A 137102-nucleotide genomic window follows, 5' to 3' on the forward strand; every position below is an offset into this window, starting at 1 on the left:
AGTTGTAAATGTCCTAACAGCTAAAATAAATGTTTTATTTTTATTCTCGCAGTAATGTGGATACTTTCAAAAAGTTTGACGATCTTGCTGAAAATGTTACTGCATCTGAATTATTGATAAGTGAGGTGCACTATTAACTCAGGGAATAGTATTAGCATTAAAGTGCCTGACGTGTTTGTGACATTAAGAATGACAGTAAAAATATCCTAATCCTGCAAGAGGATAAGAATCAGAACAGCCACACGAGTGAGGATGGAGGGAGGGGCATAGAGGGGGAATGAATTAACAGATTTAGTGTCATCTCTCAGTCTGGGAGAGGAGCCAAAGTATCGACCACCTTAATCCCTTCATCCCTCTCTTCCTCATGCTCATCCTCCAAAACCACCGCCTCTGTCTCTCTGTCTGTTGCCACCCCCAATTTCTATCTCTCTTCATCTTTGTTGTTTTTATTTTAAAGATTAAAGCCGTCTAATACTTTTTGTTTGCGTGTTTAGTGTTGACGTAATGTTGTGCTCATAGACATGTTAAACTGTCAGATTTAGAGTCTGTCATTAATTAATTTTTTTTTTTTTAAAAAAAGAAGAAAATTATGGCATTTATGGATCAAATGAAGAGTTCATTTATTAATGGATTTTATATTCTGTAAGTGCATAATTACGATGCCAGTTAAAGTGATCAGTATTCAAGCATTATGTGTATGAATAATAGTAAGAACATCATAATATGTGTTATTTTCCTTTTAAGATTGTAGCTTGTTTTGTGGCAAATCTCTCCAAAGGATTAAACTCTTAAATATCAAAATATCAGTAGAAGTGTACGAATAGAGACGATAAGTATATCCATTGATCTGAGGTGGGAATAGATGGTTGAGTCTAGGGTAGGTGAGGTAATAGCAGTGCTTCTGACAGCTTATGTGTACATTACAGATGGTTTATGTAGGCACAGGTATCTGTTAATCTGACACTAGTTTCAGAGGGAGAATCAGATCTAATCCCGTGACTAGCCTCATAATTCCATTCAGATGAGTAAGACGGTCTGGAGTGGAAATCAATAAAAGACTGTAAATAGCTTACAGGATATGAAATGTGTAAGCTTATAGGTGCACAAGTTCAAAGTCAAATTTAAATGGGCAATTTAAAGCTTAGCAGCTGAAGTGATGGATTAGAAGCCTGTTAGAAAAACACTCGGCTTAGAGGACCCAGGAGAAGGAAGTTAAATGATAAGCAAAGTCCCCAGAGGAAGAATGTATATAGAATATTTATGGCTGTTTCCAAAGATAATGAGCCAATGTGATGTACTCGGTCATTATGAATGCATCACAACATGCTGCATGGGTTTTCTGCTTGCTCATCATAAGGTAAACTGTAAGCAGTTTAGTAGTTATACACCAATTCAGCCAAAACAATGAAACAAATCTGCAGAATATTGTGATGATCGTGCTCTGATCAGTTGGGGGATGCAAACTGGACGTCTGGAGCTGTCCCGTGCTTTGCACCAGGAATTTGGCAGCAGGGTTAGGCTTTCTAGAGGCTTACACATCTGGGTGCACCGGAAGCCACATCAGCAGAACGTTGCATCATAACAAAATGACCAATGGCATTCACTTCACTTGTCAGTGGTTTTAATATTGTGGCTGATCTGTGGATGCAGTATGTTCAAAAGGGATAAATGCTGCATATATGCCATTTTCACAAAAGGCATATAATAATCACAGACCTTTTATAAAAGACTATATTTCAAAAACTGTGTTATTTGGAATAGGCAACAGTGGGCGGCTACACAGGTTGCAAAAGAATATCCAATTCTACTCAAGTCTAAGGTAAAATTATCCTACTTCTCCTGGGATCTATGACCTCACTAAATGCATTCGTGATTAATTTATTGGCTTAATTGCTAGTTATGCATCCTACTGAGTCCCATGTGATGTTAATTTTGTAAACCATGGTCAAACCTTGTGATTTACCAGAGAATGCAGAGCCCTTGATTCCTAAAAAAATCTCCCTCTTGATGTCACATATGATTTCAAAGCAAAAACATGGTCGAAATCATTACATATAGACTATTAATCTGAGTGTTACGTTCCCCTGAGTGGTCTAGGCGGTGAGGAGGGAGTAACAAAAAGTGTCCGGGTCAGAAAAAGTAGTCAAGGAGGCAAAAGGGTTCAATTGAAGAGTTTTATTAAAGTTTCTGTTAATATTCAACTAAAAGAGACGGACAAACCGCTATCACCATTTAAGGAAACAAACAAAACTCAAGTGTTGGTCAATAAAGTAAAACGTAAGTCAAAAAGAGAGAGCAGCTCACTAGCTGCAAACAGCAAGAGAGCAGCTCACTAGCTGTAACCATTCACATGGCACTCTGGGCCAGAGCTCACCTGTCCCTGGGCTTAAATCCCTTTAATTACTGACTAGAGTCAGTTGCACAAAAGAATAAAGGTGGCAGCTAAGGCAGGAGAGATTGAAGGACATGCCCACACAGGCACCTTCAGGAGGAGGGCCGTAACACTGAGCCATCCTTTATATACAGTCTATGATGATTACTATTATAAATAACTCAATACCTGTGCTATAAATCAGGACAAGTGGAATACATCCTAGTAGTATATTAATTATAACATCGCTTTCAAGTTAAAGCCAAAATACTTGCCATCAATCATTTTAATATAGGAACTACTTTTTGAAGCCACTACAAATAAAATTTCAGTCAAAAAAGTCAAAATTAGTGCATGTAGATGTTGCAAAACCAGGACGAAATATAAAGCATAATATAACATTTTTGCCTTTGGCACAGGTATCATTTAGCCGGTCACGTATCTTTTTTGAGTACTGTGTTGTTTCTGTGTGTTTGCGTGTGTGCATGAAGAGTGAAGGAGACAAAGGACGAGGGAGGGAGCCCCTGTGAGGTGAGACGGGTAAGCCTGTTGCTTGTAGCAGAGTTAGTCAGGATTAGGACATGTATCTGTGGGATAAGACCGAGTTACTGGGACCCTACAGTGCTCCAGCTAACACCATCTGTCCTAACAGTCCAGGTCTATCCTCAAATCAGTCACTCTCTCATTCCCTCTGTCTTATCTGTCTGTATTCTCTTACTCATGTCTCCTCCTTTTTGTCAACAAGTTGTTTCCTCCTGCTGTTTGTAGTTGGCCTCATCCTGAGTTTCTCAGTAGCTCCTGTGGTGAAGGAAGTAAGGGGGGGGGGGAGTACAGTAACAAATAGTCCAAATAGTCCAAGTCCTCTGTTGGCCTTCAGAGCCTCTAAGTAGTAATTCTGAAGGCTATGAAACCGGGTTAAGAGCTGATAGGGGGTCAGTGTCACATTCAGGGGGTCAGGGCCAATAGCCTGCTCAAGTCTTTTCTGCCAGATCGTCAATTTACATCTAAAAGCATCCTGCAAGGGAGTGTTTTCAGTTTTATCTGTTGTGAAGAAATGTTAGTGTAATAGTGCATGATGTATTTTCTTTCTAAATATATTGTAAGACTAATATATTTTTTATCTGCATGGATGATATTAAGTCATAGCGTGCAGTCAGTAAGCTTAACATGAAGACAGGAAACAGGATACGATGTCATCGCAGTTAGCCTGGCAAAGCTAAGCTAAACATTTCCTCCGCAAATCAAATCCAGACTACGTATTAGCTTAGCAAAGAGTGCGTCTTTATAGTTATTTCCCTACATCGTGTCATCATGTTGTACTTTGTTTTCTTTTGTGAATTGTTGTGTTATTTGCTTTCTGTCTTTATTCTTTTCCTCTCTTTCTCTTTGCTGTGTCTCGTAAACTAATCAGCCTGCCATCTATATTTAGTTTTTATTTACCTCTCTCATCATCTGTTTCCCCTCATGTGCAATCCCATGTTTCTTGCCTTTGTCCCCAGTGCCTAACTTTTTCTGTTAGTTTGGATTTTTTCTTCTTACCTTTTGTTATTACTGGGCTTATCAGCTTTTTGAGGTTTCAGAAAGCAGAGGTTTCCGTTTTGCATTAAAAAGCTTCTGTGTTTGGCTCAATACATCATCGTACTCTAATTAAAGTATGCCAGACATGATATGGAAAAGAAAAGAAAAGTCATTGTTTTTGTTCCAACTACTTGTTACCAAGTTACAGCTGGACTTTGCATACAATATGCTCAAATATGATGCTACTCTGCTTCAAGGAGTCAGAGCTTCTTTGATATATGATGACATAATTTTCTAATTATTACAAGAATCTTTTTGCTACTACTACTACAACTTTATGTAAGAAAAAAGCTTTTGTGTCACTGTGTGTTTAATGTGATAAAACAACACCAGCCAGTCAACATACTGGTCAACCTCTACTACGTTATCTTAATCACACAGCCTCAAAACTTACCTTTGTCTCTAAAATAAAAGAGCAAACGAACAGTGAATCATTTGAATCAACTTTAGGTCGCACCTGTGCGTAAGGCACACTGAGATGCTAAAAGATAAATGTGTGTAGATGCAGGAGGAGTGATTGTGTGTTTGTCATGAAGTATGAGGTAAGTTCCTCTGTGTCTCTCCCTCTCTTTGTCCCTCGCCCTCACAGGAGGCCCTGTTGGTTTAGCTGCTAAGCTTTCCCCGGAAACACAAATGATGGCCAGATAGAGAGGTTAAAGTAGAGAGCAGAGGAAACAGAAACTGAAAGAAGAGAACAGAAGCTTTTTACCTTTAAACTTTTTTCTATTTTATTATGTCTATAAAATCTTATTTAGCTGTCAGTAACATCTCTGCTTATTAAGGATTTCTTTTTTTTAATTACATAGTAAAGTACTAAACTGTTTATCAGTCTTGTGCTTTTTTTTTTTCCACGAGTCAGCATGTCTGCTTTCAATAAAGGTTTTGTTTACAGTCCAAATCAGATTTGTGAAGGCACTATTAACTTACTGATTCCTGAACGAGACGCTATTAAGACACTGAGAGACTCGGGATTAACAAGTTTAGCTTTTAAGGAGCATCGAGAAACGCTTGTTGTGCATTTCCCTGCAGACTTAAATGGCTTGGAAGAAAAAAAAAAACAGATTTTGATCCTAACTGTGACAGGCAGGGTAGTAAGGCGACGCGGGGGGTGCTAATTTCAAATCACGAACCTCTTTGTTGAAACGTTTTGGGTCTGTACCCACAATGGTGAATATCTAGCAGCTGAAAACATATCCAGTTAGTGAGATCATTGTTCACTGATACATTTTTAGTCATTCATCTAAATTATTAGTCTTTTATGTTTAAAATGATATTAACTTATACTGCTACAAATTAATCCAGACATAATGAAGCACAGAAGTGCTGTTTGCCTTTGGGGCCAGTAGGCAATACATAATTAAGACTCATTACAGTGTTTGAATGAATCCATAAATGGGATGAGCTTAATGGGTGAATCACTGCTGGAATGTATTTATGTAATATTAAACAGTGGTAATAGAAATTACACCAGAAAACATTCAATTCAGTTTTATTTATATAAAGCTAAACCACAACAGCAGTCACCTCAAGGCAATTTATATTGTAAGATAGAGACCTACAATAATGCAGAGAAAATAATGAGAAATATTAGGCATCAAATGCGCAAAAGCAATACTATAAAAATAATAGATATTGTATTGAATCAGTTGATATAATTACTTTATGTTGTAGACTGTCAACATAAAACATGTTAGAATAAACCAACAGCCAGCTGGTTTAGATATTCAAAACCTGTGCTATATTTTTTTTATTTCCTCTGGGGAATTTAGCACGATGAATTTTAAAAAGTGAATATATTGAAGTAAGATAAAAGTACCTTGAAACTGAACCGAAGCACAGTACATGAGCAGATTGCACCTCTGCTGACAAGTACGTTGGACACTGGTTTAAATTGACAGTGTCCAATTGCTACAACACAGTTTTTATCTAAATCGTGTAATTTAAAACATTTTTTTCAATAAATTCACCCATTTTTGTTTGTTCTTCTGTGGGTTGTTGTTGTTTTTTTGTTACCTGTATAATCTGTGAGTCTCGAGTAAACATCCAGTGACCTTAATAGTAATGCTCTACAGCTGCTTCTTTTTAAAACATCTTCCAATGCAGTGAAACATTTGAACAAAAAGGCACCAATCAGATGGAAAAACAACACAATCATTGTATAGTTTTAGACTCATTTGACCTTAAGTGGTTACAGTGACAGGGTCTGTGGGTTAGAGAGTTTTTAAAACTTTGTCTTTAACCTGGTTGGCTGTAACAACTCACAGGTTCAATATTTAACAGCATTTTAGCGTTAAAGCAGAGCTGCTCTTGACTCATTTTCAGTTCAGTATATGTGACTATCCACTGTGAGGCAGCACAGAGCCTACAGTCCAACTTGCAGCAACACAACTGTTAAAGTTGTTATACTCAGAGATAAATATTCAGAGATAATTGAGTAAACATTCAAGATTTTCAGAAGTGTCAGGGATACTTGTTTTGCAGAACAACAGTTTTGAAATGTAGTTGATGAAGGAAGCGGTGCATGTATGAAGTGTTTTTGCTTCTTTTGCAAGAAATTTTATGTCGCATCAAAGCAGAGAGTTGGGAATTTGGAGGTATGTGTGTGGGGTGTATGCAAGGAAACAGAAACGTGTAAAACAAGAAGAGAAAAAGAAACAGGAGTACAAAATATGAGATGGGGTGACAGAGTGAAGCGGGGGAGACATTGCCAGAGAGCGTGAACATGCCTGTGAACCATGAGAGAGGGATGTGGAGGGGAGAGACAGAGAGAGAGAGAGAGAGAGAGAGGAGGGGATTGCTGCAAACAGGGATTTGCAGCAGAGTGGACAGAAAGAAAGGGGGCAGTGGCACTCAGTAGCAGAGTGCTATACACACTCACATGCGCACGCACATGCACACACACGCTGTTTCCTCTGTGTCTCTTTCCAAACGTGTCAGTCAACCAGTCAGTCGATTATTTGTGTTTGTGTGTGTGTTCAGTGGGGACGTTGACAAGAGCTCGTAACCATCCTTCTTCTCTATGACCGACGGTAAGATCTTTTCAGTCACTTTGCCTGTTTGACCGTCTCTCACATCGGGCCTTTATCTCGGCCTGCTTTCACTCTACTTTTTTCTCTCATGTGTGTGTTTTTGCTGTAACTCTGGTCCGGAGCCAGACTGAGGCCTCCATGGAGCCCTGTCACTGTTTGCTTTCTTTTACAATCCATTTTGAGCCACAGGGGGTGAAAGTAATGAGCGGTGAAGCAGAGGCACTAGTCAAAGGTGGACTTTTTTAATTAGGTGTTCATTTTATTAATAACAACTATTAAATCTGAAGGTCTGTAATTAGTATTGGCGGAAACCACTTACAGCTTTCTTTGATGCACTTACCCCTGTAGCATAATGGAAGTATTGAACTTTTCAGTTATATTGTGAGGACACTACTAATTATGTTAATATTTAACTCATTTATTGTCTCAAATTTTTCTGTAAGTTACTCTAAAATATTGTCATGTAGCTCTTTTTTTGTGTAAAACAAGTTTTTGAACATGAATTTGACTGCAAATGCATACAAAAGGTCACATTTTACTATCTTGATATGTTACTTTTAACTTGTTATCAATTTCTGCTAAAAGTAAATTTACAGCTGTATAATAATTTTAGAAAGTCTTGGCCTCTGGATTAAAGTCTGAAGTGCTCGATAATTGGATTTGCTCTCTGAGACTTGTGGATCTTTCTGTCAAAAATGATTAAGCCTGTGAATTCCTGTGGTTCAACTGCTTATGAGTTCAGCGAGCAGATGTTTCTAGATATATTGCATTTCCTGAGCAACCTGGAAAGTATTTTTACATGGAAGTATTGCAAATGCAAAACCTGATGCAGAAGAAGATGTTTCAAAAGGCATCTGACAGCACAATTTATTCAGTTTCTTCATTTAGCCAGGAGATCTTAAAAAGAAGAAATGTGACACTCAGTACTGATATAATTACAAGGGAGGAAATGCACTTTTAAAGTGCACGAAACTTTGTGTTTTTTATGTATACAGACTGCTTATATGTGTGGGATGCAAGAGTTGTGTGCTGCAGATTAGTGTGTTAATATACAAACTCAGCCTACCTTGATGTTTACCCATTTCTAACTGAACCTTTTTAAGGCATTTCATGATAGAATTATATATATATAATATATATATATATATATATATATATATATATATATATATATATATATATATGTATGTATATATATATATATATATATATATATATATATTTATTTTTATTTATTTTTTTTCAGTCAAACTGAAATGGTTAAATTATAGGGTTCTTTAGATGTATTCATGAATGAGCTGACAGACCTTGGGAAGTACTTAAAGGAGTAGTGCAATATCTAATTTAAAGTCAAGGCTGGAAATTAAGTTCAAATGAAAAAAATCTGGATGTAGATGTATGTGAGCTTACCACTCCTCTGCAGCCTAAGGCCTGCAACACAACACACCTCAAAGATCATTGTCAGCTTTTAATGTAGGCATCCAGTTTTAATAAGGAAAAAGAATGAGTGAAATTAAATAAAAAACACATATTTCTGGTTCGATGCATCATTTCTTTAATTTAATTCATTATGAGCGCTAAATCTATGCTGCACAAAATTAGTAACATTAATTACAGATTATCAGCTCTTTATAGACAACATCAACCACCCATTACTCTTATCGCTGCCATCCAAACCCTTTTTTTCCCTCTTTGTTTCTTCAGGACAAAAGAAACAGAGACAAGGAAAAGGGGACATACAGTTTCTCACAAAAGAAACTCACCAACCAGTGGACTTTCTGACATCACCACTGCCGCTGTCTATGAGCTGCACTGAGTCAGAGGACTGGACTTTTCAACAATCCTGACACACGGAAAAACCCTGTTGAAGCTCCCGCCAGCAGCAGCAGCAGCGACAAACATCATGTCCTCTCCTTCCCTCCCCATGCCTTCTCTCCCCCCAAGCCCTCTGGCCATGGAATACCTAAACGACTTTGACCTTCTCAAGTTTGAGGTCAAATCTGACACTCCTCCGCTCCCTCCTCCATGTGCGTACCCTAAATCTGGTACCCACGACCCCTCCAGCTCTCCGTACACCAGCCACCCACCGCAGGACTCCAGCTTGAGCTCCAGCCCTTACAACTCACTGCCACCTTCGCCCACATTCAGCGATGCCCACCCACCCCCTTCGGGCTCTTCTTCACTCTCTTCATCGTCCTCCTCCATCTCCTTTCCCCTCTCCATACCCAACAGTCTCACTTCCAACATCAGCTCTGGCTCTCAGGGGAACGTGGAAGGCAGTCCAGCCCACGGCGGCCCTCAAGGTCCGACCCCAGCCTCTCTGGAGGACCTGATCTGGCTGGCCGCACTGCAGCAACAGTTTGGAGGTGAGGTGACGGGGCCCGCCACTTTGCTGGGAGCCTTGGGAGGGGTGCCAGAGCGAGGGGACCGAGAGAGAGGGCAGGTGAATGGCTTCCTGGGGTGTGAGGATGCTGTGGAGGCTCTACTGAACTCAGCTGCAGCAGCTGTTAGCTCACAGGTAAGAATTTCTTATGCTATGTCAGTGTTATTATTCATTATACATATACCCACTAAACAACTGACTTTATACTTCTCTCTCCCTTCATCATTTGCACCTCCTCTCTTCAGTTCCCAGGTCTTTCTCAGAGTTCAAGCAGCAACCTGGGAGACTCGAGCAGCGACAGCGGAGGTGACATCTCCTGCGCCAAAGCAGCAGACATCTGCCATCGCCCACTCGTCTTCCTCTCATCAGGCCCTCCCTCCCTCCCCAACACTAACCCCGCTTCTGCTCCATACCCCCAACCCCTCAGCCCCCAGGGCCGCCTTCATCACCACCAGCATCACCACCAGCATCACCATCATCAGCATCACCCGCACCACCCCATGCATGGCAACCATCACCATCATCACCACTCACAAACCAATCAGGTACAAATCTATCCAGAATTGAAGAGAGGGCCTCATTATGATTATAATATTCAGCAGGATGCGTTAATCAGTAAACCACGAGAAATTCCCGGAGGGAAAAGAAGTGAAGCGAGAAAACAGTCGCATTAAAAGGCTGGGCGGAAGGAGGGAGCGATGGTCCAGCAAAGGATTAGGATTAGGCCATTACAACGTGGTTATTAATGTCTTTGTCTATCTGAAGTATCACTTTAAGGATTGTTTTCCACATGGCAACAATAAGGGAAGATAAATCTTTACCTAAGGGAAAATTTGGGAAACTTTTTTCCCAAAACAGTTTAGCAGCTGCAGGTATTCTGTAATTTAATTTAGTTATAATCTGACATCTGTAAACCTCTAAATATTAGTATTTTAAAAGTTATACTGTAAATTTGCATTATTACAATAAAGGATGCACCAAGATTTTGGCTCAATGTTGCAGATTGTTATGTGTTATGTCATGCCAATCTTGAAAGACCTCAATAAAATAAAATAAAAAGTTAAGCCACTTTTTCTAATTACTTTATAATAATTTCTCAGTTTTCATTACAAATAATGGGGAATAAATAGAAGCAAAGGCATAGAAGCTCATGGGTGGTGCATCCCTTCATTCATTGACTGTATATACAGCCGGCCTGTTATTGGTGCAGGAAGAAAAATGTTTGTCGATAAGTATTTCTGCTTAAAACTACATTAGTATCTTATTAATAACTCAGTTGTGAATATTCTGCTCTGCATGTAAAAGGTAAATGAACTTTGTAATCTGTGTTCTGGTTGATCAAGATGTCTGGGTGGATCTCTATATGGAACACGGTGTGAGCTTATGATAATATCTGCTATTATTGCTGTGGGTAATCCTGATAACTGTCTCCCACACTTAGTCAGATTACATGACAGATTATAGACATGTGGTGCCAGAATGTGCCCCCTGACAGCCAGGCACGCTCACACACCACACACACACTCTCAGTTTGACACATCATGTGTACACCATTCATGCCATATATGAATCTAAAGCTTTGCCAGAACCAGCTTCACACTCTGCACACCCTCCCATAATTTCCTGCATGTGTCTTGTTGCCAATTAATGGTGAGAAACAGCATATTCTTTATGCGTGTCGTCTCCATCTGTTCCTCAGTGCGGGGCGAACGAGCGTTTCTCTGATGAGCAGCTGGTGAGCTTGTCGGTGCGCGAGTTGAACCGACACCTGCGTGGAGTGAGCAAGGACGAGGTGGTGCGCTTGAAGCAGAAACGCCGCACGCTAAAGAACCGAGGCTATGCCCAGTCCTGCCGCTACAAGCGCTTACAGCACAGGCACGCTCTGGAGTCTGAGAAACATTTGCTTACCCAGCAGGTACACAGTCTTCAATTTCTTTTCATAAGTGTCAAACCTGAGATTTTGCCTCTTTTTCTACACTGGCATTAATCATTAATGCCAGCCAGCTTTTTAATGGGAAATTCTGGTTTTAAAGTGGGTGAGGACAGCAAAAACATGCAGCATCTGACATTACTGCTGACACACTCTGCAGATAGAATAAATAATGCACTCCAAGTGAGAATCTTTGCACTTTAGCTCAGCGAAGCGCAGATAAATTACAATCTTTCTCCTCCTTTCTCATCAGTTGGAACAGCTACAGTGTGAGCTGACTCGAGTGCTGAGGGAGAGAGACGCCTACAAGGCTCGCTATGAGAAGTTGCTCAGCACAAACCATGGTACCGGTGGTGACGCCCAGCCGACCCACACCAGCAACCCACCTTCCCCGCCCCCTGACTACTTCCTCTGAGTTTAATCCACAGGGGTGCACAAAGAAAATAGACAAGCCAGCGTGGAGCAATCAATAATGAGTAATCAGACTTGGAGCGCAGAAACAAGAACGTGTATGTGTGTGTGTGTGTGTGTGTGTGTGTGTGTGTGTGTGGGTGGGTGGGTGCATGTGTGCATGTGTATGTGTGAAAGAGAAAGTGGAAGAGAGACTTTGGAAGGCTGTTTTGGGGATCATATAACTGTGAAAACCACCCTTGAATGACTAAAGGGGAACTGACTGTTAATTAATAGGGCTAGACTCAACCCTGGGCTGCTTCACAGGCTCAGATTTACTTAAATGTGAATCATGGTTGCACAAAAAACTGACTGAGAGTTTCCTGAGAGCTTCTGCTGGTGATATCAGTGCAACAGGTGACAAACACTAGTCTGCAAATGGATTTTAAAAAACAGCTTTATCTTGCAATAAAACTATTATAGTGTCTGACATTGTTATCTATGCAATATTACATATTTGCAATGTACTCTGCAAGTGAGTGATTGAGGCTCAGTGTAGTTGTTTTTTTTTTTTTCTTTTCTTTTTATATTAAGCTGCTAAAGCTGCAGAGGTCTGAGTAGTGCAGTGGTGTTGGATGTGGAGTGGTATGGGCTTGGATAAAGTATCCATGGCATGCAGTTAAGCTAATATTTCACAGTTGCCTACCAAAGTGTTTAAGCTCACCAAGACCTGGTATTCTTTGTAAGATTAATAATCATAGATTAAAGAATGTACAAGAATATCTTCCAGTGATTGTGTTAAATGAATAGCGGGGAAACTGACCTTTTGTTTTAGAAAAGAAATGTACTTTTGCCAGTTGGAATTGGCAAATTTCAGCCATTAACAGACTTGCTGTGTGCTCTCGAGAATGGGTTTTTACATACAGAGACACGGGGATGGTAGTGTGCTTAACTCGAGCAACCGCATATGAAAAAAGAGGCAACCCATTTCAGCAAGCAAAAAGAAAAAAAAGTGTGGCATGATTTGTGTGGTTGTGTCCAGTTCTTCAGACTAGGAAGCTATTTTTGGGCAGAAGGAATACCTCTGTTAAAAAAAAAAAAAAAAAAGGAAAAAACATTGCTCTGTGAAAACACAGATCATTTTCATATTACTACAACATGCAGCACCACAGAGCTGGTCACTGTGGACTCGGGTACTGTGGGCTACTGATGCAACAGAAAATTTATGGTGCAGGGATGAAAAAAAAATGCAAAAAAAAAGAAGATTTCTTGTGTCTCCATGAAGAAAATCTTCATGGAGACACATTCTTAATTGTCCCATGAATTTATTGCCAGGGTTAATGCATTAGAGTTATTTATTTTGTTTGGGTATAGGTTACATAAATTGTTGTTTTATTTATTCACTTATTTATTTGGTATTTATTGTTTATTTATGTACTGATTCTAATTATTTTTTTTGGTTTTATTCCATTAGCGTGTATTTTTACTTTCCTACAGTTTATTCTTTTATTCATTTGTGATTAGAATTAACATTATTTTACAACAAAGGCCCTTATCATGGTTTCCTGCTCCTGTTGTAGTGTGGTTTCATATGCATATACAATAAACCAATTACTTTACCATCCCTGTGATGTGTCAGGGTCTTTTTTTTTTAACACCTTACACACAGGTTTAAACCTCATCTCTCGATTCACCTATCCTAGCATCTGCCACTGTCAATCTCCTGGAAGCCTTTTCTCTGCAGCACCATGTCCGGCTCCATCTCTCTCTTTATCTCTGCCCCTCTATAGTGAGGCAGTGACCCTGGGTGTGTGCTGTTTGGGATGACCTCATCTTCAGCTCTACCTCCCTCTCTGTGTCTCTCGCTCTCTCTCTGGCCTGTATAATAGGAGCAGGATTAGGGCTATAATAGCGCCCTGGCTGCTCACTGCCGGAGTCTATTGTGGCTTTGTGTGGGAGGGACACACCACTGCTCATGGCCATGTTCGCACTCTGACAGAAAACATGTTCATATACACTCCTTCGATAACAGACTAGAAAATACTTTGGTGAACTGGAAATGAATCTGTCAAATAAAATATTGTGTGTCTTCAAAGAAGATAAAAAAATAGGGCTATTAAACTTTGTAAGCAAATGGGTAGGCAATCAAGTCTCTGTTTTACAGCAGGGATAACCTAATAACACATTTTAAACATTCTCACACACACACAAAAAAAAAGTCAATTAGGAATGTGATTACTTATGTTATAATGCCCCCTAGCGGCCGCTTCCTGCATCGCCTCCATCTACCAGAGGTCAGTGAATGCTTCGTGACTCTGAGCATCTTCCTACAGCACTGCTCCCTACATGCATGCATGCATCACGCTTCACTGCTATCACCGGGCTGCATGCACCTGCAGTAAACATTTCCAGCACGTGGTAGTGGTGTCACCTCTCCTCTCTCGGCAGCAAATCAAGATCTGGAGAGCTTTTTAGGCGTCAAGTCAGTGAGTCACAGTAGTCAGTCTGTGGAGTGCTGATGATGAATGGCAGTACTGACTTACCGATCTGGACCTGGGCCCTAACCTGAGAACACAGAATGACAGCGAAGAGCGAAATGAAGAGAGTGAGAGAGAGTGAGAGAGAGATAGAGAGAGGGGGAGAGAGAGGGAGAGAGAGAGAGAGCGCTAGGGAGGGAAGATTGAGAAAGAGAGAGAGAGAGAGACGCGCGCTTAGTGCTTACTTTTTAGTAGCTGATAACCACCTGACAGGTGAGAGATCATACTGGGCTGCTTGATAAGGGGTTCATAAAGTGAGAGTGGTGGGTGGGGGTGGCATGGGTGAGGAGGAAGAATGGTGATGATGCTCTTCCCTGTATATCTTCTGGAGTCCTCATTTCCGATCGCTTGATTTCAGTTTGCAGATGCCGACAGATGTGCCCGAAGACAGCGAGGAGAATGCGGCCACGGTAAGGTGCAGGAACCCGAACGGAAAAGAAAAAAAAAATAAGGGAACTGAGGTTATGTGGTGACGGTGTATGGTATTCTTGCTGAATCTGTGTGTGTGAGTGTTGTAGGTAGGTGGTGGTGGTGCAGGGAGGGGGTGTCCTGCATTACAAAATACAAGGAGTCAGTTTATAATGGAGTTGCGGCTACAATGACTAATTTTAACCACAATGAAATAAACAACCGATTATAATGTTGCTCAATAATTAACTCACTCGGTGCCTTAGTGCAGCTCAAACTTTAAATGTCATTTCAGCCCTCCAAGAACTTTATGTCGCCTTTCGACTGATTTTGGTTTTCATTAAACTTAATTACATATATATAATTACACAATATATAAATTAGCTGTATAATTAAACTTAATTGTTAATTGTCACCTCTTCTCACTTTATTGTTACATCTATTTGCAGGGAGGGGGGGATCTGCTATGTTATGGTTGTTGCTCAGTTCCAAGAAGTGAAGGTTATCCTTTAAGCAACAGGTTTACCCCATTAATTAACATTAATCCTCAGAAATCCTACCAATAAATCAATTTATTAATTTCTGAAAATATATGCATTCTCAAAAATTACTTATTAAGTTGCCATTGTTGTCAATCCAGCCGCTAAAAATGAAAAAAAACAACAACACAAAAACATTATAGCACTCAGTAGACAAAATGATTTGGTGTGTTTTAAAACACCCTCGGGCTAAATAATCGACACAGTAGAATTTAGCAGCTAAAATGCCAAATTTTTCTCTTCAAGAGTTACAAAAACAGCTAAAACAAGAATAAATATTGTCAGATGGACATAAATGTAGACTATATATTAGAGGTGGGAGAACTGATCCAAATACCAATAGTTTATCGATATACATACGGTGCTATCGGTATCTGATTGATACTAACGCAATAGAAATGATACTTTGTTTCTAACCGCTAGGATTCAGTATGCAGCACACATTTACATTTCAGGTCTCCAAAAAAAGAAATCCAGTTTCAAAATACATGAAAAGCTGAAAGGCCTGTTTTGTTGTGTTAACTGATTATTATGGAAAATAAAAACCACAGGGATTTAGAGGTGATCTCATAAAACATGGCATACTGATCTCACCTACATAAGCTGCCTTTATAGGTTAAACTTATCAGTATGACTATTGGTATCAGCAATATTGGCCCTCTATTTACTTGGTATTGGATCCATGCAATATCACAAATATATCTAAAAGACTGAGGTAGGTTCTAAATCAGGGGTGTCAAACTCAAATACACAGTGGGCCAAAATTCAAAACTGGAACAAAGTCGTAGGCTAACATTAATATTTATTGAAAAAAAATCTTCCTCCAGATATAAGAATGAATCTTTTCTTATGGACTCAAATAAGTTTTGCTGGAAAACTGAATATGGAACAAGCAAAGCTTAATACTAAACAATATATATATTAGCTGTATAATACCAGCAGGCCAGCTCAAATAGTAATTTGGTATGGCTTCGCGGGCCAAATGTAATTAGGCTGCGGGCCAAATGTAATTAGGATGCGGGCCAAATTTGGCCCACGGGCCAGAGTTTGACACCTATGTTCTAAATGGACTGAGATTTAAGCCAGTTGCAGTGCCTTAGACCTGCATTATTTCCAAACACCAGCAGGGGTTGAGTCTTCTGGTTGCCACTGAAAAGAAGTCTGTAGGAAATAAACCCTAATGCTCTCTTGCTCTATGGTCCCACTTAAGATGTTTCTGGTGAGTCGTGGTCCCAGTTGCTTGTCTCAAATCATGTTAAATACACCAGGGTCTTCATTTTTTAAATAATGGCTCTGATTAGATACAGAAAGAGCTATAGGGCCAGTCTACCTTATGACTGAGAGGTCGCTTACAGTGTTTTTTGGTTTCTCCATTGAATCCCACCCTCACTCATCACATCTAGTTCAAAGTACGACACTTTGGGATGAATTCACAGGACTTCACAAACTAAAAGGCAATGGCAGGATAGCTTTTATAGACAATCTATAGCACAAACACAATGCCAAATTTGATCCCAGCTGATTCAATGTATAACAAGTTTATTGATGCCATTGCATTTAAACCCATCCGACACTCATTTAATATCTTTAAGATTTACAGCCAAATCTGCCCTGTGGTGTCATGACGGTGACAATGGTGGAAAGAATTGTAAGGCATAGTTGTAAACATTTTGAAAAGGGTGTCTTATAACACAACTCTCAATTTTTTGCTCAATGGTAAATCAATAAATAGTAGCAGGAGAAGAAAAGCTAAGATTACAACACCTGCTACCTAACCCAGATACCCATGTGTTATCATCTGATGACTCAGCCTTTGGGACAACAAAGCCTATTTGGGCCAAGAATTCCTGTTCTGTGCACCTGTAATTGTTTGATAATGAAGATAAATTTGTTTTTAAAAAACCTAATAAAGACATAACTCTTCATCACATGACAGCTGATGGTCTTGAAATTTAATCTAAGCAAATATAATCTCTCTTTTGCTCTTTGCAGGGTTTGTTTATTTCCGTGCAACCCAAATCTACTCAAACATGATTGCTCAGCACCGCAAACAAAAACCAAAAAGCTTTCAGTGCCAAAGCTCTTGCCCACAGAATCTGCATATTTATATCCAGAGTCTATTTATTGTGAGGCCACATTGCTTGCCTCCTTTCGCCGACCTTAGTCAGCTGTCAGGTTGACACTAAACGGTTTCTCTAGGTGTTAAAACGTGAACCCAAGCTTCACAGTATGAGTGTGTTGCTAATGTGAGAAACATTTTCGCAGAATATCATGAAGAATATGATGGATTGGATCAATTTGAAATAGTATCATCACATAGTTTGACTACTTTGGGGATTTTGCTGCACGAATAGCAGACTATGTATTACAGTTAAGCAAACTTGTCTTTGTGTAGGCTATTTCACTACTTAATCAAATGCATTGCTAAAAAGTCTATAGACAATAGCCATGTCATAATTCATTATATATGTAGTGTGTTCCCCTTGGGCTGCTTGCAAAGAGTAATATCAGGTCCAGCGGTTAGTCAGGTTCTACTCCATCCTAGTATTGCTGTGTTGATAGGCCACTGAGGAGCTTTTTGTTCATTATGAGATTTATTGAAGCAAGGATTTCCAATGCTTCACTTATGTTAGTGACTAAAAAGTATATCTCCCTGTGCACTCTTTGAATTTTCAGGGTTTTAAAAAGAAGTTCTTTCTGTCTTTGAAGTCCATTTAAGGGGAACTGCTCATTTTTAAAACTACATTCTTTCCAGTTCAGAATAATCCTTATTTATTTTTATCCCAAACCTTAGGGCAAAGCCACAGCCAGTGCTGTGTGCCTGAGATGATCCTATCAGGAATATCTACAACCTAGAGCCTGAGCTTTATGATCACAAACATTTTTGCACATAGAATCCGTTTCCATAAGGAGAGGTTCATGTAGATCAGGTTTTGGGATTTGCTCTGGTTGTCATGTGGGAATCACTATTTCATGAGTGTTACACTGTCTGTCTATGTTCTTCTTTCCCACCAGTGCGACAGTATGACTCTGCCCAGCACTCCAACCGTTCGCAGAGGAAGCACTCCTCTGCCAATTAAGCACCAGCTCAGGCGAGAAGAAGCCGTCCACGATGAATGCGACTGGACGTCAGGTGCGGCCGGGCCTTCGGTGTCCCCAAACAGTTTCAGCCCTGCCTTGGAAGATACTCCAACCGTGACTGTGGAGGGCAGACCTGACGGGCCACTAAGGATTGCTCTCCTGGGGCAGAATGGCGTCGGGAAGTCCTCTCTGGCCCTGGCCCTCGCGGGAGACATGGACAGGACTGCGTCTGTGGATTCTGATGGTACTGTGCTGTTTGTATGCAGAGCAATATATTGCGGTGGAGTAAGTGAGCAGCAAGTAAATAAATCACAGTGCCCATTCCCCTCCTGAGACCTAACTGCTGCTCCCTTTGTCCTTAGGGGAGGGTTATGTGCACACAGTTACCGTGGATGATGAGGAGAGCACCATCATTATCTATGACAACTGGAGACAGGTGAGCTAAACAACACTTCATAGCTCCCACTCTGCTTCCTGCTCCCTCATTAGGCCAGTGAGCCCTCTGTGCAGCTGTATACAGTGTGTTCAGCTGCTCTTCTGTGTTGAAATACTTGGACTGCTTTAAGAAGAAGAAGCTTAAATTGCTCCTTTACAGTTTAGATTTTTCAGCACTTGGTTTCATTTGCTTTTCAGTATTTGAAGAACTCTGTGTGCTGGGAGGGATAAAGCTTCGCTGTATTAAGAGATTAACTGGGGTAATAGAAAAAGAGTTTGAAAGAGCGTGTAGAGAAATTTGCGAGCAGAACTGACAGCATATTAATGCATGAACACGAGTATATCACAGCACTCGTGAGCACAATTTTATTGTTGGGGGCAGGGTAGACTGCCTCTGATAGATTACTAATACAGCTTACATTTGACATAAAAAATGGTTCAGTTACAACATATAAACAAATGCTTACTGCATATTTAGCATTTGATCTGCTCACAGTGTGCACAGTATTTGGAGCACCCTGCATTGTTTATTGTCATCACTGTAACAAAAACTGTCAAGCTCAGAGAAATGTTGGACAAAAAGGGGACAGTCAATCTGCAGCATCTGCATCTGGTCGACTGAAAGAAAGCTCATTATCAGGTTGTTTTCCACACTTTCTTCTTTTCCCGTGAGTGCAGCGCTGAGGCATCAGCGTGAGGATGTGAATAGGAGAGAGAGAAACATACAGAAGGACAGGAGTCGCCCACAGAGCTGGTGTGCCAAAGGACTGCATTAATGTTTCTGATTTAGGTGCATGTGCGAAAACGCTGAAGCTACACTCTTGCGGCACAATCTGTCTTTTCTGATGTGGGGGATTATAATGTGTTACTCCTCGTGCTACCAGATGTGAGAAATGCTAAAACACACTAAAACTGTGGCTTTATAAGGAATCTCCATCCGTTCAACTACTTGTCCAATTTAGGGTTGTGGCAGGAGCTTACCCCAGCTGTTGTGGGGCAAGAGAGGTTGGGTACAGCTTGGACAGGTCACCAGTCTGTTGTAGATGTAACATAGCGAGACAAATTTACTATTTATGCTCACATTAACACCTACAGCCGATTTAGAAACGCCAATTATGTCTTTGAACCCTGGGAGGAAGCTGGAGTACCTTGTGAGAACTCACGCAGGCACGGGGACAACATGCAAACGCCACACAGAAAGGCCTCAGTTGGCACGTGGATTCAAATCTGCCGTGAGGTTGCAGCGCTAACTACCACACCAAGGAATCTATTTATCTAATTTCCCAGTTACACCATTAGGGTTCATACGTTCCTTTTGGTCTGTGCTCAGTTGTAGACTTAATTAAAATTTAATGAAAACTCAGCGGACCATGGCAGCACTGACTAAAGACAAAGTGATGGTGAGTTAATTTTGTGTGAAGAAATCACTCAGGAATTTGATATTTTTGGAGTCCCTTTGCTGCTCGAAGAGGAGTGTGCAGCTGTTGACTAACAAGGGTTTCGGGTAATGTTAAAAAGACAGATCAGCCACCTGCAGGTTCTTCAAACACAATCTTTCTCTTTTCTGTATTTTTAGGGTTGGTGGAAATATTCATCAGGAATGGAAAGTAAAACATTATGAAGGAAAAAGACTTTGATTCATATGCAAAATACTACATCAGTTTGAATTAGAACCTTTGAGTTTGTTTTGGGTTTTTTTTTATTTCATTTCTATTTTAGTGTCTTATATTTCACAAAGAACAAAAATGCATCATCCTCTGTCCTTCTGCTTGTCATTAAGGACCTGTCGGCTCTGCAGAGTGAGGTGTGCGTCTTGGTGTTTTCGGTGACCGACAGGCGCAGCTTCCACCGTACCGCGCAACTTCGGCTTCTCCTGAGAGAGACACAGCCCCAGACTCCAATAATCCTCGTTGGTAATAAGAGTGACCTCGTTCGCACGCGTGAGGTCACCTCTCAAGGTGAGAGGATTATCTTTTTTGATACATTACTCTTTCATATAAAGTATAAACATTTCCTTTGGGAGCAGATTCTTTTCACAGTTTAGTTCTGTTTTGGCTTTCTTCATTACACTTGACGTTGACATTTTACGCTCTTTCTTTCTCTCCATAAACAACGTAAATGTGAATGTCATGCTTTATTGCAGTGTGGGAGTTTAATTACAGTTAAAGCAAAAGCCTGTTCACCGTGACTACGCTGCTTGTCCACACACCGCAGTTTTATATCACACAGGCTATGAAACTACATACTTTTCAACCCAGTGTATGCCATTCTTCCTTATTTAAATGACCCTGCAGACCAATACTGCAGAGGGAGATCATGGCCTGCAGTGAAGATAAAACTAAAGACAAATGTGCTACAGAACTATATAAAGAAATTAAAGTAAACCAAAGCAAAAAAATTCCAGCTTGATTTAGCTTATACAAGCTCTGTCCTTGTTTACTTAATCAGTAAATATTAACTATCACTATCACAGGCGATCCAGTCGTTGTATAAACCTCTTGATGACATGCTTCGTATTGCGTGTTTTGCACAGTTGGAAAACTATGAAAGATATCTCACTTAGCATGCACACGTCTTCCCTCCAGCGCAGTTTTCATTACCAAGAGATAAAAGCTTGCTCTTGCTGTTTTAGTTATCTTTTTGAGACTTTAACCCTGAAAATTTCACTTTTAAAGGGTAATTGCTCCTTTGAGTAGAAGATCCTTCCATAACCCCAGCTACAAGCCTTAGATGATACACAACATAGCATGGTTGCTAATGACTTACTGTGTAGTCACAATATTTACAGCTACCTGTCCTTATTGATTCAGCTGTGTACACACAGATCTATTTCATTTATTCAGCCATACTTTACAGTGTGTTTTACGATGTGCTGACTGAAAATAGCGGTGGGCCTGGGATAAATGGCCGGGTTCGTGTGATGGTTTATGTTGTTATAATGGCCTTTTTCTGTATTCTGAACACAGATTAAGGCACGGATCATAAACCCGCAACGTAGTGCTCAACATTTCAAGAAAGTTTTGTGACCATAATATTTGTGACGGTATATATATTTTTTTAAACTGAACATTTTCTTAATGCTTGCAGACCTGCAAGCATTAAGTGAGCGCTAAAGTATCCTTAACAAGTGCTTAACACTGTCACGTGGAGTGCATGTACTGAGTGTAGCTAGTAAATCTCAGTGGAGTCCCTCATTTGTTTTTGTGTTGGACATCACCAGCTGCTGGTATCTCCTCTTTCATAGCCTGGTTGTATTCCCTGGTGTGTTTTTGCCTCAAGTGGTGAAACATGTTTGTTGTTTCCACCTTAAGCGGGAACATTTTTATCATATATTTCCCAAGTATTGTGCTTTGTTAGCGCTTTCTTAGTCGTCACTGAAGGCTGACATGCAGCTCTTCCTCTTAGACGTGTCCTGGCTTGGAACCTTACTACCAACAATCTATTACAGGTGAAGGAGTATCGAAAGGTTTATATGGATGAAAAGACATGTGGCTCTGAATATAAGCTGTGACAGCTGCCTTTTTACTGATCTCCTCCGTCTCCTGTTTTCCTCTCACAGAGGCCATGTCTAGCGCTGCCCTTTTCAACTGTCTGTATGTGGAGATCTCCGCCTCTCTGGATCACCGTACCGCGGAGCTCCTGGAGTGTGCGGTGCGACTAGCCAGGGGCCAGTCTCCCTGGCCTCCGGGGACAAGCGCCGAGGACATGAGCGGAGGAGGGCAACGTGAAAGCATCACATCTCGTGCCAAACGTTTCCTGTCCAATCTGGTGCCTCGGTACCCTCGAGAGCGAGAGGTGGGGAAGTTCCTGAGGCAGAAGTCCCGCTCCTGCCACGATCTGGGAGCGCTGTGATGGTGCCCCACGGGGAGCAAGTGGTTAGATTGTTGACAGGGATAGCTGGAAGGGATGTATTATACCAACAAAGAGAAGAAGATGTAGTGATGCAAATGAGTAGACAAGACAGGAGGAGTTGAGTGACTAAGAAAATGTGAAGGAAACAGTGATAACAGGACAATGTTGTGAGGCTCACTCATCAGAGGATGATTGTTGATAGGATGATATAGAAACTCTGTAGACAGAAAAGGAGGTGATAAAAATACCGTTGTAGAAACATGTAAATAAACTGTAGTAGTGACATTTAACTGCAACCTTCACAGCTTTGAGAACTAAATAAATTGCTTTTTTGAGTCTTGAGAAAGTGAGTGCACAGTGGCCTTGAGGTCTGTTATTTTACTATCTGCCACGTGTTTTATACACTGAATAGGAAATCACATTAAAAACAGTCCAAGGCCCAGATGAAGTCGTGACCACACATTTTCATAACTCATTTACAGGTTATGCTTTTCTGATGATTCATTTATTGTTCGTGAGCTATTATAGTACGCAGTAAAACAGTGAAAGGCCAGTGATGACAGGCAGGAATTAAAGAGCTTTCTTTTTAAAAAATGGACTCAAAGAGCCCAGCATGAGAATAAGAGAAGGAACAGAAAAAGGAAAGGGAGATTATTGTATATGGAGTGATTGTTGCCATGTTACTGTTGTCAAGGAAACATGGAGTCGTTGAGGCTTACACATTATGTCCATTTCAGCTCTGTGACTGCACCTCTACCCTTTCTGGTGCATGTCGACTGCGAGAGAAGAAGGATGATTCGTGCAGCAAATCATATTTTTAAGTATGGAATTCGATCCAAATTAAAATGCAGAGACTTTTTTTTATTATTATTATCAGATATCAGCCTCCATGCACTCATGTGAACCACGCTCGGAACCCTCAGCACTTCCATCCTCCCACTGCCACCCACACGTGAACAAAGATTTAGCACATCACAGGTCATTATACCCATCATTTGTTATCAAAGGGAGAACTGGGATATAATACAAGTAAAAAATAAAATGGTGGCATGATATTCTGACTCATTCCCTTGGCTGCAAACTACTGGAACGAAATGAAAGGTTAAGATTTTGGATCGTGAACATGGGGTGCAGGCTCCCTCGTGTGGCTGATTTCAGGTCCTGCAGCATGCAGAACATGAAGTTAGGCATAAGAATGAGACGCAAACATAAGGTGAAGGTTTAGTAATAGAAAAGTAGCTCTGCATCCCAGTTCATGACTTGCTTGCAAGCCACTTAGCTTAGATGAAAAGCAGCTATCTTGCATGCCTCCATGCAACAAATCGCCATATTTACTACATGCAGATTCACACGGGAACCTTTTTGATTTTTAAAAATAAACACAAGTACAGATGCATTAAGTGCTTAGACTGATATTGTAGGTATACAGAAGGATGCAGCGACTCTGTAAGGAGCAGATGAAGATGTTGCACCTGTGCCAACAGTAGTCTTTTATACCATGCCCAACATTTTGCTTATTTTTAACTTGTCCTCTGTTGAAATTATCCATATTTAGCAAAGGTACTCCACAGTATCTCTTAAGATGAAATCCTGCTCATGATGATAAAACCATTGGGAAAGTATCTGCAGAAAAACTGTCTTTCTTCTGGTTTTAAACTGAGGTAGAAATTGCTCCTCCTCATCTCCCTACATTAATGATTTAAATAGCCCTAAAGTTATCTGACTGTTCCCAAATGTATACCATGACATTAAATGTCTTGGTAATTTATTCATTTTACAAGGTTGAATGATTGAACAGCATAGATCTAAAACAAGAACTAGGTACACAACTTTCAATTTGTTAGATTTTCATGGCTACTACTGTTTGATTTAATGTCTCTTAGCAAGGTTCACTTTCACCAGGCTTTTGGTAGCCATCAAGCTTCTTACATAGTTCTGGTTGGGATATATGATCACTCTTATTGGCTGGATTGGTAGAGTTTATTTCTTGGCACTAACCCAAGCTTTAAGCGTAGTCCGCACATTTTTAGTAGAGGAGAGGTCAGGGATTTGGGAAGGCCATTACGCCAGTTTAATATTGGCTTGCTTCATCTATTATTTGAACAGCTTTAATATGTATTTAGGGTCATTGCCCTGTCGGAACATCCACTGGGGTCCAAGTTTTAACCCTTTAGATGTTAAATATAGCTGATGTTGAATTTTGAGGTAGTCCATTATTCCATCTCTTTTGTGCAATGTGCCAGTATTGCTGACAGCAAAACAGCCCCAGAGCATGACAGTACCACCACGACACACAACAGTTGGTACAGTGTTACGCTTGAAAGCCAAACGGTGACAACAATGTGAAGTGGTCTAATAAGGAGTTAACAGGCCTTGGCATTTTCAACTTAAGACATCGTAGAACCTTCAACTCCATTTTTAAAAAAAATAAATGCATACACTCGCTCATATCTGTATGCATGTATGTAGGTGAGCCAGTATGTATAATTTAGAACCTGGGTAATTATCTCAAAGCTCTGCACCTTTTTTTTTTTTAAAATCATGAAGGGCATATGAAGTGCACTCATTGAACTTTTGTTTTTCCAAGGTTGTAAAGAAATCATGAAAACCTCCAAACTATCATGGGATTCATAAAAATGAGTCTTAAAGAAAGAAAATGCACAGAAATACATATAGGCTTTAATCATTTGTCTCTTAATGGAATGATATGTGTGACAAACAACTACATTTAATGGGTTTTAATAGTAAACAAAGACAGTGTGTTAAAGTGTGAAGCACGCTGGGCTCTTCAGAGGCTGCAGGCCTGTAACTTCTGGTCAGCCAGCTTGAGAGACACCCAGGTGTTGAGCATGGATGCCCTCAGTTTGCACCACACCAGGTGGTCACTCAACCCGAAGATCTGCGCTGCAAACTGGGCAGAAGCTTCTGGAGACAATATTGTGGAGCAGCCAAGACCTGCAGGACAAATAAAGTAGAGAAAGACTTTGTTACCATAAGGGGGGGAAATTTTAAAACAGTAGGAGATCATCTGTATCTCATTGTACATCTGTATAGTGACAATAAAGGCATTCTATTCTAAAGAGCTCTTCTCACCACTTGGCATGCGGAGGGATGACCATACATCTTGTGATCCCCAGTCTGGAGTGAGAGGAGGGCAGTTGATAACAGGGTAAGCTGTGTTACCAGACATCACTGGGCCGAGGCCGTTACTTCTCCCAGCCACAGCCACGAATACAGTGGGTATCCCATCACCTGCAAAAAAAGCATAGAGAAATTATCACATTATCAAGAATCCCTAGATCAGTTTAAAGATGGAATTATGTCAATATTAAAGCACACCTTCATATTCAGCCTTGATTCGAAGTGTCTCATCTGGACCCTTGTGTGCCGAGGTGACTCGGAGGATGCAGGGGATCCCGTAGGAGGTGCACGCCTTTCTTATCTTCTCACAATGGGCCATGTCTGAGGTGGAACCCATTAAAACCACCACCCTGCAGCTTGCCTGGGGCTTCAGCAGCAACTGTAGATGCACAGAAACCATTGAATCATCAGTTTATTTCAATTTTTGACTGCTCAAAAGAAAAATTGTACTTGTTTTTTCCTGAATTACATAAAAAGCAGCTGTAGGCTTTTGTGATGTCAAACAATGTCTGTTGGTTAAGATATTCAAAGCAAAATACTCCTACAAGATAAAGAATAGATTAGAGTCATTTGTTTGCTGTACCTTGACCCTTTCAGAGACCCACTCAAAATTCCTCTTCACCATCTGCATTGCCTCTGGGGTAACCTCCTTCAGGTCTCTGTACACCTACAAAGGGGAAGAAAAAAAACAGTTTAAGGCTTGTATCTTTTTTTTCCTCATATCAGCATGAAAATAAAGTCAATGCATGACCTGTTTATCTTTCTGCTGGCTCCGATCTCCAGCTGGCCAAAGCCTCCATGAATCATTATCGATCACGTCAGCGAGCACAATCTCTTGAGTTTTCACATTGACACCAAATTCAATCTATAAGCAAAGAAAAAAGTCCTTAGTTGTAGTTCTGCTGTGATTGCACCAAGATACAACATTAACCAGCAGGGGGAGGTGCTGCACAGCCTACCTTCATGTCCACCAGGGTGCAGTTCTGAGTGGCCCAGGCCTTCTCCAGAATCTCAAAAATGGCCACAGTGCTGCGATTCATTATGTCCACCTCACACTGACCAATAGTGAGCCCAGCCAGACAGAATTTGGCCTCCAGCAGCTGCTCCTCTGACCACTGAGGATCATTGTTGGCATCATCCTAAAAACAATCATTGATGAGTTTGCGTGCAACACTCAGACTCAAAACGCATCGAGAGAATTACTGCACGCCTGGAAGACTCACTTTAAAGAACATCTCCATCTTTAGAGGAGAAAAGCGGTAGCCCTCTTTGACTCCTGGATTCCTCTTGAGGAAAGATCCAGTCGCCACTCTGCGACATACCCACTCAATGGGTATCATCTCACAGTGCGCTGCAATGAACGCCGTGTCCGAGTGCTGCTTAACAAAAGCTGTCTTAATGCCTGGGGGAAGAAAAAGGGTGGATGTTAGAGCAACCTCAAACTAATGGACAAATTCCAATATCTGCAACCACGTGAGATTAGAAAAACACATTTTATTTCATTTTTATACACTGGCACACAGATGGCTCTTCAAGTTACCATGATTTCAACCTATATTTGATTAGGGTCAAGTGGACGGGATGTGGTTGGTTGGATCTGGTTAATTCTAAGTGGAAACACATCAAGTCACAAGGCAGCCATTACTACAGCTTGACTGACCTACGCGTCACACACAAGATGGTTACAGTTAGCCAATTGCTTATAAATTAAAGTCATATGGAAAGTAATTTTGGGATCATGTAAATCTTGCATGCCCTTCACATTTAAGTATTTTTGTCATTTCTGTTCAATCCACCCCCCCCCATCCATGAAACACAACATACAATTCAGTTCTCAGTGGACTGTCATTCAGAAGGTTTAAAAAAAAAAAAAAAAAAAAAAAGGGAAGTCATTTTTAAAAAGTTGAAAAAATAAGAACCGAACTACTTCCCATGTGTGGAAAAATGATTACCATGTACTTCTGAGATATTTAAATAAATCTGATGGCATTTTAGAAAAATCCTGCAAACTGAATATGTGAGCCAGGGCTCTGACAAAGTGTGACAAACGTTTTATATTTTCTTAACATTTAAGCCCCCAAATTAACTGAAAAAGGATCAATGAGTCAAAAGGTTTTTTTTTCCCAGTCACTCTACTGAATCAATCTATCTTTGAAGCAATCTGTTGCTCACAAAACCTTCTGCAGAAACAATGTGCCTAGATACTGGCCAAGTGTAAGGGACTTTTTTATGGGGGAAAAAAAGAGAGCTGCAATAATTATACAGATGCGCTTTAAAGCGCCTACATTACCAAACATCGGTTCTCTCCATGTGGGAAAGTTGCTTCAGGGTGAGTTTGACACAACTGCCCCAACCCACTCAGACTGCAGAATACTGTTTCCCCCCCCCCCCCTACAAACATTCAATAAGTCCTCACCAGACTCCTGCAGCAGCTGGAACACGCAGCTCGTAGTTTTGTTGGCAATGGCAGCTTTGCCCTCCATCTGATCTTTCCTCACGGCATTCCCAGCCGTGATCTGGTCTTTAGACTGGACTAGAACCAGTCCCGGCTGGTCCAAGAGCTCGAAAATCTGTTTTGTCTTGCCCTCATTGAGCTTTTGGCCGACTTTCAACTCTGAAAAAAAAGGAAAAAGTTAAAACATGCACATCTAACTTAAGCGCTAACGTGTGCATTAAGGATCGTACAGTACCTGGGGTGGATGCCATGGCGCTCGTCGATCCTGAACAGTCCTGAAAGACAAATCACAAAACACGCCAGTTAACTTATTGAGAAGCAGAAGGTGTGCAGGCAGGCGGGGAGGGGAAGTGGGCCGTGTCTTACTTGCGCCGGGAGCCAATCACAGTTCTCAACTCATCTAAACAACCAATCACAGCGGCGCATTTGTTACCACGTGAAAGGGAAGCGCTCAAACGTCAAGACAAGACGTAAAAAAACAAAAAAAAAGAAAAAGGAAAAAAAAACTTTTGGAGGTTTTTCTACCAAAGTTCATCCTTTTATTCTTTGATGAGAAGGTTGTCTTATCAAAAGCTCCAACAGGACTAAATAGTGTGGTTTTTGACCTAATCGATTAGTTTGATTAGAATTATTCGTACAATTCCACGTATTTCATTTAATTCGTTATGATTTTAGTTATGGCGGACCGGTTGTTAGGTTAAAACGTGTCTAGTCTGATTTTACTCTGTTACTCGTGATTTCATGCCCAATTCAGCAGTGTCAGCTGAGTTTGGTATGTTTTAACAAACCACGTTGTATCGTTGCAAGCACGTGTTTGGTCACGAACGTGTATCAGGCAAGCACGCGCGCGCACGGTAATTGCTCACAGACAACTAGGCGCGAGACTAGACCGCAGTTTATACGAGAGGCATCGGCGACGGGCGAGCCCATGGAGTTCGAGGAGTCGGGTATTGGAGAGGAGTGCGGAGTCTTTGGGTGTGTCGCTGCGGGAGAGTGGCCCACACAGCTGGAGGTGGCTCAGGTCTTAACTTTGGGGCTGGTGGCGTTACAGCACAGGTAAGTAACGGAAAACCAGTTACTCCAACATTTGTAACGACTGAAAAGTTACCACACCAGTTAATGACGTCCGAGCTTTGCATTTTAGATGAAATGTTTGGTTTAAATTTGAATCTGACCCAAACCTGAGCAAGAAAAACAAAAATGCAAATGCAAGATGTGAATTTTTACAGAAAGCAACCGTTACGCATATACAGTATTGTGCAAAAATATTGACCCCCGCCCCCCATTTCTTTATATTTTGCAGGAAAATTAGAAAACAAGCTGTAGTGACTTTTTAAATATGCACAGAAATAGGCTGTATAAGACAAAAACTGAGTTTTTACTACTCTAAAGAGCGTCAAAGCAAATATTACTATGACAACCTTTATTCTTCAACACAACCTGAATTCTCTTACGGAAATTTTCTTGTAACTTCTGTAAGTAGCCTTCGAGACTAGTTCTCCAGGCTTGTTGAAGGACATTCAAAGTTTGTCTTTGGATGTTTGTTTCCTCTTGTTCTGTTTTCTGTCAGTCTGTCAATTCTGTGATCCTACATTGCTTTAAAAATGTTGAGGCTGGGCTCTGGAGAGGCCAATCCATGACTGACCATGTTTCATTGTGTGTTTTTTCTGTCCAGGTATGCATTTCCTGCATTGGCAGTGTGTTTGGAATCACTGCTGTGCTGAAAAATGAGGCATCAATCAGATGCTTCTTCGCCATGCTAGATCAAAATCTGTCAGTATTTTTCTTTATTATAATTGAATCAGAGGCAATGCAACCATGATAGAGCCTCCACTGTGTTTTAAAGCTGGCTCTCTATTTTACCTCTTGCTTTTTTTTGAAAACACTGATGGCAGTTTGAACCAACAATTGAATATGAATTAATCACATCAGACCTGTCGCCACTGATTTTTCAGTCCAGTTCTTGTGTTATTTGGCATACCTCAGCTTTTCCTCCATGCTCCCCCTCCTTAAGAATGACGTCTTTACAGCCACCCTCCCACTGACCACACTTTCTGATCGGGATTCAGTGAGCAGTACATGAAGCAGCTGAAGAACAGTCCACCCCCCCCCCCCCCCAATTTCTTGTTCTTTGACATGGGTCAAACATTTGAAAAATGAAAAGCATGAAGAGTGAAAAATGCTCAGTGACAAGGTCTACACTGAAAATGAGTGAAAGAGCAGCCAATGTCTAGAGAAAACTATAAAAAAAAAAACCTTATGTATGTGTAAATACATTACTAAGGCAAGAATAAAAGCGAGCTTTGCATATTTCCTAAGGTTGAACTATATACATGTGCATAAGTTTTGGTTCAACACTGTGGACAACAAAAAAAATCACTTTGTATAAAACCAAAAAACATATGTATGAATTTGTTGTTCCAGTATTGGAGAGTACTCAGCCATTTGATTGCTATACCATAATTTAACTGTATTTAATCCCTAATGTTTTGTAATAATTCTTGCAGTGTTATTGGTTTTCAAAATGGAACATTCCCTTAGCTATCTATATTAGAAGGACATGTTATTCTTAAGAGGATCCCAGGCAAGGATTGCTGTGTTAAGTGTAAAGAGCCACAGCCGCAGCCACACCATGGTTCTCTATAATGTTCTGGCAACCAAGCACTCAACTCTTTCTGAGTGGGCATTGGATTACTTCATATAAAAGCACCAAATATGCCACATGCTTCCTTGCACACTAACTTTCTTTTTGGGATAACCAGCTTTTTTTGGTGGTTATGACAAAGTGCTATATATTTCTGAATGCAGCCAGGTCATCCACTTGCCCAGTGCAGTAAAGTGCCTTCCTGATTCAGAGGAGGTGGATGTTATAATAAACAACAATCTTAAACTCTGCTGCAAAACCTGTATTTCTACAGGTTCTGTCCTGGGACTGAATGGGTAGTAAAGCCTGAACACAGGCAGGACTATTTCTGGATAGTCATCTCCCACAGAATCAATTTTTCCAATAAGCAGGGTTTTCTCCAGTTTCTACTGTGTCAGTAGACCATTTTGCTGAAATGCTTTGCAAGCTGTGCAAAAAAACATCAATCACTTACTTGGGTGGTTGCCTGATTTGTGGCACTGTGATCTACCACAATGGTAGATGCCTTCTCAAAAAGGCTTTGGAAAGCATCATTAGTTTTGCCTTTTTGCCTCATTGTGGGACTCAGCAGACAGCCTGCATACCAGAGTTGGTTTGTGACGTTCTTTGGAGAGAAATATTGAGACCTTGTAGCTCTCCAAACTGATCTCCTGCATCCTGACAGTTTGTTCTACATCATAGGACTGGTCTAATTCAGGCTGTCTTTAGCCATTTTTGAAAGGCTGTCTTACCTTCTGCCTTGTGTTTAAGAAGTTGGCACAGGTTTCTGATATTACCAAGCATGACCTCTTGAAGCTCAATGTTCTCAGGCTAAATACTTGAAGCATACATTCTTAAGCAATGAAGGCCTTGCTTTCTTCTGTTCTTCTTGAGCACACACTGAGCAAAAGACTACTCAATAGCTTTTCTTTTTTTCTTTTTTTGTACAATTTTTGAGTCTACACTCATAAAAGCCAGATTTGTTTTCCTAGCAGTTAGCAATTTTTTGTTTTCTCATCGACTCTGGTACAGTGGAAACACAAAACACCTTTTAAAGTGTCACTGTAGTTAGCAACATTTTATCAAGCAGCTTTTCTGAAAACATATCATATGATTGCCACATTCTTGGTTCTGATGAAATATTCGATACAGTTGTTGAGACCATGCTAGTTTTAAGTTACTGAGTTGAAGGCAACTGGCCTTCTTTTTTGGTTCATGAAGCTATCCCACATAGAATTCACACTTAGGTCTTGTGACCGAAATAACCCATCCATTTAGTCACATGTCAGCTCAACTAATGTGACCCTTAACAACTTGCATAGAAACCGGGTGGGTCAACGATCCTCAGGACACCCTCCAAGGGCACAACCCCACTAAGGGTTAAAATACTTGGGACAGTTTTTGGAACTGAAAAAGCTTCACACATGAAGGGGAAATGTCTTCATGAACCAAAAAGCCTGGTTTTCTTCATCTAGCTATATTATTCTTTTTCTCCCAATTTCATTGAATTTAGAAAGCCAACCCGACAACCTCCGGTTAGCAGATTGCACAGCGCAGAAGAGCTAGCTCATCAGGACAGGGCTGTTTACACCTACAGGCCAGTGGCCACTCTTTCAGTGACGATGTGCACATCCTGGTTTGAGTGGCGAGCCGTTATGTGAAAAGGGGATGACATCTTTGAACTATTGTTCATCATCTTAGAGTGATGTGATTGCAGCCACTTCCTAACACTGTCTAAATGGTACTCATGCTACCAATGGTCATGACAGTTTGCATACTAATGACCATGAAACTGAATTTGTGGCTCATTGTTAGTCAATGGTGCTGGTTTCGGTTGTTATGCAGCTATACTGCTCAAGTACTGTACTGTAAAGTTGTGGAAAACTGCAGTCAGCCGATACTGAAGAAGTCACCTGGATAAGCGATGAAACATTTCCATTGAAAATGCTGTGACCAGATGAAGAAAATCAACTTTCTGGGATTTTCTGACATGGATTAGTGAATAACCCTTAAGACATAACAGTTTTCATTCATAAAAGCATAGAGCTGCAGCTTTTGTTTTTTATGATATATGCATTAATCAATTAATCTTTGTTTTTGCAATCTGAAACAATCTAAAACCTAAACACGGTTAAGTTTGCAATCATAATTTTAATGTTCAGCATTTTTATTTGAAAAATGATTAACTGATTATCACAATGGTCGCCTGTTACCTGTAATTCTGGCGACGGCGACGGAGCAGGGGTGGCCATTGAACAGACTGAGTTGATCTTTATTATTGGAATATGGTCCTGCTCTTCTTTACACTGGCTGTGGAGTCTTTCAGCAACGAGAGGCCCAATGTTTAGCTTTTTTAGTGGTGTGTGCAGTCCAGGGTCTGGAAATAAGAAGGGCAAAGGTTTACATTAACTTACTTTTCAAGTACTACTAGTGTAACATGTTAGCTCCTAGTAGGGTTATGTGAGTTGTACATTTTATTAGAAGTCACGACCATATCCTTATCCATAATTTAATTATGAGGCGACACGGCACATCATGGGACTTAGCCAGAAATTACAAAAGCTTCAGTCAATTGTGGATGTCATGTGACATTAAAAGGGATTACAGAAGGAGACATATTTCAGACCTTCATCCACAGCTTTCCTCTTGATTCTTCTGTGTGTTGAAGTAGTATCCTCTCTTTCCACCACACTCTCAGAAGCACCTGCAAAAATATAATATTAAAGGCAGTTACAAAAATACAAATATGCTTTTTTTTGCTACAAAAGAAAAGAATTGTCTTGGTAATAAACATAGTTAGACTGGCTTAAGACCACCTCGGGACTCCTTTTTAAATAATATCTTTAAACTATAATAACAATATATTTTATATGTATATAATAATATAATAATATATTTTAAAACCAAGTTGGACCAAGTTGTTTACTAATTGGAAAGTTGTTGGTTTGATGTCCGACTTCTCTCGTCTACACATTGAAGTATCCTTGGGCAAGATAATGAAGCTAAAGTTCAGTCGATGCATTGATTGATTTCTAAGGAAATGGTTAGAAATCTGTGCATTTTCTATCACATTTGGTAACAGATTCAGTGCCAAGAAAAGTCTATTGTGAGCCAGGGAGAACCCTGAACTAAATGTCATCGGTTTGTTTTGTGTGTGGGAGATATTTTAAGACATAATGTAAAAAAAAAAAAAAAAAAAACATTTGTTTTTGGCTGTCCGAGGTGGTCCTGCTTGATTATCTTACTCATGGTAACTGACCACTAAATGGATTATGTAATCTTTTTCATGTAATTCATGCTGATAATAATGATGATTAAATGATCAGCTCACTCATCAACATGTGTTCTTGATCCAGATAATGCTCCTTAATTTTATGTCGCTTTGACTCATAAGCATTTGATGTAGCCTCGATGGTTACTGATAAGTCCGAATCAGAGGTGCAGGTTTTGTCCTCCACGGCTCCCTCCACAGCTCTCCTCGTGCTTGTCAACTTGCCGTCCACGTGATTTTTCTCATCACAGTTGTCAGATGTAGTAAGTCCGCCTGAATCTGCAGACTCGGCTGCTCCTGTGTCTCGCAGAGAGTCATTAGCCGTGCGATTCATAATGGAGTCCACTTCCTCATAGAACCTCATGAGGCGTCTCGGGTCAGCTTCGTCAGTCTTGCCCCTTTGAAGGGACCTGTAGAGATACTTGAGGTTCTTGTACTTTGTGTGGCACTGTTTCCAGTCACGTTCAATGCCTTGTTGCATTAACCTGTTCGAGATCTGGACAAAGATGTCCCTCTTTCTGGTTGAGCTCTCCAGCTGCCTGCGTATGCGCTCATCTGACCAGACTTGGATCAGGGCTCGCACCTCTTGGTCGCTCCAGTTTCGACCCGTGTCCGACACTGTGACTACTTGGAACTGGTCAGAGCTGGAGTCTGTGTGTGCTAGATGGGCGTCTGGGATAAAAGAAGAACAGATACGGAAGGAAAAGTTTAATTATGCTGCTAAACTCCACGGTTGATTTGGCAGATTTTTCTTTTTCGGCATACCTGCACTTCTCCATTTTACTTCCATTTCTCCATCCATGTCGTAATCGTCACTGTTGTCATCTTAAATGATAAATATATAAGAAAATTATTTTCACAAAGCCTTGAATCTAAAACAACTGCTTGCAAACTTGATGCTTACCATCATCAATTTCGATGACCACCTCACTCTCAGAGCCTGTTATCTGCCCTGTGTGGCTTGCTGGCGTTTGTAGCCTCCCTGCTTCCATTTCACCATCATACAGTCTCTTCTGCATTTCCCTGGTCCCATTTTCCAGTCCTTTGTCCAGTAGAATGGCCTCCACTTCATCAAAAAACTTCATGTATTTCCCCGGGCTTCCTGCACCGCTTCCTCCCGCAGCGTGTGCACTTTTCGCAGTCTTATAGTCATATTTCAAATTCTTGTACTTTGTACGGCATTGTTTCCAGTTCCGTATCACCCCAAAGTTTCTCTGCATTTGACGAGCCATCTCTTGGAATATGGATTTGTTGCGCAGCGTGCATTTCAAACGTTCCCGAATGTTGCGGTCAGCCCAGACGCACAGCAGCGCTCTAACCTCGTCATCCGTCCAGTGGCGGCCTCCCTCTTCAGCCACATTAGTAGAGTAAGAAACAGCTGAATGAAATCGAGTCTTCATTCCTGTGCACACATGAAAACATTGTAAATTTTGGCTAAATGTTGATTTGGAAAAAACCCAAAGAAAAACAAAATGACTTTTATGTAAGTCCTTGAATTAGTTTTTAGCACAAGTAAGCTAAGAATAGTTTTAACTGGCGAGTCTGTTTATCCTTGGATGCCAGTTTTTGTTTTGTTTTGTTTTTTCCCAAGGTGGAAAAAGTCATGTTGTTATCATCAATAGTACAGTTGGTGTTGAACATGTTTACCTTCCTGGACTGGGTAGATTCTTCTTTGATTATCCACATCTTCTTCCTCCCATGGCCCTTCAAGCGGCCTTTCTTCCACTCCTTGGCTGTAGTTTGCCGATGTGCCTGCGTCAGCCTTCCTGCTCTGAAGTCTCATGCTTTTGCATTTGGCCTGACACTCCCTCCAGCTGCGCACAACACTGAGCCTCCTCAGACGCTCTGAAATCACCTCAAATGTGCTTCTGCTCTCTACTACGTGCTGAGCTCCAACCTGGTCCCACACTGAGAGTAGAGCCAGCACTTCTGCTTCCCCCCACTGCCTCTCCACTGAGCCTTTTTCCTCCCCCACCTCACTATCACCTCCTCTTTGTCTCTCTGCTCCTCTCTCCATGTTTGAGCTGACCTGGAAACGCTTTCTTTTCCCCCAGCCTGTCTGTCTCTGCTGCCCGGTTCCCTAGGCAACCAGGCGGTTAAGCCTGAAAGCAACGCCTTCATGCTGAAAAGCAGCCTCACCACTGGCTTAAGCTGTGTGCTGAGGGGGCGGGACTAAGTGTAATCTGAGAAGCAGCTTGGTAATGGATTGAAACTGCAGCAAGGCGACTCTCCATATATGGCAGCCTCACCGCAGGGAAGCAAATCTGCTTTTTCCTTTTTTTGGGGGGGGATTTTGTTTCTGCTCCATTTGGCCCTCGTTAAACCAGTTTTGATTTGCCTAAAGGCAACCGTAACTGACTGAAAGTTTATTCTTGCAGAGAAGAAACAGAAATCATTCATGCAAAAAAACACACTTCCCACTAATACATGAAAATTTACACTGTAATGTTGTGTGTGTGTGTGTGTGTGTGTGTGTGTGTCTACTCAGGGGGCAGGAAAGTGCTGGGATTGTCACAAGTAATGGAGCCAGTCCACCCACGTACACAGCACACAAGGTAACACTGAATCATGATCAGAAGCTTCTTGTATGATAAAACAGAAGCACAGTTTAACCCAGCATCTCAAAAACAGACCCAGGACGTATTTGGGTTGCGTCCTGAATATATTTCCATTTGGCACAGTTACATCGAAACAACCCAGCTGGTCAGAATCACACTGAGCACTTTAATGTTTGGCCTTTACAGATTTGTTTTAAAGCCTTCAGACATCCTCATTGTTTGCTAATTTTCTGCTGTTTAACATCACTTTCTGTTTATTTTTATGCAAATATTTTTGTGCAAGTTAAAACCTTCACAGAGCAATGTTGTCATTTTATAGGGAATGGGATTAGTGAGCACCGCTTTTTCACCAGAGGCTCTCACTAAACTGCGCTATGGTAACCTCGGCATTTGCCACACACGCTATTCAACCACTGGGATCTCAGAGCTGCAGAACTGCCAGCCCTTTGTGGTGGATACACTGCATGGCAAGATTGCTGTAGCACACAATGGAGAGCTGGTTAATGCCCATGCCCTGCGGAAAAAGGTGAGGAGGGGCTCTGCTTGTCCACGCTGAATGTTGCGCATATCAATGTGACATAAAAATAATGAACTGAACACACACAGACACAGATTTTCTTTCTGCTGAAATATTTATTTGCTATATCCAATCTTAACGAAGGTTATGGGCTGGATGTCAACACTTTCACATACCAGAGCTGCATCCATCATCCAGTCAAAGGATTTGTTTGACTATTAAGTGCTTTGCACTCTCAAAAGAATTTGTATCTACAGTTAATGCTTGCATTAATGAGATACAAAATTAATAGTTTTTTAAAATGTATATCTCTTAAGAACATTTCAGGCTGAAAATCTAAAAAAACAAAAAAACAAAAAAAAAAAACAATCTATAAAATGTAAGCTATATTAAACTGATTTTGCCCCAGGGTGGCTGTGGCTACAATGTAGCTTGCCATCACCAGTGTGTGAATGTGTGTGAATAGGTGGATGACTGGTTGTGTAAAACGCTTTTGGGTCCTTAGGGACTAGTAAAGCGCTATACAAATACAGGCCATTTACCGTAATTTAACAAATGTGTTCCCATCCTGTTTTTTTCTCACCTTTCTCAGCAACCTTTCTTCCAATTTGAGGCTAAAATACACAGGAAGTTTTGATTATATTTATGACTGAGTGAGAATTCCACACATGATTTGCCATGAAAAATCTGTACCAAATCATTAACTGCTCTCTTAAACTTCACTCCACATTTCAAAAGTCTGAACGCTCAAACAGGCTTTTTGAAGTTCTGCCATCACTCTGATGGTTCAGTAAATCGATTACATTTACCTTGTCAAAGGTGACTTGAGACTCATGCTGGTTGTATAAGTGGATCTTGAGAAAGCTGTATTACCATAATCTGCTCGTTCGGCACTGCCATTTCTATGATTATGCTTTCATACAAACCTGCATATTCACTGAGTGCATATTTATAACTGTCCTCTTTTTTTTCCTTTAAAGGAATCTTATGACAATCCATGCACTTTATATTATATATCTAGTCGACCAATTACGATGAATTAATAAGAATTTTTTAAACGCAGACCTTGTCAGCTGGATTTGGTTTTCAACCAATTATACATAACTAACCTTTCAGAAGGAAATTTAAAGCTTTACATCAAATAAGTCCTATTCTTTAGGTAAATTTAGACTGCCTCCCCTTTTCCTAACAAGAAGTCAGTATCATATTCATAATTGGCACTGAAACATGCTCAGTCCAGCTGGATCACGTCAACGTCCCTTCTCGAGTGCACTTTGTGATCACTAACAAAAATCTGTGTGTCATGTATATGTTTTTTAAGACAAGCCAGACCTTTATATGAAATATGTGTACTACCTATTGAACTGGACGCTGAAATAGATCATCCATAGACCAATGGATTAACTTCATACTCTCAGTTGTGCTTTATGCTCAGCAGCCATCTTGGAAACTGCTTCAGGTGATTATGTGGACAACTATTTTAAAATGATTTAGTTGATAACATTCAGTTGGCAACTAAAGGTCACTGTTTCATTTCCAGCCAGAGACACAAATCCTCTTTGTGCTTCAAGAAAGTCATCCGGCATAAAACTCTGCCAACTTAAACATGTGGCCAACCTCTTGTGACAAGCCAGAATCTTAAAGTAGCTTTATCTGATCTGAAAAACCCATAAATTTCATTTTGATGGCCGCTGAGATGTAAAAGCAGGACTAATTTAGAAAAAAAATGTAAAAAACAAAAACACAAAACACATTATAGATGCAATAAGTGAAGGAAAAACAATAAGTAGACTTATGTATATCTTTGTGTCATTATATAGCAGTTGTGCAAAAGCGCAGTTAAAACTATCATGAGCATCAGGCGAGTCTAGACGTCAGTGCAACAACATGATTGGCCTGTGTCTCTTTCCCAGCGTGGCTGTTGAGTGGCTCTATGAGGGCAGGGGTGTGACAACCATTTCCATTATAAAATAAAAGACTGCTATTTCCACAGAAAATAACATTATTCCATAATTAATCAGTCACTATAAATGTGCCTTGTAGGTGATGCGCCATGGTGTCGGCCTCTCCACCAGTTCAGACAGCGAGCTCATCACCCAGCTGCTGGCACTGACTCCACCTATGGAGGAGCTAGACTCACCTGACTGGGTTGCCAGGTGACTGTTGTGACCTAGTGATACATAAGCATAAATATTTTTGCTTTACATTACTTTAATACTGTTTTTATTTGCTTATTTTTTTTTTTTTTGTAGAATTAAAAACCTCATGACTGAAACGCCAACATCATACTCACTGCTGGTCATGTTCAAAGATGTAATCTACGCAGTGCGTGACCCTTATGGAAATAGGCCACTGTGCATTGGGCAGCTCGTTCCCATCTCTAAACTGCACAGTCCAGGTATCTATGCAGTTGTTGCATGTGACCGTTGCATCAGAATTAGTGCAACTGCAGAACACAGGCATGTTTGCTCTCAAAAGACTAGCTTTACTGATAAAGAGGACGCCTCACGAGAGGTCAATGGTTGCAGCAGAGCTTTTGGCCCTTTTGATTTTGTCAGAGGTCAGATGTGTAAGCTGGTGAATGATTAACTTGATTCTTGTTTTTTTTAAGCAGGCGCTCAAGAGGAAGACACTGAGGGGTGGGTTGTGTCATCAGAGTCGTGCAGCTTCCAGTCGATTGGTGCCAAGTAAGCATTTGTTACCTTTGCAAAAGTATGCTTTAGTATAACAGGAACTGTAATGCCAGGTGTAAATCATTTTTATAACCTTATTTTTTATTTTTCCTTCTTTCCCAAAGGTTTCATATCATTTGCCTTAGGCCATGAGTACTTTTTTTTTTCTATTTTGGCGCTTTACTTTTTCTTTTTTTTTTTCCCATAAAGATGGCTTTCGATAACATTCCTGTAACCTAAATCAGCGGTCCCCAACCTTTTTTGCACCACGGACCGGTTTATGCCCGACAATATTTTCACGGATCGGCCTTTAAGGTGTCGCGGATAAATACAACAAAATAAAACTTGTACCGGTACCGAAAAAAAGAAGATTTATCATAACACACGTGAAAAGACCCAGGAAAACAGAGTCAATGATAAAAACGATAACAAAATAACGCTGAAAACCGATAAAAACCCTAAAAACCATACATTTCACACCTGAGCCTCTACTCTCGCGGCCCGGTACCAAACGACTCACGGACCGGTACCGGTCCGAGGCCCGGGGGTTGGGGACCGCTGACCTAAATGACAAGTATTTGACTAGGGCTGTCAGTGTTAATCGCGTTAAAATGACGTTGACGGCAAAACCGCGTTAACGCAGCATATCTCCGTTAAGGACTAACACGATTAATGCCGACAGCCCTAGTTTTGACACCTTAGTATATTCTAGTAAAGACGTGATTCACTGACCATCATAATAGTTCTGGGGTTTCCCAGCGGTAACGACATAGCTTTTGATGCACACCCATTGCTGTTCGGTTCCGGGTCGCTGCTCGTGCGGCCGACCGGCCAGCTACCTAGCCTGACCTATCTCCCCAATGTGATGTTTGTGTATTTTATGTACGGTCGGCAAGGTCAGTCTCTTAATTGCCCCTTGGGGATAAATTCTTCTGAATCTGAATCTGAATGCATGAACAGTGAAATGGTGTTTCTTGAGTCCATTGGTTCATTATATTTTTTTGTCGTTATTGATTAACAGGTACTACAGAGAGGTCTTGCCAGGAGAGATAGTCCAGATATCCAGACATGGTGTCAAATCTCTGAGCGTTGTGCCTCGACCTGAGGGAGACCTGCCAGCATTCTGCATTTTTGAATATGTTTATTTTGCCAGACCAGACTCTATATTCGAAGGTATGCATATTTATTATGGGTAACACACTTACTGATTACTCATTTCTTAAATGTATTAATACTGAAATATCAATGTACTACAGGGCAAATGGTCTATACTGCCAGACAGCGATGTGGGCGGCAGTTGGCCATCGAGTCTCCGACTGATGCAGACGTTGTCAGCACTGTGCCAGAGTCTGCAACCCCTGCTGCTCTGGGCTACGCTGAGCAGGTCTGTCTACAGTGTGTCTGCTCCACCTCAGTAATCTTATAATATACTGGGTGGACTTACAGTCTCACCAGCTTTTCTTCTGTCTTCTTCTCACAGTCTGGTCTTCCATACATTGAGGTTCTGTGTAAAAACCGCTATGTTGGAAGAACTTTTATCCAGCCAAATACCCGCTTGAGGCAGCTAGGAGTGGCCAAGAAGTTTGGAGCACTGACGGACAACTTTGCTGGGAAACGAGTGGTGCTCATTGATGACTCCATCGTCAGAGGCAACACAATTTCCCCTATTATTAAGCTGCTGAAGGAAGCGGGTGCCAAAGAGGTTCGTTTAATAGCGTTTGGCAAAAGTTGTTGTTATAGCACACACAACATTTTGGCAGAGTGGCTCAGAAACTGGTTGGTTCGGATTGTCTGATAATTCAGACTGTAAGTAGACTAAAAGCACAGGAAAGTAAAACTGGAGAGTTTTTTAATGCCAAAAAGTGGAATAAGTGGAAAAAAAGCCCATGTGTTTGTCACATTGCGTACTATACTTGCATCAGGGGTTCATAGAAAATATTAGGCTCATTAACTGTCAACTCAAAAAAGTGGGCATACCACAAGAGCAGTCTGAGACTGTATTTCCAATAAGACAGAAAATTCCCTCCACACTATGCATGAATTAAAACCCCAAATCCAGGATATCTGGATCCAAATTTTGGGGGTATTTTCTTGAACATCCCAGTTATTGTTTCATTGATACATGTTTATTTGGGAATATTTAATCTTGTAATACTAAAGCTAGGAAGTGATTAACTTTTGGATTTTTTAAAAAGTTGGGCCAAGCCCCGCGTCTGGTAAACCATTTTTATGAAAATCTGTCCCTAATCAGATTTATGGCATGAGTAACATCACATACTCTCATTCATCATTTTAGGGCCTACTAGTCAATCTGATCTGAACCGTAATTCACATTTTAACCAAACATTCATACAGCACTTTATTGTCTCTTCTTCTATACACATCAAGTGCTTGATGTGTATAGAAGAAGAGATAAATGCTACATTTTTGCCACATTTAGTAAAGGTAAATAATCATTGTCACCTGAATTAACAGAAGATACGTTTTGTTTTGTTATTTCTGACCATTTGAAGAACAAATATTGGTCCTGAAAAGGGTACCTAACTGTGTGTGACCAGAATATAGTCACACACTAACTTTGTGTTTATAGTAACCTAATTATTCTTCTGGACAGGTCCACATCAGGGTGGCTTCTCCACCAATCAGGTTCCCTTGCTACATGGGCATCAACATCCCAACCAAGGAGGAGCTCATTGCCAACAAGCCGGAGTTTCAGGACATTGCTGGTTATATTGGTATTTAAAAATGCACTTCTACCATTCATTTCTTTGCCTGGTCAGAATAAAAGCTTGTGTTTAATGCTAACGCTGTTTACAGGTGCTGACAGTGTTAAATATCTGACTGTGGAGGGCCTCGTATCTGCTGTCCAGGAGGGTATTGCTTTCCATATTGAAAAGGACAAAATTAATTCCAATAACAAGTCCAACAGGAAAGCGGGCCACTGCACTGCCTGTCTGACTGGGAAATATCCAGTGGAGCTGGAGTGGTAACTGCTGCACCAACAGTAGCACTGTGGATGGTGCTGCAAACTTTAAAAAAAAAACCTGTTCTACATATGGTTTATCTCAACATTGCCAGCCGGAACACTAAGATGTTACACAACTACAAAAGGTTACTTTATTCAGAACCTTAGGAAGATGAAAGTGATGCTTTTTCTCACCTGTGGTGGCTAAGCTTTTCTTTTTCTGTTCCTGGATGTGACTAATTCCAGGTGTGTATTTCTTACCACACAAGTATGTTTTTGTTTTGCAGCTGCATTTATTTGAAAAGTAGATTTCCACATGTATTCAAAGCATTTACAATGCCAGAAAAAGCGCACACGATAAATGACCAAAACATTAAATCATCTTTATTTCTGTTATTTACTTAGAAAAGCTGTTTTGTTTATGTTTTGTGCTGTTTTCTCAAATTTGAACAATACAGGAATATGATGTATGAATAATAAACAATAACTACAATGACAACAAGTACTTTTTTTTTTTTTTTTTTAAATAACTACATTCTCCCATTGACAATTTTATTTCAGTAATGAATAGACATCAGAAAAATAGACATCAAACATATTCAAGAATTGATAGAACATTATAAAATCTAGCTATAAAATATGAACAATTATAATCAATTAAAAATAGTTCAGAGAGATTAATTATCGGCAGGTTTCCATCGCTGAACTAGATGGTCATACATTTCATTAAATTTCATCGGCCCATCTCCTTGATGATCCCCTTCATCGCCATTTTCTGTATGTGATGGGAAAAGGTGAGTAAGAACACATCAACCCCCAGAGGCCAAAAATATATTGTACATGGGAATTATTTTAGTCACCTGGGAGAGTAGCCACAGGTCATTTTGCTCTCTAGTGAACTTCCTGTTGAATAAAGCATAATGATTAGGTAATCAGAAACAAGTCAAGAAAACTATGAAGATCAGATGTGAAGGGACAGACAAACTTCACAGGTGCATTGTTGGTCATTTAGTAGCTGTCATTTTTGTGTGAGTTGTATGCTACAGTGACCTCTTTCTGCTCCACTCAGTATGAGAATGAATTTTGGCTTGTACGGCCCCTCATACAAACACACAGGCGTGCTCTCTCTCTCTCCCCAAGTGGAAATTCACTCTGACAAAATACACGTCAATGGACTCTTTACATAGCTGTGATGATTAAACTTGCATAAAATAAGTCTGACTTCTAATTTCAAAACCCAAACTTTAAAGAAATATTGGGGGTTCTCACAAAGTAAGCTGACAATCAGTTTATATATTTGTATCTTCTTTAGTTTGCTTGTGTTGTCTGGGTGAGTGGTTCCTTAGAAAGCTGCACCCTAGAAAAAAACATGCACAATCATGCATGCATGCACCCACCCAAATTCAGTGGGTGTGTCCTCATAAAAGTCCTCTTCCCGAAATACCTGCCTGCACCTGATATGTTTAGGAGGCATCTTAACTGCACTTTTGTAGCTATGCAAAAATACATAATTTGAGCACTCTATCACTTGACTTAAAGGATGAGGCTTACCCATGCCAGAAAAATCCGCTGCAGATTCAGCCTCCACATATTCCTCATGTGCTGGATACTGCTGGCTCCTGAATCTTTGAAACATGTTGTGCTTACTGGAGCTACCACCACGAGGCAGCTCCAGTTCAGACAAAGGGAGACCTTGCCTTAGCATCGCTCTGCTGTGGCGTTTGGACCCTGGGGAGTATGTGCAATACACTTCCCTGAAGCGTTTGGACTGTGGATGGCTGCTCCAGTCTAGGTCCCTGTGGCGTTTCCTCAAGACAGATCGGTGCGGTGACAGTGCAAGAGCAGCCAGAGCTGACGAAGAGTGACCTCTGCTGGCCTCAGAGCTTCTAGCACAGAGACGGCATGGAGGGCCATTGAAGAAAGTTGACTTGTTCTGGCACACAAACTTGTGGTAAAGTTTCATGAAATCCTCATCAACTTGTTTTGGTGAGCATGAGCCAGGGGACGAAGGCAGGACGGAATCAAAGGAGAGGTGTCGTACGAGCCTGCGATGACCCCCTGCTGCTGAGGCTGACTGCGGTGAGTGCGGCAGGAAGGACTGCTGGGAGTTTTGAGGGTAAAGCATCTTCAGTGGCAAAACAGGCCTTTTTGTCGGGGAGAACAGAGAGGCCGTGAGTGATCTGGGCCTCATAGGCTCTCTGGAAGTCACAGAATATTCACTAGGGCTTCTGGAAAACAAATGAGGTGATCTTCCCAGGCTGGTCACCACTCTTGCTTTTAGGGGACTCCTGTCCCTAAAGCTCGGCACCTCCTGCCTGACTGGGGAGCCATAGATATCAGGTCTCTCTATTGCAGCAGTGAATTCTGGTGCAAGGATGGAGCTCCCAGCTGTCTCTAATAGAGAAAGACTTGATCTTTCCTCAGAGGCTTTAGCACAAGGTCGTGAAGGACTGACGCTATATGCAGAGGCCTGGTCTTCCACCTGGGTTTGTTTACGAGGGGACAGCTGAGACACAGTGAAAGTCTTGTTTAATGGTATCTCTTTTGGTTTAAAGGACACAGAGGAAGCAGAGAAGTCCATTACAAGGACAGGCTTATGCTGGTGCCTGCTCATAAGGTTTTCCTCCCTATCAGGAGATTGGTGCATTTCGTGCCAGTCTCTAGGACAGGTCACAGTCTGCAAAGGCGTTGTTTTGGTCCTCGTGAATTGCTCTTTCATAGGCCTGCTGGAGCTTTTCTCTGGAAATGCTTTTGTGGTCATCTTCTTTGGTTTGTTGTTTGTGTGTCTAAGTGGGACGACAAAGGTGTTGTTGAGGTTACTTCTATTTGATTGCTGACGCCATCTGCGGTACCTCCTCAGCACAGAATCAGCGGCTGTAGAGACATGCTGCCGATCCCAGGCCCTCTTTATCCGACTAATCATACTTGGATAGAGCTCCACCCAGGAACTGCCATGACTTCTAAGAGACATTTCCAGCTCCTCATCTTGGTCTTCAGGTTGAAGGTCCACATTGGAAAAGTTTCTCTGACTCTCATCCAGTGAGCTCACAGTCAGCTGAGTCACATCACTTCTAGTCATCCCTGTGTGATGCACAAGGGGAAACAAACTTGGGAATTAGACAAATAACATACTCAGTGCTTCTCTTGGATGAACAATCTTTATATATACACACACTAGTGGACAACCCTCTGTTTTATTTGGAAAGTTCATACACTACCAGCTTCCTCACAGGCCAGGTTACCTAACTGGGGTAACCGGATGTACTCCAAATCTTCTATCTTGGACTGCAGTTGGCAATAGTGGTGTTTCTTTTGTTCGAGGGTTCACTGTGAGCTGGAGGCCCACTCTAATTAACCCTCGCCAAAGCTAAGAGCAGAACAAGGACTACCTTTGCCAGCTGCTGTTCAAGGTGTTGGAGTCAAACACTTAAAACTACCACAATGGTCAACTATTCATTTATCACAATGTACAGGGAAATTAAAATGTTTGTAGAGGCAAAACCTATTAAATATATTATTTAATAATTAAAGAGAGCGTGTATGTGTAATTTAAGAAAGCAATCACGCATCTCTGTTGTGCATTTCTTTGTTGTCACAAATTTAATCCAAGACCGGAAAACACTGAAACAAAAGGATTTCCTTTTTCTTACCACCATCTTCCATAGACAGCTGGATGCTGGTATCAGATGACAAGTCCAGCTGTCAAAAATAAACCATCATTAACTCAAGTTATGCCAGATATTTTGATACAGAAGGTAATTGCAGGTATTTTTACCTGAGAGCCTCCTGTGGGGTCCTGTGCTGTGTAAGAAATGTTCAAGTTGTATTAGATGAACTACACAGTGAAGCAAAGAAAAAGATGCATGTTGTCATTTCAACTCTTAATTCTGAGAAATTACCTCTTAGTGACTCCTCTCTGACATCTGTCGAGCTCTGAGGAGAAAATGTGGGTGATTAAATAGTAGTAAACACAGCTTATGGTATTTTGTGTCGTGCATGACTGCAAAGGTCGTTGTTAGTAACCCAAACCTTCAGTTGCAGTGAGACCATCTTCTTTTTAGATAACGTCATGTAGCTGTCAAGCTCTTGAGGACAGAAAATATACACAATGTGGTCAGACAATAAAAAAAGTGAACATTACAGATCGTCAAATATTAAGCAGTGTTTCAGGTATCAGGCCTTCACCCATTGGACACACAAATACCTATAATTGAAATCTGGTGAAGAAGATCAACAGCTGGAGGACGTAACATTTTCTTCCATTAAATACAATCAAAATCCCAAATCATGCAAATTGCATCAACCACTAATATTCTAATTGGAGCTGACAGAAACAGTAAAATGTAACATGTGACATGGCCTTAATGTCTGAATGACATTAAAGGAAAGCTCTGCAGTTGTGCTTCTTTCAAATTATATCCAAACCTTTAATCCAAAATTAAAACAACACTCAAAATTAGATCTGGGAAAACAAATCATCCAGGTTTGTTTTTTCTGGGATAGACCACCTCAAATCTCACCTTCAACGAATTAAAAATGCAGCAGCAAGGCTTAGCACATAGCATTGCATTACCCACGTTCCTGGCTCCTCTCTACTGGTTCCCAGTACATTTGATTTTAAGGTTTTACTGATCACTTTTAAGATATGTTTTGATCTCGTCTCCAAGATACTTTGCAGAAATATTATCTTGTTTGTTCTTCTTCTTTCAGCTGCTCTCTTTAGGGATTGCCACAGCAGATTATCTACCTTCTTCTCAGCCAATCTTTCTGCTCTATCACATCAACCCTCTGCATGTCCTCCTTCAACACATCCTCTGTCCAGTATATCCACTATACCTCCTCTGCTCAAACCATCTCAGCCTTGCCTCTTTAAATAATGTCCAAACCACTAAACCAGAGCTGTCCCTCTGATGTTCTCATTTCAAATCATGTTCATCCAGGTGACTCCCAATGACAATCTTAACATCTTCAAATCGGCCACCTCCAGCTGTGCTTTTGCGTCTTTTTGTCAGTGTCACCACCTCTAAAGTACACATTGCAAATCTCACTCACCCCAAGATATTTAAACTCATCTACCTTCCTTAACTCTACTCGTTGCATCTTCATCCACACACATTCTATCTTGCTTCTGACTTTTAATCCTCTCCTCTCCAGAGCATACCTCCACATTTCCAGGCTACGATTATCTCACCTTATTGTCCTCTCATCTCAATGTTTGTTTTCCGTTTTTCACTGTTTCTAAATTTAGCATTCTGCTTTTGCTTGTCTGTCAAACTGCTTTGCAAACTCAAAACATTTTTCAAAGGTTTATAATGAAAGTTTATTGTTTTTATTGTAATAAAAGGCCCTTCAGGCGACTATTGCTGTGAATTAATATATAAATAATACTGAACTTCATTATTCCAGAAAGAAAACAAGTCCTTTGATTGATCTAGCTTACAAACGCATCTAATTAGTTAGTTTCCGGTTACCTTTACTAACACAGACGATGTTATGAAAACCTTTCCGGCTTACTTACCTGTGGGGCTTATATCGTTGAGATCAACCTCTGTCCCCGCGTCCTGGTACTGAAGTTTTGAATACTATCAGAAGGAAATACAGAGGTTGGTTAATTCTGTTGCTTTCATTTGCAAAACTCGCTGATACTTAGCTTCATGCTAACCGTCCACAGCCTTATTCACACACCTTGTCTATGATTCGATCCAGGGAAAGTTTGAACGTTGAATTGTTGTTTTGCAATTGTGTCTTTACAAGCTCATCCATGTTTGCATATAAAATTATTTTTTTTTTATCAAAAAGACGACAAAGAAAGAGAACAGCTGAACGAAGAAGAAAAATGGCGCTTTCGATTTTAAAGATTCCACCGTCACAAAATAGTGGAATGTGATTGGACAGTGGACATATGGTGCCTTCCTTGATACTAGGAAATTGCGGTTGTGCCTTTATTGCGTTTAATTTGAAAGACAAAATTAAAATAGAAAACGCCGGGATGTTAGCAGTGATAACACGTAGCGGTTATTGTACATATGAAAATGACTGCAAGTATTAATAATATTTTGTAAGCAAAAATTTAAAACGACATTTAAGGACACATTGTTGTTATGGCCGAGCTTTGGGACGAGCATTTGAAATAACCGTTCATTGCTTACCGTAAAATCCCGCGTCATCAACCCTCGACAAATGTGCTTGTAAACAAATCCAGCTTCTTCTGAAATTAGCAACACCTGAATGTTTAAAAAAAATCGGGTTTTGCCAGAATGTACACCGACAGAAGATGAACATTTGGTCACTAAACGGCTTCTCAACATGTCTGCTCGAAGGCTGCAGGAGCTGGTCGCCGCCGCTGCCTCCCTGCACGCCGACAGGTTGGCTGTGACACACTCGGTGTCCGGAAAACCATCGGCGTCCCTGACCTACAGAGACCTGGTTCAACTCGCCGATGAATTCTCTCGTGCTTTGCGAAATAACTGTTCTCCTAGGAGCGGGGTGATCGGGCTTTACTGCAGAGATGATTTGTTTGTACCTGTCTGGATTTTGGGGTGAGTGCAAACATTAGAGATCGACCTCTGTAGTTTATTTATGGGCGATATTAGTTATCAGAATCAAGGAGACGGAAATTGAGGCAAAAAAAAAAAAAAACCACAAAAAGGAAAGTTGTCATTCCAAGCTACGATAATTTATATCAAAATATATACAGTGATTTCTTATTTATGTGACAGGTACAATGCATGTTAATAAAAGAGAGTACACAGAAGATTCAAGGATGTAATACAGTAGAATTTGCAGGTGACAGATAAGATAAGATAAGATAACCTTTATTTGTCCCACACGTGGAAAGTTGGTTTTGTTACAGCAGAAAGTGGACAGTGCAAAGTTACATAGCAAAACTTAGAAAACACTGGAATAGAATAAGATAAGATACTGTACACAATAGAATAAAATTAAAAATAAAGAATAAAATAAAACAAATGCTATATGCAACTGAGTACAATACAACGATGTCAGAAGAGTATTGCACTTAGTTTTATTGCTATTGCACATGCGTGTGTTTGGTCAGTTGAAAGTCTTTGTTGTGGTGTCTGACAGCAGTGGGGAGGAAAGACCTGCACATCTCTCCGTCCCACATCGTGGGTGCCGCAGCAGCCACTGAAGGAGCTGCTCAGTGCTGTCAGAGTCTGCATGGGGTGGGCGATGTTGTCCAGCAGGGATGACAGCTTAGCCACCATTCTCTTATCATTCACAACCTCCACTGGGTCCAGAGGGCATCCTAGATCAGAGCTGGCCCTCCGGATCAGTCTTTTCCTGTCCCCAGCAGAGATGCTGCCGCCCCAACAGACCACACTGTAAAAGATGGCTGAGGCCACCACAGAGGTCTTCAGGAGTGGGCCCTTCACTCCAAAAGACCTGAGTCTCTGCAGCAGATACAGCCTGCTCTGCCTTTTCCTGTAGAGGGCGTCTGAATTATGAGTCCAGTCCAGTTTATTGTTTAGATGAACACCAAGGTACCTGTAGCTGTCCACAGCCTCAATGTCCATACCTTGGATGTTCAGTGGTTGCAGTGGAGGGTGTTTGTGTCTGCGGAAGTCTACCACCAGCTCCTTGGTTTTACAAGTGTTGATCATGAGGTAGTTCTGCTGGCACCAGTCCACAAAGTCATGTGTAAGTTCTCTGTACTCCCTGTCGTCCCCATCAGTGAAGAGGCCGACTATTGCAGAGTCATCAGAGAATGTCTGCAGGTGTAGTTGTGGAAGAAGTCTGCAGTGTAGATGGTGAAGAGGAACGGTGCCAGAACCGTTCCCTTGGGGCCCAAGTACTGCAGACGACCCAGTCCAACACACAGCCCTGAGTTCTCACATACTGTGGTCGATCAGTGAGGTAGTCCAGAATCCATGCAGTGAGGTGATGGTCGACTCCTGCGCTCTCCAACTTGTCCTTTAAGACTGTGGGAAGAACGGTGTTGAAGGCACTGGAGAAATCAAAGAACATGATTCTCGCAGTGCTCTCAGCGGTCTCCAGGTGAGAGAAGGAACGATGTAGGAGGTGAATGACGGCATCATTGGTTCCAATGCCAGACTGGTAGGAAAACTGAAGCGGGACAGAGGAGGATCCTAGGGACAGGGTGAGACGGAGGCGGAAGTTCTGTTGTAACAACCCCTAAAGGAATCAGCCAACAGAAGCGAGATTTCAAATTTGCATCTGACATCCACAAAACATAAAGATATAAAACAAAGAAAACACAGATGCAAACATTGCATCAGTATGACAGCATTTGTACTTATCTTGATGTGTGCATGCTGTCATATTCAGAACTTCTCATTATTTTAATATTTGTCAGTGCCTATGTGCTCGTTGTGTGTTATGGCTGCATGTGACTCACTGCTCTATAACAAATCATAACTCACAAATGACTCTGCTTTGTTTGTCAGGATCTTGCAATCCTCTGGTGCTTACGTCCCACTGGACCCAGAATCTCCTGGACTCCTCTCTGCCAGAGTCATGAACCAATGTGGCCTCAAGTACTGTGCTGTACAGACCGACCTCCTGCAGGTTGAATTTTGACATATTTTATCAGCATTAATACGACAGCTGTGAGTAATTTTGCAAATGTAATACTCAGGCCTCACTTAAAAGGTTAAACCATCCAGACGATGAAAACACACGAGAAAGGCCATGGTCTTATTTACTTATTAAGGCCAACAGCCACCTTTGCCTTTCCAGATTTAGTACATAAAAATACACACAGCCATGGAGACATCCTGAGAAAGAACCCCGCCCCAAAAAAGACATGGAAATATAAAATAATGATAAAATTAGATATTTACAAAGCTGACACTGACCTATTACAACAAGGGCTCCACGGTGGGACTTTGATTCTGTCTGATTCTGTCCATCTAGTATAACAATCTGTGCAATAGCCAACCCAAGATTCTAATTAATTAATCCAGCTACGTAACCTTAGAACATCTTACTAGCCAGGTGACTGTGGTTTTTGGGGTGTTTGGGTTGAATTTTTCTTTACAAAACCCAATTCAAGATCCCCTCCTGTGCAGTAACAAAAAATATTCCAAGTGTATATTTCCTACAGATGACTCGTCTGTAATATTAAGGTTTTTTTTAATGCAATATCAGAACACCTTTGTAAATTCTTTGTTAATGAATTATGTTTTTTTGTGACTATTTCTATTGCTATTGTTTTTTTCAACTTAAAGCAATTTCAGGCAGCTCTCTTCAAACACGTAACTCTGACAGTTTGCGTGGAGCTGCTCAAGTTCAAACTGACTCTGATTCACATCGAGCCGCTGCGAGTCGCCGAGCGTGAACGAGGAGCAGGACAAACCTTATCAGTAAATGATCTCAGCGGTTCAGCTGTGGAGCAAGACGACGCTGGGCGCAGGGAGTTGGCGTATGTGCTGCACACATCGGGAACAACAGGCTTTCCAAAGACTGTGAGGGTACCACACGGGTGTATACTTCCCAACATACTGCATCTGAGGTCAGTAAGGAATCATTTATGCCTTTGCCTGTTGTAGAGTGGCATTTTCAATCCAAGACAAATCCCTTCTCTTTCTGCTCAGGTCTTTGTTTCAGATGAGGCCGGATGATGTGGTTTTCCTCGCCTCACCTTTAACCTTTGATCCCTCAGTAGTGGACATTTTTCTCGCCTTATCATCTGGGGCTCAACTCCTCATTGTCCCTAATGCGATTAAGAAAATGCCCAATCGACTAGCTGAACTGTTGTTCAACGATCACAAGACAACTGTCCTCCAGGCAAGTGTAGAGCCAGTTGTGTCTGTGAGGCAGTATTCCTTGTTTGTGCAATGCTTCATTTTCACTGTTGTCACAGGTCACGCCCGCTCTGCTGTTGCGCTTCGGCCATCGTATTCTAAAACAGGACGTGCTGTCGTGCGGCTCTTCGCTGCGGGTGTTGGCTCTGGGTGGAGAAGCCTGCCCGTCGCCCGCCCTGCTGGAGAGCTGGAGACACGAGGACAATAAAACCAAAATCTACAACATCTACGGGATCACTGAGGTTTCCTGCTGGGCCAGCTGTTACAGAATACCAGAGTCTCTGCTGCGGTCAAGTAACCTGTGAGTGGACCCCCGTTTTAAAATGTTCATGACTTCTACAAGTTTGTCCTACAGATGTAGGAGTTATCTAACACTACAAACATCTCACAGCACGGTGTCTGCTGTGCCTCTCGGGACTCCTCTGATGGGCACAGTGGTGGAAGTCAGAGATGAACGTGGCTGTGTTGTTTCAGAGGGCGAAGGACAGATCTTCATAGGTAGGAAAAAAACTGAGTTCTCTGCAAATTAATCACATTGAGATGAAGAAAAACCTCATGAATTCATATGATGGTTTGTGCAGGTGGAGAGGACCGAGTGTGTCTCTTGGATGATGAAGACACTGTTGTCCCTGGGACGATGAGGGCTACAGGAGACTGGGTGAATGTTAGAGATGGACAGCTGCACTACCTGGGACGGAGAGACCGACTGATCAAACGCAATGGAAAACGAGTGAACTTAGACAGCCTGCAGCAAGTAAGATGTTTTCTGATGTATGAATTATAAGTCATGTGATTGATTCAAAAAAGAAATAATTCCACTGGCTTAGCCTCATGTTAGACCAAGACTGACACATGACTGACACACTCGTGCTTTTAACATCCAACAACTTTTACGTCTTATCCAGGTCACAGTGTCAGCAGAGAAGCCCAGACCTTGGTTTCTGAGGGATGAGCTTGACCACCTCCCCAGAATACCCTCCCCAAGCTCAGTCAGAGTTGTAGCAACGTGTTTCCGAGCTAGCCAAGAAATATAATCTCTCTGCCTGGCCTGAGTCTGCTCCAGGGCCTGTTCTTGTTAGAACATGCCTGGAATACCTCAACTGGGAAGCGCCTTAGTCAGTTTCTCGAGCCACTTCAACTGGATCTTTTCTTTTAACATACTGAAGGCAAAGCTGATGTTCTGATTGTGGTAAATTAAAGGAAAGATTTGAAAGAAATCTGGTGTCTCTGTTATGAACCAGTTTCCTCACTCAGATTCACTGTTACTAAAAATAATGAAAGACTATTTTTTCAATTTATTGTCACATACGCACAGCAATAAGGAAAAGAGAGAAGACAAGAGAAAAGCAGTTTTAGCTGATTAATAATTGCGTTTTTAAACTGGTGGCACCCTTTCTTAATGCTGTACTTTAATGTGGATACTTTTCATTAATTCTTTGTGAACAAAATACCTTTTCAACATCTTTTTAACACCTTTATGATTTTGATTTTCATCTCCCCTCTTGCAGGTCCTGCTGAGTCTCCCTCAGGTGGAAGCCTGCGCCGTGGGTCTGCACCAAGGATTTCGACTTCTCGCCTTTGTCATGGCATCCACATCTGGACACCAGAAGGCAGCTTCCACCTCCGCGTCTGTACAGCAACGTGCAGAACAAATTCCCCCTGCTTGTGCTTTTGGTGAGCATGCTGAGAACCTACCCTCTTCTGTCAACCCCCCCCTGGAGGAGTCAGGCGGTGCAGACGGAGATCTGAAGAAGCTCATTCTGAGCCAGCTGTCTCTGCTGCTGCCTGCTCACAGCGTTCCTGACACGCTGGTGCTCGTCCCGGCTTTATGCCTGACTGCTCATGGTGAGCTTTAGACACGCTGTCACTGCTGAGGAGAAACGGCAGCTAATTCATTCACCACTTGATCCATTCACCTTTCTAACTGTCGTTTTCTGATAGGCAAAGTCAACATGGAGGCATTAGTCAGAGTTTATGAAAAACAGAGACAGTGTTTAGAGTCTTCACAGAGAAATCGCAGTGAACTGAGGCAAATTCTTCAGACTCTGTGGCGGGTATTTTCATTTTTGATGACAACATTCATGCTCTAAATTTAAATAAACTGTTGTCTCCTTATGTTCATTCTCTTTTAAACTATCTATCAACAGGATACTTTAAATCTTGCTGTAGATGTTGCCATTGACGAGAAGTCCAAGTTCCTGTTCAGCGGAGGAGATTCTCTGAAGGCTCTGCATCTCTGTGAAGACATCCTCACTGCTGTGGGAGTGACCTCACCAGAGCTGCTGGAGGTTATACTTGATGGGACCTTCTCTGACATCGTGAATCATGTTGCCAGAGCAAGAGGAATCTTGGAGCATGAGAACAGCCAGTCAACGCCGTCTCAGGCCAAGAGACGGCACGTCGAATCCACGTCTCAGGTACTAGAAAAGAGAGTGCGCAAAGACTGGACAGTAGCTGAGAGTCTGCAGGTGGAGAAACAGGCTGTGAAAGTCATAAGAAGAGGGGGCGAGGTGATAGAGATGAACATCAGATGTACAGAAGATGATAAAACAGTGCAGAATCAACTTCTTGGAGAAAGGGAGTCTTGTGGAGAAGCTGATTTGGGCCTCAGTCTGAGCTGGTCCTCAGACACAGGCAGATGTGTGGACGCCTCCCCGGTGCTTCTAGTACAAAACGGAGCTGACCACAGGTCAGATTTGTTCAAAGCAACAGTGTTTATCGGCTCACACTCCCACAGGATCCAGGCTTTAGACGTCGCCACCGGAAACCTAATGTGGGAGCGAGTTCTTGGAGACAGAATCGAGGCCTCTGCAGCTGTGTCTCACTGTGGCGCCCTTGTTGTAATAGGTAAGTGTCAGCTTTGTGAATACCTAATGTTCAGGAGATTTTATTACTTTATATTTCTATATCTTTTTTTGGGGGGGGGTTCTTTCTCAGGATGCTATGACGGCTGTGTGTATTTTTTATGCACTGAAACTGGAAAGACACAGTGGGTGTTTGAGACGGGAGATGCTGTGAAGAGCTGTCCTGCTGTGGATCCTCTCACTGGTCTGGTGGTAGTGGGCTCACACGATGGGTACGTTTACGCCCTAAACTCAGAGGTGAGTGCTCGATGCAAAGAGACACAAGGACTCGAATGATTCAGAAAAGTCACAGATTGATGGTTGCTGGATACCTGTCTGGCGTGTTTGAAGCAGACGCTCTGTTTTCTGTTTTCAGGTTCAGAAGTGTGTTTGGAAGAGTCACTGTGGTGGAGGAGCTGTGTTTTCTTCCCCACGTCTTCACGCGTCACGCCGTCAGGTGTACGCGGCTTCACTGGGAGGACGCCTGCTCTGTCTCAGCATCGTAAGTGAAGGTCGTTTTGCCATTTGGTGCACAAGTGGAAATGAGAAAGGAAGAGGCACGAGTCTGTTTGAATCACAAATGTTTGTAAAAATATTTTTATGATAACTTTGAGGGTGTTAGTTTAACGTTTAAAATGAGAAAGCTCTTCATCTTTCAGCTGTTCCTTTTAGGAGTCGCCACGGCACATCATCTGTCTCCATCTCACACTATCGCTAGCTCCTCTGTCACATTCAAACCCTGTGCATGTCCATTTTCACTACATTCATGAACTTTCTGTGGCCTTCCTCTTTCCCTTATGTGCACATTTGTCTCAAAAGAGAAATTTGCTACTGACTATAAAACATTAAAAAAAGAGAATAATAAGAGTGATAGCCCTATATGTCTCACGTGTGTTTCTCTTTCCCAGGACAGTGGAGATGTCTTGTGGTCTTACTGCAGAGACACTCCTTTCTTCTCCTCACCAAACTGCTTCTCTGAGCACGTTGTGATCGGCTCGGTTGATGGACACATCTGCTGCTTCAGCAACACAGGGAAACTTGTAAGGAGCTCAGTTGTTATAGATTTTGCATTTTGTAAATGAGCAATTTTGGGGTTTTTTTACATTAAAGTCACAACCATTCATTACGACAACATTCGAATGTTCTCGTATGGTGAAAAGAGGGGAAGGGGCCTGGCTATTTTCTGAATCCTCTCTGTAATTCATAACTGTATGACCCTTGTGTGTATTTGCAGCTGTGGCAGTTTCTAACAAAGGGTCCAGTTTTCTCCTCTCCATGCATCACGTCAGACCAGCAGAGACTTCTGTGTGGATCACATGACGGTTGCCTGTACTGTTTGAATTGTGCAGATGGCTCTTTGGTTTGGACTTTTCAGACGACAGGCAAGGTGTACTCCAGCCCATTTGTGTTTGACGGCTCGGCTGTGGGGAGAAGGGGTTCACTGGTGGGCCTGGCCTCCACTGACGGCACAGTCTGGATCCTGGATGGAAAAGACGGACGGATGTTGGCCTCGCATACCTTTCCCGGGGAGCTGTTTTCATCCCCGGTGGTGTGGGAAAGGTCACTACTAGTCGGATGTCGTAATGACTATGTGTATTGTCTGAGGCTGAGTGTAAAAGAGGAAACGTAGAAGGATATAATTTATTTTTGTACCTTTTTTAAAAAAAACAATAAACACAACTTGTTTGTCAGTGAAGTGAGGTGTTTTGGGAAATAGGATTTTAAGTCAATTCTACTTGTTTTCTGAGATCCATATATCTTGTTACACGTTACAAGCTTAGTTGAGGCATTTTTTAAAAACTCATCAATCTTTATAATTTCGAAGTGAGTCCACATCCCTGATGTGACCATCTCAGGCATGCACTCTGCCCCACCCACTTTCCGTTTAAACCAGGGTGGTGTTGGGGCCCGCCAAAACACACAGAGCTGTACATGGAAACAGCTGTGCTGATTACTGCACGTCGCAGGTCACTGGGTTACACTTACACTGGGACAAATCTAGTGAACATACACTATATTGCCAAAAGTATTTGCTCATCTGCCTTCACGTGCATATAAATGTTGGAGGAGAAGCCCTAGCTCACAGTGTCCACTCTGATTCATCCCAAAGGTGTTCTGTTGAGAGGTCAGGCCTCTGTGCACCATGCACGCCTAGATGCTTTATGCACCTGTGGCCATGGAAGTAATCGAAACACCCGAATTCAGTGGTTTGGATGGGTGAGCGAATACTTTTGATGATATAGTTTACCAAATTATCTCAAAACCATTTTTAGATTATGTCCCATCCAGCCATCCATTCGCTTCCGCTTATCCTTTTCAGGGGCGCTGGAACCTATCCCAGCTGTCATAAGGCGAGAGGCGGGGTACACCCTGGACAGGTCGCCAGTCTGTCGCAGGGCCAACACACAGGGACAGACAACCATTCGCACTCACATTCATTCGCACATTCACACCTAGATTATGTCCCAATTAGAATAATGTAAAACAGAGAAGGAAGCGAGCTAAAACAGCTTGTTTCATTCAAATATCAACTCAAGGGCCGCACCGAGACTTAGCAGTAAGGTAAACGGATTAATTTGAATTGTGAATCACGTAAAGCCACTTCAAGAATAGAAATATGGAGTTGGTAATGAGCATAGTACTTTCCCCTTCGTGATTTTGAACAGTATGAGACGGCAGTTCTGTGGTTCAGACATCAGTATTTAATTTACATTATTCATAACATTTTGTATCTTTTTTTTTTTTCATATCTGTAAGTGGGACAAAAAAGTGCAAATAATACCAAACATTTTTTGTTACATACAACACTGCGTACACTACACTATTGTGCACGACCAAAGTTAGAAACAAAATGACAGTGAGTCCACCTCTTTTAGGGCCCTCTTTTTGACCGAACCTCTGGCAATGCCTTTCACTTACATACAGTACATACTTACATAGATACAGATCATTAAGTGAGTGGCAGGAAATAAGAATCAAGTTTTTTTTTTCTTCTTCATAGAGGAAATGTTTACATTATGTAGGATCATATCACATTTAAGGGAAAGTGATGGCGCAAGCCTACTAAGACGAGCGTGTTACAGGAGGACAGCTATAAGAGTCGTAGGTCTACAGCTAGGAGGTGTCACGTCTGTCTCCAATAAGCGAAGCCTAAAAATAAAAAAATCCAAATGACATCGTCACACAGCTGTGAGGATGAGGTGCAGGTTCACCATAAATGCCCAGTAACACTTGTGGTCTTCAGTGCTGTGTTTAGGTGCACCCACCATGTTTCTTTTTCTTTCTTTTTTTTAAATCATGGCAAAATTGTACAATAGCTCCTTGGACAGCTATCACAGTCGTCACGGGCACAGTGAGAATTGTTACGCTAAGATTTTCCGGTATGTGTTAATAAAAAAAAGGCATCTCTTGTAGATGAAAAACAAGGCTCAGAGAAAAGACACAGGAGAGGGAGAGCTGCTGCTTTACATAAATAACGCCAAGAAGGACAGAGGGGATGCCTGTAACACTTCCGGAAGCAGGTTCGTGCTGAGTTTAAACTGGTAGCCCTTAAAACATGATGCAGACAGTTACCCTCTGTTGATTAAACACTGTCATAGATCAGAGCTTCACCTCTATAATACAGAAGTGTTATATTGTGTTGAGCAAATGATTTATTTACAACCATGGTGACACAGTTGGCTACACAATTTAAAAAAAAAAGGAAAAAAAAAAAGAAAAAGGTTGGCTATTGCAGTGGCCAACCATGGTTGCGATTGGCTGCGGGAGTTTAAGAGACATATAATTTATGTTTTTATACAGTATGTGCATGCTCGCATCAATTGTTTATATCTGTGCGGCTGTATCGGATTAAGTGAATGTGAAGCGCACTTTAACATGATAATAGTACCAGCCAGTGTATGTGGGGGGGTTAGGAGGAGATGGAGAGCTTTACTGGTTTCACAGTCGGGAAGAGTTTTCATTTGTGAGAAGTGAGAGGTGGAGTACTCAGAGGGGGGGGACAGTTAATGGTGACACTCCAAGTGTTTCAGAGTCTGTGGGCAGTGTACACTCTTGATGCAGGCCGGAGTGTCGTGTGTAGCTGGTGGTTTGAGGTGTTATTTGATGATCTGAGGACAGTCGCTCCAGGCTTTGGCCTTTCGTTTGGCCAGAGCAAGCCAGGCTGGCTCTGTGGAAACCTGCGGAGAGTCACTGGAGGGGAAGCGCTTTGACACCTCTTTGACAGCAGGTGGCGACGGTGTAGAGTCCGCAATCTCGACTGCAACAACAAACATGTAAAAATGTGTTACTAATCTGTTTGCTTTCTATATCCCATTATTAAACTCATTTTAAAAAAACAGATTAATTTTGAAGAAGAGCTTCTGGAAATAAATAAATTTGCCTGACTAATAACAGCAACTGTAATCAGAATAACCAGAAATCGTAGAAAAAGAGCTCATCCTGTTGTTTGTGACGCTAAAAGCCACTTAGTATATTCACTTTACTATGATATATGACAATTTTACCAGTGACAGAGCTCGGTAGAGTGTTGGCCTTCTTTAGGTGCTCCCGGCGTTCAAATTTTCCCAGGAGGCTCTCCGGTCTCTTGGGCTCCTCTGGCGTCTGAGGTTTAGAAGAAGGACTGGTGCTTCCACTTCCTTTGCTGTCTGTGGGGCTCACCAGTGTAACCTGCAAAAGAGATTTGGGATCCATTCAGAAGATGGACAGTAAGTTACGGGGATCACGAGAAAGTGTGTAAACGTTTGTCTGTGGGGCATACACTGTCTCGCTCTTTAGCTTGTTTTTCTGCCAGCTTGGCCTCTCTTTGGCTACGACGCTCCTCCCGGTTCTGCTGCTGCTCCCTGAAGCCTTTCTGCTTCTGAAGAGCCAGTGTGATCCACAAAGGTCCAGCCTCCTTCTCCTGGACCCTCGCACTGTCCAGTGAGTGCCTGCTCTGTAGGGATGGTTTTTCTGCAGATGAACACATAATAGATGTTGTTGGAAACCTTTGATACTACAAAACACTATTTTTAATTTAACAAAACATATTCATCTCAAAATCATATTCCAAATTTTTCCACAGGACTTTTTTTTTCTTTCTGTCCGACAATGCGTGTAGGTTAGTAGAAAGAAAATAGCCATTTACATAAAAACATTCACGGGAAGGCAGACATCTCTACTGCCAATATCACCAACTCATGCCAAAACAATCTAGATGGATAAATGGTAATTTGATTTAGGTATGGAACATCTTTTAAGCAGTAAATGTTGCCAAGACATTGGCAAATCAAATGGATTTGCATTATGTAGATGAGAAGATTGTTGCTTATGTCTCTTTACTTAAATAGGAAGCTACAGTCTGGAGATGCTTGGGGATGAACACGATTTTGTCTAAAAGTATCAAGATAAGTTTACAAGTTCATCTAAAGCTCGTTATTTCATGTGATAATTTCAGCTAACTAACAAAGATGCTGACCTTTCCTGATGAGTTCTGTCTTTCTGTCTGCCTTTTCCCTCCAGGGTATGTTAATGGAGGGGAAGAATGATCTCTTCTCCTTCGGCTCTTCTTCCCCTTGGACATGACTTTGGCTGCTCTTGTGCAGCAGGGCTGAAGGTTCCTCACTCCTTCCGGCTTGCTCCTGGATGGATGAATCCACACCCATTGTACTCTCCACTGAATCATCACTGGGAGACTCATGAGCCACCTTAGGTAGTGGTGATGGAGGAGGTGTTGGGGCCGCACCTGTAGGCTTAGGTGATGTCACTGGTCTGCGGTAGAGTGGTGGCTTGGAAAACACTTTCTCACCCTCACTGTGTGGAGTCGGGCTGGTAGACTTAGTCAGTTTACCCCGGGGGAACGCAGGAGAGGCAGATGCATGTAAATACTTGCTGACCGCGCCTTCTTTCTGAGGTGACGTGGGGCTTGATTTGTCAGAAAAGACAGAAGAGGCATCAGAGTCTGGCTCAATGGGGGTAAGAGGCGAGGGGACGCCATCAAAGCTGTCCCCAGCACTGTAGCGTTTCTTCTTTTTCTCTGTGGACTGCTCGCTGTGAAAACGCAGAGAGTAGTTGGTCCTCCTCAGCTTTATGCCAAAAGGAGAAGGCTTCTCCTCACTGTCCTGGCCCTGCTCCTCTCCCTCCACTCTGCTTTCAGATGTCTCCGTTTCACTCTGAACTCTGCTCTTCGACTCTGCCTCTTCAGATTGAATTTCAGAACTGGGAACCAGGAAAGAAGGAAGGTCTTTGGCAAACATACACTCATCTGACCCTCTTTCTATGATGCGGACACTTTTACTTGTCCTGTTCTGAGGTTTACTTGATGGAGAGGGAGAAGCTACAGTGGGGCTTCCAGGTGGAGCAACCTCCTCTCCTGCTTCCTTATCTTCTGCACCAAACACCTCAGAGTTCCTATTTGAATCTCCAAACTTCTTCCTTGCAGGGGTGATGGAGAACTTGGCGCTAGCAGACATGGTCTTCCTGAGGTTCGTGTGGGCAAACAAAGGCTGTTCTTCAGCGCTGGACTGAGACTGGCTCCTGCTCGGCTCTGGGTACTCGCCGTACTTCCCCTCTTCTACCCCCTTGAATATCTTTGATCTGATGCTTGCCCATTCTGCCAGGACAGCTGCACTGGACTGATCGGTAGAGAGCGCAGACTCATTGAGTGATTTGGTTTTTCCAGACTTGCGTTCTGGGGAAGTCTTGCTCTTTGTTGGCGGTGTTCCTTGAGCCTTTCTATCCTCTCCCAAACCCAGTAGGGACTTGCAGGCGGTGTCTTTGATCTGGTCTAAATTGACAGCTGTCCCACATAGCTGGGCGCCTGTCACTAGGATGGCTGTATGGGGGACATATGGAGATGCTGGCAGGTTGGGGGAGTCTGGTCCTTCAGAGGAGGAAGCCTTTGCTCCATCTCTTTGATAAGCGACAGCAGCGCTCTGGTGGCTGGAGGCCGGCGTAACAGGCGTCAGATTGACCTTCTGGAAGAGAATCTGTTTCTCACCAGAGGACACTTTAAAAGTAAATGGCCTCTGTCTCTCCTCCATTTCCCTCCAGCGTAGCTCTTCAGCTCTCCTCTTCATCTCTTGTGGGTCAAACGTCCCATCAGCCTCCTCCAATGACATCCTTCTTTGCTCCTCTTCCTCCTTTTTCCTCTTCTCCTCTGCTACCTTTTTCTTCTTTTCTTCCATTTCCCACAACCTCAGTTTCTCTGCTTCCTCCTCTTTCTTTCTTTCCTCTTCTTCTACCAGCTTCCTCCTCCTCTCAGCCTCAAGCTCCTGCTGCCTCCTTGCCTCTTCCTCATGTTTCCTCCTTTCCTCCTTCTCTTGCCTCTTCCTGTCCTCTTCCTCTTTCCTCCATTGTTCTTCTAGTCGTCTCCTTTCTTCCTCTTCTTCCCGCTGCCGACACTCCTCCTCTTCTCGCATCCTCCTTTCCTCATCCAGCCTTCTCATGCGCTCTTCCTCTTGCCTTCTTTCCTCCTCCTCTCTGATCCTCCTTTCCTCTTCTTCTCTGAACCTCCTTTCCTCCTCCTCTCTGATCCTCCTTTCCTCCTCCATTCTCTTTTTCTCTGCCTCCTCTAGCAGTCTCCTTGCTTCCTCTTCCTCTCTGATCCTCCTTTCCTCCTCCTCCATCCTCTTTTTCTCTGCCTCCTCGCGCAGCCTCCTTGCTTCCTCTTCCTGCTGTTGCATACGACATCTCTCCTCCTCCAGTTCACGCAGCCTCAGCTCCTCTGCTCTCCTCTTCCTCTCTTCTTCCTCCTGTCTGAACCTCAGCTCCTCAAGCTCTCTCATCCTCCTCGCCTCCTGTCTTTCCTCCTCATGGAGTCTTTGTTTCTTGAAGCTTTCAAGGGACTCAACAGACGCTCTACGCTGGTCGTCTGTGGAGACGCCAGCTGCTTCGAGGTCATCTTGGACCAAACCAGGAATGGATACCTCTTGGAGGTCCTGGAATGCAAAAGTCCAAGTAGTGTCACCTTTTTTTAAACAATAACAAAGGGTGTCACAGAATAAACAAACATGTTAACCCACATTAAAAGAAACTCACCTGTGTGAATCGTCTGTGCTTGCGGGAAATCCTCTGGTTTTTCGGCTTGACGGAGAGTTTATGTTTGGCGGCAGCGTTGTCTAAGCGAGGAACAGACTGAGGGACGGCATCAAGGTTGATGGACTCAATCGTGCCAGTGAGTGGAAGAACTCGTTTGGACCTTGGAGACTTCACAGGGGGGCTGGGTGGTCCAAATGGCTGACCTCCCTGGACCTGCTTATGTCACAGTAAAAGAGCAATTAAACTACAACTTCTGTAGACACAGTACACAGAAAGCAGAGGTGTCCGTGGTGTGATAAGGTTGTTTATTTATTTATGTGTTTATTTAATATTAATACAATCCCCTGATATGGAGTGATATACCAGAATCTCAAAAGGTTCTAACCAACTTCTTCACATGTTTAGTGCTACCCAAGACTTAAACAGAACAAATTTTGTTGTGTTAAATTAATCAACCTTAAAACAAACAAACAAACAAAAAACCTACCAGTCAGCCAACTCATACCTTTGGCTCTGTTCCTGGTGGCTCCGCTTCTACCTGGGCCAAAACTTTCAGAGGGCTACGCGGAACCTCTTCCTCATCTGAGCTGCCCTCATCTCCCTCACTTCTTCTCAGAGAAGGAGGCCTTTGGCCAAACTTTATACCTTGTGCTATCTGCCTCTGTGAGGATAAAAAAATAAATGAATGATTACAACATATCTATCCATCCATCCATCCATTCGCTTCCGCTTATCCTTTTCAGGGTCGCGGGGGGCGCTGGAGCCTATCCCAGCTGTCATAGGGCGAGAGGCGGGGTACACCCTGGACAGGTCGCCAGTCTGTCGCAGGGCCAACACACAGGGACAGACAACCAACCAACATATCTAGTTGGAGCAAAAAGAGAAGTGAGTGTACACCTCTGCACGGCCCACCTGCAGATTCCTAACTTTATCCGACACGTTTTCCTGGGACATGCTGTGATCCAGACCAGCCTCCTTCACCGGTTCCTCTGGAATGAAGATGCTGTCGTGTGAGAGAGCTCGAGATCCGATGGGATTCAACTCCCTGCAGGAGAAGGAGATTGTCTTCAGTGCTGCAGCGTGTCTTCTCTGTCAGTCGTTAATGCATTTATCACAAACTTGCTGCAGCAAAAAACTTTACACAGTGAAATGATTGACCCCGCCGTCCTGTTACAAGTCGTTACAGGTTGTAAGCTCGTATTGTCAGTGAAGCCTTTTGCCTTTAAAGTCATTTCAAAGCACAGCCTCACCTTTGTCTTTACAGATTATGTCACCTTGCAGCATTTTGCAACCGCGTGATTTAACACTTTCATTTGTCTAGAAGTGAATAAGAAGCTGAGTTGCTTTTAGCAGAGAAAAAAACCCAATGTACTGTTTTAAAAAGCAACAAATTCCAACCTTTGGTAGTGTAGTGAATGGACAATAAGCTCAGTTTCTGTGTGTATAGTATAGATGAATACATGTTTAAAAAAAACTGATCCATGTACTAACCTCAGATTTTGATCGGACTCCTCATCAGATGTAACGCCATTGCACACTTCCCCTGTGGAAAAACTGGTTTTTAGCTCTGCTCCATCAAAGCCTTCTCTCGCCTGTCTTTTCTTCTTCTTCCCAAACAGTCGTCTGAACGGCTGGAACTTGCCCTGTCGCCTTCTCTCTGGCGGTAGAAAGGAGAACGGATGACAACCACAGCCACATGCAATCACATCATTAATCTTTATATCTCACCCTCGGGCGAGATAGCGAGCAGGACGTTGCCTATGAGCATATACATGGTTTCACGCGTGTACTTAATGAAATGTGTTTGACGGAGTTAAAAGAAAACGAAGAAAACAGCAGATGGAATGAGAAGAAAACCTTGGCTCTTTGGTTCATACTTGTATTTACAGGAAGTGTGAAAGATAGACACTACACATAAAAAATAGAGCACCAACAGCCAAAGCAATTAATAAAGAAGGAGGAGGTCACTAGCTCCCCTACTTACAGACTGAAAATAAATGCACAACTGAAAGTAGGGAAAGCTCAGTTGTCGTCACAACTCCAAAAGCTATTACAAACTAGCCACATGTGAGCAGCACTACAGTAAATATAAAACTTCAAAGCTACACATATCACAGGTACCACTGGAAGATTCGCTTATCTATCAGTCTGTGAGGTAATCACTTCAAGTGTGTCGATTTAGACACAATAAAACAGGGCAGCTGTCATAAACCCTGCTATTGCTACCAAGCTCAGTGCTGATTCATGAGGTGTGTTTGACAAAAGCAAAGAATTTAACTTTGGACTTTCAGTAGGTATCTTTACCACCTCATCATTGTTCATGCCAGTAAGTTATAAACTCTTACACTAAACTTTCCCATGTGTAAACACGAAAACGTGACTGTGCGCTCTCTTCTCAGGATCCAAACAATAACATAACAATAAAAGTTTGCTTGAAAACATTTAACAGAACCTCATTGAAACAGTAGCTCGTGCAATTCGCGATCCATCATAATTCAAAGCTTATTACGCATAAAAAAACAAAACAATTATGATTCTGACCTTAAGCACAATTTGATTGAAGATGCATTAGATGATAATTGTGTTTAAGTGTGATTAAATTCTGACCACTATTGTAGCAGGAGAAGCAATTCTTGCTATTTGAACATGGATGGATGACACATTATGGCATGAGCTCATTGGTTCTTCAGCTAAAACTGTAGACAAACAATTTAATGATCTCCTCCGAGAAAATAATGTGATTGCTTCCTGTTTTTTTTCCTCTTGGTTACCAGGATCAAATAGTTAAAAACAAATTATGAGAGTTTTGGCTTGCTTCAACTTCTGGAGTCAATCCAGTCCCTAAAGACTTCCTGGATTCTTGCTAGATCCAGGAAGTTTTAAGCAGATTCTTTATCATCGAGACATAGAGCAAAACTTTGACATTTTATGTGATATCTTCACAAATATAAACCTAACTGAAATTAGGAGACATCCCCTGATGTTCTTAAGCTAATATCACAAACTAATCTGGATCTGGATCCTCTCTCCTGATCCAGGGATTCAGTTTGTCCACAGAGTGGAGGGAATTTTCAGCCTTGGTTGAGGTGTTTCAACAAGTACTGCAGAACATTTCTCCTTCAAAACTACAGCAGCTACCCAGCTGTGTGTCTTACTTCTGTGTGTTTGTGTAGTTGTGAAGGTCCACTCCCTGAACTAAGTGAGTGAGGTTACAAAGCTACAAAGCTACTCTACACCACTGTGCAGACAGGCATTCTCTGGGCTCTGCGGGTATCCCTTTCAGTGCTATAAGTAGAAACCGGTGTGGGATTTCACTTTGCATGCTGCTCACTAAACGAAAGGCATGATGGGAAATGATACAGTAAACTAATTTCCCCACTCCTTGACCCTGAACAACTCGAGGGTTTTTTTGTGTATGAAAGAGAGAGGACACGTTTACACAAAAAATATTTTAGAAACTCAGGGTCAAGGGACAGATGTTTCCATCTTGTTCATCTTATATTTGACTCTGCTGAAGTCCCTCATCATTTGAAAAAAGGTCTATATAAAGATCTATATATACACCTTATCTTTTTGACCCTGTCCCCTAGCTAAATCCTACCTAAAAAACATAACCCTCATTTTCTTTTTGAAAAATGTTCTCAAGTATCAGCCAAGATAAAAAACTATTCCCATTTTTTTCTATAAAAACTTAAAACTACTGTTGTTTTTCTTCAAAACATGGACGTGACGGGGTTACCTTCCATTGTGATGCCCCAGATCCCAAAGGATTTTAGGAACAATTTTAATATTTTGAAGAACATGTTCATTCCTTTTCTTGCAGAGACTTCGAGACTTTGCTACTTTCATGACTTAATGTGAAGCTTAGCTTAAATCTATGGGAGAAACTGCCACCATGGCTCTTTCCAAATTGAATTATAATAATAATAATAATAATAATAACTAGCAAATCCATGGCACACAAATCAACATTTTATATTTATTTGCTTCAGTCATATTAATACTTAAGTGTAAAACCTGTAGGTAGATGTTCGGATGTAAAGCAGTGACTCTCCAGCAGTCATTGTCTTTGGTCAGCGATGATATTATGAAAATGATGAATGAGCTTACATGACTTTGTATCATATTTGTATTTTTTCCCCCAGTTTCTTATGGATATAGCACATGTAGGTTCAATCTGTCATATGTTACTCCAAAGGCAAACAGGAAGGAACAGAAAACACCTTCAGACATTGTGCTATGAAGCTTTGGATTAAACCGCCCTTCAATATAAAATAAATTTTCAACCTAAACAAATTTTTAAGTTAAGATTTGTAAAGGATTCAAGACAAAACAGGTCTACTGCATAAAACATTTGTAATCTAAATAAATAATTTAATTGTTTTAATATTGTGGCTGATCTGTGTTTCTGCTGCCTAGCGTGGCTTCTTGTCATGTAATGCACCCTAAAATGACCAAAATGGAAGAAAATTGATAAAATCAATCAATCGAGACATTATGTCCACACAAGTCAAATGGATTTGGGTTTAAACTGTGCGTTTGGTGAAATGGTTACAAAACACACATTAGAGTTAGATCAGTATCTAAATCTAACTCTGAGCAATATGCAAATCTATTAAAATCGTAAACTAAAACAAGTATTAGGTATTTCTTATATTTGAGGAAGTGGACAGCGCTGTCTTTGCTCCTGTCAACAGCTGCTGAGGTAGTTTAGATTCACAACACTGGAAAAAAAAACCTTACGAGAACTTTCGAGAGATCACTAATGCTTTTAAGTGTTCAACAGTTTATGAATTATACATATTAATCTTAGCCGTTTAACTGCTAGCAATTACCCGATAGCCACATTAGCGTGTACTACGGTAGCAGCTAGCGGCTATGGCTAAACCTTAATGTGAACGCTAGGTAGCAAGCGTTATCAGTCCTGCAGATCTGTAACGGTAAAAAAAACCCAGCGTGAATTTGACAAAATAACCCATTTTTTAATCTAAAAAGTGTTGTGTTTTTCTTGAAGTCAAAGATTGAAGCTGATAAAAGCCTACCAGCAAGTAGACAGAAACGTTGGCAGCCTACCTTAACAACTCTAATTGATGAGCAACGACATATGCAGGTAAGGGTCTAGTACAGCACTGCCTCAAGCAAAAGTAAAATAATAACAATAATAAGAATATATAGTAATGCGTAACAAATTTGTCAGACCACCAAATGAAAGGTTTATTCCCAGCTGCCAGAAATCAAGCAATCATTTTTAATATTTCTATTAAGGTTCAACCACCAGTATGCCTCAATCAAAATTATGCATTTTAATACTAAATTTTAATGCTGTGTTTTCCAAAAAGCTCATGACATAAAGCACATCATCATTATTATTAGTATTTTTTATTTATTAGGCTACCAAATTCTCACCTCTTCAACAAAACCTTTGTTTCTACTCTTGTGTAAAGCGCCCTTTGAAAGGCACTATACAAATCTATTATTATTATTATTGTTATTATTGTTAATACTAATAATAGTTGCAACTGTTAAGCTAGCGATTAAAACTAAATGCATTCCTGAACAGAAAAATTAGTTTTAGTGGTTGAATGTGTAATTACTTTTTGATTTCTCAAAGAAGTCCAGTGCTGGCTCAAATTTGGGTATTAAAACAAGATTTCAGTTTGCTATATGCCCAATAAAAACACTAGGTTTTTAACAGTTTTCTACAATCTTTGTGTTTTCTTGTTTTTTATGACAAGTGGTCCAATAATTTTGTCATACCTTACAGTTAAAGTAAGCAGTAGGAGTGTGGTGGGAGCAGATGGATATCTGGAGAGTTGGAGGCTTGCTCCAGAGAAAAGAGGAATTAAAGACAGAATACATGTGTGTTAATGGGAGGGAGATCTGTAACAGTGGATTCAATTCAATTCCATTTAATTTTATTTATATAGCACCAAATCACAACAACAGTCGCCTCAAGGCGCTTTATATTGTACAGTAGATCCTGCAATAATAGATACAGAGAAAACCCCAACAATCATTTAACCTCCTATGAGCAAGCACTTTGGCGACAGTGGGAAGGAAAAACTCCCTTTTAACAGGAAGAAACCTCCTTCAGGGAGGGACGGCCATCTGCTGCGACCGGTTGGGGTGAGAGAAGGAAAACAGGATAAAGATATGCTGTGGAAGAGAGCCAGAGATCAATAGCAGTTACGATTCAATGCAGAGAGGTCTATTAACACATAGCGAGTGAGAATTGTGACTGGAAAGGAAAAACTCAATGCATCATGGGAATCCCCTGGCAGCCTACATCTATTGCAGCATAACTAAGGGAGGATTCAGGGTCACCTGGTCCAGCCCTAACTATATGCTTTAGCAAAAAGGAAAGTTTTAAGCCTAATCTTGAAAGTAGAGATAGTGTCTGTCTCCTGAATCCAAACTGGAAGCTGGTTCCACAGAAGAGGGGCCTGAAAACTGAAGGCTCTGCCTCCCATTCTACTTTTAAATACTCTAGGAACAACAAGTAAGCCTGCAGTGCAAGGGCGAAGTGCTCTAATAGGGTGATATGGTACTACAAGGTCATTAACATAAGATGGGCCCTGATTATTTAAGACCTTGTATGTGAGGAGCAGGATTTTGAATTCAATTCTGGATTTAACAGGAAGCCAATGAAGGGAAGCCAAAACAGGAGAAATATGCTCTCTCTTTCTAGTCCCTGTCAGTACTCTTGCTGCAGCATTTTGGATTAACTGAAGGCTTTTCAGTGAGTTTTTAGGACTTCCTGATAATAATGAATTGCAGTAGTCCAGCCTGGAAGTAATAAATGCATGAACTAGTTTTTCAGCGTCATTCTGAGACAGGATATTTCTAATTTTAGAGATGTTGCGCAAATGGAAAAAAGCAGTCTTACATATTTGTTTAATATGTGCGTTGAAGGACATATCCTGGTCAAAAATGACTCCAAGGTTCCTCACAGCGTTACTGGAGGCCAAGGTAATGCCATCCAGAGTAAGAATCTGGTTAGATACCATATTTCTAAGATTTTCAATAACCTCAGTTTTATCTGAATTAAGAAGCAGAAAGTTAGAGGCCATCCAGGTCTTTATGTCTTTAAGACATTCCTGCAGTTTAACTAATTGGTGTGTGTTATCTGGCTTCATGGATTGACACAGTTGGGTGTCATCTGCATAGCAGTGAAAATGTACACTATGTCTTCTAATGATACTGCCTAAGGGAAGCATGTATAATGTAAACAAAAACCTCCAAAGGACCATTGGACTCTCCATTTACGTGCAGAAGCAGATTGGAGTCGATTAGATAGATATGATTCAAACCACTGCAGTTCCTGTAATACCTGTAATACCTACAGCGTGCTCTAGCAGGACAAGCACAGAGATGAGTCCACTGTCAGAGGCCATAAGAAGATCATTTGTAACCTTCACTAAAGCTGTTTCTGTGCTGTGATGAGCTCTGAAACCTGACTGAAACTCTTCAAATAAACCATTCCTCTTTTAGCTGTTTGAGCTGCCAGTAGTAGAGGAAGAAAAGGTTGATGAGCTTCAATACCCGGGGTCAAACATCAAAAGCAAGAGACATGAAGAAGAGAGTGCTAGCAGGGTGGAGTTGAGTGTCAGGGGTGATTTGTGACAGAAGGATAGCAGCAAGAATTAAAAGGAAGGGTTGCAAGGTGATAGAGACACCTGCTGTGATGTATAGTTTGGAGATGGAGGCCAAGCTGAAGATGCTAGGATTTTCGCTGAGAGTGACCAGGATGGACAAGATTAGAAATGAATATATCAGAGGGACAGCTCAGCTCAAGTGGGAGTTAAAGAGGAACGAGTGAGATGATTTGGACGTGTACAGAGGGATGGTGCAAAGATGGTGGAAGAAGGATGTTGAATATCAAGGTGCCAGGCAGGAGAAAAATTAGAAAACCTGAGCGGAGGTTCATGCAGAGGGTTAGTGTGACTGTGAGATGGAGGCAGATGATCAACTATGATGACGCATAAAGAGAGCAGCCGAAAGAACAAGATACCTTACAGTTACAGCATTTTTTTTGCACTGCGCCATGACAGCTTAAAAAGTGCTGTCACTGATGTTATCTTTTTTCTTTTTTTTTGCAATACCTTATGTTTTTGTCATTTGTCCCCTGTGGGTTTTCAAAATAGAATCAAATACATTCCTTTCTATCAGTATTGAGTGTAAATTTCCAGTATTGTAACACCCTAGTTTGGAATCAGGTTAAATTTGGTAAAAAAAAAAAAAAACAGCTCAATGAATGACAGAATAGTGGACTGCCTAATCTGTGGATAATCTCAAAGCAGTACTTTTGGGATATATTACAGAGTGATTATGAGGAGGTCTCTGATATTTTTCATCTTGGCTTTGTTTCTTTTCATGCCATTCTTGTGTCTCTTTTTGATCAAATTGGTGGCATCGACCTGTTCACTCTCAGTGCAAGTGCAGCGACGCATATTATGGGTACGACGGCGATGCTCTGTTTCCCTGCAGCACGCTCTTCCAGCATGAGGGCCAATCCAGTGGTACAAAGCTCATAATACATCGCCATGGGCATGCTCACACACTCATGCATGAAACAAGGCAGGACACATTTTTTCTGCAGAGAACAAGACTGTGCAGCAGCACAACCTATTTTTGAGGGTTACGTCTTGCTTCCCATGTGCTCGCAATGCAGGATGCTTTGACTCTGGTAATCCAGGTTTCAAAATCCTGCTGCTTTTTCATCCTAGCCATTCAATCTGGGATTGTTTCACATCTGGTGAAGGTAAAAGACGGAAGCAGAACAAAGCAGGAGGAAGGAAGCTAAACATAACTATTTATGTAGTATGCAGTCTGTGATCCATGATCCATAAATGTAAGGGGAAAATCAAAACACGGTAGCTGTGTAATATTCAGGTGATAATACCTTTTTTTAATTTAAGTGCTTATTGAAGTTAAACCTGAAATAAAATGTACATCACTTGACACATACTTTAATTTTAAGACTCATAATCTTGGTGAATCCAAGCCACGCTTTGGTCAGTGCCTTTTTACATGCAGCCAGCAGCACACCAAGTATTTATCTATATCCAACTTATTTTCTTTTATAACCATTTTCCAAACCTCTAGTGTGGCTTTTACCCATGGATTTCCTGTTTTAACAATCAAGTCCTGTAGAGTTTTATCTGCCAGAACTGCCTGTATATGCATATCGGTTATTGTTTTGCATTCAGTTTCCTTCCATGCTGCTACATATGATGGATCACACCAGTGCAGCATTGCTGAAATATAGTACTTTTTGTAAACATGTTAGGCCCCGGTAGGTCTGTTCGATATAACGATATATATCGGATGATGATATAAAAACATCTATCGTTTCATTTTACGCTATCGTTTGTTTCGTGGTGTCGCAAAATAAACTGTTTACAGTAATATTTTTTCATCGTTTTGATGGTCACTGTAGTGGCTATATGAATTTCTTAAAGTTCTCTCTTTCTCTTATATCTAATATAACCACACTATGGACGGACAAGCGCCTGTTTTTATGCGTTGTGGTTAGCAACAACGACGGTAACACCATCGCGTGTCCGCTTGTTTATGTTCCACATAAACCTTTCACAATAAAGCTCAAGATCCTGTTGAGACTTTTCAAAATAAACTGAATCACGTGAAAGAGCAGATTATTTACGGATGAGAATTAAAAAAGAGCCGTCGGGTGCTAAATAAATAAACCATAGACTCAAACGTTAGAACTGGCTTTTCCCCGCAGCACGCCGTGTAATAAATACTCACAAAGAAAACGGCGGGCGTTACAACTTATGTCTAAAAATGTATAGTTTCATGCATCGGTTAAAACACTCGACTCTAGCTACATGACGCGCAGCTGGAAACACTTCTCGCAAGTCGAGCTGCCCGAGAGTCACAGAATTTACAGAAAATGTTACATTTTTGTGATTTATATCATTATCGGAACGATAGAATTGTTATATCGGGATATGAGATTTTGTTCATATTGCACAGCCCTAGGCCCTACCACCATTCTCTTTGAGCAGTTGTATTCTGGGTCGTTTCCCTTGCCATATAAATCTAGAGATGGTTTATGCCATTCAATAAAGTTTTTTGTTTTTGTCAGAGCGGGAGAGTTTGAAACAAATATAGAAATCTTGGTGACATGTTAATTTTGATGATTTCTATTCTAGAGCTTATGCTCAAACATGGGATATGATTCCATTTTGTAAGATCATCTCTGACTCTTTGATACAAGTGGTTGTAGTTTTTTATCACATAGTCCTGTTGTATCTTTAGTAAGTGTTACCCAGATAACACTTTCTAATTCTTTACTTTTATTTCAGAGGCTAGTTGTTTATTCTGATCTTCCGTCCTGACAGGTAAGTGTAAGTGTTCCAAGAAATATATCCATTTGGTCAATTCCAACATCTGCAGTTTTAGAAAAGAGTTGTTTATTAAATGTTTTGGAGATAGACTGGATCTTATCCTGCTTACTTTCTATTGTGTTTTTCTGAGGGTTTGTAATTTTGTGTATTGTATTGTCTGCTTGACGTTTCTTAAGTTTCCATGCCAGTAATTTTGTAAATTTAGAGCTGTTTGTTTAGAGAATAGCATCTTCTTTTCAATCTCCTGAGTGTATATTAAGTGTATAATTATTTCTTAATTTGTTTTCGGGTTTGGGTTTTGTGCATTCATCATTTCATTTTTGATAATATCTTGAAGCGTTTGATAGGGTTTAGTATTCCATTCACATTGAAGGAGATGATTTTTAGTTTCCCATGTATCATATCTAGCAAGAGCCAATAAGTCTGCTACATTTAGCCTCTCTAGAAAAGGTGCCTTAATAACTCAAAGAAAGTAATTTTGCAATATGAACCAAGAACTCTACTGGTAAACATATATTTGCCAAACAGTGGTTTCCAAATTAAGAGTGTTGATGAACGGTCCCTTTAGCTTGCCAGATGAAATATCTGGCTTTGGAGGGAGGCCCCTTCTGTACTTTTGTAGAGGAAGGACCCTCCATGGTGTTTTAGTCCACTGAAGACAATTGTTCATGCCATTGAGAAAATAAAAGGTCCTCTGTTATGGGGTTTTATCTACTCAAAAAGGAAGCAAAGAGAATAATATGTTAACTCTTATATGGGATGCTCAAATGCAATCAGAAATGTAGGAGGGGGAGGTAAATCAGAGCGGATAACAGTACCCTATCTTTTATTTATAACTACTCTTTACTATTATTATTTTGGTTCTTACTGAGGAGATTTTCTTCTGTAGACCTGAAGCTTATCTCTGATAGCTGCTACCCTTGGGTGTCTTGTCTCCTCTTCTTCTCCGATGCTCAATGCTTGCTGGGTCAGCTGCTCCATAGGATCCACTTGGTGGAGAAGAACCTTGACCCAACTCATTTGTAGCCTCCTGAGCTGTGTCCCCTCCTCGTAGAATTCCGGAGCCTGGGTGGGTACAGTGTTTGGAAGCGGATTTTCTTCTCCCTCGGCGCCCGCTTCACATCATTGTATTCTTGTCGTTTATTCAGAATGGCTGTCAGATAGTAATGATCAAAATTATGTCTTTTTTTAAATCCATGCTTTGTGTATAATATCCTCTTTTGTTTTATAGTGGTGAAATTTGATCACTCTCGATCTTGTCTCAGTCGAGGCAGGTTTGGGGCGAGTGCTCTTTGTGCCGTTACGATGTGTAGCTCAGTGGCTGGTGGAATGTCCAAGTTTTCTCTAAGGAGTTTCTCCACGAAGCTTATCGTTGATTCCCCCCTCTTCATTTTCTGGGACATTATATGTCCTAAAGTTGTCTCTCCTGGCTCTCCCATCCTGGTCAATACATTTTTTGTCATACTGAGGTTGAGCTTAGAGCACGAGTTTCATCACCTGCTTGAATGTTTGGACTCTGGTTTCGGCTGTTTCAATGTGGTTTTTGACCTCACCAATTCTCCTGTTAGCCTAAAGAATTTTGACTTTTATATCTTCGAGCTGAGTGTTGTTCTTCTTTCGGAATTCTTGATTTTCTTGTAGGATTATCTCCATATTTACCTTCAGGTTCAGTGGATGTCTGCCCTGTGTTGTCTTTAGCATTAGCCCCGCACCGCGTTCCCTGCAAGTCTTCATCCCTTTAGTTTCATTGTTGGATCGTTGGATTTTTCTTTCTTATTTATCTTTCTTCCATCGCTATCCTGGTTTCGGAGTGTCTTTAATATCAGACAGGTTTTAAATCTGAGTTTGCAGGATATTTCACTTTGTTTTTCACGGCGGAGTTGTGTCTCTATAAGGCCATCTCGAGAAGGGCGGAACTGGAATTTAATGAATCTGCTTTCTGTGTTAAAGTTTTAAATGCTAGGAAACAGAAGTATACGATGTCCACTCTTTCCTTTTCCTAAAATAGGAATCTATGGCACATAGTGGACTTGGTTTTTAATAAAGTGATTGATGCTCAGAATAATACAAACACTGCAATTCTACATGTATTTGGAAACCATATTAAAGACAATAAATATAAAATAAACTACTTTTAGACTCAAACTTTTCATTTCTATCTGATCGTAACAAAATAAGCAGTGCCAGACTAAAACTAAAACTTGCTAGATTTCAGACAGAAAGGGTGTAAGCCAAAGCAATGGCTTATGTAACCCTAATCCTCATGTGTAATACAAAGTGACAACTTTTAATGGTAAACGTAATGCTCTGCAGCATTCACAGTTCACAATAATCCCTATTTATCTTATACTGGGCCTCATTCCCCTCGTTTAAGCTAACTTTCTCCTGATTGGTTGCTTCTTAAAAACAACACTTTGAAGAGCAGGCGGGAGAGGCTTATGAGCTCAAAACCAATTATGTTGATTTGAGATGACTATATGAGGAATATCTGCTGTCACTTACATCATAGTGAGCCAAAAGTGGGGAAAAGAAACTGCGGCAGTTTGAAACTTTTAGCTGACAAGAATTACATGTAAATACACTGACCTTATTAATTCAAAACATATTTAATATATATAAGTTTAACCACTGATGCAGAAAATATGAAGCATCACAGGTCCATTCTAATAGTAATATTAATACTGACATGAGAATAAGAAAACCTACAGTGTTTCTTTTATATTGACAAACTCCTCAAGCTCCAGGTTGACAGGGCCCTGGTGACAACACTTTATCTCTCTTTTATTGAATTTGAACTCACTTTCCAAGCTGTCATTTGCAATCAGTCTCTCGAGATCAAACAGAAAACATACTGAATAAGGTGATTAATATCTGCAGCAAAATAACTGGAACAGCACTGAAAACCCTGCAGTTACATAAGAAAGCAAAACCCATCATGTCTGATTGTTCCCACCCTTTACATCATCTCACACTAGTACATTCCCTAATGTCCGCAGCCATCTCTTCACTAGACCCTTAAGATGAAAAGGGTCATTTACTCCCATATATAATCTAATGAGTTATTTTCCTATTTTTTCATCTTTTAAATAGTTGGTTTCTTCAGTTTTTTCCTGTGCATTCCTTTTTTTGTTTTTGTTTTATCTGTAAGCTTCCAACTGCTGCAAATGAATTACCTGATCGAAGGCTGGGAGATTCAAAAAACTACAAAAAACCCAACTAGTTTCTAATCTTTTCAAATGTTTTTATGCTTTTACAACAACAGCAAAAATATGCACTGTTTATAGCTGGGCAGGTAGTATAAAGTAGAGTTTTGTAGCTTTTTTACTTAAAGCATCATCAGAGCAGTGAACCATTAAAGCCATGGGTTTCATCTTACAGTCACTAATAAGCGGTATGAAACTGATGAGGAACATTTTTTTAAAATATTTCTCAGAATAAGCAACATTCAAAACTCCCAAATTGCCTATAGAGGATGGGGTTTACAGCCACTATAAACTCCTGGACATGTTATTTACAACCAGTTTCAAATTGTCATCGCTGCCAGGAAATAGTCCATGCAGAAAGGGCATGATAATTCTTTCATTTTGTGTCCATGATATTTTATGATATGCACTTATTATGCCTTTTCAGCTCCCTTTCCCCCTCATTCTTGGACTCTACTGGAGAAGTTTTGAATAACTAACAGTTCAAAATACTCCCTAATCATCTTATAATGGTCCTTGGTGCAGCTCCTTGGTTCTATCTTTGTCTGAAATGTGACATTTTAACTGCTCTCACTTAAAGTCACCTGTCAGCTGACTGGCTGCCCCTCACAATTAAAAGGTTTGAACTGCATGTTTGTAAGATGACCATATTAGGGATATCCAGTCTCACTGACATCACAAAGATCCAAGAGTAAAAGTATCCACCACTGAAACAGCATATATATGAAATAGTCACATCTATGTTAACATTATCATTAAGACAGCTATCGATTATGTCCACCAATAAATGTACAGAATCTGTACACTTGCAATTCCTGAACACAAATGTGTTTTCATGATGTTTTAACATTGATGTGTTACTTTGTTCAATTTGCACTATGCTGTACTCACTCTCCATGAGGGTCATCGTGACCCTTGCAGGGATCACAGACAAGCAAGAAAAAGGTGATTAAAGAAGTCAGAATGTGGACACACCACACCACAAATGAAGTAAATCTCTTCTATGAAGTCAAACCCATCACCACACCATGCAGTTCTTAAAGAGACAGTAAAAAAAAAAGGTCATGATGCGATGAACCTAACATGTTTTTTTTAAAAGGCCGTCTCTTTAAGATGTCTATAAAACCACTTTACCTGGGCCTTTGGATTCGGTTACCTCTAGGACCATGTCATGCTTAGTTTCCATGGTGTCCGTTGCTATGATCACTGCCCACCTTGGCTGTGATGAGAGAAAAAAGGAAGTGAACATGGGGATGCTGCTATTAAGATTTTAATTCAGGGAAAAGGAGGAAGAGGAAAGGGCCCGTGCGCTCTCCACTGCCTCTAGTGTGATAATCAGAAAGGTCGGCTTTGTTAGCTCTTGCAGAATGGCTCTTGTGATTGGCTTTCCTGGGGTATGATAAAAACAAGATGAGCTCTCTGAAGTCTCTCTGCTGTGGCTGCAAAAATAGTGATTAAAAAACCCCCAGTAACTCAGGTTTATCCAAAGTAACAGTTCTCAGCTAAGATGCAGGTATTATAAGTTGCCTCATAATTAGAGATCCACACAAACCACCTCTTATTTGCAACTCCTAAACTGGCAGGAACCAACACACCACAGATGGCTTCCTGAACCCTGAAACCCCAGTGTCCTCTGGTCAACACCTGTCTGCAGCACGCCGGCCGAGCCAGAGGTTTTCTGATGTACAGCAGAATGTGTGTTGTGTTGTAAAAAACCACAAGTGGCCAGGATAAAACCAGAAAATATCAGAGACAGTACTGAGAGAGCTGGAGAGAAGCCCGCTGCCTCCAGTGGGATCAGCATGTCGTGGGCTTCCTTCCTGAGTGTGACAGAGCTGCACAGACTCTCTCAGAAATGTCTCGCTCCAGAAAAAGGCTCTTTGTCCTGTCTGACTCCAGCCAGCACAGGACAAGGAGCAAACAAGCATGTTTGGAAGTAGGAGTGTGAACACAGACAGAGAGAGCGTGTTTTGAGGAAAGAGACTGCATGTGTTTGTGTCTATAAACGGAGATATTGTGGAATCTTGTTATTATCCTGTTATTGTTTGTCTGTTTGGCTGCTTGTGCCAATGTTGAGAAAGTGTCTGTGTGCCGAGAAGCTTTTATTTCGTGTTTATGTGTAGTCCGATTGCTGCAGAGGACAGAGATGGGATGAGAGAAGCACGAGGAGCAGCCATGTGCTCTACAGAAGCAGAGAAATGCCTTTGACAAGGATACAGCTGCATCATAGTATGGCGGTGGCATAACACGATGCTGCGTCTCAGCGCTTTTGAACGACTCAGCAGCTCAACATCCTTCAGGCCAGACAACTGCCAGAGTCCTGATGGCATAGCTCGGAGTTGTAGCAGCTATGTGCCATAATCTCACAGCACAGGTAGCTTGCTGACAAAGCAGACAGACGAACGTGTTGGAGCTGTGTTAACAGTTTACCTATTTCAGCTGCGCAGCTCGAGATGGCTGCGCACCACTGCAGTAAAACCTTAGGGAACATCGATCTGCCCTTTTGCACAAAGCTCGTTTTACCCAGATGAATGTTCCTGCTGCCTCCGCTGTGTCTTTGGGAGAAAAACGGTGAAATAAATACAGTGCAGTGACAAAACAACAGGTCTGGGCTTGTTAGGTGTATTAGCATCAGGTGTAGACTGAAGAATGGGAGCATGGGTTGGAAAGTGAGATGGTAAGCGATGCATGAGGAAGGAGATGCAATACCAAGATCTGTCAGGTGCCCTTAGGGTTTGGACTTCGATCGTGTCTCAGCCTATACTAATCATAGAAACAGGCAGGGCCAAAGGAGACCGAGAACGCACACAGAACAAGTGCTTATCACTACAAACAGACTGAAATAGTTCTCTAGGTGCACACCTGCATATGTGCAAACACTGCTCCTGGTTCTCCTGATGTAGTTGTTTTAAGAACAGCTGCACAGAGCAGCACAAAGTGGCAAGCAATGATAGTAAAAGGAGCATGCATGTGCACTTGCTATCTAGTGCACCCTATATTGGTTAAAATAAATATCAGTGGCAAAGCAAGTGTAATGGTGTCATCAGTTCCTCATGTTTCTATGAAGTGAGCCGAAAGCCACAGAAATGACAAAAACTGCAGTTTGCAGCCATGTTAAAATCACCAGTTTAACAGAATTAACATCACATTTACAGCCTGTTACAAAAAATAGCTTTGATCTCTATGTGTAGTTCCCCCTTTCTTAACAATTGCACTTTTCATAAAGCTTTGACAGGTGTGCCAAACAGACAGACAGCAGCTGCCTGCTAGGCCTCACCTCCACTGATCTGAATAACTGAATACGACCTCGCAATTGCGCTTGTAGCGTTGGCGCCTTTTGAAGAATTTTTAATGGAACTATCGAGCAAATGTCATGGTCCACTAAGAAGTACAGCTCATCTATGAAGTTTGTGCTTTCATTTTGGTGAAGGAAATTCTTGCAATTTTATTAGTTGCTGTTACATAGTATTAATTAGCAGGTGGCTTTCCATGTACATATTTGCTGCACCCATATACAGTATGGGTGCAGCAAATATGCAAATATGGTTCCAAAAAATCCAAACAGCACCAGCCAGTCAGACGTAGGCTGTATAGGTGCATACCAAAAACAAAGACACCTCTTACATATGTATGCAAAGATATAATTTGCTAGGCAGTTGCATTGAAAATGCTGCAAAAGGCGCCAAGGTCATAAACTGTTGACACTTCTAGTGACTATGGCTTATCAATACCTGCTGGTGACTTGTACTACAATCTTATTTTGATTTGTTATTTTTTATTTCACTCTTCTATATCTGTGGACAGAAGCACTTGCACATGCTAATGCAGTGGTTTTATAGCAGCTAGCTGGTTTTCATACAGACCATCCAGTCATCCACTGATGGATTCAGAGTTAATTACAGATCATTTGACTTCTACCGTCACAGTCAACTTTAAATTTAACCTGAATATCTAAAGATGATGCAAAGTATTTCAGCAAATTATTTGTTAGCAGTTTCATTATTGTCAGGGCTGCACATTTTCACTTGCATTTAAAGGTGGATTAACCATTAGCTCCATGCTCTAAGCTGATTTCAGTCCATATGTGTCTTTTTAAGCTTTTTTTGCAGCTAATTTTAATGCAAATCTCCTCTCTTACAACCTTTGTACCACACTTGCTGTACAGGGCTTAAGGAAGACAAACATAAACATCAAAACACCAACATGTGCTGATGCTGTTTCTGCTGCCATGAAACCAGAGCCCCATGTGAGTTAGTGAACATATTCAGTTGTGCGAGTTAAATCTAAACCTACTTCTGCCTGAGTTAGAGCTAAGGCATAATCTACTGACAAAAGAGAAAAAACTGCCATAAGGAAATGTTCTTATGGATGATGCAGTAGCACCAATATTTACAACCTCACTTCCAAAAAATGTTGGGTACAAAAAAAATAACAGCGATTTTACAAATCTCAGACTCATATTTTATCTTTGACAGACTATAGAAAACGTACAAAATTTTTAAACTTAAGACATTTTACTATTTAATGAAAAAATATTTAACCCATTTTGAATTTGATGGCAGCAACATGTCTCAAAAATTTTGCAACAGAGGTAACAAAAGACTGAAAAAACGGGTATAAAAAGAGCATTTTAGAGGGGCAGAATTTCTCAGAAGTAAAGATGGGCAGAGGTTCAATCTTCAAAAACACTGATCTACAAATTGTGGAACTTTTTAAAAGTAACGTTGCTCAAAGTAAAATTGCCACAACTTTGAACATGTCATCGTTTACAGTACACAATATTATTAAAGAGTCTGAGAAACTGAAAAAAACCTCTGTGCGTAAAGAAGAAGGCTGAAAGTCAATATTGGGCACTGCATTAAAAATGGACATGAACTCAGGAACATCTCCATAAATCACCTGTGAGCACAGCCGTGCATTCCACTAATGCAGGTTTAACCTTGTATCATGCAAATAAGAAGCCATATCTGAACATGATCTAGAAAAACCACTGTCGGCTCTGGGGGAAAACCTCTGTTAAAACTCAGTTTAATACTGCTGTGTGGTCAGATGAGTCAAAGATTACATTTATTTTCAGACTAAAGAGGAGGAGGACAGTCTAGTTTGCTATCAGCACTCAGTTTAAAAGCCTACATCTCTGATTGTAAAGGGGTGCAGTAGTCCTTTTGGAATTGCAAAGGCATCATCAATGCTGAATGCTTTTTTTCTTATTCTTAAAATGGTAAATTTTCTCAATTTAAACATTTAATATATTTTCTATGTTCTATTGTGAAAAAATATGAGGTATGTAAATCTTTGCATTCTTCTTTTATTGACATTTTATGCGCATTCTAACTTTTGCTGAACTGGAGTTGCACATGGCATTTAGAAGACTACATACAGCTTCATGAGGATGCACCTGTGCACAGTAGTGCTTGGAACTGACATTACTGTACCGAAATTCTCATAATGCCAGTGCTGACAAACTAACATGACGCAGGTAGTCAATATCATTAACCATCTGGGGACTATAACAGCCAGTATAGCTGTTAACTGACTGTAACTGACATTTCTCCATGGACCCCATTAATGGTCTTATTATTAACTTATTGCCTGAACTCCGCAGCCATAAAGCGTAGTGTTGAAAAACCTTAACAGAAGCACTAAATGTACATTTCGGTCGGACAGGCCTGGAGTAAACACCAGCTGCAGTGTTCTTGGTATTTGTCCCCTCCTTTGAAAGCCAAAAGCTGCGTGTGGTGTAACAATGGATTTAGGAGTCACGTGCAACATGTATCACATGACCGTGGTTATATTTTCCACATTAGGCAAGTGTTAAGTGACTATAGTTAAGTTTTGCAAATAAGCTAAAAGCCCCTTTTCTCCTGCCTGACCATCTCACACACTAACATCATGACTCAGCATATTTTATTAGACAAATAACATACAGTAACATTACTGCACATAATAACCTTGTACAGCATGAGCGACATGATAAGTGTCTTTCAAGCAGAGAGAGACTGTCTACACCAATTCAGCTTAAGTCAACCATCAAACAACATAGAAGAGGCAAACCTAACTGTGTGCTCAAGATTGCTTTCTTACCCTTGTGAAGTCGCTTTGTGCGCGAGGGGATCTGCGAGTGTGTGCCTGTTCCACCTGCCTGCTGTCACTGTGGATCTAGGGCATTACCTGGAGTCAGGTGTCAAATGCGGTGAGCACTCGGTTGTGTGCGCATGTACGCCCATGTATGTGGGCGCACGGGAGAAAGCATCCCTTGATATTCTCACGCTGATGAGAATATTATTGTCCCTGTAAGGTGACGTCACGTGATGAAAACTCATGTCAGTTTTGGCTCATGTGTGTCAGAGAGTGGAGCACACGCACAGTCTGAAGGGAGGAGGTGTGTCGGTGGGTACAGGGGCAGTGAGAGTGCCTAGCGAAGAGAGATGGGCGTTCTCCTGTGTCTGTTAGTGCTGCTGTGCTGAGGAGGCACAAAGTGACACTTTGTTTTCCCCGCCAGATAGCCAGTGCAGGAGAACAGAGTGGCATTCAGCATTTCAACTGGCTGATGCTCATAAAGACTTTCTTTGTGGGTTAACTGCAATCATGGATGCACATGTGTGATTATAAAGGTCTGTAATGCGCCCCATCACAGCTCCCTAATAGTGTTATGGTCACAAATGTCTGTAATAGACTAGTCTGTGAAGCTCACAGCCTTTAGAGCTATCCAACACACACAAGTCAGCTTGTGGCTATTTTTTTTAAGTAAATATCCTTTTTTAGGAGAACAAAAGGAGCTAATTGCCCTCAATCCTTTTTTTTTTTACATTTATAATAATGTGACGTGGTACCATAATGGCTGTGAGAATCACCACAGTGTTACTGTGTAATAAGGGCTATTCCCCCCCACTCTCCAGTTTTGGCAGGATCACACTGCAGTCTCACAGGGATATGGTAATGATGGGGCTTTACCAACCTGGATGCCGCCTATGTTACAGCAGCACAGCACTTCAAAGACAGACTGCTCTCTGACTGCCTATGTGCATAAATAGAAACCTCCCAGTAAAGCAGCGCAAACATGCTCTAGTACAGATATTCACATCCTCGTGTATTCGCGCACACGTGGCGAGCAGAGCGTCTTAACGATTCCACTTTGTGCGAAAAAGGCCAGGATCAAACAGCCTTCTCTATGCTAAGTGATACCGTAGCAGCCACTACACTTGGCATGTGGTAAAGCAGCCATTCAAATTTTTTATGGAAATTGGAAAGCATGGCTGAATATGTTTCTCCGTAGCACGGAAATCTGTACAGATGCAATGTGATGTCATCTTGTGATTGATAAGAAATACACAGAGGGGGAAATGTCCACAAATAAGAACATTTTGAATGGATCTCATTAAATATACAAACCTACACAGATATGTGATCTACAGCCTGCTGCAATCCCTTGTCATTTTGATATATGCTAACATTTCTGTGGTGACCTAAATATATGACGCATGTCAGGAAAATAAGAATAACAACATAAACACAATAAACACTGTGTGGTCATATTATTTAGGTCAGAGATGTGTTACATAAACATTTCTAAGATCATCCAGGGAGGAAATTTCTAAAGAGTTGATATTAACTTGCATCACAGAGGACTGAATAATTAGGACAGGCCTCCTAAGGAACTGACTGCCAGACTGTAATTACATTTTTTTTTAGCTTTGGAGAAGAACAGCAATGATCGTAATGCAAACCTCTGTATAGAATAAGAGAATTTATGCTTTAGATGGGCAGTGCGGAGCTTTGCACAACATGATTAAAACTGTGATTGATTATTTAATCAGGTTAGGTATCTAGCAAATTCTTTATCATTTTTACATTTTTTACAGGGGCTGGTGTATTGGTTACCCTGGTGGTACGGGCGTCAGTACACTGGTGTCAGAATCCAGTACTTTTATAAAATCATTTAGGCAGTCTAAATGGACCCTGGTGCATTTTGACTCACTAGAAGCAGTAGGGCCTGTATAGTGCCATATAAATAAATTAAAATGGATTACAATTGAGTTTTGTGTTAGTAACATACTGTGAGTTATTCTGCTACTATTTTTGAACTAAAGGAGGACAAATCGTAGTACTTGTTTCATTTCAGTATACAGAGTCAGGTGGGTCATGCAGTAAGATGCAAACTACAATCAAATGCTGGATCCGGTCAGTGCATCACACGCTGTGCACATACAGTCACTCGTTTAATGAACAACCAACCTTTCTAGGTTATCATGGGGTTTTTCAGCTCTGTTTTTTCTGATATTTAAAACACACAGAGACCAGAGTGTCAGACAGACATTTTTACATCTTACAGAATTTCAAATTAAATCATTTTATTTTGAGGTCACAGGGCCATACATGACTCAAATAAAATAAATTCATGTCTGGCACTACAAAGACACTCAGCAGATGTCTCTGCAAAGAAAAAAAAAGCCAGTTAGTCACCATTGGGTGGTGATGATATGATAACAGTTTGTTGTTTACTGTGCATCAGTGGATCTGATACTCCAAAGGCTGGATATGAAGCGGCTTGTTGTTATAGCTGTTAAGTAACTCCACTTATCTGCTATCTTCGTCTTTACTATCATATCTTTCTCCTGCAAAGCACGTGCTTCAGTCTTTCTATTGATGACCTAAAACATGAATACTACAGCAGTCTGCATCTTCATGTCAGTCAAGCACTGAATCAGCCAACCAGAAAACAGACCAGTTTACTCCACACCAGCACCATAAACCCAGCACCAGTAACCTGTGAATTAATATCTGGCAAGCTGCCATTAATATTCGCTGCCAGTGTGTCTCAGCCTCAAAGTCCATTGGCGACGACAGTGTTGCAGCATTGATTTAAAGGCTTTAAATGACGCGTGGAAAAATAAATCCATAATTTCCTTCATTTTCCCCCCGCACATGTAGGCCCGCACCATATGGCCTGCGCATGGTTTTCAAGCTGGCATAAACATCCTTACAATTCATACCGACTGCCAATCGTTTAGGGGAAGACAAAGTAAAGGAGAACATCAACATACACCCTAAAGGCACCGATCGATACCTAACCGCTGATTGCAGATTAGCGGATGCCGCCGCACGGGGACTACAGTCTATTAATTGCAGACTAAAAAGCGCGTGGAGAACAAAGAATGTGGCCTCTGCTTTTCTCACATTTTGTCACCGATAGCGTCCAAACGGCGTTTAATTGATGAGGATTGTTTTGGGGTTTAAAAAGTAACGATTGAGCACGACCTGGCCTGTTGACATCAGCGTTTGCGCATTTCAAACCGGATCAAATTGCAAGTACCAGCCCATTTACAGCAAACACACACACATACACAGACGAACACACACGGATCTGCGATGGATGTAGTAGAAGATCTGAGCAGGTCAATGGGTAAAATGAGGGGTGGTCTACAATGACAAGGTCAATAGCGACGTGAAAATGGAAGTCAGTAACCATAAACACAAACCGACATGGAAGAGAAGAAGATAAAAAATCCCACCACCTTTGCTCGGAAACGCGATCCCCTCCTTCCGATCCGCGCTGAGGTAAACCCAGCTCCAGCTCCGACCCTTTTGTGTTGCTGATGCTGCGGGTGCCCGACACGGAGACGCACGCACCGCCCGACGGTCACAGCTGCACGCGTGAGAGATGGAGATGAAGATGGGAGGGTGTGGCTGCCAGAGAAAGGCGAGTGTCGGCGAAGTAACAGCGCATATATGAGCTCCGGTCACGATGCGAGCACGTTACTGTAACGTAAGCTCGTGCCTGTGGGTGGTAATGAAAGGAATGACGAACTGAATGGAAGTGAAAGCACCGAGGAGGGAAGGGGGGGGGGGCAGGGTGGTCTTCCTGCAGGTGTAAATCCTGCAAGGGTGTCTTGAGTCTGTGGTTTGCTTGTATGATGCCAGTGATAATACAACCCTGAAGCATCACAGGTTACACAGCAGACCGCTTACACCGCACTGTGGGCTGCGTGTAGGATAACTGGAGGAGGGCACATATATTCACCCCCTTTTCACCCATCCAGCATATTAAGAGAAAGCCTCATGTTTTGTCTCCAATCTTCAAAAGGAAAGAAGGCATGCGAGTCTCTCAAAAATTAATTCAGTAAAAAAGATTTGAAAAGACATCTGTAATCAGCAAAGCAGCAAAGATGTTACTGCCATAGAAAAGGGAAATACACAAGTGCACAAAGATCACAAAAATAAACTACTTTGGCAAATTTTAACTAAGAAATTCACCACCAGGGGGCAGTGTTTTACCAGCCGGTGTGTTGAACTCTTTCCGAGGTGCTCAGCTGTTCTTTTAACTTTTGGCTGCATCTCCTGCCAGTCACTGGTGAATTTCTAGCTGTAGTCTCTCTTATATACAGTGGTATCAATGATTCCAGCTTTGGGCCAGACAGTTTTGTGGAGCAGTAAGGTGCAGCTGTATTGAAAAGGTGGATAAAAACAAGGAATGCTGTACATTTTAGGCTTTGTAATGAGTGCCTAGCAGGATGTATAGTTTTGAAATATAAACAGTTTGTGTTCACAGCTGATTCATATTATATAAATGTTTTCAGTCTAAGGACGATAGATTAGTTGAGGATCTACCAAGCTATGTTTGAATGCTGAGATTAAAAATCAGAAAATGCTAACTGGACTACATACACCAGCATGCATAGGGATACTTTGGTCCCCCCCCCCCACTCTCTCTCTACAACATAGCAGTAAGGATTTTATTTTGAAACGGTATATTCTAGTTAGCTTGATCAGTTTGCGCAGTTGAAAAACAGCGAGCAAAAGCACTTTACAGAAATTATTACATTTCTTTTTCAACTTCAAACAATCTAGTTTGCGTCATAAATGAAAAAAATACATTTTTTGTTTTACTACAAAAATTATACATGGGGAAAAAAACTACACAAGGTTTTGTGCCTTTCTCCTATGATCTGTAATTTGTAATGCACATATTCATATTCCGTATTCAGAGATGATGCAGACGAAGACTGGAAAACTTAAATCAGAATAAACCATCACACTAAAAATTGCACTTATTTCTCTTATGAAATCTCAAGTAGTTTACCATCTATGTTGTAAGTGTATCCTCAATAAATTAGAAATGAAACCTTCTGTGGTTTGTTAGGCAATTTTGAGGGTGGGGGTTTTTTTCTTAGCAAAAAATGAGACTCCGATTTACCCCTGGTTGAGGGGTCTTTATTTTGACAGTCAAAATAGGAAGTGCTTGTATTAAAACACAAAAACACTTTTCGTGCACTTTTGAACTTAAGTATGGGTACGTGGTAGGTATCAAACGGGTTTTACTGTAGTTAGAGAGCAACTTAGAAAACCTGGTAGGCATCAAACAGACAAGCCGGACACAAAGTATGCTCCCTCGGAGGCAGGAGTACGGCATGAAGAGGAGCGGAGGAGCGCGGAGCGGTTCGGTTATAAACTTCAGGTCAGCGATGAAGTTGAGCTCCGGCCGCCGCAGCTCCGCCGTGCTGCCATCGCTGTTAACCTTCTTGGTCATCGTAGCATCCGGAGGCCTGCTGCTCATGATAGAGAAGGGAATGCTGAACGGCATGGAGACGCCTTCACCCCGCAGTAACGGCAGGCGGCTAGACTTCAACCGGGGGCAGGCGGGGGGACGCAGCCCAGACGCGGCGGACCTGGAGTCCCAGGTAGAGGAATGTAACCTCACATGAAGATTTAGCTTAGATTTAGTCTGAGTATTTCAGCATTTCGTAATAGTTGCTGATCGGTCATAAGAGGCTTAAGAGCCTTAGAGCAGTTTTCTCAGTGAAATGGTTGAAAGGTAGACTTTTGGTTGGTTTCCGTGAACGCTCGATTTAAACACCATCTTTGAATCCCTGCAGCCAACTTTGACATCATGATACCCCTGATCAAATGTAGTTTCACTCCACATTCATGGGCGTAACTTAGTGCTGAACATTGGTAGTGGGGGGGTGTAATCATCTGGGTAAATTCCCAAATTATTTTGCTGGTAATAACTGAAATGAGTAAACAAAATCAACAGCCTATTTATTAATAACTGTATTGTGGTGGGGGGATCATAACCCTCCTGGAAATTATGCCCCTGTCCACATTACTGCAGTAAATAATATTTAAACATCTTTAGTGAACTAAAACTAAACTAAAATTAGAAATAAAAGGAGTTGGTGAATGGCTGTGAATAATACACGACCACCCCTCGGTAACACTCACTGGACATGCTCTGAACACGTTTCAGCTCCCCTCTAACAGGGACAGATGCACAAAGTGTTTACCACCTTAATACCGGCATTCACTTTAACTTTAAAGCTCCTTACTGTCATATTACATTGTGAATTATTGAGATTTTCCCGTTAAGTGTAATATTCTACATTTCTGAGCCATTTCCTTCTGAGATGTTTTTCCATACTTTATCTGCTTTAACACAGCGATTTCCAACTTTTGGGATAAATAATTTAACTCAAAACAGAAATCATATTAAGCACTCAAAAGTGAACTGAAATGGAAAAAATACACAGGAAATGAACATGTCATTATCTGCCTCATGCGATTTTGGTGCAGATATTTACTGACGCTCAGGAAGTCCACACAACTGAGTCAAATGCCTTAAAAAAGCACTGTTTATATTCTTAAATTTAATGTCCATATTATTTTAAAGACACTAAAACTGGAAACTAATGGGACTTCATATAAAAAATTGTAATTAAATAAAGTAAAAATCAACTATAATAACAACTTAGTAAATTCATCAGTCACATCCACCTATAAAATGTATAAAGTGGCCAGAGTCTGTAACGAAAGATTAAATCATGACATTTTTCTGCAAAACATCTACCCAGTAAAAAGTGTTGCACTTTCACACCATTGGAGGCCTCTTAAAGGGGATTCACACCATATACGAGGCTTTATTTGCAATTGTACAGTTGCTGAAATGCTTTGGAAACCCACAAATACTGACATGTAACCACAAATGGGAGGAGGAGACATATAAGAAACAGCCAGAGTCAAATATCTATATAAAAAGATTTAAATGGTCCAGCTGTCCTCAAACAGCAGCTTTAAGGTTTCCCTGTTTATACTGATTGTTAGAGTTGTAAGTAAAATCCAGTTTATCAGCTAATAGACACTGTCATAATTTCTTCAGGCTGGCTCAGCAAAGTATTTTCTACTTGTGCAAACATGTATTTGCCCTACCCAACTTCAGGTTTATTGCGAACACAATACAAGGAAAACAGAAGGACTGAGATATCCTGAACCTCAGTGACAAATGTTTCAGTATTTTTTTTTTTAATTTGATGCTTGTTCAATTAAATTCAGTTTCATTTATAGAGAGCCAAATCACAATTGCCTCAAAGCTCTTTGTATTGTTAGGCAAAGACCAGACAATAATACAGAGAAAACGAGATCAGATGATGATTCCCACTGTTGCGCTTGGCAACAGTGGGAAGGAAAAACTTTTAACAGGAAGAAACTTGCCAAGACCGGCTGTGGCAATGGCAGACGTGAGGGGAGGGAGATAGGACTAAAGACTCACAGTGGAAGAGAGCCAGAGACAAATAATAAGTAATGATTAAATGCAAAGTGGTATATGAACACAGGGAGTGTTCTTACTGTGTAAAATTAATGGAACGCAGCTTTATTTCTGTTTACTTTTAGATCCTCCAGGAGATCCGTAACCGGACCATCAAAACCATGTGCAGTCACAAGAACATGCCCCACAGTGTGTGGTCACTGAGCCTCCTACAGAGGAAGACGCTGCTGCAGCATGTCCTCGTGAACGACGAGCACCGCTTCCTCTACTGCTACGTCCCCAAAGTGGCCTGCTCCAACTGGAAGAGGGTTCTGAAGGTCCTGAGCGGAGCCCTGGAAAACGTGGACGTCAACATCAAGATGGACCACCGCAGCGACCTGGTCTTCTTGTCCTCTCTGAAGCCCGAAGAGATCCGCTACCGCCTGAAGCATTACTTCAAGTTCATGTTTGTGCGAGAGCCCATGGAGCGCCTGCTTTCCGCATACAGGAACAAGTTTGGCGAGATAGAGTCCTACCAGAGAAAGTACGGCGTGGAGATCATAAAGCGTTACAGAAAGGGCCGTGCTAAGGATGCAGCTATAACAGGAGACGACGTGACTTTTGCAGAGTTTGTTCGTTACTTGTTAGACGAGGACGTGGAGCGCATGAATGAGCACTGGATGCCCATATATAACTTATGCCAACCTTGTGCTGTTTCTTATGATTTCATCGGGTCCTACGAGCACCTGGAAAGCGACGCGGAGTTTGTGCTCCAGCATGTTGGAGCGCCTCCTCATGTTCACTTTCCAGAGAGGCAAACGTGGTACAAGCCGGTCACCACGGAATCAATACACTATTATTTATGCAGCTTACCACAGAAGCTACTGAGAGAACTCCTGCCCAAGTACATTTTAGACTTTTCTCTATTCACATACCCTCTCCCCAACACAACCGCTGCACACTGTCGGCATTAAATGAGCAATGCTTTATAGTTGTATTATTTCTTTTATAGAAAACCGTTTGTACTATTTTTAAGGAACAAATTGTATTTTCAGAGCTGTTACACAGGTTTACTTGATGTCCGCGTGCCTTTTAAAAGTGCTGATTATTGGACGAGAAAGACTTGACTTCAGAACCACTAAAGCTTGAAATCAAATTCAAAAGAAAAGGTCAACCAAACCACACGTTATGTCAGCTGTTACAGTAATTATATCTACTCGGTATACAACGATGGAAATATTAATATGGTTGCAAGACCAAACTCTGTTTTTATTTGTTGCTCTATACACTGTAGACCTTAGAAAAAAACTGTTCAGTGGTTTTAGTGTGCATTGAGTGGTTTAGCAGGCTAAAACACGCACCATGTGCTGAGATGGTCGAGGGTTTCATATCAAGCTTATTTAATGCTCAATCACAGCCTCTCGTTGCCAGCTCCTCTCCCTCTTTGATGTAACAGATTATTTACCGTGTAATAAAATTGAAGTTTACCTTTTCTGATCTACGTTGTTGCAGTTTTTAATTACTTTATTTATGAATAATTTAAGCATTGTTAAAAACATCAATAATATACATAATACAAAAAAAAAGTCACACAAAATAAACACTTGCTACATGTGGTTGACGATGGTGGGAATCACATTCATTTTTTTGGGACTTCTTTATGAAGTTTTTGTTTTTAAATCAATAGAAAATACTTAATCTACAGTGCAAGTAACACATTCAAAAAACATTGTTAGAAATGTGAGAACAATCTTCACCTTTAGTACAAACGTTATTTATTTCAGCCCTGGTTGCCCTTTTGTTGAACGGAACAATAAAGTTTCTCTGAGGTACTCCGCAGGTTAAACTGTGGTTTACAGAGGCCTTCATTTTTTATGTCCAAAGTCAAGACATCTCTCACAAGCTTCTAGTGGGTTCTGACTCACTTATCAGTGCCTTCATTTAATCTTTATTCCAATCAATCCTTGAAGCTCACACTCCTAAAAACAGAAGGGAGGAAGAGAGGTTTTAAACACATGATAAGTCATAATAATGGCAATAAATCAAGCCTCAACATTTTCAGCCTCAACCTAAGATCATATTGGTTTTAAATGTCTTTCACCTTATTTCCCAAATTGTTATGTTTATGGCTTACTTGTCTGCTGATTTATCAGTGGAGTGATCAAGAGATCGGAGGATGGAGCGTTCTGGTGAGATGTGGTGAGAGCTGCTGGAGACGCTGAGGGATGATGAGGTTTGCAGGGTTGAGAACGACAGACCCTGTCTGCGCATTTCCTGAACTGCCCTTTCACTGAGGTGAGAGAGAGAGGAGGCAACAAAACAGCATCAGCATATTTGTATCTGCGGTCACGTCCTTGTAGCTACACCAAACCCGGTCAAGCAAAACTGTATAATGATTGTGTAAAAATACTGGCGGCACCAATGCCCCGCCTCAGCCTATTAGTTGCTGCGCCTATGGGATCAATTTGAAAAATTCAAATTATCGTGTTGACAAGATTTTCAGAAAACTTGATCTGACCTGATGGGGTGATGACGATACCCCATCAGTCTTTTACGGCTGAGGGGTAAAAATGAAGAGTGGGGTTGTTTTGGAGAATTAAATGTCAGAAATCGTTTCATCCAACTTCAAATGTATTTGACTGGCCAGTTTTCACAGCTAAAATTAAAAACCCAAGGTAATTACTCTTTTTTTTTTTAGTGGAATGATATTTAAGACTGCTGTTACATCAGCTGTATTTACTCGTGTTATTAAGCTGCAGTAGCTGAGTGATATGATGGAATATTGCATCAATCCTCACGGATGTGGTGCACTCAGGGTGAAATTTTGATAACCAAACATTTCTGGTTCAGAGTTAACATTAGGTGATTACCCAAAAAATTAATAATGACATAATTTTTCCAATGCAACACACTGGTATCACCTGCTCTGTATTAAGTAAAGAGCAGGTGAAAGTAAGTGCTTTCATGGGATGAATAGAGTTGCAAAAATACTTTTTTTTTTGGCACTTTTGAGATTTTCGGTCTCATGTAATGACAATATTGATTTCTTTTTGATTAATCTAGAAACAATTGCTGTCAGATTCATCAATAACACCCACAGATAGACTGATAGGTTACTTTATTAATCCCAAAAGAGAAACTGCTATTATAAGCATCACTGTAAAGACAAACAGTCGTGTAGCTCACCGCTCAAAGCGCTCAGTGGTCAGCTGCCTTTTCAGAACGTCAATCTCTGTCTGCAATTGAGAGACTTTGCCGCGGAGCTGGGACGCCTCCCTGGCATGCTCTGCACTTTACACAGACACACAAGTTACCAACTTTTTCTTTAGGAAGGAGATTTCTTTTAACGAGTAGAGTGAACTGGATTTATTTACGTTTTGCTGTCAGCCAAGGTGAGCCTGTCTCGTAGCACTTTCAGCTCTGACTCTCGTTCGCTGGCTGTCAGATGTGTTTGAAACTCCTTTTGCCGATTTGTGGAGAGCAGCGTCTCGAGGTTACGCACAGTCAGCCGCTCACTGGCTAACTGCTTCTTGAGAATCTCCGCCTCTGACCGGACATCCTCCAGTTCTCCTGTAACCTAAAAACAAAAAGCAAATATCATAATTAAGTTCGAAGGAGAACAGGATGTGAACAGTTTCCTGCCAAGACCAGAAAAAACACTGTAATAAATAAGCCGGCACCACAGCAAGCCTCACCCGCTCGAGGTCCATGCTCCTGGAGGTGAGCTGACGCGCAGTGAGTTCCTTGCTCGAGTCTAGTTTGACACATAGCTCCCTAACTGAAGCCAGATCTGCGAGGAGAGCAGCCTTCTCTTCCTGTGCTTTGTGTAGCTCTTCCTCTAATCGGGACATCCCACGAACCAACGAGGAAACTTGCGCCTCATAAGCCTGGATCGCCTGCATGTGCTTGGAGAAACAGAAAAAGGGTGCATTTCAAACACATTTGTTTAAAGACTGAAATTAACATTCATTTAACTTGTTTACCTAGAATAGCAGCTAGAAATGTCTCTGTAATCTTTTTCCAGTGCCACATCTCACCTGTTGGATTTCCTTTTCCTGTTGGCCGACTGCATCTCGGAGGTGTCTGCGTTCTGTGTCTGAAGAGAGCAGCTCCAGGCGGATGGAGTTGCTGAGGCCTTCAGCCTGCTGTAACTTTTGGTTCCGCTCCTCCATCTCAATGTGGGACAACCTGAACCGCTCCAACAAATCCCTGTTCTCTTGTTCCTGTGGGTCAACAGAGCTGTCAGAAGAAGGCTTCTACAAGGGCTTCCAGGTAATTATAATATGTGTAAAGCCGCAAACAAAAAATACAGGAGCACAGGGATATGTTCTTGCCTTTGTGGCAATCAGCTTCTCGACTCTGGCCACTTCAGAAATGTAAGAATGGAGCCTCAACTTGAGCTCATCCTTCTCATGTAAAGACTCTTCCATTTCTGCATGTACAGCCTGGACAAAAAAGATGCAGTGTCACTTCTATTATTTTGGTACATGACACAGAAGACTCAACATTGATTACAGTAATTGTGATTTTTTTTTTATTTACTTGGTTCTCTCTGGTCATTGTGGCTAGGTCATCTTGCAGTCTCCTGTTCTCTCGGATTGTAATTTCCTTCTCTCTCCTGAGTCCAGCCAGCTCCTCCTGAGACGCATCCAGCTGTCTCCTGAGGCTGTTCAACTCCCTCTCACGGCTGTTTAATGCTCCTTGAAGCTGACTGAAAGAATTTAAAATATTGGTTCATAAAAATAAAAACTTTATTTCTTACGTTGGGTTTTTATCCTAATATTTACTTAAATAAAACCGACATTGAACCCCAAGAACACAGTACTCACGCTAACGAGCTGTCCATGTTTGTGACTGTGAGTCTCACGTCTTCAAGGGTCTTTTCCTGTGTAAATATCAGAAGAGTTTACCTCATTCATTTTTTAAATAACATGTTTTAGATGCAAATGCAAAGTGCATTTCAATAGAAAACCCATGTGTATTTAGTTACTGTATTTATTCCTTCCTCATGTGATTCCAGTGTATGAGTACAACTCATCATCCAAAGCCTTCTTTTTGTACAAATCCATGGTTTGTTTCTTGAGCCACAGATTAGTTCATATAATATGTTCTTTGCAAACAATAGCTAGAGTGGACACATCTCTCCATTGGTTATGTAAAGAAAGCTTTCAGTTATAAACCGGTTCTTGTGTGACACACTCAATGTTTCTATCACGGATTCAGTCTCAGCTTCAGACCCACTACTCCCATAATAAATCCATTAAGTTTATCCGGAGGGACAAAGAAGACAGAGCTATTTAGTTAGATCCACTCTTCTTTTGACCCAAAAGACTGGGCCACAAAACACTTACACAGTTGACTTACACAGCGTCCAAGCACAATTCTCCATCCAGGTCCAAGTACGCTTGTGTTTCTCTCAGCATCTCAACTCCTCTCTCGTAGTTGCTCTCAATTGCACACATGGTTATGAAAAGTGCTCTTGTAGAGCACAAAGAGGCTCATGATTTTATTTGAAATATTTTTCTTTTGGAAGTGGTTGTCTTACATGCCTCAAAGAGTTAATTATTTGACAGCAATTTTCAGAGACAGCTGGCACAGTATCCAGCGATCACACCCGTCACATGAACTGGACATTAGGGGTCAGATGTGAGATTTGACCTTTAAGATTTCACATATGGACATGAAATTCGATCCTTTCATAAAAGTTTGTAATCTTGAACCTTTAAAAAAATAAAATAAAATAAAATACTACCTTGTTGGATAGTTCCTCCTGAAGAGCAACCAGTTTCTCAGTCTTTTGATCCACCTCATCCTGCAGAGCATCTTTTTCTTTATCCAGGGCAGAGATTGACTTGTGAAGAACAGCTACTTCCCCTTTGTGCTTGGAACTCTGCTGACTCAGCTCCCCTGGAAGGCAAACTAAAATTCAGCAAACAGGAAACGGAGCTTTACGGAAAATGAAAAAAGCGTAATGACTGTTTCAACATATTCACCTATTCTCTCCTCAAGTTTTTCTATCTGCACATGGGAAGCATGCAGCTCATTCATCTTCACAGATAGCCTGTGCTGAGTATCAGACAGTGACTTCTCCATCTGCTCCTGTAGCAGCCTACAGACAGGCAGGGAAAATCCCATCAGCTCTCCAACAACTGGTGACAAGTATAACAATCCCTAAGTGCAGCATCAAGAATGATGACGTTTCAGATGAGGAAGTCTAAAGAAACCAATATGTTCTATTTTTGAGCTTAATACATTTTGGGGACTTTTTGTATTTGGTGTGATTAAAAATAAACTAAAAACAAAAATGTTGCTATTCCGTCCTATAAAAATCATAAATCAAGGTCATATCTTTGTGCACGAGGACAGCTTCCAACACAGCTCCCAGAAGTTCTGTTCGGACCACTCACAGAAAACCATCTGCATTGTTAGACTTGCACACAGAGCAAACATAAACTTGAACAAGACGTTTAACGCTAAGAATCATCACTGATGATGAAAGCTGTGTATCTGGCTATGATCCAGTCAGTGACTAATGAGCAGTTTTCTTTAGAAAACCCTGCAATATCCAACCCCAGTGGTCAGGAGTGCCACCAAGAGAATACTGTTTAAAAACATTAGATATTCACAGGGTTAGACACAGATTTACACACATTTGTATCCTCCAGGGTCAAATTTAAATAGGGTAACTTTTTGTTTTGTTAAGTGTTGAGAAACTGTTCCACTGCACCACATATATAATGTGATAAATTTGTGATACAATATTATAAAGCATTTTACAGAACTGAACTATGGCACCATTAGTTGGTTACATTATAAAGATCCTCAAGTGGAAGTGAACACCGCTGATATAACCAGCAATTCAAACCTCAGAGCATTAGACTCAGCCCTCTGCTGGGCGACCTCCTCTGCATTGTGGACCATAGCAGCAGACTGAACCTTCAGCTCCTCCTCTGCAGCCTCCTTGTTCTCCTTTAGCAGGGATACTTGTGATTGGAGATCCAGTCTCTCCCGTTCCAGCTGCACTCCAAAAATATCACATAATATCACAGTACAGTGAGAATTCAAGTGCTGGAAGGTTCAAATAACTAAACCTATTAAATGAAATATCCCGACTCACACTCTTTACAGCATTCTCCAGGTTAAGAATCCTCCTCTCTTCCCCTTGTCTGTCTGTTAGAGCTGAAGTCTGTGCAACCTGCCGATACATGTGCACAGCATGTGTCTGCAGAGCTGTAACGGCGCATCAGAATCACGTGCAGATTTAAAGGCTGTATTCTTGCACTGACCTTTAACCTCTCCATCAGCGTGTCTCTTTCAGTCGTCATCTGCTCGAGCTTTGCTTCGGCTCGTTTGATCTCCTCCTGTAGTTTCACAACATTACTCGACGTATCTACTCTGCGGGTCAGCTTCAGCTCATCCTGAGTCTGAATGAAACAGAATCATATCATGTAAAAACAAAGAGATTTATTCAAATGTGTTATTGGTGCAAATGTAAAGCATCTAAAACTTACTTGTTTAAAGAGGGTTTTGAAATGATCCCTCTCATTGCTCAGGGCCTTCATGTTATTTTGAATGTCCTCCATGTGCTTCTCAAAATCCAAGAGAGCAACCTTCAGCTCATCTCTTTCCTGAATTACACGAAGCAGCTCCGCTTCTGCAGCACCTCCCTGAAAATTTGAAGTCAGTGTTCTTTAGTATCAGTTTAACATGAAACTACCTCAATTAGAAATTTGCCAGTTTCTTTTTTATTGACTCTTACCCTGACTACTTTGGACCCAGGACTCCTGCCCCTACTTGGGCTACGGCTAGGGCTTATGTCAACACCGCCAGCTCCTCTGGCTCTTTTGTAACGCTCAGTTTCTTTGCGATAGTAATCCCTCTCCTCCTCTAGACTCTTGACAAATGCATCGAGACGAGACGGAGAGCGTTCCCTTCCACAAACGCCATATTTAGTACGCATGGCCTCCAACTCCAGCACCAGCTCTTTGTCTAGGATATAACATCAAGTGCGTATATAAACACTGCAATGCATATATAGCTGCTGAGGTATTTCCACTGCTGCTCACCAGCTGCCATCATTTTCTCTACTTTGGCCTGAAGCCTGTTTTTCTCATCCTCCAAGAAATTCACGAGTCCCTCCATCTTCTCATTCTGCCCTTTGAGCTCCACCAGCTGATCCCTCAGATGATCTTTTTCAAAGTCACTTTCAGATTGCTCCTGAAGTAAATAAGTAATAGAAGTTTAAGCAAAAGGTATATTATACTGTAAAGTAGGAAACCTAGAGTTAGAACAGTGTATACTACTACTTACCCTTCTTGTCTTTGTGATAATAGCCTCCAGATCTTCGATCATTTTCTGCTGCCTTTGAATTCCTTTCTGTTGAGAAAACAGTTTGTTTTTTGAAGCCCATTCTTAATGGATGAATTACACGGAATGCTTTTAAGCCAAGAACTCCAGGATCATCACATTGCTTACTTTAGTTTCTTGTAGCTCCATGTCAGCAGTTTCCAGCACACGCTCTTTGTCCATCTCCATTCGCTTTGCGAGGTCGTCGATGTGCGTCAGCTCTTCACACAGTTCCAGGTTCTTTAAAGACAGATTGGCTACTTCGGTGGAGGCGTCCTTTTTTTTCTGCTGCAGTCCGTATATTTTCTGCTCCAGCGTCCTGTTGGTCTCCTGTAAGTAATCAATCTGCACACAAACATATCAAGAGATTGTACTAAACTACCAGCAACCATTCAAACCAAATTTCTTCACTCCACTTTTATGCTGTGACTGTAGAGCTTGCCTGCAGGTTAAGATGGGCGATTAGTTTTTCGTTGCTGATGTTCTGAGCCTCGAGAGAAATTATGTCATGAGGTCGGCCGCCATGAAGTGCGCCATTCAGGCGGTCAATCTCTTTGTCCCTCTCCTCCACCTAACAGAAGTGCGTTTTAAAAAATAGAGCTGATTACCTCTATGACAACTTAAAATATTCACAACGTAATAAGCACCCACTTAACGTACCTGAGTATTTAAATGTTTTGCAACTTCTTGAGCATTTCCAAGGTCTAGTTTCAATTTGACAACACCTTCCTGCAGCTCCTGAATTCTACACAAAAATTGGAGCGAGTCAGACAGAATAAATGCAGATACAAACATTAATAATCAACAAATTAATTAAGCAACTACAACAACTCTCAGTCACAAAAGAAAACAAACCTTCCATCTGCCAGCTGCAGTAGATCAGCTATGTACGGATCATCAGGTTGCTGCACAGGATAAGCTGACGTTGAAGACGGAGGTACTAGCTCGTCAATCTGCATTCTCTGCCGTCTGAAAGGAATACTGCGTTTTTTTCCACCTGTTAAAAGCACGAGAGGGATCAAGATTAAATATACCTAGATGGAATATCATTTTAAGTCCACTATCTAAGAGTTTAGGCCTTACCCCTCCCCTGTCAGTACCTGGTGTCTGAACAACAGCTTGCAGGTTCTTCTCCTGAAGCTGCTGAATGCGTTCAGATTTAGCCTTGCTATCCTTCTCCAGGCAGCGAACTTTGTGCACATACTGATTATTTAAAAACTTCAGATCAGTTGTCTCATGGTCCAGTTTTCTGATGTAGGTTTTGAGCTCTGGAGCCAGACAGGAAAAAAAATGTTGTCTGTTGTGTATGCAGGTGATGAATATGAGGAAAATGATTCAAACTGTGCTGAAGAGCCAGTGCTTGCTTATTATAACACAGTTATTACCACTAATGACACGCTCTTTCTCGTCCTTCGATTTTAGAAGCTCAAGGTGTAGCTCATTGTTTTCCCTGACCAACCGGGCATTCTCTGTCCTGTATGGCTCCAGAAGAGAGTCAACGTTTCGGTTTTCTTTCTCAGACTTCCCTGCTGACAGTTTGGCATTGCGCAGGCTTTCAGTTGTGTGGACCAAGTCACTGTAACACAAAGAAAGACATGGCTGAACTACACTGGACCACATGGTGATATTAAGAGAATGAGGGTAACACACAGTGCACATGGTTCAGAGGTTTCACACCTGAAGAGTTTCTCCACAAGTGGCAGTGACTCGATTCCCAGCGGTTGCCGGTAGCCCAGCTGGTCCAGACGTTTTCGCAAATTAACAAACTTCCTTTCTGCATTGCTGGTCATGGTTGGGAGCCGATATTGACCTTGGTGACTGCTATCAGCCTAATCGCAAATAAGATGACGTTAAAAGGATGTCAGTATTGTCTCACATCTGTTTGTTGCTGTTCTAAAAATGAATGTAAATTTCAGGGGATACGCAGGGGACACAGGCCCCAAAAGGAACTTCAAGTTCCAGGCACCTTTGTGCTTCAAAACAGGCCCTTCAGGATGACTATATATGCAAGCACAATTGATCTGCATGGAACTTACATTATCTACCTATGAAAAAAAAATCCATAAGTTAATATTTTAGAATTTTCCTGCTAAACATAAAAATACAATCACTGTCTTCTAGTTTGCCAGCTACTTTGAAGGTAACATTATTGCGTTAAACAATAAGTAACCTAATACATTTTTGAATGTGCCAGATGATTTTAACATGAGCAGACATTTTGCTGTAACACATCTGAGTTAAGACAGGTTTATTTATCACTAATCACATTTAACCAGGTTTCCTCTCCAAATAAAGTATCAAATCAAGTTAGACCACTCCAACTTTGACATTTAGCCTGTGGCAAGAACAGCCAAGAAAACAAATTCATAAGATATTTACTAAAATGTTTATTATTCATAATTGACTATAAGGCCTGTGTTGAGTTTATAGAATGGCTAAAAGAAGTTAGCAAGTCTTTTTAATGTTTGCTAACGTTAAGCAGCAAGTTTAACGTTAAGCATGTTAGCTCATCAGAGACATTAGCCTTATGCGTTTATTAACACTGAGGTAACTTTTTGGTATCGTTTTGTCGCCTGCAGTAGCCTGTTAGTTAGCAAAGCTTGACGACTAACGAGCTAGCGTTAAATCCCAGAACGATTCCAGCTTGTCTTACCCTGGAAGTGCTTTCCTAGCGGCTAACGTTAGCTCGTCCAGCGTAATTCTACATCACCGACAGTAAGTTTCCATTTCCTTTGACCAATGACTTGCACGAGCCACATTATAACGTATCATATATGTTTTCTGGTAGTGTTAGACAATCTTCAATTCTGAGTTGACACGTTTCCGCGGTAAAGTGGTTTGAAAAGAGCGCCGATGGTCTCCGGTTTGGATTCGTCACCATGGAAGTAAGAGTCTAGGCGAAGTATTTGGAGCTGCGTGTTTTGTGCACCGGTGCTGCCCGTTCTGAAAGCGGACGGGTGGTGTCGACACAGTTATTTAGCCCAAACAGTAAACGCAAGGGCGTTTCCACATATTTTCGATCGGGGAAGGGGGGACTAATATCAAGCAGGGGAGGACCCAACAGGAAATCAGAACAACTGAAGAGAAGAACTGGAAAACCATTGAAAAAAACAGTCACAGACCGCCGGGCACAAACGTTTAATAGGCCCAGCCGACCTTTATGTTTTGTCTGTAATTTCCTTCTTTTAGTTATATTTATCCTGAACTTTCACAGAGGTTTACAAAACACACAGCTTGCATCTTTTTCTGATAAAACTGAGAAACAACATTTCTGTGGTCCTGAGTATTATTTGCCACATTTATGTCAGGATCTTCAATTAAAAGTAAAATATCAGTTTAGCCCTGTTAACTTGTTCAACTTGGTTACTCTAATTTGAACCTTGTTACTATACTATATTTTTAATGGGTTTTTTTTTTTTTTTTGGCTCAAAAAGGTTTATCTAATAGCTTTGTAATATGAATAGTTTATTTGACCAAAAAATTGGAAATAAATACTGAAATTACCAATAAAAAAAAAATGTTGAAAATTTGCTTAAATGAATACTGTGTTAACTAGAGTATTCAGTAGGAGGGTGACTATTACCAACTTAAATGTAAAAAAAAAATGTACCATTGATGGGTTGTTTTTCCTAAACACACTGTAGTTATCATAACCAAGTAGCCTAACAGTATAAAAGTTTTAGCATAAAAAAAATCAATTACCTAAAGCAAAAGTAGTCACTACCAAGTGTATGTATACATCACTTTATTGATGAAGCTGGAGATGTATAACCTTTAAAGTAAATGTGCGCAGTACAAAATGCAATGTTTGCATTCAACTGTAAAGAAAAAGCAAAATAACACAGATATACTCTAACAAAGTATATTAAAATTGTACTTCAGTAAAGTTACGCTCCACCACTGGTCCTATCCCTGCTCTCATCCAGTATCGAGAGCAAGGACACTCCCCTGACTTAACGGTAAAACAAACAGAAATGTGCGACAAATACTAGGAGGGGTTGTGCAGATGCTAATTTATTATGTACATATGGCATCAAGAAATAATAAAAATATGACAAACAAGAAGTAGTTAGAGAGCTGTTGTTAAATCTCAAAGAAACACACACACACAAAAAAAAATGCAGCAATATCCCTAGCACTGTCTTATGTACAAATTCCCTTTCATTCAAATAAAAACACAAAGAGGAAATGTTCTTAATTCAAAAAGCATTAGATGGTAGTTTGTAAATTGCTAGTGTATCTTCAGCCAGTGTGAATCATTAAGGAAAGGTGCATAGCAGCAAGATTAATGAGACTGAGCAATGCTGGAGAAGTACTCCAGCATGTCCTGGATTGTAAACTCCATAGTGATCCCAGAGCCAGGGTAGCACCTGCCTATGAGATCTTCAAAGTGCTTGTACTGACGGATGAACTCGTCTTGCATGGAGTGCCACACCACCTAGAGGAATAGACAGGAAGTGCAACAGTTCAGAGGCAGGAAGAGGCATGCAATGATTTTAATCCCCTAAACTGTTTTTTTCTCACCTGCAGCAGACTTTCTTCTTCACACAGATGTTTGTCCACCTTCTTATAAAGATTGTCGAGTCCCTTTTTCACCTCTTTACCAGGATACTCTTTGATTACTTTCCGCAGCTCTTGCTTGTTGAAGGCCAGCTGATAGCTCACCTCCTCCTCACGAACACCCTGGGCTACACGTGCTTCAACTCCTTCAAAGAAATGCTGCAAGCGAGATGACAGTTTGCCTGTTATAAAACTCTGCTTATATTCGTAATACTCCAACTCAGACTAATAAAGATGACTGAATTTTGTGGTCACTTTAACTCTTCTCACATTCAGTTTTTCTAGAGGCTGGCCCAGAGAATTGATTACGTAAGACTGTAGATGGTCTGTGTATTTGTGCTTGGCCTCTCGTCTCTCTGCATCCAGGCAGGAAATCTTTAGACGTGACAGCGTAGAAAAGATGTGGTGGAAATTCTCCATCATCACAACATCTCGTGGTGTTTTCTGGCTTTCATTGGCAACCTTCTCCACTGAGAAGACAATAAACAAGTCAGAAATTCCAGGACACCTCATCAACTTCACATGATCCTTTTCCAATAAATAAGAACTTGCTTAATGATCAGTGGTCTCACCATTCATGAAGACGGCCCTGATAAGCTTAACGTAAGCTTTGTCCAGGTCTCCTCGACGCTCTGCATTGCGAAAAATGGTTTCAGCCAGTTCAGCGAATTCCTCAAACCCAGTGACAAAAGGCAGGATACCAACTTTGCTCTTCTTGGATATCTTAAATTCCTCCATCTGTCGGATCTGATTAGACTGTAAAAAAAAGAAAAGAAAGAAAGTTAAAAATTTATTCCCAAATCCAGCCCAGCAATGACTCCTTTGACTGAAAACAAACAAATAAACAACAACACTAGTAATTTCCCACAGGCTCTGGATTATCACAGAAAATGAATTCTGAGTAAAATTTTGCTTAGCCTTTTCACAAAATGATACTACTGTTATGATTTTTGAGGAGTAGATCGCTATAAATAAATTCCTCAACATCAGAAAACTACACTTTGCCTTTATGACTTCATTGTAAACTCACGTTTTTGGTGTCACAACACTGAATGCAATATCTAGGCATGAGTAGCCGTGCTGCACAACCATTCCTGACCCACAGTCACCCAGCTGCAAGGCTTTCTACCACTTTAGTGACTCCAGGTTTAAGACACGTCTGTGTTGCACTTACCTTTCAGACCCTGAAACTTTGTCCCTCTTTTATACTATTTTGTGGAGTTTCCATGTTATCCCTCAGCCTTTTTGATTTTCCTTCACCTACTTTCACTTCCTCCTACAAGCCAAAGATGTGTTTGTTAAGTGGTGATTCTAAATTGGCTGGAAGTGTGGATGTCAGAGCGCGTTTCTGTCTCTGTCTGTTGGCTCTTCGATGGACTGAGTGTACCCCGCCTCTCCTCCTGTGACAGCTGGGATAATCTCCAGCCCCCCACCCACCCACATGACCCCGAGTTGCTCGTGGGTCTGGAGTTGGATAAGCAGTTAAGAAATTAGACAGACACGTAGTGTGGCAGCCTTCAATAAACCTACATAATATTCCTTAACCAGACTTGAATTTAGTGATGTCAACAACAACAACAAAAAAGGCACTACTCACAATGCATTTGTCAAAGTTTCTCTTGACAGTCACCAGCACATTTCCCAAAGTTGTGCTGAGATAAGAGGCCGGGTCAACGTTCTCAGCTGTCCACACATGGTGACTCATCTTCACCAGCATGTACAGAGAGTGGAAGCTGTCAATCTTGTCGCCCAAAGCGATGAGGCTGTTGAGCTCTGTCTCGATGCTCTGGAAGATTTTATTCATCATCAGCCGCACTATATCTTTCCTGTAAATTGAAAAAAGAAGCGAACAATTGCATTTAAAATAAAATAAAAAAAAATTACATCAGAAATATTAGCAATGATCTGCAAGAACTCACTCTGATGACAAGGAGTGTTTGTGTTCTGCCTGGGGAGGCTTTTTAGATGGCAAGCTTCCATCGAAATCCTCCGTCTCTGGCTGACAGGACAAAAGAGATCAAACATGACAAACCTAAACAAACATCTGTGGATGCATATATGAATGACACTGGATCTGATAACACGCTAGCATCTGTCATCACGGTTTTATTCTACGCTTTCAGGAGAAACAAATGCTCCAGTTTCAGATGCTACCACACAAGTACAAGCACTGCTATTGTTGTGAAGTATTATAATTCATTTAGATGCCATTTGATCTTTCTGTTACAGCCATTTCCAGTATGTGATCGAAAAAATACCTGTGCGAGAGGGGGTGCAACTGTCAAATGCTGCTGCAGCTTGAAAAACTTGCTGATGAAGTCTTGTTCTGCAAGACACAAAGGCTCCAGCTCACTGAGGACCTGCTCAAATATCTGCAGAGACAAAAATAAATAAATAAATAAATGTAATTTCTCAGGATGTACACACATGTAGCTTTATTTCCACTCCACTTAAATTTCTGGCAGTGTTACCTTGTCGAACTTGGTCCTGTCGGCCACATCGAGGTCAGAAGCGGACATGTTGCCCATGTCCAGTAGTGATGAAGACTGGGAACGCCGGCTGTTGGAGCCCTGCACCGTGAGCTTATTCAGGCTTGAGGTAGAGCCTGTCAGCTTCCCAGAGCTGCCATGTAGGCCTAATGTAGCACAACAAATATGGTATGAGTTAATGGCTATGTTTTGTGGGAAGGCTAATTCAAGTCAGTTTTCCAAAAATTCTACAGTGAAGGAATCCAACTTAACATTAAATTAAATGGTTAGATTTTTGGCATTTGTTACAGAATGTGTGGTAATGTACTGTGATGATTTAGCCCAACCAACCAGGTACAGGGTGAGGTAATGGCTTGTATTGGAACAGCAAAGGGGTTTGATCAGAGGATTCATTTTAGTACAGCCATGTAGTGATCAGAAGCACAGTTGAAAATTGACAGTGGAACAGCTCCATTTCAAATGTCGTACTTACTTTCTGTTTCCTGTTTGAGTGCACTCTCTTTCCGCGGAAGCGTAGCTGCAGCCAGTTAGAAAGGCGGGCATCAAAGACAGACACAGGTTAGGCTTAATACATGCAGCATGGGAGGGGTAAGGCTAGATGTTAGATGTACACATATGCTGACGTGCACCACAGTGACTTAGGTAGCTTGAAAAAATCTTTGGAAAACAAAGTCTTTGTTTTTGTTTTCAGAAGGAAAAGCTAATACAGAGTGCAGAAAGCAGAGTCCTATAAATCTGCCAAAACCTAAGCTCATCCAAGGGTTCTGTGCAGATTATACATATTGAGAAACAAAGCATGTAAAGTCCCTGTGCAAAGGAAAAAGGAGACATTACTGAAAGACAAACTTTGGATGCAGGCATAAGATTATAAGATGGAGAAGCCTGCAACAGCAAAGATGGTGGTATAAGAATAATTTCCGGGGGGGGGGGGGGGGGAAGAAGCTATTTATAATCTTATTTTAAAAGCTAAAGCACATAAATCTTCAAGTGTTTTGTTTTTTAAAATCATATTCGACTGGTGACTCTACAGATGCAGTTTTTAATGCCGCCGTGATCATTAGATAAAGCTTCAAAATAACTGTCCAAATAAGTGTCTAGAGGGATTATCAAGAAGGCTGCCAAGGATGCAGAGCTGTGAGACCTGTTCTAAAAAGACTTTGGTAATGCTTTTGGTACCAGGCATGGTGCAGAAAGGTTTGTAAAGGTGTGAGAACATAATATAAGAAGAGGATAAAACAGTCAAGAAATGCAACAAAATTCATTCCTTTTGAGTGAACTACATGATGGAAGACAAGCATAGTTCATGTTAAGTTTAACGTGGGAATCATAGCGCTTACCGAACTTGCCCTTCGGGTCTTTGGATGTACCCGCCATTTTTATTTTGGCAACTTCAAAGAACTCTTTGATTTCTCGCTCATACAGTTTGCTCATATATTCAACATATGTCTGTAAAAAATGAGAGAATATTTGTTAAGATTTACGACTTGTTACAGCTAAAATGTTTATTAAGATTTTGGAAAACATACACACATCACATTCTAGGAAAGCATTATATTGTACTAAGAATCATGTGCTCTTTTATTTGCGTCATTATAGTTTATTTCTTAGTCTTTTTTTAACCACTCTCTGCTTATTTAACTGTATTAATAATGCTCACGAATGTCTGCTATAGTATCCAAACCCCACAAAAAGCACACTTCCCAAAATGTCAAACTGTTTCTCAAGTATTTTCGCAAAGTAACACTGCACTGACCCTCGACAGGCCTTCGTACTTCTCCCTGTGTGTGTTCTTCAGCCACTCCATGAGCTTGGCGTAGCGCAGTAAGTCCCTGTGGAGAGGGCTGTGTTTGGGCAGGGTCAGCTCAGCTGTGTGCTGTGACAGGGTTGAGCTCTGGTCATGGCCCTGAAGATCACAGTGAGAACAGATAATCATTACCAGTATATTCACCAGAAGTATACATTACAGAAGAAAAGTTATAATATGCATTTTTCCATATATGCACGCAAACACATGTTATGCAAAAGGAAGACTTGGCCTGCTTCCTCTTACAATCATCTGAAGCATTACCTTAGTGTACTGGATATCCAAATGATGTTAAAGTAAATAATCTAAGACGGTCTTACACTCCAGAGCCACCACATTCTCAGCCAACTTCCTGAACTGCATCTCTTTTGATACCGAACTGATGTTCTTCCCACTTTCCCCTAAGCTTGTTCAGTCTCTTCAAGACATGCACGCAGACAGGCACAGCATCTTATGATATGAGACTATTAGCAAAGAAGCCACGTTAGCACACAAACATAATGAGCCCTGAGCCGAGGCATTTGCCAGAGGAGGAGAAGGATGGACAGAGCCTCTTCAGCTTTGAGATCAAATGTGAGATGTTCAGTAGTTAGAAATATATCCCATGCAATACATAATGTGCTATGGTGAAAAGCTTGAGCTCTCATGGCATGTATGTTTGAGTTATATGTGAGAATTCAAACATTAGCAAAATGGGGCACGTGGGGGTTGCTGTGAGGGTACTCACTGGAAGTGACAGACAGGAGGACCTATAGAACTGAGGGATGGTCATTTTGAAGTGACTGAAGTGGTTGAACTGACACAGAGACAAAGAGCAGAGTGGGATGATTCAAAGTGGGATACACAGAGAATCAAGGATAGGTGAAGGGAGACGATACAAGGAAGCCCAGGAAGTAAGTCTTAACTAAACAGAAAGCTCAGTAGAGGAGAAAGAGAGAGACAAAGAGCTTGGAAAAGCAAAGGATAGACTGATGTCCTCCATTTCACAGCAGACCAGGGACGAGGATACCAAAACATTTCATTATTAAATCTGCTTACACTACATTGTTCAGCCAAACATTTACGAAACCAACAAATTTCAACGTTATCCGTACACCTTGTTCAATTTCACAGTTCAGTAGTGCTGGAGGATTCAAGAGACCTCTATTCTGATGAGATTTTCCTTCTTTAAATGTTTAGAATAAGACAATGAAAATATATTCCTGACCAAGCTATGCCTGTTACCTGATGAACAAACACATTGTTGAGATGATTCGTGAGGCGGCGAGCAAAGGTGTCTCTCAGTTCAGCGAACAGGAGCTGTTGCTGGTTCACAGCCATAAGTTTTTCATGGCCTGCAGAAAGAAAACAACAAGACTTTAATCTCATTACTTGTTTTTTTAAAGAGCACCGGCTCACAACCCAGTCAGCAAGTAATCAAGAAAACGTAATTTTTAAACTTACCTGGTCTGAGAGCCACATTCATACACTGCAGGAGAGCCTCAGAGGCATTGATACAGGCCTCTATACCTTTAGGGGATGTCAGATCTCCCTCCTGTAAGGCCCTGATGTGTCCCTTTGATAAGTCCATGTAGTTCTACACAAGGAAAACAAAATGAAAGTCACAAATTAAAGTGTCGTTGTCTAGCAAAATCTCAAAAACCCCAAAAAATTGCTCAACTGATCCTCAAGTGGCCTTTTTAGACTGGTTCTAAAAGTGAATTTCATAAACGCAACCTTTTGAACTTTATCAAGTCCTAAAAATCAGGAGTGTGTCTGCTTTGACTATGAAGTGGACATGGGTGGCTTCACCTTCATTTTACTTGCCGTGTGATTAACTGAACTAAAAAGGCGCCCCAAAAGTCTTTTTGTACATTACTTAGCAACAATCAGTATGAAGCCATACAGTCTGGATGGATGCAGTTCACTAACCAAGCTTTGCCACCCTTTAGACCTAATACGATCACTTCTTCCTCTAAAAAACAACATGGCCATTCCCCAAAAAGTTTTAAATTTCCAATACCCACAGATCCACTGAGGCTTAAAGTTTGCTGCTTATTTTGGTATATTTTGCTTATTTTGGAAAACATTTTAATGTGCTTCTTACCACTAAGAACTGGATCTCGTCCAGTAGTTTGCCATTGTTGGTGTTGCTGATCTGGATGAGACGATTGCTCTGTGAGATCTGGTCCATTTGCTCCTTCACACTCTGGAGCATCTCTTCATAGCTGCTCAGCTTGCCCTCGATGGTGTCCACCTCTCCCAGTGCCTCATCCAGCAGCTGCATTAGGATATTGACCTGCTTCTCTGATGCCATGATGGACTGAATGTTGGCCTTATTGTAAGAACAGATAAAGAGATATAATTACTATTATTTTCTTTCATTATTAATGAGAGTGGTTTTAGGTCATTAAACAGATGTCACCCTTAACAATGGACAGTGAACTGGCTTTACTCACCCCATCTAAAACCTGAAGCTCCTTGAAGAGCTTCTCTGCAAAAGCCTCTGCATTGGAGATGGCGTACTCGCATGTCACCATCATGCTCTCAATGTCTTGCTCTTCACGGGTGCTGAGTTCCTGGTATTCATCCAGAGCATCCTCATCTCCCCCTGCAACACTCTGGCTCTCACCACTTGGCACAGACTCTAAGCCCAGGAGAAGAGAACAAAAACATGTGCAAGACATAAGTAGAATGGCAAAGTTCAAAACACATGATATGGCATCTTCAGACTCAATCCAGTTTTCTTCCATTATTGAAAGAACATCTACAGGCACACTTACACTGAGTAAGGGATACCCAGATCTTTCATGATTTTAAGAGTAAAGCTGTACTTATTTTGTATGAGTGATGAAAGTGTAGCATGACTATGAGCAACAAATGAAAAACAATATTAGGTAGTGGCAGGAGGTTGAAAATATGAAGCATGTCTATCAGCTTCCAAGTAAAGAAATTACTGTAATAATTAATCTGTATGCTGAAACAACTGAACTAACAATGTACTTTACTTCTTTTAGCTCCAATTAAACTACAGGTGTGCATTAAATAGTGTGGGATATATTACTAAGGTTATATACTGACATATCCATACGTATGAAAAAGGACAATTCACAGCAAAATCAAATATAAATATTTTCACTCTGGCCTCTAGAGTGCGACTTGCCCAGTTTTGGAGATAAACAGCTGTATAGATGCCTTGAGGAGCTCAGGTAACAACATAAGTACATTTTAAAACTCTGCATCAATATCTTTCCATAGTATTATGATCCAATTACTTAAAAAATGTACCCACCAGGTTAAGAGCAGTTTCATGTAGGAACTACTTTCAACCTGCTAAACTATACCCAACAAAAGGAAGTACACACGTAGTCATGAGAAGAAGCTCATGCTCAAGGCTCAAGAAAATGACACAGGATCTACACATGAAAGGAGACCTATTATGCTTTCCTATGATTTTCAGATGTGGCTACTCATTAAGAAAGGTTTCAAATAAGTCAGTCGGTATATATATGCTAGAAAACCCGATGAACCAAAGGCTCATGCTTCAACCTGCTTGCTTTTAAGTACATTTATGCTCAATTAAGAGGGTTTTTTTTACTCTTGTATCTCTGTGATATCAAATAGAAGTAAGAGTGCTTGGTCAGTATAGACAGCAGAAAGCAAATAGTCCCAACATCAAACTGTTTATAATGCTTGTTTTTTTTGAGTAATTGGCTCATGATTTCTGGAAAGAGGTATACTGCTGAGTGTTTCAAAAATATTGTGCACATCAATGTGCACATCAAAGTTCACATGACATCTAGTTCAATTATAATCAAGAGAAGACTGGTTATTTCTCCAAAACTGAGTCCTTCCATCCATTTTCTTTCATTTTTTTAGTTCAGGGTTGTTGTGGAGCTGGAGCCTATTCCAGCTGTCATAGTGCGAGAGGTGGGATAACACATAGAGACATACAACATACAACTATTCACACTCAAATCCACACCTATGGCCAATTTAGAATCACCAATCAACTAAACGTGCATGTTTTTGGACTGTGTGAAGAAATCAGAGGTACAGAGAACCCACACAGGTGCAAGGGAAGCATGCAGATTTAATTCAAACACGCTCTTGCTCTAAGGCGATGGCCCTCAAAACAATATAAACAGATACACAGCTACAGGCCAGAGGACAAGTATGTAAATTTGATTTTGATACAAACAGTCATTTTAATGTGGAACGAACATGGGAAACAAGGAGATTAAAAACATGATCTAAATGTCTGTAGACAAACAAAATGAATCATTTCTATTTATTTTCTAAGGACAACGAGCCAAATAGCAGCAGTTTTAAGGAGGTGAAAGTCTCTGGTGAGAATGGTGGTTTGATGTAATGAAAACACAATGGTGAGGAACGAGGAGGGGGAAGTTAAGTCCTACCAACCTTCCGCTTTAGGAAGTTCTGGCCAGAGAAAGTTAAAGAGAAAAAAGTGAGAATAAAGAAAGACTTTAACACAGAAAACCATACCACAAACCAGGAAACAGAGAAGAGGCAGAATCTTTTTGAAAACATGCCATTCAAAAATTTAATTAAAAAGAAAAATCCAGGTGGAATTCTCACTTCCATATTAGATTACCTCAAATATGTGCACTCTAGTGTCAACGGCAGTGGTTTGAGATAAACAGACACACCTTTAAGCAAATGCAATCAAATTGTAGCAAGAGGCATGCCGTCACAAGGGTGGCTAATGGTGGAATATTTATTTACGCACCTTCAAGCAGCTGAGAACTGACATTCACAAACTCCACCTTCTTCCTCAGATAACGCTGGTTCAGCTTCCAGATGCAGGAAATAAAGGAGTTTTTTTCAGCTGTACTGCTGGCCACCCACCGGTAAACTTTCTCAAAATGCAGATCAAACTCAGGATTTTCCTAAACCATAAAGGTAAAAAACAATATCAGCTTTGAAAACATGTTTTCTAAGTGAAAACACAAGAAAAGGTCAGAAAAATTTATTATTTCTCACCTTGCTTGCATCTTTGGCATCTACTTCTGTCAAGTCTCTGAGCTCCCAGGTCAGCTGTCGCTTGTAGAAGTCCCCCTTGTCCGATTTTTTCACTTTTACTACTTTAACCTGGACAGGCCTCTCTGTGGTAACTGGAAGAGCAAAAAAAACGATTGCTTTAAAAATTACTTCAAAAGGCTTCTTATCCTTACACATTATTTACAGCCATTTATATGGTGACTACCTGTAGCACACAAGAAGCAGTTCTTCTTCTTTTTTCCTGCCTTGCAGACGTTAACAATGCCAAGGAGACGCTCATCATTGGGTGTGAAGATGTCCCTCTGGAGAGCATGCTTTATGGCTGTCATGATGGATGCTGTCATACAGAGACCATGACATAAATAAATAATAAAATTTTGATACACATACACAAATAAATGCTTCTTTCAACTTCAGGTACTTGGAAAGTTAAAGCTGGTTGTCTGTTTTAGGGACTTTGAAATGGTTATCCACACCTTAATTTCATCCTGAGTGGACTACTTGAATAGATTTTATTCAAGTGTCAGTCTGTCACTGCCTGGGTGACTACAGCAGGTCCAAAACACAGCAGCTTGGCCCAAGCAAGTTTATTTGATTTATTGAATGTTTCGTAGAAGCACATTGTTACTTTTTAAGAAAAATGCTATATAAATAAAGTTTATCATTTCCTTCATACAGAAAATTTTGGTGATCGCCCCAAAGAAGTTTAGCCTTTCCCAAAGAGGTTTTTATACTTATTTGGGAAATTTTTGTGTATCAAATGGTAAGAAATAACAGGATGCACACTGCAGTTTAATAAGGTAACATCATTTCACTGCCTTAACTATAACTGATGTGCCAAAAAAATGATAAGTAGTATCATATAAAAATTATTTGATTTTGATATTATTATATTATTTTATATTTATTTCACATTTATATATCCTGTATTTATCGAGGTAAAAAGTATAACTGACACTAAAAATGCCTTTTCCAAGACAGTTCCATAAAGATCTTTTAATGTAGAAGACGGAGTAGGTACAATAGTGCAAAGTCATCAGGATACTAGAAAAACTGATTTCTTTATTTTATATATAGCGGTGTGAAAAAGTATTTGCCCCGTTCCTGATTTACCATTTTCTTGTAAGTTTGTCACGCTTAAATGCTTCAGATTATCAAATACAATTAAATATTGGACAAAGATAATATAACTAAACAAAATTCAGTTTCTAAATGAAGGTGTTTATTATTAACTGGTTGGGCCACCCTTAGCAACAACTGCAATCAAGTATTTGCAATAACTGGCAGCAAGTTTTACAGCACTGTGGATTAATTTTGCCCCACTCATTGTTGCAGAATTGTTGTAATTCAGCCACAATCGGATTCAGGTCAGGAGTTTGACTAGACCATAGTCTCAAGTTTGTTTTTATTAAGCCATTCAAGGGTGGACTTGCTGGTGTATTCTGGATTGTTATCCTGCTGCAGAACCCTTTAGCTTGAGATCACGAACAGATGGTTGGACGTTCTCCTTCAGGAGGTTTTGATAGAACCATGAATTCTACTGGCCATTTACCACAGCAAGTCTTCCAGATTGTGAGGCAGCAAAACAGTCCCAGACCGTCACACCACCATCACCACATTTTACTGTTGGTATGATACTTCTTTTCTGAAACGCTGTGTTACTTTAAGCCCAATTAAGATCAAAATGAGCGGTGGTCAAGATGTACATTTAGTTTCATATCCCTGATTGAAGAGGTTACGTCAATGCACATAAATAGTCGCTTTGTGTCTTCGTGCATTTCTAACGCTGACATACGTAAAGGACGTCGATTAAAACTACAACATAGTGCCCCAAAAACTAAAATAAACGTGCTTTCGAGGCAGCTGGTGAATACTGCAGCCCTGAACCCAGAGACATTGGTGGCCCTTCCTGCTGTCCTCTCTGTCGGTTAGCGTCTGTTAGCTGGACAAAGCTAGCTGCTGCTGTTAGCATAAATGACGCCGGTTGCATAAACCAGGCGAAAAGAGTGCGTACACCCGCGAAATACTCGTATAAACCACTGTCAGGGTTTTTAATCAAAATGCACTCTGTGTCCATTTTAACAGAGATATAATACAATAGCGGTTACCTTGTTTTTTCAGCCCTCCAGCCCTACGAAGCACCGCCCTCTTACTTCCTGGTCCTCAGATGAAGCGGTCATGTGACAGCAACATCCTCCTCCACCAGCAAACGCTCAAAATAACACTACATTCAGGTCACATAAATTCTGTGCATTTGTTTAACAGTTGCCCCTCGTAATATAACAGATCTCCTCGCTACAGAAGTGTAGATTTGTTCTTTATGTTCATTATGTTGGACAACAAAGCATTTATTCGTTGAGTCCTGTCCCACATGTTAATGCAATGTCCCACGCACTTTTCTAAAGACAGGTGTTTTATTTACCCAGTGCATTTGAAGGGAGGGAGTTTTATTATAGCGTACAGACGAATGTTAGTTTATCTATTGCCATACTCATCAGGGAAAATTACAAGTCAACAAAAAGTCACAAGCTTTGCAGATTTTGGTGAATGCGGTGGAAATACCACGTAGAAAGTCTTGAAAGCACACATGGAATCACATGGAACCCAATTTAGTGCCTTGAAAAAAAAAGTGCAGATAAATACATAGTTTGTCTGTTTGTTTGTTGTTTTTTTCCAATTCAATTCAATTTTATTTATACAGCACCAAATCACAACAACAGTCACCTCAAGGTGCTTTATATTGTAAGGTAGACCCAGTAGCGGTTTTTGATACGGGCGGTTGCCCGGGGTGGCATCGTGGTGGGGGGCGGCATCACGGGCATCGGCAAGAAAACAAAACAAAACAAAAAAATCCTGGATCATGCTGCCTCGACATTATGTCAGGGCATATTGGGAACGGCATAGGCACCGATCGGTTTTCTATCGCCCATTTGCTAGGAGTAAGGGCGCCCTCCGTTTGCGAGGTGCGCAGCGGGGGGATTCTCTGACTGGCTGGAGCAGCATCTAATAACCAACTCGCAAAATAAAACAAAATAAAAACAAACCAACAAATACGAAAACAACAGACATAATGATACAGACTTATAATTTGCATCGGTGTTTTTTCGAAATTCTATATGCGAAAGTGAGCACGAGAGCCCTCGGTGCGCCTGCTCGCTGCTGAAGTCAAAGTAAACTTTATTCTCATCTCCGCTACATACAGTCCAGTATATAGAGAGACGATATGATGAGGCTACAGCAGTGCAAGTAAACAAACAACAAATATAAGAAGAGCAAGAAAATAAATGCACACTTTAGGACTAGGGGTAAAGGGACCAATAACAATTTAAAATTTATAATTTACAGTTTGATGATTTAAAGAGCTAGAGGGAGTGTTCACCCAGGGCGCCAAACAGGCTAGGACCGCCACTGGGTAGACCCTACAATAATACATGCAGAGAAAAACCCAAAAATCATCTGACCCCGCTATAGGCCAGCACTTTGGAGACAGTGGGAAAGAAAAACTCCCTTTTACCGGGAAGAAACCTCCGGCAGAACCAGGTTGCAGCCATCTGCCATGACCAGCTGGGGAGAGAGAAGAAAGATGCGATATAAGACATGCTGTGGAAGAAAGCCAGAGATTAATAACAAGATTCATTGACGTATGATTCAAGTATGATAAATGAAACCAAAATATGAAACTCTGAGATATCTGTAAAACTACACAACAAAATGTTTTATTTTCTGTTAAATTATTTTTCACTGATAGTGAGTATTCCCTTTGTCTTAAAAATAAATGCAAAATGAAAATCATTGAGTCTGCTGTGATCAAGTGTCAAGCTGTGGAACACATAAGTGCAGTTTTGATAACCAAATATGTCTTTATGACTTAAAGAAGTCAAATTTACCAAAGCAATAACTTTGACACCCTTACTCAAATAAATGATCTGAATATATGTAGCTGTCATAATCTCATAACTATGTATTTTTTAATTATGGCAGGAGAAAAAAAGGTTTATGCCCTAAACAGAGGAAAGAGGAAAGTCTTGTAGTGAGACATCCATTCCTGTCACTTCAGTTAATTCAAGAAGGGTCAGCCATCTGCCACGACCAGCTGAATAGAACATGGCTTTACCCAGTATAGGTCAGCTGGATAGCAGGAAGGGTGCATAAAAGGTTAGAACTGCCAAAGTGCAATAACCATTTTGATATTGACTAAAATATTGTGTAAATTAAAGTAACATTGTGAAGTTATATACATTGTCTTTGAACTGAGATTCAAAAATAGGAGCCTTCCTAGCTACCAAAATATTTCATTCCTTGCTGGTGGCTCAACTTTCTTAGGTGATGACAAAATTTCATGTCATTCAAACATGATCAAACATGATAAGGACAGCAGGTGGCATTATTAAGCCACGAAATAGATATTATTTCTATACTTTCAATGGTTTATGTGTATTTCTTTTTCATAGATACACTGGACAAACACCATGTGTTTAAGAACACGAGGTTGTTGTACAGATACGTTTGCCTTTTTTTGCATCAATAAAATTATATTTGTGGTCCAGTTTTATAGCAAAAGTCCACTGAGGCCATATAGACCCGAAGCAAACCAATAAACAAGTCAAATGAATGTCAACACAATGAGTCAGAGATGTGACACAGATTAAGATCAAGGATTAACATTGATCTGCAGACAATGCCTTAAGGTAAATGGCTGTGTTGAAGTTATTGTGCAGAGACAATGCTGAATCTCCCAGCTGGCGTATGTAGCGTGCACTGTCACCATCGGTTAGATTCAGAGCTACTTGCTCAGTGTGATGAAATGGGGAGATTTCAAAACACGTCCAAAGTGTACAATGGGTGCTTTCATATTTTCATTTCCACCACTTGTCATGTGTCATAAACTCTGCCTCATATGTCCAAGTTAAAGAAACTATAAAAGTCATGCATTATTTAGGGAAATGAATACAGCATCAGTGCAGGATGTGACAAAAACCTCTGTTGTAGCTCATTGATGTACATTGTGCAGACATGAAAACATTTTCTGGAGTTATGGCTGTAATATGGAAATATCCAAGAAGTGTAATACATTATAGAGGAATATGTAGAGGAATTTAAGTCTTGGCCAATTCTGCTCCATACATTTAAATAACGTTTTACGTCTGTAAATATTTTGTGACAATTGCACACATTTAGTCACAGAAAAATAACTAGTGTATTTTGGGGGGTTATTTTTTGTGTAAAAATAATACCTGTTTACAGCCCATGTGTGCAATATACATCTTTTTTATTTATTTATTGTTTTCTTGTCTATGGACAAGTCTGTAACATGACCCATGCCACAGCATAGCATTAAAAAGCTAACTATTTTTTTCTAGCTAAAAATAACTCACAGCCACACATACATTACAAAATATACACACATTGTAATTGTCTTCATGTTTTTTTCACCACTACCTCATTTTAAGGGTTCACTCAGAGCTTCCACGTATTTCTTCCTTTTATGTGAATGCGAAAGTTTATAATGGTCGGTACTGATGTTGATGTTCCTAAAACAGAGCGATGTTTTTGCAGTCGCAGGAACTTCAAACTTATTGATGTGTGATAACTGCTGAAAGCCCGTTTAGTGGGCATAGCGTCAATTAAAAGTACTCAATTTAGAGGAACAAAACAAAGTGGAACCTGCAGGTAAGAATTTTCCCCAACTCATGTCAGGAGGCCATTTCTATGATGTGGGCGCCCCGGTGACATGCATGGGGTGACATGCAGATGTGACAAAACAAAAGGGCTTTTCACGCTGGTGCTGCAGTGTCAGAGGACGGTGATTGCATCTGTGTAATCTACATTTGACATTCACACTGGTGATTAAAGGCTGATAGCATTTTCTGCTTCTGTGTCTGTTTCATTTGGTATCAGGATGACATTTTCGGCAGCCTTTAATATGCTTGAAGAAGGCATCATTGGTATTGTTTTCAAGTCAATTCAATTCAGTTTTATTTATATATTGTCAAACCACAACAACTGTTGCCGCAAGGCACTATATATTATGAGGTAAAGGCTGTGGCGACAGTGGGAAAGAGAAACTCCTTTTTAATAGGATGAAACCTCTGGCAGAACTGGGTTTAGGGAGGAGGAGACATCTGCCATGACTAGTTGGGGGTGAGGGGAGGGAGACAGGGCAAAAGACACGCTGTGAAAGAGAGCCAGAGATTAATAATAATAATTGATTTTAATGCATAGTGGTGTATAAAAGAGGTGAGTGAAGAAGAAACTGGGAAGCCCCCATCATCCCAGGACTATTGCAACATAACTAAGGGCTCAGGGCCACCTGATCCAGCTCTAACTGTATACTAGAGTTTTAAGCCTAACCTTTAAAAAGTGTCTGTCAGCTGAATCCAAACTGGGAGCTGATTCCACAGAAGAGGGGACTTGAAAGCTGAAGGCTCTGCATTCCATTCTACTTTGAAATGCTTAGACTGGCCTGCAGTCTGAGAGCAAAGTACTCATTTGGGGTCATATGGTACTATGAGGTCTTTGAGATAAGACTGGGCCTGAATGTTCAAAATTTTGTATGGGAGGAGAAGGATTTTAAATTCAGCATTTTGGATCAGCTGAAGGTTTTTCAGGGAGTTTTTAGAACAATCTCATGGTAATCAAGAACAATACTCCAGCCTAGAAGTAATAAATACTAGACGCGAACCAGTTTTTCACTTCAGACAGGATGTTTCTATTTTTTCCAGATATTATGTAAATGCAAGAAAGCAGTCATATACATTTGTTTAATATGCACATTGAAGGACATATTCTGGTCAAAAATGAGTTGAAGATTCCCCACAGTGGTACTTGAAGCCAAGGTACTGCCGAGTAAGTATCTAAGACTCATATTTATTGTAATGTCAGGAGTCAAACAAAAGATTAAATTAGTATTCATACAGGGTAACTTTTATTGGTCTTTTATTGACAGCAGTCTTGTATTAGTTGTTTTAATTTTTTTTGAAAGTCAGACAGCAAGCTGTAATAAACTCCTATTCAAATGTATGTTGATGGAAGTTTTCTTTTGCCACTCTTTTCCCTCTCAACTCCCATCATGTTTCTTTAGCTGTTAAATTATGGATCAAGTATGTAAATGATAGTGACACTTGACTCTTGGAGCAACACAGCAAAGCACTCACATGAAAACTTGTATGAATGGCGTCCCACTTGAGTAACCTCATTCCAACATGAGGGCTTTGCTCATCGCTGGCAAATTACACATAAAGAAGAACATGCTAGTCATCCAAAGTGAAGTAAGCATGAGAGCTGCTATTACATGAGCAATGCTCCACGCAGAGCTCTTTGCTCATTATGAGGGTCAATAATGTGTGCGATTTTGTTTTGAAGTAATCATGTAATTTAAAATGTGCGCGCCTCTGTGTTACCCGGTGTGCTCTGCTGATTGTTTATGTAGCTTCCTGAAACATGGAAAAATATCAACTGGGAAATTGCTGTCATTATGACCGAAAAGTGAGTAGTTTTGCAGGACTTAGGACCCAGACACTGAGAGGGAGAGCAAGGGCACGAAAAGCAATTCTTTTGTTTTGGGCTGTTATTGTTGGATAAATTCTTTTCTTTCTTGCTTTTTTTTTTAGTCTAGTCACAGATTTTTATTTTTATTTTTATTTTTAATTTTCCACCAGTGCGTGAATGCGAGAGTGAATGAATAGTGGCATTGTAAAGCGCTTTGGGTGCCTTGAAAAGCGCTATATAAATCCAATCCATTATTATTATCATCATTATTACTGGAATGAAAATGCTTCCATAGAACTTTGTGTGAAACAAAAACAAAAAACTTTCAAAACCATAACATTTTTATTAAGGTAAATGCAAAGTGGTGTATAAACACAAAGAGTATAAAACCCAAGTCTCAGACTGCCCCCTAAGACCAAGCACCTGGTGACAGTGACAGAAAATCTCATTTTTAACAAGGAGGAACATCCAGCATGGAGGGACAGCCACCAGTTGGGAAAGAGTGAAAAACAAGAGAGCAGATGCACACAGGACAAAAGACACACAGGAACGAGAGCCAGAGTTTAAAATGAATTACTAATGAAAAATAAAATATGTTGTATAAACAAATGGAGAGTGAAATGAAGTGAGTGAAGAAGAAACAGTGCATGATGGGAAGCCCTGAGCATCATAAGCTTAACTAAGGGAGGATTCAGGACCACTTGATCAGCCTCAACTGTATGCTTTATCAAAAAGGAAAGTTTCAAGCCTAATCTTAAAAGTAAATAGGATGTCTGTCTCCCAAATCCAAACTGGGAGCTAGTTCCACAGAAGACAGGTTGGAAAGCTGAATCCCTCCCATTCTACTTACAGAAACACTGGTAACAACAAGTAAGCTAACATCCTTCAAGCAAAGTGCTTTATTTTGCCAATATGGTAATGATTTGGTATGAAGGCCCTGATTATGTAAGACCCTGTATGTGAAGAGAAGGATTTTAAATTCAATTGTGGATTTAACAGGTAGCTAAATCCACAATGAAGAGAGGCTTATATGGAAGAAAATCAGTTACTCTTTCTAGTCCCTGTCACTACTCTTGCTTCATCATGTTATTTTTATTGCAGGACAATAGAAATCACATGATATAATAGTCCAGCGAAGAAGTACAGGAAAGAGGATAGTTTTAGAGATATTGCACACTACAAGAAAGTAGAAAACACCCCAATTCTCCAATTAGGAAGTATCCATATAAGGTATATTTGTAATCTGTGATCATATTAAGATGATAGATTCTGGAGCCTATCTCTGCTGACAGTGCCCAGACCTTGGATAAGCTGCAAGTCCACTGCAGTGCTAATACAGAGAATCCAACAACTACACACTCTTGCATCCACGGCCCTGCGCAGTGCATAGTCACCACCTAACCTAACATGCATGTATTTGAAATGTAACAGGACACAGGAGTATGCAGAGACAACCCATGCATGCACATGCAGAGCATGCAAACAAAACAAAAACCAGTAGGTTCAAACCTAAAACCGTCTTGTTCTAAGGCGACAGTGATAATCAATGAATCACCAATGTGTCTTGTGTGCGATGCAAAGTGTTTCATGAGTCCAAATTATACTGTGTATAAACCATAGTATTGGCTAACTGACAGTTATAATGGCATCATCATGTGTTGGACTTTAGGCCCTGTGATATACAAGGTCAGTCAACAGCTTGCTATTGCTTCATGTGTTAAAGATGTGATATGAGCAACATCAACTCTTGGATTAAGTTCAGGAAAATATATTTCCTTTGATTCAGTATGTGGCATTTCAGAGTTTCCCTATTATATTATTTCCAGCTAATCTGGTGGCATATAGATAAATAATAAAGTAGCTAGCTGATCATCCAATAAAATGATTTACCAAATAAGCTCAAAGTGACTATGGCAACGGGAAGGTTTTTATTTTATTAGACTAGAAATATTTTTATTGTACAAAACACGGCATTGGTTGGGCTATCAACAGAGGCTGGATTTGATTGTACTACAAACATAAACATATCGAAGGGAACAAAGGATCTTTGTCAAAAAACTGTAATAAGTGTGGGACATTTCACATCGATTATGGTGAGGGGAAGAAGATTGCCTTCTGTTGACATTCATTTAGCAGATTCTGCCTACACAGGAAGTTGTAAATGTGCCTGGTCTGAATGCAGTAGTCAGTGTAATGATAAAACATAATAATATTTATAGCCACGTGTTGAAATATGGCTGCAGATAATCTCCTGTAATATATGAAAAAAATGATTCAAAAGTAAAAATAATTAGAATCACAGTAAAGACCTCCTTTAGTTTGTTGTTTGATTAAGTTAGTTTTCTCTTTTTTGACATGTGATGTCAAACCTGGTGATTTAATTTTCAGTTCAATTTAAGCCTTGGAATATTAACATGGATTGTTACATGAATAAAACTAATAATATACAAAAATCTTTATAGTTATTCTATATATTTATTCAGAGATTTTTCTTCATAAAGCCATTGCTGAACTGGAATTACATTAACATTTTACATAACACATTGAAAATCTCTTTGTTAGTTATGTACATATTTTAAAAGCCCATTATTTCACTTTCACACTAGTTTGCAGGATGATTCTCACAATTTTTTTTTTATTGCTTTGATTTTCTTCATGAGAAAACACAATAAACTTAGAGGTTTGTCATATTTTATAAAGTTAACAAATCATCTTTGATGACTTGCTAATACGTTACGCTCCCTGCTAATTTTCCTCATTTCCAACCATGAACATCATTTAAAACATCCTGCTACTGTGTAAGAAATTGATGCGTTTTGGTGGGTCTATTTTTTTTTAATACTTTAATTGATGACACTGGGCCCAGTAGTTACAGTAAAGTTTTCTGGTTGAGCTGATGAGAATTATTATTCTTGTCATCTTAGCACAAACCGTGGACACAAGAAGAAAAGTTAGGCTGGCTCTGTCCACTTTTTTTGCTGTGCAATAAGCTTTACTGTCCTATAACTTACAGTTAGGTTCATAAGTTTTTGGACAATGAAACTTTTTTGTAATTTTGCCTTCATTGACCATCTTAGAAGATTAAGATTAACAGAACCAAAAAACCTGAAAAACCATCGAAGACACCTAAAGTACATAGCGACAGAATTATTGCCTTAGTGAAGAAAAACCCCTTCCAAAATCTAGCCAGCTGAACAACGCTCTAGAGAATGTAGGTGAACATTAAGAGATTCTTCAAATATAACTATACTCTCGGCTCAGATTCAGCTAAGTTGATCAGACGGTACTTCATCTCGACAGAAAATAATACTGCAAAAGCAAGTCAACGGTTTCTCAACGCAAATAAAAGACATATTATTCAATGGCCAATTACTCAAGTAAAAACTGCAGGCACAACAAGCAGTAACTGAAGACAGTTACAGCTACAGTAAAGTCCTAGCAAAGTATGTGGGTAGCTCTACATATTGTTTGTTTTTCAATGTTGGATACCCTTCCTAATAGAATCCCCAGGAGTCTTTTACTAGTAAGGTGAATGCGTAAACCACTACACTATGAAGCCATGGATAATTTAGAAATACTGATGAAATGTTAAGATTCCAGTAAGTAAGGTAGATACTGAGTCAAATGTCCTGATTTCATTTCTTTGAAATAATTATGGCACAATAAAGACTGTAATCTGTGTTTTGGCTTCAAGTAATGTGTGAATCATAGACAATAACCTTCTCTAAATACCTTTGGGTTTTAACTCCCAAAAAATATTTTACCCCAACATACGCAAATGCCAGTCAGCTTCATAACAACACAGAACTCGTTAAAGGTCGTGACATTTCAAGACTTCTCCTGAATGCTGGACCAAGTGGAGCTTTCATGAGCTCAGCAGGTGTTACTGAAGCAACTTTAGCATTCATTTCACTTCAAAAGACCGTGAAAACTTGTGTTTATCTAACAAATACCAAAAAGCAAAGAACAATATATCTTGTCATCCTGCTGTTATGCTTGCACCGTGACCTCCACTGTTTGGTCTCCATTCACAATAAGGAAAAGTGGGAGATAAAGCATGGTTCGCGAGATTAGTGTAGGAGGATGACAAGGGTGGAGATGAGTGTGATGACTCCTTGAATTGCTCCATTATCAGCACACTCCATTTGTTTCTACTTGTGCCATTAAGCAAACTCGCATCAGATTTCGAAGACAAAGCTGTGAGCAGATTACAGGCCTCTGTCGAGTGCATCTCTTGTTTCCACAGCAAAAGTGACTTAAAAATGACCTTTAATCTTTTTACAGTGAATCAATATATATACATTTTATCTGGTGGGTGGCAGGTAATGAAAGTGGTAAATGAAAGCAGTATTATAATTTCTCAAGTTGCTTTATGTGTACATGTAAGTGGCAAAGGTGCTTTTCAAATCTTGAGACAATGAATCACATATTGCTGTGTGCACAAAGTCCTTATGGAGTATCTACATGACTCCAATAAACCTTCAGGATCTTTGTTGCAGCATCTGTTTCTCATTTGTGGTTCGTGTCATGCCTTCTTAGTCAACAAATCCAAGCCCCTGCTTGTAACAGTGAAGCCAATTACAGCCAAAATATACCCACCTTGCTTTGTAGTATCTCATTAATTCATCTTATATTCATATTGGGTCGAGATGAAGAAAACAGAACAGTGGCGATCATTATTTCCTTTTGTTACACTGTCTGGATCCAAATGAAATGTAGCGTTGCCAAGTGTGTCTGCTTTCACACACGCTGCTTCACACAAAGGCCAACAATTACCTGGTATTAGAAGAGATAATTCAGTAATGATCTATAATGACTCGTCCTAATAATGATGTACATTTAACTATCCATGACTGCGTGAATGCATGAAAAGTTTAACAAAAGTTGAAAAAAAAAGACATAATTCACTATACTATACATTATGCTCCATGCTTACAGTGAGGGAAATAATTATTTGATCCCTTGCTGAATTTGTAAGTTTGCTCACTTACAAAGAAACGAACAGTCTCCAATTTTTAGAGTTGTTTCATTTTAATGGAGAGAGACAGAATATCAACCAAAAACCCAGAAAAAACACATTAGATGAAATGTATAAATTTATTTGTATGTCATTGAATGAAATAAGTGTTTAAGCAACACGTAAAACATTACTAAGTACTTGGTGGAGAAACCCTTGTTGGCAAGGGGGATTTTGCCTCTCTCTTCTTTACAGAAACTCTATAATTCTTTTAGGTTTCTTGGCATCTCAAAGCTTCGTTTCCCTCCACAGGTTTTCTATATGATTGAGGTCTGGAGACTACCTACACTACTCCATGACCTTAATGAGTTTCTTCCTTAGCCAGTCCTTTGCTTCCTTATCGGTATGTTTTAGGTCATTGTCATGCTGGAAGACCCATCCACAACCCATCCTCAATGTTCTAGCTGAGGGAAGGAGGTTCTTATCCAACTTTTTCCAGTACATGCCTGCATCTAAAGTACAGTCTCAAAGCATGATGTTTCCATCTCGGTTTTAAGGGTCGCAATGGTGCTCTTTGGGTCATACTCAGGATTTCTCTTCTTGCAAACATGGTGGATTGAGTTGATGCCAAAGAGCTGCACTTTGGTTTCATCTGACCACAGCACTTTCCCCCCAAGGCTTCACTAAATCATTTAGATGTTCACTGGCAAACAGTTCTGTACATGTGCAGTCTTGAGCAGGGAGACGTTGCAGATGTTGTAAGATTAGTGCTTAGCGGTGTTCTTCTTGACTATGGTCCCAACTGCTTTCAGATCATTAACAAGCTCCTGTAATGTAGTTTTGGGCTGATCCACTATCTTCCTTATGATCATCCTCATCCCATGAGGCAAGATTTTGCATGGAGCAAATTAATTAAAATTAATAGTCATTGTTATTGTAGTTATCATTGGGAAATGTGTTTGCATTCTTAAAAGTAGCACAACAGTGTGTTGGATAACTAGCACCAGCACTAAATAATCCATGCTACAATATCATATTACATTAGTGTTTACCACTGATTATTAGAGTGGGTCTCAAGCGTGAAATAACATTTTCCATCTCACAGGTGAGGAGATGTTTTGCTGATGACCACATAAAATGAAACCAGAACCAATTTCAAGCTTTAGGAACAAGGTGAAAAGTCATAAACAGTAACTGGGATGTAGCTCTGCTTATGTCCTCCCAGCAAACCTATGGTCTACACCAACTCTCAGTCCTTTCAACTTTTTGGTTTGATTTTCCTGAGTGTGTGTGTGTTTTTTTTTTTTTACCCCTTTAAAACCTCTCTTATATCACTTACCATCTTTCTTGTTTTTTACTGGCACCTGTGTTCAAACACACGATGAAAGTTAAAATTATCAGTATGACCTTATTGGTCTCTCACATCACCGTAAGGGAATTTTTGCTTAAAACATTGCTTCAGTCCATTGACCTCTCTAATGCACCTGCCACAGGATTTCGTTTAGGTTGAGGTCTGGACACTGAGCCATGACACGCATATTCTTGTATTTTTCAACCATTCTGTTGCAGATTTGCTCTCGTGCTTAGGATCATTGTCCTGTTGCATGACCCAATTTTAGGGAAGTATTGGCCACCTGGTGTTAGCTGTTTAACAATAGTTAGTTTAGAGGTTATAAACTGTGAGCTGAGTGTACGGGTCTCTGTCAAAATGGTTTTTTAGGACTTTCCTTTAAGAACATTTTACTTGTGGAAGAAATACAAACAAGTGCTTTGATGCACATTAATACATGCACAGTGGATTATTAATTATTAATGATATTAGATATATTAGATTATTAATGATATTATAAATAAAAATAAATAAATAAATAAAATCCACAGCTAGTGGAGAAAATTTCTCAAGATTTTCAGGATTAAACGTTTAGTTGATAATAAAATTGTATTTTGTTATGATATAAATACTTTAAAATTTGTATACTTTACAATAATTCATGTGGGAATTTTTACAATTCTAAAAGAAGATAGGCACCGATCTGAATCTAGATATCGATTCAAAGACACGAGTAATACTGTAGCCTACTTTATCATATTCGTATTTTTCAAGTTCAAAACGAAATAAAAACATGTTTATCTTATTTATTGATGATTTTCTGATGGACGTGATACAACTTTACTCACTTCCTGCTTTACATCCATCCTTCAGCCTGCCAGAAGCACCTCGTTCCGCCAACCTGTTGCGGCAATCAAACAACTTTTACGCGCGCCGAGCTCCAGTGACGCAGTCAAGTGTCAGCACGAGAGGCGGGTGTTTGACACGAGCCTTCATATTTCTCTGACGTGAGATACAAGCTGTCAGAAGAGCAAGAAGTCAAAAGACAAAAGACACCAAAGGCCAGCCAAAGAGAGAGAGATGAGAACCTTTCAGAGCCAAAGTCAGCGCGGAGCCTTCAGCACCCTGCACAGCCTCAGCAGCAGCGCCATGAGTCCACTCCGCACGGCCAGCATCACCTTCGCAGCCCTCCTCATCCTCACCATACCAGTCTGCCAAAGTAAGTCAGCTTATTTCCTTATAAGCAGGTTTATTCCTAATTTAAAAAGTTAAAGAATAATGTCTAAATCTATCTATCTATCTATCTATCTATCTATCTATCTATCTATCTATCTATCTATCTATCTATGCAAGGATAAAGGAAGTTTTACATTTTTTAGACAAAATGTAAAACTTACCAAGTAAGCTAAGAAAGAACAAAATAAAAATGATTTGTGATAAAGAAATTTAAATATTAACTTTAACATGAACTTCTTGTCTATGTTCTGTATCAATATTACCTGGATTTAGTTTATGTTATTATAAATGCTTTAATCCAGTAAAGTGTTGGGGTAAATGAAAAGATAAAATAAATAGGTCAATATCTAAACTGCATTTTCAGTCAATCCGTTCATCAGTCTGTCCATCATTGTCATTTAGAACTGATATAATATCAAACTGTACAAGACAGTTTGGTGAAAGGAAAAAAAATCTTAAACCCCTGACTTTTTGTGTTTATTAGCTCACAGAAAGTAACAAATGACTGAGATGTACTTAGATGTAGATTGACAGTCAGTTCTCCAGCTGTCGGAGTGATCTGTGAGTTTGCGCGTAATCTTTTGCAGTCAGTGTCAGTGCTGGAAAATGTTGACTTATTGTCTTCTGCAAAGGTCATTCTCCAAGGTGAAGGAGTTTACAAAAGATTTTACTTTGTAGATCAAAAATAGACTTACATTTATATGTGTTGTGAGGAGTTGGGTTTGTTTTACCTTTATTGTAAGGGCAACATAAGAGGTAAAAATAAATACAGAAATAATAAGCAAGCACTTACACAGTAAAATAATGCTGAGATAGTAATGAGCATAAAATTAGTCAAGTGAGAAAAAGTCAAATTGATTTTCATCATAAAAACATATTCAATTAATTTATAATTTCTTCAGAATATAGAAAAGTGTTCTCAGCTATTTGCCTAATGTGGTAAAACATTTTAAATGTCAGTTTTTTAATTACAATTTTATTTGATGGGGATAATACAGTTTAACATACTTCTGACACTGACTTGCTGTACAGAGAGTTTTTTATTACTCCTAGTTGAATATTTATATACAGGTATTTGAATACATTTAAAGATTTTAGTCTCATAAATACAGTCTAAAGGACTAACACATACATAATACATATTATTATTATTGTTGTTGTTGTTAATAATAATAATAATAATAATAATAATAATAATAATAATAATAATAATAACAACAATAATAATAATAATAATAATAATAATAATAATAATAATAATAACAGTTCCTGTTCTTCCTTGGTTTTAGCTGACCCCTGAATCATAGAAATGACAAATTGGGCAAGGGAGAAAAACTGTAAATCGGTTGCGTCAGTTTCTGTATTAACTGTATATTGTATGTGTTTCTGTATGAAACAAAAAGGTGCTCCAGCAGATCTTCAGCAGGCAACAGCAGATCAGGGGCAGCTACTCAGAGAGGTAAAGCACACTGATTTATTCTTTTTAATCATTTCTGTTGCTGCACTCCTCCACCATTCTCTGTGTTGCTTTGCAGATTGATGCCATATGCTCATCCTACCTCTCTGAAGACCTGAGGTTTTTGGTGAGTTTAATCCTAAACAAGTAAAATGATATAGTTTATTTAGACATATATTCTATCTATCTATCTATCTATCTATCTATCTATCTATCTATCTATCTATCTATCTATCTATCTATCTATCTATCTATCTATCTATCTATCTATCTATCTATCTATCTATCTATCTATCTATCTATCTATCTATCTATCTATCTATCTATATTTTAATAACTTGAAACATTTAAACAACTCTCTGGTCTCTTTCCAGGCATCTGATGTCTTAGGAGAACTCTGTGTGTTGATGCTGGTTCAGAAATCAAAGGTACCTCAGAGTTGTTTACTTGAAAAGTAACATGAAACACTTTTGTTTTGCAGAAGTTGGTACACAACATTAAAACATTAATTATGGCATTATGACAGAGTTCACAAAGAACGACCAAACCATAACTCAGAGAATTCACAGTATGAAGCCTTTGGACTAAGATACCCTGCTTTCCCTATCCAATGCAAAACACTATGAAGACTGTACGTGGAACTATAAAGACACAAATACTGTGCAACAGTCATAATTTTTAAAGGACCTATTATGCTCTTTCTCCAGTCTGATGTCTTTAATCTTGGACTCTACAAGAGCAGCTTTGCATAATTCATAATTTAAAAGGATCTTATACTGGGATTTGGTGCCGGCACAAGCAGTTTCATATTCCACCGGCTTCCTGTTTATCGAGATCTTTCTGATTGGCTGCTCCTCGTAAGCAGCATGTGGGTGGAGCTTCAGTGCTCACAGCTACAAATGCATGAGATGACCCTCCCACTAACATCATAAAATGTCAACGGTAAAAAAAAAGACATGCAAAAGACCAAAGACTAATTTAGTTGTCAATATTTCATTGTGTGTTCAGGAGCTGAATGTGAGAGAAAAAAGCAAAAGGGTAAGTAGATGTTTTCTCACACTTTAATGCTTTGCCTTATATGGCTATCATTATAGATTAAACATTGCACGTGTTGTGCTGGTTTTTGAGTAGGTTTGGTCGTTATTTTTATTTTTATTTATATATATATATATATATATATATATATATATATATATATATATATATATATATATATTCCTGCCCTCTATGTGCAGTTTTTGTTTCATTACTCTAGACCACAAGGTTCTGTCTTGTCAAAGGGAGGGGTAAGTTAAAAGATTGAACTGGATTGCTGCAGAATGCTGCTTGACCTAAAGAAAACACCTCTTTTGTTTTACAACTGAATATGCACTTCTTCTTGTGACGCCTCTTAATCGACTGAATTTAGGCCTATCAGAGCTATTAACACCAGCAATTAAAAGTACCTGCACGTCATGCCCCTAACCACAAATGCATGCCAGACCAACACTTGGAAATGTAAACATGCACAGTCCTAAATATGTACATATGTATGATAAAATATTGCCCTGTGTTTGCTCTGCATGTGAAATACCTACAGATCATAGATTAGTAGGAGGCTGTGCTTCATGATCGCACGAGAACCTGGATGTATTAGGGTTAGCGATCCTTCCTGTCTGCCCCTCATACCTGACACCTCACACAAATGTTGTATCAAAAGCAAAGGGGATTGTGTCTGAAGTTGCAGATGATATTTTAGCGTGCAATTTTATACTTAACTATAAGGAAAATATGTCATCATTTATTTGTTTGTATGTTTGTTTTTGATGAAGATGAATCCTTGTTCATGTTGTTTCTGTATGCAAAAGACTTTCTGGCCGTTTACCACATAACAGAACTCAAGCTAGATGATGCAGGGAGCCTTTTTCTACAGCTAATATAAAATAGAATGATAGATTTAAATTGTCAAATATTATACTCAGTGTGAAAAACAGATGTCATTATTATTTACAAACATCATATTTATTTTCCTCGGTGTGCATTTATGGTTATTGAAGCCAGCACAGACAGGAAACATCCTTCAATGCACATGCAGCAACTTTTACTGAAATAACACAGCATTTTGCTTCGGTGACACATGATGCTGTTCACTTTCTCACTCCACCATCTCTGTGATACGGAATGAGACACAGAATGTGATCTATTTACACAGGCAACACACTTTGCTGCAGTGAGGAAGCATTTGTACGTTTGTATTTCTGTGTAGCATGTGTTGAGAGAAAAAAAAAACGTGTTTTTCTCTTTGCCTTTGCACATTCCATAGTCTGTACTTTCTTTTTTGCTGTTATTCATGTGTGTGTATCTGCCTGTATCTATCTATGTGTCTGTATATGTGTATGTTTGTCAGTCCCCTCAGTTGCACCCTCTTCTGCGTCTAGTTTCCCAACTAAATACTAGAAGAGAGAGAGGACTCACAATGCACGTATGTACCGCTCACATCTGTTCTCCACAGCCACTGACTGATAAAACAAAGAGAAATACGAAAGAGCTGATGAATAGATGATAATAATTGCAGCAGGCACGATGAAAGCAGCTCCACTTTTGTGCGCTTGCTGCAAATGTTTATAGTGAAATGTGTGTGCTCCATTCTGTAATTGATTTCAGTGTGTTTATCCACATCCTGAGCGTCCATGTCAATCATGCTGTTGCATATCTGAGAGCTCTCCTCACTCTGTGCAAACTCACTCCACATTAGTTGTTCTTTCCCAAGCTGAGAGTTATTATGGTCTATAATTGGTGTGGCAAGCCAGGTGAATTCCTCCCCCACTTACTATCAAAGCACTGACAAACACAAAGTGGACGCCGATAAAACGTGAGCAAGAAACGTGGAGAGTGTGTGTTTTCAAATCCAGATGTGAGTCTTTGAGTGGGTACATGTTGGTGGTGAAGAGGCGCTGTAGACAACACTAAGAGCAAAAACTCAGAAACTCTTTTTTGCAGGTGGCTAAATTGTGTGTTTTTTTAAATGTTTTTACAGGCCGACCTCCAGGGACCTGGAGGAATCCAGAGCAGAGGCTACTTTCTCTATCGGGTATGTTTACGTTTGTGCCACTAAAAAAGGAATTAAAAAGCCTACAAAATAGGCAGAATTTGAAATTAAATTAAAAATTGTGTTTACACTTACAGCCACGGAATGGGAGAAGATCCTTAGAGTATGAATGAACTAAAGGTAAAAATTCGGTTATAGTTTTTTTCCTGCCTTCATGTTATGTTTGAAAGATTAAGTAATTGTACGTGAAATTTAGAGTAGAAGAAAAAGCTCCAGGAGTTTATTAATGATTATGTGACTGTGCTAAAATAAGCTAAAATATCAAAAACCCAAAGGCACTTTCATGTACAGTGCGTTTTGGTATACACGTCTTCAACAATTATAAAAATATATCCATTCCATAAAGGCATTTTAATTTTACACGAAAAGAGAGTGCTTTGGAGTTTTTGTGATATTTATCCTCTTGACGTTTGTACTAGACTCGTAGGACCGCGTTTATATGCAGTTTATATGTCAAATGCATGTATCTGTATCTTCTAATCTTACACATCCTGCATGTGTTTTAGAGTCTCCACCTCTGAAGCTTAGTGTACAGAGACAAAACAGACCCTGAGACCCAGGCTGCTGCACCGCCACTGAGTGATCCAGACACCAAACACATCCCTCTGCCTCTGCTTTATAGTGATGTTTGAATGTACACAATGGATATTAATTAAAACACTATTAGTTTATCCATATTTTGTTTTGTGTTATTAAAACTGCTATCTGTGGCTGGGTGTAGTTGTGTAATTTTGTTTCAGTGTGATTAGTCCTATTTCAGTACATTTGAAAACAGTGTAAAATAGAGTGAAGGAGTGAATTAAGATTTTACATAAAATAGTAAGAGTAATTTAAACATGAAAACGGCTTTGTTTGATGTACAGTTGTATAATGTGTAATTTTACTAATAATAAAGTTACAGATGGTAAAGTAAGTTCCTCCTACTGCAGAAGCCTCAGGTGTTGAGGCTCTGATACTAAACCAGCACTATATCTGATTGGTTATCTGGGGGGTTGCCTGGGTTTTTTCTTTGTTGTTCTCCACCTTTTGTGGTGATTTTTCATGTGTGTGACATCAGACAATTTATTAAGTACATCTGGAACTCCACCACCAGCCTGAACCACTGATAACTACGCAGGTTGGAACCATGCTTTCATGTTATTTACACCAAATTCTGACTCTACTCTCTGCATGTTCAGCAGAAATCAAGACTCATCAGACCAGACAATGGCTTTCCAATTTTTATTGTCCAGTTTTTGGCCACCTGTGTGATTGTAGATGACAGCAGTGACACCTGGTGTGGTCTTCTGTCGATATCATATGCTTCAATATTCAACATGTGAATTGAGAGATCTTCTTCTGCATTCCTTGGTTGGAATGAGTAGCCATTTGACTTAGTATTCATCGGGAAGGCGGTCTGGTCATTCTCCTCTAATCTCTGACATCAACAAGGCATTTCAACCCAGAGAGTTGCTGATCATTGGATATTTTCTCTTTTACAGATAATCCTTGGTTTACAGAGGAAGGTGTGGTTAAAATCCCAGCGGATCATCTGTTTATGGAATACTCAGTCCAGCCCATTTGGAAATAATAACCGTGCCACATTTAAAGTAACCTGAATTCCCCTTTATTCCCATTCTGATGCGCAACATAAACAAATAACACGACCATGTCTACGTTCCTAAATACATTGAGTTGCAATTGACTTATTAGATATTTGGATATAAGGTATTAGATAATTACTGGCAGGATTTTATTTTATTACTTATTTGGTCCATTAAAAGTGCAAATTACCAACCACGGAACACGAATGTGTAATTACTACTATCAACAGTAGATGTCGCTATCATCAGCCAGTTAAAGCCTCTTTCTTTGTATTCTGTTTTCGATGGTGGTGAGTCGCTTTAAAGAGGAAGGAAATGTATATAATGATTTTTACGCACTGTATAGATCTATAAATAAGTACATTCCGATTATTTTACAGAGAGTTACTCACCTTTACCGGTGAGATAAGTGAATGAATTTAAAAGTGTTCAAATTCCTTTAGTTCATCGTGAAATATTATTGTTATGGCCTATCTTTATCCAGGCAAGTCTCACTGAGATGAAAAAAACAACAACACCTCTTTTTCAAGAGTAACCTCACTATAATGATCGAGGGCAAACACTGTAATCAGTCTTTTGGGTATAAACAGTGACAGCACCATAAACAAGAATGTGTTTACCTTTAAGGCTTAATTAGTGTGAGAACCTAAAAAACAGAAAGAGCAGTTGTGTAAAATACCACAGGATCTCTTGCCAAGTCAATAAAATAAAATCCAACTGCAGCATTTCACGCAGGACACCAATCAATAGCCTCCAGAAAGGCTATTTCTTCTGTGTAATCAGTGGGTTCCGGCCAGACTGAAGACTATCATCGCATAACTGGAAAAACGAAAAACGTTTTTTGACCAAATTGCCCGTCTGCCATCCTTCCTTAGAGATGAGCACATGTCAGCAAGAAATCATATAATAGCCTTTTTAATCGTTTTAGTAGCTTTGAAATTGTAAATAAATCTCTGTGGTAATTTTTCTTATTGCTGCCTCTGTATGTTTGCTTAAATTTAAGACGCTTGCAGGGGAGGCTTGAAGAAGACGCAGACTGTGATAAGGTGATAATGCTGTAATTTATAGGGTTTATAAATTACAGTATTGTTCTTTGTCCCTGGCTTTTCATTATTAATCTTAAAACCGTTTTAAAGATAATTTACTATGTAAAATCTGTTTGTTTTATCCTGAATAGTTAAATTTCTAAACCATTAATACTTGTGGTCCAAACCAAACTTAATGCTCTGCTATAGACTGAGTTTTAAATGTTATAATTTGTTGGGGTTTGCAGTAGCCTAGGTATGACAAACTTAGGCGAAGTGTCAACTCTTTCTAATACGTTTTGCAATTATTATTATTTTTCCTATTTAAGTTAGAATCGTTTGGTGTACTATTTCATGTTTATTGCGTACAATTTCGGAAAGATTGGTTGTTTCTAATTCCTAAAGATCAGAAAAAACTGTAATATCTCCTTCAAAGTATCGGAAAAGCGCCACACATCCTTAACGTGGCCAAAAGTGGCATTGCAGGGTTTGCTACTTCCTGTTGTCATGGAGATGAGTACCCCGGAGTTGGCCGATAAACATAAAGACACACGTCCAAAGGGCAGACAGAGATAATTTATCGACAAATAATCCTGTCTTCAAACAAACTTGACACAAAGAACAACAACGACAAATAAGATATAAAACAATGACATATAAAATTACAACAATAGCTTTTATTTTGTCCCCTGGCTGTGAATTACCGCAAAAGTCACATATGTGTCTGCTTGAGAAAACTTAGAAAGCGTAGGCCAAATGCAAGCGGAATTTATATTCTTTAAACAAACAAACAAAAAACACTCCTATGCATGCAAATCTTCTTTGGACATCAAACTAAAGAAGGAAAATTATTCAAATGACTAGTTTTGAAGTATGCACAACCTGAGTTATTACTTTTATTAGTTTAGTCACAGTTTTTTTCCAAGTGTGGTCGTTTTAGTTTAGTTTTCATTGTTCCATAATGTGCTTTTTTGAGTTTCAGTTTCAATTTTAGGCTATAGTCTTAAAATAAGGGGTATGTGTCAAGTGCAAGATGTAAAAAATTTAGTACTAACATTTTAAGGCCTTTGACTCACAGTAATATAAAGACCTCAGTCTCAGTAAACACACACACACACACACACACACACACACACATATAATTCATTTTACTACCTATTTAAACTGATTATGTTTGGTTAACTTGAACTGATTTGCATATTAAGTAAGCTTCACTTAAAAGTGTAGTTTCACAGTACTCATTTCTATTATTTCAGGTTGAGTGTGAGGCCAACATTGTGATGTGAGTGATGGGAATGCATCAGCATGAGAAAAGCTGCTAGTTGTTAGCTGAATACTGTGCATTTCTTTTTGTTTCTGTTCAACTGTGTCCACAGGTTTTGTTTTATTACCATCAGCCACGTCATGAATGTTGGCTGGTTGGTGGCTATCACTGTGTTGGTGCAGAGAGGAGTGACAAGGTATTGCATGCTTTATGTAAAAATAAAGCCGGATAGACGTCAAGCTCTTGACATTCAAATTTTTGCAAAGTAAAAGTAATGCAGAGACCTGGTTTTGATTTTGTAATAGGGTCACTCCATCTCAGCTCATCAAAAAAGGGGGAAAAAAGAAAGAAAATTCCCCACAAGTTTCCCTGAAAAATGACAAAAAGAATCCAGTGGAAAGATTTTAGGGTTAGAGGAGGTGTTTATAGATGTCTTTCTAGCTCTGTGTAATATGGGCTTAGGCTATGTGTAATAAAGGTATATGAAAAATTCACAATGGGAAAATGAGAGTGATCATCAAAAGGCAATTAACAGAAATTTGCTCTTCTTTCTAAAAAAGATTATTTGGAAGTGACAGGGTGTCATACCTGGGGAATAACACTGAAGATAGATGAATTTCTTCTGCAAATCAAATAACAATTGTACCTGCAGAATTACGATTGTCACAGACTTTCGTGTTCGCTTGAGCTAGAGAGTTGAGTCATCATAGTAACATTAAATCATGGTAACAGATATTTACCCTAAAGCAATGGACCTATAACTTCATGTTTATTAGATAATGGAATTTAAAAGTGGCCCTGCTGTAAAAACAAACAAACAAAACAAAAACAGGAAGGACTGGAAACTTTGCAGTATTCCAAAGAAGTGTCGCTTACTCCTGGAATTTCTTTTCCAGTAAGTCTTAAAAGTTCAAGGTGGGAGGAATTTGGTGGACTGACAGGGAATAATTGCATAATGATCTTATTTCTTTAATCACATTCCTACATATAAGCTCACTCCCTTC

General features: G+C 40.4%; 11 protein-coding genes and 1 long non-coding RNA gene across 23 annotated transcripts; 7 read left to right on the top strand and 5 right to left on the bottom strand.

Moving 5' to 3' along the window:
* Positions 1 to 6840: 6840 nt before the first annotated feature.
* Positions 6841 to 12938, top strand: nrl (neural retina leucine zipper). The gene is made up of 5 exons (XM_006790172.3): positions 6841 to 6978; positions 8683 to 9496; positions 9607 to 9906; positions 11061 to 11276; positions 11545 to 12938. The coding sequence occupies exons 2-5, from the start codon at positions 8882 to 8884 to the stop codon at positions 11704 to 11706; spliced, it is 1293 nt and encodes a 430-aa protein (XP_006790235.1). The 5' UTR covers positions 6841 to 6978; positions 8683 to 8881; the 3' UTR covers positions 11707 to 12938.
* Positions 12939 to 13993: 1055 nt separating this feature from the next.
* On the top strand, positions 13994 to 22879 carry LOC102799593 (GTP-binding protein REM 2-like). Its single transcript, XM_006790173.2, has 6 exons — positions 13994 to 14431; positions 14577 to 14628; positions 18181 to 18490; positions 18609 to 18682; positions 20462 to 20639; positions 22241 to 22879. The coding sequence occupies exons 2-6, from the start codon at positions 14584 to 14586 to the stop codon at positions 22531 to 22533; spliced, it is 900 nt and encodes a 299-aa protein (XP_006790236.2). The 5' UTR covers positions 13994 to 14431; positions 14577 to 14583; the 3' UTR covers positions 22534 to 22879.
* A 2311-nt stretch (positions 22880 to 25190) lies between these two features.
* Positions 25191 to 36055, bottom strand: paics (phosphoribosylaminoimidazole carboxylase, phosphoribosylaminoimidazole succinocarboxamide synthetase). The gene is made up of 15 exons (XM_006790177.3): positions 35671 to 36055; positions 34928 to 35425; positions 34789 to 34848; positions 34084 to 34695; positions 33379 to 33456; positions 32966 to 33129; positions 28365 to 28404; positions 28091 to 28288; positions 26898 to 27076; positions 26634 to 26813; positions 26426 to 26539; positions 26258 to 26341; positions 25873 to 26053; positions 25627 to 25785; positions 25191 to 25488 (listed from the first exon to the last, which is right to left on the bottom strand). The coding sequence occupies exons 1-15, from the start codon at positions 36038 to 36040 to the stop codon at positions 25322 to 25324; spliced, it is 3084 nt and encodes a 1027-aa protein (XP_006790240.2). The 5' UTR covers positions 36041 to 36055; the 3' UTR covers positions 25191 to 25321.
* On the top strand, positions 28612 to 43257 carry ppat (phosphoribosyl pyrophosphate amidotransferase). 2 transcript variants are annotated; one of them, XM_087836890.1, is made up of 11 exons: positions 28612 to 29185; positions 36512 to 36578; positions 36901 to 37107; positions 39142 to 39254; positions 39351 to 39496; positions 39710 to 39785; positions 40792 to 40943; positions 41027 to 41154; positions 41251 to 41472; positions 42385 to 42505; positions 42588 to 43257. In XM_087836890.1, the coding sequence occupies exons 1-11, from the start codon at positions 29058 to 29060 to the stop codon at positions 42758 to 42760; spliced, it is 1533 nt and encodes a 510-aa protein (XP_087693016.1). In that variant the 5' UTR covers positions 28612 to 29057; the 3' UTR covers positions 42761 to 43257. The 2 variants fall into 2 exon arrangements, with proteins under 2 accessions (XP_087693016.1, XP_087693017.1); XM_087836891.1 differs by having other exon boundaries at positions 28613 to 29185; positions 39713 to 39785.
* Positions 43098 to 48592, bottom strand: hjurp (Holliday junction recognition protein). Its single transcript, XM_006790175.3, has 9 exons — positions 48421 to 48592; positions 48254 to 48317; positions 46765 to 46820; positions 46635 to 46668; positions 46511 to 46536; positions 46386 to 46434; positions 44287 to 45816; positions 43596 to 43638; positions 43098 to 43510 (listed from the first exon to the last, which is right to left on the bottom strand). The coding sequence occupies exons 1-9, from the start codon at positions 48496 to 48498 to the stop codon at positions 43498 to 43500; spliced, it is 1893 nt and encodes a 630-aa protein (XP_006790238.2). The 5' UTR covers positions 48499 to 48592; the 3' UTR covers positions 43098 to 43497.
* Positions 48593 to 48905: 313 nt separating this feature from the next.
* Positions 48906 to 57033, top strand: aasdh (aminoadipate-semialdehyde dehydrogenase). Of its 2 annotated transcripts, none has more exons than XM_006790178.3 (14): positions 48906 to 49274; positions 51162 to 51282; positions 51945 to 52228; positions 52311 to 52503; positions 52580 to 52821; positions 52912 to 53018; positions 53102 to 53274; positions 54029 to 54365; positions 54462 to 54574; positions 54668 to 55367; positions 55458 to 55621; positions 55740 to 55865; positions 56272 to 56403; positions 56598 to 57033. In XM_006790178.3, the coding sequence occupies exons 1-14, from the start codon at positions 48964 to 48966 to the stop codon at positions 56991 to 56993; spliced, it is 3399 nt and encodes a 1132-aa protein (XP_006790241.2). In that variant the 5' UTR covers positions 48906 to 48963; the 3' UTR covers positions 56994 to 57033. The 2 variants fall into 2 exon arrangements, with proteins under 2 accessions (XP_006790241.2, XP_035763508.2); XM_035907615.2 differs by having other exon boundaries at positions 56739 to 57033.
* A 1018-nt stretch (positions 57034 to 58051) lies between these two features.
* cracd (capping protein inhibiting regulator of actin dynamics) lies at positions 58052 to 86686 on the bottom strand. 3 transcript variants are annotated; one of them, XM_035907539.2, is made up of 9 exons: positions 86468 to 86686; positions 64871 to 65036; positions 64292 to 64424; positions 63885 to 64040; positions 63380 to 63595; positions 60819 to 63279; positions 60123 to 60313; positions 59869 to 60031; positions 58052 to 59621 (listed from the first exon to the last, which is right to left on the bottom strand). In XM_035907539.2, exons 3-9 carry the CDS (start codon positions 64331 to 64333, stop codon positions 59461 to 59463), a joined length of 3390 nt encoding a protein of 1129 aa, XP_035763432.2. In that variant the 5' UTR covers positions 64334 to 64424; positions 64871 to 65036; positions 86468 to 86686; the 3' UTR covers positions 58052 to 59460. The 3 variants fall into 3 exon arrangements, with proteins under 3 accessions (XP_035763432.2, XP_087692448.1, XP_035763431.2); XM_087836322.1 differs by lacking the exon at positions 86468 to 86686 and adding an exon at positions 78087 to 78422; XM_035907538.2 differs by lacking the exon at positions 86468 to 86686 and having other exon boundaries at positions 63380 to 63592; positions 64871 to 64995.
* Positions 68008 to 78968, top strand: LOC118454121 (uncharacterized). Of its 2 annotated transcripts, none has more exons than XR_004843615.2 (3): positions 68008 to 68084; positions 68394 to 68489; positions 78536 to 78968. It is a non-coding gene; the product is annotated as an uncharacterized LOC118454121 (long non-coding RNA). The 2 variants fall into 2 exon arrangements; XR_004843616.2 differs by lacking the exon at positions 68008 to 68084 and adding an exon at positions 68201 to 68319.
* Positions 86687 to 88208: 1522 nt separating the features above from the next.
* On the top strand, positions 88209 to 91963 carry chst14 (carbohydrate (N-acetylgalactosamine 4-0) sulfotransferase 14). The gene is made up of 2 exons (XM_087836323.1): positions 88209 to 88630; positions 90618 to 91963. Exons 1-2 carry the CDS (start codon positions 88334 to 88336, stop codon positions 91443 to 91445), a joined length of 1125 nt encoding a protein of 374 aa, XP_087692449.1. The 5' UTR covers positions 88209 to 88333; the 3' UTR covers positions 91446 to 91963.
* cep135 (centrosomal protein 135) lies at positions 91920 to 101741 on the bottom strand. Its single transcript, XM_006790179.3, has 26 exons — positions 101471 to 101741; positions 100495 to 100646; positions 100203 to 100393; positions 99918 to 100085; positions 99673 to 99814; positions 99478 to 99562; positions 99260 to 99388; positions 98947 to 99162; positions 98782 to 98847; positions 98538 to 98688; positions 98231 to 98460; positions 97983 to 98138; positions 97758 to 97895; positions 97589 to 97666; positions 97337 to 97488; positions 96465 to 96580; positions 96224 to 96378; positions 95301 to 95356; positions 95014 to 95182; positions 94806 to 94916; positions 94509 to 94694; positions 94167 to 94376; positions 93846 to 94048; positions 93658 to 93762; positions 92606 to 92761; positions 91920 to 92450 (listed from the first exon to the last, which is right to left on the bottom strand). Exons 2-26 carry the CDS (start codon positions 100605 to 100607, stop codon positions 92429 to 92431), a joined length of 3504 nt encoding a protein of 1167 aa, XP_006790242.2. The 5' UTR covers positions 100608 to 100646; positions 101471 to 101741; the 3' UTR covers positions 91920 to 92428.
* Positions 101742 to 102815: 1074 nt separating this feature from the next.
* On the bottom strand, positions 102816 to 114851 carry exoc1 (exocyst complex component 1). 6 transcript variants are annotated; one of them, XM_087836324.1, is made up of 21 exons: positions 114780 to 114833; positions 112877 to 113008; positions 112654 to 112784; positions 112400 to 112559; positions 112072 to 112089; positions 110109 to 110296; positions 109757 to 109984; positions 109114 to 109246; positions 108895 to 109004; positions 108398 to 108466; positions 107620 to 107769; positions 107204 to 107312; positions 106339 to 106383; positions 105849 to 106012; positions 105636 to 105749; positions 105297 to 105376; positions 104975 to 105203; positions 103950 to 104133; positions 103648 to 103847; positions 103342 to 103536; positions 102816 to 103255 (listed from the first exon to the last, which is right to left on the bottom strand). In XM_087836324.1, the coding sequence occupies exons 2-21, from the start codon at positions 112998 to 113000 to the stop codon at positions 103103 to 103105; spliced, it is 2784 nt and encodes a 927-aa protein (XP_087692450.1). In that variant the 5' UTR covers positions 113001 to 113008; positions 114780 to 114833; the 3' UTR covers positions 102816 to 103102. The 6 variants fall into 6 exon arrangements, with proteins under 6 accessions (XP_087692450.1, XP_087692453.1, XP_087692451.1 ...); XM_087836327.1 differs by lacking the exon at positions 108398 to 108466 and having other exon boundaries at positions 114794 to 114851; XM_087836325.1 differs by lacking the exon at positions 112072 to 112089.
* A 12638-nt stretch (positions 114852 to 127489) lies between these two features.
* On the top strand, positions 127490 to 132838 carry nmu (neuromedin U). Of its 2 annotated transcripts, XM_087836518.1 has the most exons (10): positions 127490 to 127665; positions 129086 to 129141; positions 129218 to 129265; positions 129513 to 129566; positions 130147 to 130176; positions 130374 to 130424; positions 131525 to 131599; positions 132155 to 132208; positions 132304 to 132346; positions 132733 to 132838. In XM_087836518.1, the coding sequence occupies exons 1-9, from the start codon at positions 127527 to 127529 to the stop codon at positions 132337 to 132339; spliced, it is 543 nt and encodes a 180-aa protein (XP_087692644.1). In that variant the 5' UTR covers positions 127490 to 127526; the 3' UTR covers positions 132340 to 132346; positions 132733 to 132838. The 2 variants fall into 2 exon arrangements, with proteins under 2 accessions (XP_087692644.1, XP_087692645.1); XM_087836519.1 differs by lacking the exons at positions 130374 to 130424; positions 131525 to 131599.
* The last annotated feature ends 4264 nt before the right edge of the window (positions 132839 to 137102 follow it).

This window comes from Neolamprologus brichardi, chromosome 23 (assembly GCF_056152115.1).
Source record: "Neolamprologus brichardi isolate AB-2024 chromosome 23, ASM5615211v1, whole genome shotgun sequence".
In the NCBI taxonomy this organism is placed as follows: Eukaryota; Metazoa; Chordata; class Actinopteri; order Cichliformes; family Cichlidae; genus Neolamprologus; species Neolamprologus brichardi.

Excerpts from the sequence above, each read along its gene's own strand:
- cracd (XM_087836322.1), bottom strand. The coding sequence starts at position 78,201 with ATGTTCACTTCCTTTTTTCTCTCATCACAGCCAAGGTGGGCAGTGATC. Across the intron at positions 64,425-64,870 it reads GAGTCCGATCAAAATCTGAG|GGAGTTGAATCCCATCGGAT; the intron begins GTTAGTACATGG and ends CTTCTCCTGCAG. Across the intron at positions 60,032-60,122 it reads AAGCTAAAGAGCGAGACAGT|GTTACACTGGTGAGCCCCAC; the intron begins GTATGCCCCACA and ends TCTCTTTTGCAG.
- cep135 (XM_006790179.3), bottom strand. The coding sequence starts at position 100,607 with ATGACCAGCAATGCAGAAAGGAAGTTTGTTAATTTGCGAAAACGTCTG. Across the intron at positions 99,163-99,259 it reads TCGCCCATCTTAACCTGCAG|ATTGATTACTTACAGGAGAC; the intron begins GCAAGCTCTACA and ends GTTTGTGTGCAG. Across the intron at positions 97,667-97,757 it reads CGCTGATGGAGAGGTTAAAG|GTTGCACAGACTTCAGCTCT; the intron begins GTCAGTGCAAGA and ends ATGTATCGGCAG.
- nrl (XM_006790172.3), top strand. The coding sequence starts at position 8,882 with ATGTCCTCTCCTTCCCTCCCCATGCCTTCTCTCCCCCCAAGCCCTCTG. Across the intron at positions 9,907-11,060 it reads ACCACTCACAAACCAATCAG|TGCGGGGCGAACGAGCGTTT; the intron begins GTACAAATCTAT and ends TCTGTTCCTCAG. Across the intron at positions 11,277-11,544 it reads AACATTTGCTTACCCAGCAG|TTGGAACAGCTACAGTGTGA; the intron begins GTACACAGTCTT and ends CTTTCTCATCAG.
- hjurp (XM_006790175.3), bottom strand. The coding sequence starts at position 48,498 with ATGGATGAGCTTGTAAAGACACAATTGCAAAACAACAATTCAACGTTC. Across the intron at positions 48,318-48,420 it reads TGGATCGAATCATAGACAAG|TATTCAAAACTTCAGTACCA; the intron begins GTGTGTGAATAA and ends TCCTTCTGATAG. Across the intron at positions 46,537-46,634 it reads CAGAGAGGAGTCACTAAGAG|CACAGGACCCCACAGGAGGC; the intron begins GTAATTTCTCAG and ends TTTCTTACACAG.
- chst14 (XM_087836323.1), top strand. The coding sequence starts at position 88,334 with ATGCTCCCTCGGAGGCAGGAGTACGGCATGAAGAGGAGCGGAGGAGCG. Across the intron at positions 88,631-90,617 it reads CGGCGGACCTGGAGTCCCAG|ATCCTCCAGGAGATCCGTAA; the intron begins GTAGAGGAATGT and ends GTTTACTTTTAG.
- nmu (XM_087836518.1), top strand. The coding sequence starts at position 127,527 with ATGAGAACCTTTCAGAGCCAAAGTCAGCGCGGAGCCTTCAGCACCCTG. Across the intron at positions 131,600-132,154 it reads AGAGAGGACTCACAATGCAC|GCCGACCTCCAGGGACCTGG; the intron begins GTATGTACCGCT and ends ATGTTTTTACAG. Across the intron at positions 132,209-132,303 it reads GAGGCTACTTTCTCTATCGG|CCACGGAATGGGAGAAGATC; the intron begins GTATGTTTACGT and ends TTACACTTACAG.
- aasdh (XM_006790178.3), top strand. The coding sequence starts at position 48,964 with ATGTTTAAAAAAAATCGGGTTTTGCCAGAATGTACACCGACAGAAGAT. Across the intron at positions 52,229-52,310 it reads CCCAACATACTGCATCTGAG|GTCTTTGTTTCAGATGAGGC; the intron begins GTCAGTAAGGAA and ends CTTTCTGCTCAG. Across the intron at positions 55,368-55,457 it reads TGGCGCCCTTGTTGTAATAG|GATGCTATGACGGCTGTGTG; the intron begins GTAAGTGTCAGC and ends GTTCTTTCTCAG.
- exoc1 (XM_087836324.1), bottom strand. The coding sequence starts at position 113,000 with ATGACAGCCATAAAGCATGCTCTCCAGAGGGACATCTTCACACCCAAT. Across the intron at positions 105,377-105,635 it reads TTGCACCCCCTCTCGCACAG|CCAGAGACGGAGGATTTCGA; the intron begins GTATTTTTTCGA and ends TTGTCCTGTCAG. Across the intron at positions 104,134-104,974 it reads GAAACTTTGACAAATGCATT|TCTAATCAGATCCGACAGAT; the intron begins GTGAGTAGTGCC and ends TTTTTTTTACAG.
- ppat (XM_087836890.1), top strand. The coding sequence starts at position 29,058 with ATGGAGTTCGAGGAGTCGGGTATTGGAGAGGAGTGCGGAGTCTTTGGG. Across the intron at positions 40,944-41,026 it reads ACCAGACTCTATATTCGAAG|GGCAAATGGTCTATACTGCC; the intron begins GTATGCATATTT and ends AATGTACTACAG. Across the intron at positions 42,506-42,587 it reads GGACATTGCTGGTTATATTG|GTGCTGACAGTGTTAAATAT; the intron begins GTATTTAAAAAT and ends CGCTGTTTACAG.
- paics (XM_006790177.3), bottom strand. The coding sequence starts at position 36,040 with ATGGAGAGAGGAGCAGAGAGACAAAGAGGAGGTGATAGTGAGGTGGGG. Across the intron at positions 34,849-34,927 it reads GGTCATCGAAATTGATGATG|ATGACAACAGTGACGATTAC; the intron begins GTAAGCATCAAG and ends TTATCATTTAAG. Across the intron at positions 33,130-33,378 it reads GAGGAAAGCTGTGGATGAAG|ACCCTGGACTGCACACACCA; the intron begins GTCTGAAATATG and ends TCTTATTTCCAG.
- LOC102799593 (XM_006790173.2), top strand. The coding sequence starts at position 14,584 with ATGCCGACAGATGTGCCCGAAGACAGCGAGGAGAATGCGGCCACG. Across the intron at positions 14,629-18,180 it reads GCGAGGAGAATGCGGCCACG|TGCGACAGTATGACTCTGCC; the intron begins GTAAGGTGCAGG and ends CTTTCCCACCAG. Across the intron at positions 18,683-20,461 it reads TCTATGACAACTGGAGACAG|GACCTGTCGGCTCTGCAGAG; the intron begins GTGAGCTAAACA and ends CTTGTCATTAAG.